General features: G+C 40.4%; 13 protein-coding genes and 4 long non-coding RNA genes across 43 annotated transcripts in view; 9 read left to right on the forward strand and 8 right to left on the reverse strand.

Moving 5' to 3' along the window:
• Window positions 1–3,619: 3,619 nt before the first annotated feature.
• LOC111263948 (uncharacterized) lies at window positions 3,620–15,610 on the reverse strand. Of its 4 annotated transcripts, none has more exons than XM_086969873.1 (5): window positions 14,981–15,610; window positions 7,614–8,460; window positions 7,091–7,351; window positions 6,456–6,839; window positions 3,620–4,001 (listed from the first exon to the last, which is right to left on the reverse strand). In XM_086969873.1, exons 2-4 carry the CDS (start codon window positions 7,688–7,690, stop codon window positions 6,779–6,781), a joined length of 399 nt encoding a protein of 132 aa, XP_086825999.1. In that variant the 5' UTR covers window positions 7,691–8,460; window positions 14,981–15,610; the 3' UTR covers window positions 3,620–4,001; window positions 6,456–6,778. The 4 variants fall into 4 exon arrangements, with proteins under 4 accessions (XP_086825999.1, XP_086826001.1, XP_086826000.1 ...); XM_086969875.1 differs by having other exon boundaries at window positions 6,456–6,833; window positions 7,125–7,351; window positions 14,615–15,610; XM_086969874.1 differs by having other exon boundaries at window positions 7,125–7,351; window positions 14,615–15,610.
• Window positions 15,611–19,119: 3,509 nt separating this feature from the next.
• Window positions 19,120–27,650, reverse strand: mib1 (E3 ubiquitin-protein ligase mind bomb 1). Its single transcript, XM_022839453.2, has 14 exons — window positions 27,215–27,650; window positions 26,929–27,036; window positions 26,278–26,512; window positions 25,266–25,482; window positions 24,865–24,969; window positions 24,282–24,625; window positions 23,910–24,005; window positions 23,443–23,692; window positions 22,943–23,292; window positions 22,587–22,821; window positions 22,098–22,406; window positions 21,500–21,855; window positions 21,051–21,341; window positions 19,120–20,869 (listed from the first exon to the last, which is right to left on the reverse strand). The coding sequence occupies exons 1-14, from the start codon at window positions 27,484–27,486 to the stop codon at window positions 20,486–20,488; spliced, it is 3,552 nt and encodes a 1,183-aa protein (XP_022695188.1). The 5' UTR covers window positions 27,487–27,650; the 3' UTR covers window positions 19,120–20,485.
• A 4,238-nt stretch (window positions 27,651–31,888) lies between these two features.
• LOC147753016 (uncharacterized) lies at window positions 31,889–34,287 on the reverse strand. The gene is made up of 2 exons (XR_015312488.1): window positions 33,621–34,287; window positions 31,889–32,737 (listed from the first exon to the last, which is right to left on the reverse strand). It is a non-coding gene; the product is annotated as an uncharacterized LOC147753016 (long non-coding RNA).
• A 6,929-nt stretch (window positions 34,288–41,216) lies between these two features.
• Window positions 41,217–70,140, forward strand: Actn (alpha actinin). 5 transcript variants are annotated; one of them, XM_022839454.2, is made up of 9 exons: window positions 41,217–42,035; window positions 54,973–55,114; window positions 63,905–64,333; window positions 64,522–64,643; window positions 65,748–65,907; window positions 66,140–66,966; window positions 67,152–67,809; window positions 68,041–68,232; window positions 68,590–70,140. In XM_022839454.2, exons 1-9 carry the CDS (start codon window positions 41,946–41,948, stop codon window positions 68,652–68,654), a joined length of 2,685 nt encoding a protein of 894 aa, XP_022695189.1. In that variant the 5' UTR covers window positions 41,217–41,945; the 3' UTR covers window positions 68,655–70,140. The 5 variants fall into 5 exon arrangements, with proteins under 5 accessions (XP_022695189.1, XP_022695191.1, XP_022695190.1 ...); XM_022839456.2 differs by lacking the exon at window positions 64,522–64,643 and adding an exon at window positions 65,300–65,385; XM_022839455.2 differs by having other exon boundaries at window positions 41,218–42,035; window positions 64,522–64,607.
• Window positions 57,145–58,812, reverse strand: LOC147753017 (uncharacterized). The gene is made up of 3 exons (XR_015312489.1): window positions 58,607–58,812; window positions 58,117–58,397; window positions 57,145–57,958 (listed from the first exon to the last, which is right to left on the reverse strand). It is a non-coding gene; the product is annotated as an uncharacterized LOC147753017 (long non-coding RNA).
• A 3,852-nt stretch (window positions 70,141–73,992) lies between the features above and the next one.
• LOC111263942 (protein ARV1) lies at window positions 73,993–77,111 on the forward strand. Of its 5 annotated transcripts, none has more exons than XM_086969871.1 (5): window positions 74,949–75,066; window positions 75,521–75,679; window positions 76,070–76,239; window positions 76,427–76,578; window positions 76,805–77,111. In XM_086969871.1, exons 2-5 carry the CDS (start codon window positions 75,566–75,568, stop codon window positions 76,927–76,929), a joined length of 561 nt encoding a protein of 186 aa, XP_086825997.1. In that variant the 5' UTR covers window positions 74,949–75,066; window positions 75,521–75,565; the 3' UTR covers window positions 76,930–77,111. The 5 variants fall into 5 exon arrangements, 3 of the variants coding, with proteins under 3 accessions (XP_086825997.1, XP_022695211.1, XP_022695210.1); XM_022839476.2 differs by having other exon boundaries at window positions 75,019–75,255; window positions 75,456–75,679; XM_022839475.2 differs by having other exon boundaries at window positions 75,019–75,255.
• Window positions 77,112–77,205: 94 nt separating this feature from the next.
• Window positions 77,206–83,358, reverse strand: LOC111263941 (maternal embryonic leucine zipper kinase). The gene is made up of 8 exons (XM_022839474.2): window positions 83,080–83,358; window positions 81,666–81,829; window positions 80,505–81,067; window positions 79,957–80,169; window positions 79,547–79,736; window positions 78,733–79,007; window positions 78,416–78,547; window positions 77,206–78,181 (listed from the first exon to the last, which is right to left on the reverse strand). The coding sequence occupies exons 1-8, from the start codon at window positions 83,177–83,179 to the stop codon at window positions 77,980–77,982; spliced, it is 1,839 nt and encodes a 612-aa protein (XP_022695209.1). The 5' UTR covers window positions 83,180–83,358; the 3' UTR covers window positions 77,206–77,979.
• Window positions 83,359–85,495: 2,137 nt separating this feature from the next.
• On the forward strand, window positions 85,496–89,310 carry LOC111263945 (uncharacterized). Its single transcript, XM_022839477.2, has 3 exons — window positions 85,496–85,790; window positions 86,633–86,872; window positions 87,397–89,310. Exons 2-3 carry the CDS (start codon window positions 86,634–86,636, stop codon window positions 87,803–87,805), a joined length of 648 nt encoding a protein of 215 aa, XP_022695212.1. The 5' UTR covers window positions 85,496–85,790; window position 86,633; the 3' UTR covers window positions 87,806–89,310.
• A 1,208-nt stretch (window positions 89,311–90,518) lies between these two features.
• On the forward strand, window positions 90,519–95,349 carry LOC111263930 (uncharacterized). 2 transcript variants are annotated; one of them, XM_022839458.2, is made up of 3 exons: window positions 90,519–90,725; window positions 92,126–93,157; window positions 93,549–95,349. In XM_022839458.2, exons 2-3 carry the CDS (start codon window positions 92,126–92,128, stop codon window positions 93,750–93,752), a joined length of 1,236 nt encoding a protein of 411 aa, XP_022695193.1. In that variant the 5' UTR covers window positions 90,519–90,725; the 3' UTR covers window positions 93,753–95,349. The 2 variants fall into 2 exon arrangements, with proteins under 2 accessions (XP_022695193.1, XP_086825988.1); XM_086969862.1 differs by lacking the exon at window positions 93,549–95,349 and adding an exon at window positions 93,243–93,344.
• Window positions 95,350–98,771: 3,422 nt separating this feature from the next.
• On the forward strand, window positions 98,772–102,531 carry LOC111263935 (uncharacterized). The gene is made up of 2 exons (XM_022839466.2): window positions 98,772–99,842; window positions 100,236–102,531. The coding sequence occupies exons 1-2, from the start codon at window positions 98,811–98,813 to the stop codon at window positions 100,437–100,439; spliced, it is 1,236 nt and encodes a 411-aa protein (XP_022695201.1). The 5' UTR covers window positions 98,772–98,810; the 3' UTR covers window positions 100,440–102,531.
• LOC111263933 (uncharacterized) lies at window positions 101,524–107,476 on the reverse strand. Of its 6 annotated transcripts, none has more exons than XM_086969864.1 (3): window positions 105,727–105,919; window positions 105,232–105,291; window positions 101,524–104,146 (listed from the first exon to the last, which is right to left on the reverse strand). In XM_086969864.1, the coding sequence occupies exon 3, from the start codon at window positions 104,064–104,066 to the stop codon at window positions 103,083–103,085; it is 984 nt and encodes a 327-aa protein (XP_086825990.1). In that variant the 5' UTR covers window positions 104,067–104,146; window positions 105,232–105,291; window positions 105,727–105,919; the 3' UTR covers window positions 101,524–103,082. The 6 variants fall into 6 exon arrangements, with proteins under 6 accessions (XP_086825990.1, XP_086825991.1, XP_086825989.1 ...); XM_086969865.1 differs by having other exon boundaries at window positions 105,232–105,280; window positions 105,621–105,919; XM_086969863.1 differs by having other exon boundaries at window positions 105,621–105,919.
• Window positions 107,477–107,484: 8 nt separating this feature from the next.
• IntS9 (integrator complex subunit 9) lies at window positions 107,485–111,728 on the forward strand. The gene is made up of 3 exons (XM_022839459.2): window positions 107,485–108,827; window positions 109,201–110,486; window positions 110,873–111,728. Exons 1-3 carry the CDS (start codon window positions 108,584–108,586, stop codon window positions 111,278–111,280), a joined length of 1,938 nt encoding a protein of 645 aa, XP_022695194.1. The 5' UTR covers window positions 107,485–108,583; the 3' UTR covers window positions 111,281–111,728.
• A 258-nt stretch (window positions 111,729–111,986) lies between these two features.
• Window positions 111,987–114,819, reverse strand: Cchl (Cytochrome c heme lyase). 2 transcript variants are annotated; one of them, XM_022839468.2, is made up of 4 exons: window positions 114,555–114,819; window positions 113,438–113,578; window positions 112,687–113,141; window positions 111,987–112,460 (listed from the first exon to the last, which is right to left on the reverse strand). In XM_022839468.2, exons 1-4 carry the CDS (start codon window positions 114,561–114,563, stop codon window positions 112,241–112,243), a joined length of 825 nt encoding a protein of 274 aa, XP_022695203.1. In that variant the 5' UTR covers window positions 114,564–114,819; the 3' UTR covers window positions 111,987–112,240. The 2 variants fall into 2 exon arrangements, with proteins under 2 accessions (XP_022695203.1, XP_022695202.1); XM_022839467.2 differs by having other exon boundaries at window positions 114,529–114,819.
• A 101-nt stretch (window positions 114,820–114,920) lies between these two features.
• On the forward strand, window positions 114,921–117,329 carry mago (mago, exon junction complex subunit). The gene is made up of 4 exons (XM_022839473.2): window positions 114,921–115,322; window positions 116,035–116,159; window positions 116,433–116,560; window positions 116,933–117,329. Exons 1-4 carry the CDS (start codon window positions 115,229–115,231, stop codon window positions 117,030–117,032), a joined length of 447 nt encoding a protein of 148 aa, XP_022695208.1. The 5' UTR covers window positions 114,921–115,228; the 3' UTR covers window positions 117,033–117,329.
• A 3,281-nt stretch (window positions 117,330–120,610) lies between these two features.
• LOC111263937 (low molecular weight phosphotyrosine protein phosphatase) overlaps window positions 120,611–140,896 on the reverse strand; it is a 26,760-nt gene continuing 6,474 nt past the window's right edge. For 6 of the 7 annotated variants that reach the window (XM_022839469.2, XM_086969868.1, XM_086969869.1 and 3 more), the window contains 3 exons: window positions 133,438–133,520; window positions 132,862–132,979; window positions 120,611–122,610 (listed from right to left, as the gene is read on the reverse strand). In XM_022839469.2, the coding sequence (XP_022695204.1) occupies window positions 122,438–122,610; window positions 132,862–132,979; window positions 133,438–133,520 (374 nt within the window). In that variant the 3' untranslated portion in view covers window positions 120,611–122,437. Of the gene's footprint in view, window positions 122,611–132,861; window positions 132,980–133,437; window positions 133,521–136,006; window positions 136,035–140,896 lie in introns of those variants that run through there. The other variant, XM_022839472.1, reaches the window with a different exon arrangement.
• Window positions 122,617–135,580, forward strand: LOC111263940 (uncharacterized). Its single transcript, XR_015312487.1, has 2 exons — window positions 122,617–124,613; window positions 134,335–135,580. It is a non-coding gene; the product is annotated as an uncharacterized LOC111263940 (long non-coding RNA).
• The window catches only part of LOC111263939 (uncharacterized), a 9,989-nt gene continuing 5,264 nt past the window's right edge, over window positions 136,172–140,896 (forward strand). Inside the window, exons 1-2 of one of the 3 annotated variants that reach the window (XR_015312485.1) lie at window positions 136,172–136,489; window positions 138,793–139,168. This is a non-coding gene — a long non-coding RNA (uncharacterized LOC111263939). Of the gene's footprint in view, window positions 136,490–138,333; window positions 139,169–140,896 lie in introns of those variants that run through there. The other 2 variants (XR_015312486.1, XR_002682535.1) reach the window with 2 other exon arrangements.

Consider the following 140,896-nt stretch of genomic DNA (forward strand, 5'->3'; position numbering starts at 1 on the left):
GGCCATCAAATAGCAGGAGCACAAGGTGTTCGGACAACGAAATTGTTTGTTCGAGACATCTACCATCACGCAGTTCACAGATTAGTGAGCCAGCGGACGCGTTGAATATGGCTCATTATTTAATTATACTATATAAAAAGAAATTATATACAACATACCCAAATATGGATTGACTTCGTGCGATTTTAACGGTGTGTTTGGAAGCTGATAAATACCGCGGTCAGCGAAGGCTTTATTAAATCTCGGCAACAGGGAATCAACTACACAAGCTGCTATTTATTTACTCACATAATCGAACTAAAAGGACCGTCGACTTTTAATAGTCAGTCAAAGAAATTAACGACTGTCAATACATTGACTTTTCCAAAGGACAATGGATAACTAGGTTAAACAAAGGCATAAATCCTGCGAATAGCCAAAAAATGAGAAAAGCTGGAGGAAAGTTGACTAATTGCGAAGTAAATGATCGATATGTCCTAGAAATATCAAGAGACTTATGAGATAAGACACCGTTCTTTTTCCTAGCTTTAAATATTGCCTTTTCTCATTTCCCTCTACGTACTATCTTCCCACTCAAAAAGTTACTCACAAATGTTTTAAGTTTTACAGCGTTTTGTTATTCTGCCTTCTCTAAACTTTGCCTGCATCAGACTGGTTGCTCCCAGCGTAAAACAAAACACGTTGATAAGCGCCCGGTCTTAGACCCAAACCCCTCAACTTGTATCTTAAAAAGTTAATAGTCAAACACATTGCAACCGCACCATTATGGGGATATTCAAATACCTGTCCCAAGCACTGGATTACTAGCGACAACATCGATCATCAGGTTTTCAATAAAATCTAAGACCTTAATCGATTCCAAATGTGGTTTTTCGTTCAGTGTAGTAACAGTATTTCGGTAACTTATTATATGCACAATATCTTTAGAGCAGCTAGATGGTTATTGTGGCTCTCGGTCTTTGACTGGCCGGATCCTTGAAGTTGGTGGAAATCTCAACCGCTCTAACCGTTATGTTCGACAAAAAATTTCGATCTCGAGGATCCGTTGTCAGGGCTTTTATCTCCACTTCTTTCACGGGAAACTTCTTTAAAAAAAAACACCAGTTTCACCCTGTTGATTATTTGTCTAATTAATTATATTTGTAATAAAAGTTCAACAGAGTCTCTCCATGATGAGTATACGCCCGGAAGCTATTGGTTTTTCTAGTAAATAGTGAAAATTATTATCTATATTTCCCTGATATTTTAGTGAATTCTAAATATAGAGTCGTGTATAGACGACGATGCGCTCGTATATGGTTAACACGTTAGCGCCTCAAACAACTCAGGGTGTATGACATTTATTAATAACAGTGAATTTATCTATAAAAAAAATAAGCCAGTTTCCATTTACGCGTTTAATATCAGAGCATTTTTGCAATGGAGGCGAAACGCGCTATCCCTGTTCGAGCACACAAGAACAAATGCGATGCAGCCAATGGAAGCGTACAAAAAAAGAGAAACCAATTCGAAGTGCTTTACCTCCGCCGATTCGTCCATCGAACGAAGCCCGCAAACAGCATAGTTGTAACATCTGCTATACACTTCAGCAGTTAACACCGTCACTCATAGGAATATTTTGGTTTACTTCGAACATTACAAGACAAAAAGCGGCTGAGAATGGCAAATACGAGCAATCGTGAAAGCCCCTAACAGCATTGCCAGTAAACAAGTCATCATAATAAAGCTCGTATTTAGCTCGAGTGATTCCGGAAAGAGGAGGCAACAGCAACACACGATGTATGTCAAGGTCAAGGGCAATAATACAGAAGAATAGAAACCCGCTCGAAGCGTTTGTGGGTGAGTTCCCATAAACTACAATGTGTCTTGGCGGACTTGCAAGCAACAAGCGAGCTAAGCTCACCAAAGTACCTCCTGGCACCGACGATGGCTATGACGCGACCATCTTTGTTGGCCACAATCACCTTGCCAGACTGAATGAAAAACATGTCGAGCACATCCAGTCGATGAAAAAGAAGCACCGTTTGAAAAGAAACGCGCTACGTGCACTCAATGAAAACTGGGCTATTATTTTTTATGTATCGAAGATGTTTTTGATATTTTCGAAATATCATTTCCGGCCCAAGTTTCCGCATGCGACAAAAGATTACTTTTTGTCCTAAGACTGACTGTTTCGTCGTCTGGCTGGAAAAAATCAAGTTTCAAGTGGGCAATTAGCTCTTTAACAGATTTGGGTTCGGCCTTAGCCAAAAACGGTACAAATCGGATAGTTTCCTCACAGTGATGTCGCATCACTTCAGTGGATCGCTCAGGGTCGACAAAATATTGTTTCAATTAAATACGCGTCTTCTATAACGCTGCCCGAAGTAGTCGCGCATTTAGAGACTCAGCAAATGGGGAAATCGCTTGAAGATAATGTAGTTCTCAAACTCCTGCATCTGAACGAATGAAGCCCAGTCAGCGCCGAGACTCGCACACCATTTAGATACAATACTAAGTACAGAATGTACTCTATATATATATATATATATATTTACAGTACAAAATAGTAGCAAGGCGAATGGATCGAAAAGTTCTGCCAATATACCCGACTGCAATTGTAATATACGATAGTATAAGTGCCGGAATTAGCGCTGGAAAACGTCCCACTTCTTCTACAGTTTTCGATGTCCGTCAACGTTTTGTCACATATTGGCAAGAATAAGGACGTAACCAGACGTCCCAGTAATCGTTATCCACAGAGTGAACGACAGGTCTATTAAGATTTCCGGTGTACCTCGACTAAATGAAATTTTGAAGTTAAGCGACACTGTGGTAAAGAACGACCACGACCACGGCTCTCACCATGGGGAGTGCTGAAGAGCAAACCGAGCAAATTAAAAACGCACTATGATGATATGGTACTTCTGCATTTTCAATTGACAAAACTTGGCATTGAACTTAAAAGAGAACGCTACATTTAAATCTCAGTGAAGTTTTCTGTTCGACTAAAGCGTGATCTCCAATCGCCAATTCATTTGCAGGTATGTTAAAGGGCAAGAAAGCCACGCAGATAGAAATTGGTGGACAACGCTACTAAAGTCGACAGTAAGAATCTGAGGATCTGTCTTTCGTCGAATTTATTCAATTGCAAAAGCCTTGCTCCCTCTTGCCTCGGGCCCATTTAGAGAAATCCAACAGATCTGTGGAAAGCCGAGACAGTAATTAACGAGAAAATGCACACAACCCCTCCAGTGAGCTACGATAACCATACAGATGGCGAGATTGACCAGTCGAATGTACCTTCAGTGTTGAGAGGGGCAGAACGCTTGCTGACAGCGTGGCAAATACCGGTACAGATGACAGATTCGAAATATTCGGAACAGGGCCAAAAATTTGACAACCTGAATGAGTTTACCATGATGTGGAACAGCGAGGGCTGCAAAAGTGAAGCATATGGCTATGCTCTACCCCTTGAAATCGAAATTAGCCCACTTTGGTGACTAATTAGAAGCGATTGCTAAGGCCCATTAAACACAGGTATAAGTCTATATATATATATATATATATGATATATATATGATAATAACAAGGGTAACACTCACAATAATAATCATAATTAAAAAAATGGCCGAATCCCTCCTGAGGGTTCATATAAGAGAGTAGGCATATATAGTTTATTAATAAGAAACGTTTGACACGTACAAACTTAACTATAATTATTGACGCGCTGGTACGTGAAAATATCTGCAGATGGCCCATCCTTCTATCTATGATGCACTTAATTAATGCGCGGAAGCACAGAAATGTTTAAATGCCTAATTACCTGCGTTGTTCACAAGTTGCAAAACTTATATTTCAATGAACTTACATGTAGCGGTTTGTAAGAAAAAACAAGTACGGAATAATCAAATGGCACCGTAGAAATAAGGTCGGTTCCAAACTACCCTTTAAGATACGCCTCCTGATCTTGCCCGATTTCATCTCGATTAGACATAGCACACAACCCTTTTCATGGTACCCTGTAACAAAAGCAATTAAATGCCAGAGAAGATTATGAACTTAACAAAATCAATCACGACTAATTAACAAACTGTAACAGGCATACATCAATTCACACAGCAAGATGTGTTATTAAGAAAAATATCGTACATTGCAATCCGTTTGTTTTTCTTTTATCATTCGCCGCGAACTTAGCCGTTTTTCCTAATGTTGTTTTTACCTGTCGAAAAGTTTAAAAAAATGTCAATGGCGAAAAAGGCGTCGCAGATAATATTAAGCATGAGCAACTCGCATCGTTCGAGTACCTCAGGGAAAAAGGCAACATTTGGGGGAGCCTCAAGGATCGTCACCAGGCTCAGCGACACCATCAGAATGTACAATTTTTTCCTGAAGTGAAAACACTGAAGTGGGTCAAGCTATGCATTACGACCTTAAAGTCTCGTTTGTGATTTAACGCACTAAGCGATTTGTCCGTACTGTATGTTTTTTTTTTTGATTTTATAGATCTGCCACTGATATAATTATTTATCCTACGAGGTTCTTACTATACGTAAAAGTGATACACGGTTTCATGCACGTCGCTGGACGATTATGAGCCTACAGCCAGGCCTCGCGTGTGCTGCAGTGGAATTTCATTTTGGTTATTTAGCCTAAGTGCAACATTCTTCAAGATGCTAAAAATGCTTTCCAGAACATGTTTCCCCATGCATTTACCAACTGACACGCCTCTGACCTCTCCTTGCTTTCAAACGTGACATGTTTACTCGTAGAATAGCATGAACTAGTGCTAGGCACGAGTCACACCTACTAGGCCTGCTTAGCGTGATCGTCAGGCTGATCTTACAGCGACCAAAACATCCGGAACTGCCCGCACTCCTGGCGAAAACGACAGTTGATCATTCAACAATGGATCATCGAATTGAATTATATAACCTTATTTGCAAAGCACTACTATTCACGCAGGAAAGAACATGTACAACACAATTGGTTTGTTATAATTGCTCTGGCAGGAAAGGTTAAGGACTTATTCGGTATTATTAAAACTTAACTTGAGAGCATAAGTATAGAAAATGTCTGGCATTCTGTCTTGAGTGTAATTACACTTGGCTATTAACCTCTTCCATGGCTTAAAAAATTCGGTCCCGTGTGATAGAAATATACCGTATGTTGACAAGTATTTTGGGGCTTGTCCTAAAGCGTCTTACAGCTTCTACGTCTGGAATCTCCTAGAACATGACTACGCAAGCTGAAAGGTAGTCACGCTCGGCCTAGTAGACACGTCACTTCTACGTGCATTCCCTCGGCTCGCTCTTTCCCTTTACTTTGAAAATACTTCCCTGTGAAAAAGGTCTCCGTCAAGTACTTTTGGCGGATCTCCAAAATCGAGCACGTGATTTATGCAAAGCAGACTTACAATATCATCAACACTATCGTCCCAACCATCACCAAAACTTAAAACTAATACGTTAGTTTTGTCTAAAGCGACGCGAGTTGATCTGAAAATGGGCACTGACATATGGCCTTTTCATATTAGAAAGAAAAGACTGAAAAGAAGTCTAAATGAGATTCGGTTAGACAGTTTCATGAGCTTAGATGCTAAAACGCTCTAGAGATGATGCAATAGCATCCGATGTAAGATTACGTGTCTGTCACACGAACGTGGGGTGACAGTGAAAAACAAACTAAATAAATTTCATACGCATCCCATTTACACGATCGCAATCATTAAAAATAGGCCGCGGGCCTATGAGATCGAGTTGTGAAACCTTGACTGTATTCCCTTGTCGGTTTGTGTGTCCAATATAAAATATAGTGTCAAATGTGATGATATGCCCTATCCAACAAAAACAGAAGGCCTGATCGTGGTTTCAATGAAGGACCACAAGAAAATACAAGTTCAAGAATAACGCCGGAATAGTGAGTAGAAGTTACTACAAGTCGGATGAAGCCGTTTTGAAGTCAGTAATTCGCAGATAAATCTTGTTTGATTGTAGACTGAGCAACCGCGGCGGTCGACCAGTTGATCTCAAGTGAATTAAGATCATCCGATAGTCAATACTTCTATGGAAGAGTGGTATAGAGTCTGCGCTGAACTTTGCGGAACTTCTGAGTGTTTGACATAAGGTAAATTTAGAAAAATTTCAATTGCCATGCTTTTGGTATGCTATATCACGGTTCACCTTAATTACGTCGCGATTATTTTTGATCCTAATGATGACAAATCTTGAACTTTTCAAAAGCATCATTCGAGGCTGCTCGGAATACGGCAGATATCGTCGCTTCTCCTGTAACGATGCTTTGGAGTCGATATCTATCATACATCTGCTGGACAGTCGTAAGCATATGACTGGTTCTGAAAACTGTTACCCCTACGAAACACCCTGTGCAATCAATCCATGAGCTCAGTATCTAATAGAAATTCTAATATGATGGCTTCATAAGTTGCATTGGTTGATAGCATCAAGGTAACCTACCGAATCGAGCCGGGTGAATGGAGCACGCAAAGATGAGCTAGATCGGTTTTTGCACCGCATTCCCCCTTCTGCCGTGCCTCGGTTCCCCTCGCCTTCAAAGTCACCTTACGGTTCTTAGAGAGGACAAAAAAGGTTCGGCAATTTCCTTTGAACGATTTCCTTTCTTTGGCAGTTCTGATCGGGGGCGTTAGGTGATTGCGGCACCTCATTCGTCCTAGCAGTGGGAACGTCTTTTAGAGTCGGATAAGCGGCTAGAAAATGAAGCTACAGTGCCATTGTCAGCCGAGGAAGCTGCGCGAGCGTGATGGGTGCCTTCTTGAGTATCAGCGCATCCTCGCAGACGCTAAAAGCCAAACGGTACGTTCGAATGCCTGCTCACTGTAACTGATGGGATAAATAGTTGACGTTGTACTGATGCATCCCTTTCGATTGGTTGTGTAAGCTACTGCTGCTTCGAGAATCAATAAGGCCGCCTTTACGGATCATTCCGTTTATCATTTCAGCTTTAGAACAACATATACCGTTAAGCAAACTTAGGCGGTTCTTTGAAATCATGTAGAAACAGGCGACAAACTATTGTGGTCCATTTTATTCGAATCACTGGCTATCTCATTTGGTACAAACAAACTGCTTACTTATAAAGGTAATAAATGCACCGAACAAACTCACGCCTTGGATCCTGTAATCGCGTGAATTCGGTATTGCTCATAACGGCTTTATCGATATCAAATCTACAAAGCCAATAAGGCGATGGCGTGGGGATCGATGTCTGTGAGGGGCTCGCGTACTCAGTCGGTGGACCGATTATCTCAGGGACCTCTTCTAAGAAATTTCTGTTATTGTCGTTCGAAAGAGAAGGGAAGTTTTTTCGAGTCGGAGAGTGCACCACGTCTACCCTAAAAGTAACAAGCCACAAAAGCGCATCGATAAGGCAAACATAAAGTTACAATTAAGTAGAATGATAAGTTTACAGCCAGAATAAATAGACCTCTTAGACAAAAAATAAAGTGCATGTAAGTTAAAATAGGTACTCTTTAAATCACAAGCTAGCTCATTTTCCTAATGAAGAACGTGCTCTTGTTCTGCTTGTGTCGTATGCGTACCTACTTTCATCTGCCTTTTTCTGGATCATATTACCGATGTGGTCACTGTACTTACCCGACTGTGTAGTAAGACTCATTTGCATCGTTTTTGTCGCTTGACGGACTGAAATGAACAGAGTCTGTCGAAAGCATGATCTTTTACCAGTATAGGTCTTATCGAACTCAGTATTGTAGCAGTGTTCGACGCGTCGAAACCTTCACAAAGTCAGATCTAAATTCTGCTGGGCAAGCAAAGTTTACTCCGCTTCCTTTACCAAACTGCTTCTGCATCATATGCGGAGGGTGCTACGTCTCTTGATCGCAAGGTTTTGTCAATCCAGTAACCTAATAGTATATAAGAATACACACGTCGCTCTTCAGAGGTCAACGCATGAGCTTCCGTCGTCGGGCAATCAACCGACCCTCTCCAGCATAACTGGTCCCCGCCACCCTTCGGCGAGTTGTGAAAAAGGTCCGTACTTTTTCGTTTGATTGGCGGTCGCCGAAATTTACACTTTCGTATATGAATATCTATATGCGAATGCCCATATATTCAAGCTGATCCGCCTCTATTTCTGTTGTCTAGCAACCGGTCGTCAAAAGCATGGAGACTGTCTTGCCTGGTCCATCACGATCGGAGCAGACGTCGGTCAGAAAGCAGCCTCCAATATAAATTACAGGACTATCCGCGTAGGACTGCACAGTAAAAGATCACTAGTACAGGGGCACAGTAGGGACAGACTCGCCTCGTGAAACGTTCAGGCACCACCGGCAATCGCTAATTTGAAACGTAGCGGTGGCGCAGACAGCGAAAATGACACGCGCAGTATTCAATCGGCAGCTATTTCAAGTTTCTGACTTTGCTGGACGTGCCACAAAAGTGCAAGGGGCTACGAAGACCCAGGCCGCAATCCAGTAGTTACCTGGAAAGACAAATGAAAATCGGACTGATGAAAGCCAGGAACAATTACATCATGGCAATGTTTGTCCCGCCGTCACCGCCTGAGCTGCCACGATCTAGAGTCGAGCTTAGCAAATGTGCAATAGAAATATAGCGTTGTTTTTAGATAATGTAATTAGACCAGAAAGTATGCATTTTGGAATCTGAGTACGCTGGAAACATACGAGCCTCTCTGGCTGAATTGGCTGATCTGATGACAATCGGTTTCGATACGAGGCGACTCGTAACTCCACAGTTACAAATCGAACTCTAGTTAGCTACTATATATTTTCGGCTAAGTCGCTAAATCGACAGTGTCTCCCTCTGGTAGCCACCTGAACGTTTCCAGTTCGGGTCGGTGGAGCTAATGTCGACTGCGACATCAGGTCCAACACGGCCGCTTCCAACGAATCGAGCGGTCAATTGTACGCGATGATCGAAATAGAAAAAATCAATGCAGATTCGTTTTATGTAAACACTACGCCATTTGTCACAGTTGCATTAGTGTACGTTTCATAGTTGTCTGTATGTGCAGTGAAATTTAACAATGAACGGCGGCTTCGTAATGGAACAGATTTGGAAGATGCAGGGAATGTGTGGGTTTGGGTTCTAAGGGGACAAATTGTTATTGCTGTTCACACGCCAGAATTATACAGTTGAATAATAACTATAAAATAAAACAAATTTCCTCGACATGACGAGGTCACCGCTGTGAGTCCGTACGCTAATAGTTATCGTACACACGAAACGTTTTCCTACAGTTAATAGTCATAAGTGACATTTTCGGTTCTCGGATACGCATGCGCGCAAAAGCCAGGGACAGTTAACAAACCAGAGATTAGTGAAGAGACAGCGGATACGAGGTGAGCGAAAATGTTTACATAGTATAACGTTGGCCGCGACGAGTATTTACATTTCACTGTGAACTTGGGTGCCACACATGGGTGCATTCAGATCATCAGTCGTTTGGATGCAGGCTAATGATGATCGTGAACATGGACTACTAATTATGGACCAATCTATTACAGGAGTGCGAGCAGGCGGGCACAGTAATAGGAGGTATAATTATCAACATGTTTCATCACCGAACCCAGGGGAACAAAAGTTATATTTCATTATTTTGGTACCAGTTACTAAGAAGTAGATCAGAATATGCGCAGCGTACGTTATAGACTGAAATTACATTATACTACATAGATTAACGCCATTGTAACTGTTTGAGATTAATACTAAGCTTTGGTGAGCTAGAGGTGGCCTTATTTGCGTTAATTAAGTAAGTGGAATTTGGCACTGGGAAAGGATTTCAATCTTTAGAAAGGGCGCTCACGGCCTACTCAAATTGTATTGTTGTCGATATGTTCTCAAGAATTAAATCAACTTACATTTGAAATTCAACCGTCGTATGTAATTATACATTATAAGCGAGTATTCGAACACTTTCATTCATGACCTTCTGTCCAATTAAGATACTTGATAAAAGGACGCAGTACATAACAGTCTAACTTCTACGTGCACTTTACTCAGAATGGCCACTAATTCACGAATACCCCACTAGATTCATGTCTGACCAGAAGCAACACTCAATATAATCTGTCCACAAAATGGTCGCAAAAGAACCAAATCAGATGTGTGAGCATCCAGTAACCTTTGTAGCAGCCTGTACAATAGCCAACATATCGTCCATGTTCTGAAGCTCATTTTCAAATACGATTAAACCGTTTCTGACAACATTCATTAATTACGGTAAGTAACTTCAAATGTCGTAGTGCTTTTTCTTTCAAATATTCATTCCGGACAATTTCGGGCGCAAAGGGCATGTGTCTTGTCTCGCAACGAATATAGTTCGAGGAGCAAGGTGGTATGTAAGCGAACAGTGAAGGACAGCTATGATGGCATACCATGGCAGGCACTGACTTCGATGAGACGGTATAGCTGAGGTCAAGGCACGACCGCGCCGGAAATTCAAGGGGTACTGAGCCAGCGAACAAAAACAATAAACCCACTAAAAAAAACGTGGTATTGTGAGAGGAATGTGGAGTACTTGGGCATACGGTGGGAGGAGGACATCATAAAGGAGATCTTTTTCTATTGAGGTGTACGGAAAACATGAGCTTTTGGCTCAGCAGGCGATAGTTCGGATGTAGAATGGTAAGAGAAGAGCAACCTCATTCTAGAGGACAAGGCAAGTCAGCCGACTCTTTGTTGGCCTTCGCGATGCAGTTAGGACAGGGTCTCAATTCCCTATTCGCAACTCAATGTAGGGGGAAAGAAGCTGAGCCGCATGTGTGTATACAAAAGATTGAAATTTTCGCTTACGAGAGTTTACTGAAAAAGGCCATGACTTCCTGGGAGCGACGCTGACTACGTTCGCAGAGGCTATACGCAAAGAGCATATAGCGCTAAGTGGAAGAGAAGAACATGGTTGAAAGCGCGCAGGACGTAGGAGAGCATTGCAGTGCGTATCTTCCCAGAGATGACGGTGAAGACGAATCCGTGAGAATAAATTATATAAAAATGGTTTTGAAAAGAGGCTGCATTTAAAATTTAATTGTGTTGAAGTTATTAGGGCCAATAATGAACATCTTGAGATCGGAGAGTAACATCATGTTAGACCAAAAACGAATAAAAAATTATAGCTCTTCATTAGGTACGGTGCTTCTATCCATATTTGGTTAGAATGATACGTGAAGTTAGTTCTAGTATGATTAAGGACTAGTTTTTACAAACTAATGATCAACAAGAATGACGGCAATCGAACATCTGATATACACAAGCCGCTCTTGTGATTTTGAATGTAGAGCATTAATTAAGGAACTGCTATCTTGTGCTCGCTTCTTAAATGAGTTACGTTTTTAAAATTTTTAAATGCAGCTAGTTAAACACAAAATTTTTTTAAAATAGCAAGCATAACCTGGTATCTCAATAATTCAAATGTGTCTTTTTAAAAAGTACAATGTAGGTAGCATTTATACACATAGAGCTAGTACATCAAATCACAATATGCATCTGACCATTGATTTGTAAGCAAATCTAGTAAGTAGCCCGGCGCGTTTACTAGGTTTTTGGACAAGCTTGTTTAATTTAAGAGCGTTCAAACCTGGTTAGCTCAGTTGTTTCCGGAATTCTACCAGGTAACGTACCTCAAAGCTACACACAAGCACTAAACCTGGGTCAGAGTGGGGCTCAGTCTCATTTGTACCAACGTTTATGATATCTCACGACAGACTCCATTCGGGCACTTGTGAAGCATAGATGTCAACACATTGCAGAAATAATTACGCTCTAGATTCTCTTTACTTTGTGTTTTCCAAATGAAGCATCAAAAAATGTTCCTTTTTCACTACAAAAAAACAAAAAAAACGACTTTGGATTTCAATCACTGCCACTGATACATGCTGCGTCTATCACATCACCCAAGGCAAAACTGTACAGGTTTCTTGGTTCTCAGTATAAAAAATGGCTATCAAGTCATTTCCTCTGTTATGATTGGTCCTTGGCTCGCAAATCCTTAAAAGAGTTTCGTTGTCGTTCCGTTTCTATTATAACAGTGAGTCGGGTACTGTGAACATGTACACCACACAGAAAACACATCGTAGAGCCTTGCACGCTTTTGCTTAATTGTTTTGATAGGTCGTAGCGAAAGCACCATCATCGAACCAGAGCAAGGTGCACTAACCACTCAAAGTAGGCCCACATTAATTGGCTGTCTTCACTCAACAGTTTTATACGACAGGCATACAGCGTAATTAAGACAAAATTAAAACAAATAAAGACAAAGAAAAATTGTCCAGATATCCCTGTCCCTCTGCTAGCGCTGAGCGGCGCTTTTTCTTCGGCCGTGTGTCCCCACCTCTGATGGTCCTGCTACCGCGATTACGACTGTGACGCAGGAACGAGACACTTTCTGAGCTGCCTTTATTTGTACGTGTATGGAGCAAACAGTACATTATATTCTATTCATTAAGACAGGTTTCGGCTGGCATCAACAGCAACAGCTTTTCATTCGGCAGAAATGTACGCGTTTTCATTAGCATGGCGCTGCGTTGCATTATCAGAGGTCAGATTCTGATCTAACTGTGTAGAGTTTTGTGAAAAATAAAACGTTCTAAGCTGCTAGGCTTTCAAAGTTGCAACTTTGAAGCCTTGCACTTGAGTTCGTCCACGGGTCGTCGTTATTGTAGTTACAGGCCTAGCGCACAGAGGCAGGATGCGACTGCAAGTGATTCACCATGCAAAAACAATGGAAAATTATCCAGCAGAAACTCCGTTATCGACACCTAAAAGTTAGTTTCAACTTTTAGGTGTCGATAACGGAATGCTAAGTATGGGAGAATATGGGGACCAAATGGCTGTAGCTCTAGCAGGATCTCCAAAATCTATTGACGTAATGGCCTGCCAAGGGAAATATGTGAGCACAATTGCTAGATGCAAATAGTGAATTTGTTCGTAAATTATGTGTTTGTTGCGTCTACACAAATACCGACGGCAATCAGGGCGATATGGACGACGATACGTGTATTGATAACTAAAACGTACAACCGGGCAGAAACGCTCGGATATACTTATTGCGTGGAACTGGTTTGTTTCCGTCCCCAGCTATGGCTCCCTCGAAAGTTCTTCCTATTCATGATAGAGCTTTCGCATGCTGATGTCCCCATTCTATCGTATTTATCGATGGCAGTAGCAAAATAAGTCAAAACAAAACCCAGATGCAGGACACTGATTTCTGCTGGGTTTTTTTTTTTTTTTTATACAAAATCCCAACTATTGCTTTTTTGTCAATTAATTAAAAATGGCATCTATTATCGGGGTGGAAGGTACAGGCACTTCTTTAGATGTTCTCTATGAACGTTATTTAGATGATCTCTTATGGCCTTGTTTGGACCTCATCATACAATCATCTAACGTCTTGCGACCTGGGAAAAGTGAAAGTAAAGAAGAGAAAAAGAATACACCAGATCGGTCTGTAAACAGAACTCAAAGTTCCGTTGAAAACCACCGAATTTCTACCACACGTTGTTTTTGACGTTCACTTTGTTAGCTCCCGGAATGTTGTCCGTAAAGCTCAAAAAGGTCGTTCTCGATTTTGTGCGAGAGTCATCGTTAAGCTAGTGAACATCATAGTGACAAGAGGAAACATGCGCTAATATAGTTGTCGCTTGAAATAGAATTGAAAGTTTCCTAAAGATCAGCCTGCGTTCAATTCCAAATGCAAGCGAACAGTTATACTGCTTCGGATCGAGTTTATCACACTTCAATATACAAAATATCTATCAGAGTCGTTTATCTACCCCTGTCTCATTTGCTTGCTATCTTGGCAGAATGCCTCAGACCACCCGGCTGATTGTGAACTCAGCTGGCATGACCTTGCATAATCAGGCCTGGAGAGGCTGGCTGGCTGCCTCATACGGTGCTCCAATATAGGCTCAATACAGCTACTAATATTTATACGTAAAGAGATAAATACACTGAGATCAATACCGTTCGTCGATAACGATATAATTCCATCCAATCTGATGGTATGTATGTCGTTCTCACTGTAAGTATCGTGATTTTTGCATAATTCTGACCGTTTTGAACCTTTATTTGTTAAGAGACCTTGTGAGTGTTCGCATCAAACTAGCTCCTTTCGTAGCTTTGCATTTTTGATGAATGCGCTCAAGTGTTAACTACTGTTAACGATTGCTTAAAAAACTCTGATGACTAAATTAGCGCCCCTACTATTGTACAACATGTAGTATGCCTAAGCAAGTTAATTGAAATAGAGAGGTACACAGGGTCTTCTCAACACAGTAGCACAATTTTTTTCTAAACATGAACACTTTTTTCACAACGAACCGCTAATATAATGTTGAATATCTTTTCGCACTTATGCTACACCAAGTTAAACCGCCAGTTCTAAGTGGGTTTTTCTTTTAGCCGGCCCTGGGCGAGGACGCCTTGCAGCCTTCAGCTTTTGAGACGCTCAGTACATTAAAACGAGATCCATGGGGTACGTGCGCTTGGTCTCGCCGCCACGCATCCTTTAGTCATGTCTTTCCGGCTTAGTACTGGTAGTTTTCTCTCCCCTAAGTCTCCTCCTCGTTAGACTTCTGATAAAATGATATCATGTCATAATATTTTTTTCATATACATACCTTTAGCCTTTGTACCACTCGCGCCTGTACCTTTAGCGTTCTAATTGACACACCTTAATGGCATTAGACATTTGTCTTAGTTCTCCTAAACGGTTTAATATCTGCACAATTATGCGAGCATTTGTTGCCCCATGACAACGCCTGTGGGCAAAAACGATCAGTCGGCTAAGATTTTAAAGTATCCTTAAGCAGCAATCCAGGACGCAGTTTACGTGTACTAGCGGAGGATAGTCCCCGTGTCACTTCTAAGTAGGGCTGTTGCGGCCCACAAGGTAATCGATTACTTGAGTCGAATATAAAGATGGCACTACCGAAATTAGGTGAATCTTACTGTAACTAGCTATACGTATTGGTAACAACACTCACAGAGGATCGTCATAATATGTGTACCATATACAAATGTTGTTATCTGCATGACACTGAGTAACAATGTTCATAATGGCTATACAGATGCTTTATCTGTTCACTGCAAAGCAAGCAACTATGTCCAGTGCTAAACTCAGATTCGTTCCTCTGGCAACCATATATCCAAGGCTCCGATCGAAGACGATAGGAGATAACATCTACCGATACGGGCCATCGGAGATCATTCTGCTGTGCACATCTTTTTGGAGAGTAGCAGCCCTAGAATCCCCAGCTGTCCGAAAACTGTCACGGTTCGTTTATGGTCCCTCAAGGAAGACACTAAGGCTAACGTTGCAAACAAGTTATGCAAGCAGTGCATTTGCTGTTTGTCATAATCGACCAACCTGCCAAGCAGGTAAATATACAAGCAAGAGAATATAGACGCTGTAGTGGACAGAGTTCTACTATGTTCACTTAGCCAGGCTGCGACGGCCTGAGCGCATTCGCCAGAGGCAACACACTCTCGTTAACGAAAGACCACGTCTATGTGGGAAAGGCAGGACAAGCAGAAACCATATATGGGCTAAGGGGCGTCTAGAAGCTGGGCAGACGACAATAAAAAAGCAGAAGTGTAGCAACAGGCTGGCAGATCGACAACAATGTCCTAATTATGATATAGCAAGCAAGACCGATGATTTTCAGAATAGGGCTTCGCGCGAAAAATCAAATCTAACACACAGAGCATCTGATTAGCAAGTGGAAGATTGGGTCAGCGAGCGGAATATGAACTTGAGGGGAGTAGAAAAAAACTAACATTTTTCGTAAACTCGGTTATTTAATAAACAGTAATTTCTCAAAGATGTAGCAGGCCGAAATGTTTCGTTAGCAAGCAAACATAGGTCAATTGGACAAAAGAAATGCTGGCTAAATACATAAATATCAATTACAATGCAAACATTATTATGCGGTTTTCCTAGTCAGAGCATTACCAGCTTACCATGTCAAGTGCAGAAGGTATAAAGACTTTTCTATTTAGTTTTTTATTACTGTTATACTGTCAGTCAGCGTATAATAGCGCGCCAGGCAAGCACACATAAACATCAGCAGATAGACAAACTATGGATCTTGATTGTTCATTGTCTCAGTACTGGACAACTCATAACACTCAAAGTAGAATGGATTAGTATATCGTTATGATTTCAATTGACGAAGTAATAACACGATCTTGTTGTTGTGTCAGTAACGCATCGCGGAAGATGCACGTAAATAAGTAAGAAGATTTAGTGCCTATTTTCAGTGCTACCATCCGTCTGCAGCGTAACGCAACGAAGGAATGTACAGTACCAGAAATGTACTTTATAAAAAAAATCGCAGATGCTACTTATACAAACATCGATGTTAATGAAGCTAAAAGCTTTTTGATTAGGGGAAATGATTTATGTTTTACGTCCGATATCGCTACCTGGAAACCAGCATTCCATCAGATGACTGGCTGGCTCCCAGCCATCACGAAACGAAATCTGGTTAGTGGAACTCAATGAACTTGGGTACCCACATTCATACACTAATAATGCAATTAGAACCGAATGGAAAACATCTGACAGGACAATTTATCCTATTTATCGAATAAAACTATTTTTCTCTGTAAACCCAAGCGCATATCCGTTGGCGGTTTGTCTTAGTAACTATCTATTGATAAAAATACTGGAACGCGATACGTGCGCTATCACAGTCTATTCTGGCGTGTACTCTAGTTATCGGTTGTCGTTTGTCGAATTTTTTATCTAGCAAAGACCCTTTGTTAAGGCAGAATACAATATTCTAAGCGCTCACATACGAATGCAGTCTTTTTATAGCTCTGCGACAAACATCCTGATGATTCCGTACCTGTTTATAAATATTCTTCGTGAAGGTTTTTTTTCACTCAGTCAACACAATATTTTTGACAGTGTGGATGTTTAAAGCCCCTAAGATAATCCGACAGTTCTGGGTAATATCTACTGCTTCATTATAGATACCTTTTCTATAAAGTAGAATTTGATGTATTTTAAACAGCTATTTCATACACTGAAGAACTAAGACCTCCAGGTTCAGACTGTTTAGATCTAACTTTTTTAAAATCTTAGCTAACGCTTATGAGCGGGTTATACATCCATCCTTGTGTAATAAAGCCTGCTGAGTCTAAATAGATGTTTCGAGTTTTATGCCCGGTACTACTACATTAAACATTGCTTCAAACGGCTGAGTTGAACATTGAACGAAATACCTCTACGCCCGTCTCGAATTTAAGGGGCCATGTGTTCCTAAGTTTAAAAGGCAGATACGTTACCACTGCACCATTACCAAGGCTGATATCGCTAGCCACTTACGACCGTAAAATATCAGAAATTTTAGCATTAACTATGCAAAACAAACCTCTGACATGGATCTAAACGTGGACTAAGAGAGTTTATGCTAAGTAACCCTGTACAGGAACACGCAAGCTCTCTTTGACAAGCAACAGGAAACTCGCGCATTCATTTTTGCAATCTGTTTTCGAATCACAACCCGTCGCAAAGACGTCTTGATTGAACTAACACTGACCAGCGATAAATATGTACAATATTACTAGACAAATGTTCGGCCATGAGGTTCAGGAGTGAAGACACCCATTGCGATATTAAGTGATATAAATATCATATTGCAATAATGTTACGATGCTGACTTACCGAAGAATTCGACTACAGATCGATTTTCTGTTTGCCTAATTATTGATTAACTTCATTATGGAGGTTTCCATAACACCTGTTCACCTGTAATGCTCTAGTCACTACTACGTAGAGCTAAGTTGTCGTTATGCTACCTGCCTGAAGTAATCCGTCATCGTTTATCAAACATCGAGCTCAAGGGGTGGCACTGCGCCACCCTTTGTCGACAGTGCTTCCCATTACACGTATCGACATACTTCAATAACCTGTATATGATGCCTGCTAATACGTGCATAAATTTGTAAAATGTCCGATATCTTGCAGTCTATTAGCAAGCGGCGCCCGTTGCATCGTTAAGGCCATTGACATTTGTGCTTCGAGATATCATTAACAAACAATCTCCACTCGCGATATCGTATAATGCATGCATCTATTTATAGGACACCTAATAATTAACTCTGCAGTGAGAAAGCTGCAGTGTGAGTTTGACCTTATAGTATCAGTGGTGTTGTTTCGGAACGGCACAAGTTCGTTTTTTAAGCTGTATGTATAAAGCATATATAATGTAAGTTCAATTCATCGTTAAATATGAGCTAGTAGATCCGAATACTAATGCGTTTACCGTTGCGATTAAGGGGCGTTTAGGTCATACGTAGACATGGTTCAAAGCAGGAGTTCAATGGTTCATAAGATTCGAATTTCTGCTCACTCAATAGTTGCATTTGACCCGCGTAAGAACAAATACACTCCTCACTTATAATCTATTCGAAACGAGGCCCTGCCGTGCCACATGCGCTATTGGCCATTGCGTTGGGGTTGAGAAGGCTTTGGCCGCTACGACAAGATAGGGGTTTGGACCTATGTTTATTTGTAATGCTAAATTCTGATTTTTTAAACACTAGATTCGGTTAATCCTTCATGTAAGCAGCATTGGCAACTCTGAATAGATTAGAAAAGGAGGAAATATGATTACCAGATGAACATAACGGGACGTCTAGAATGTGGATTAGGTTGATATTTTTTGGTATTGAAATTGGCAGTGAAAATTCCACTGGTTCTCACACCTAAACCTGGCTTGAACAGCGTTGCTGAAATAACGCGTCGTCAGCTGAAAAAAATCCTGCACTCAATGATTTGGTTAAATATTAGGCAAAAAAGGATAAGGATAAGACATAAGTTGTTTAGAGAGCATATCGAGAGAACGTTGCAAGACAGCGGCTAAGTGGATTAAAGTAAGTCCGAAAACGATATAATGGTGATGGTAACGATGGTATAAGAACCATCCCGTGCTTATGAACAACGAGATCATTTGAAACACTGTTATTGATGATTAAGTGATTCACATAGGATTCGCTGAATATGATCTTATGTCACGAAAGACGAATGAGAATTTTCAGAGAATAATAACAAAAACAATGATGACAGCCACAAGACTAGCATAACAACAGTGATTTTACATTAATGACCCCCTCGTATAGTTATATATATATATATTCATATATACATTCCTTTATTCAACTTTACTACATTCTATCGCTATTTTTTTTATATACATGTACACATTTTAGCAACAAATTCATTCTTTTTTTCGTAGAGAGAGTTATACAGGGACTGTTTCATGTAGCGGAACAAAATGGTAAATGTATCCGAAGACCCGCATAATTTCTGCGTCTATAATAAAAGGAACACGTACATAGATTGTAGTCCAGTTCGGGTTAACCAGACACATGGAAAGCTGTGCGTGCATTTTTGGACGATATCAGCTAACTTGTTATATGAGTCTTTCGTCAGGTTTAGCAAATCGGACCACACTGCTAGATTCAAAATCCGTTCCTTTTTTGAATACACAGTAATATGTTTAGTTTGTTTTTTTCTTTTAGTAACGAACGATGTTTTGTTTTATTTGAAATTGTTTATGCACTAGCTATTTATTATCGGTTTTATTTGTGAATATTGCTCACATTATTATCTAAATCAATCTTGGATTACCTTTCCTTGTCGAAGTTTTCCTAGAAAACGAAACTTCCTTACTAATGAAGTGTTCTAATCAGGCAGCAATCGGATTGTCCAGACAGACGTTAAAAGTCGATCAATGCGCTTCATCCCAGCTAAATTTCATTATAGTTTTTCAATATTATCGATACTAATACTGTTTAGAAATAATAAGGTATGGCTGCATATTCAATGGTAATATCCCAGTCTATAATGTTATATGTAGATGTTATGCTACTATCAAACGAAACCCGGGGAGGGGGAGGGGAAGGGGAATGGGGCTGGGTAATAGGATTAGGTTCTTACAAGCGTTGGGACTATACGTATAGTGCGATTCGCCAATCCTACTAACTTAAGGTTTCTCAAAAATCTGAAGGTGATCACAACCGGTTAGTAAGCTTGTGAGGAAAATTCGTTTTAGAGCATTTTCGCACCTCTTACATAATCTTTTCATGACGATATCGAACCACAGATGGTTTCTTTTTCAAAATTGGTACCACGTTTTTTGCCTAAATGCTACAGTAATAGCCCTCGCAGCCTACAGGCAGCGCACTCGTTAATTTCCATACACGTTATATATATATATATATATATATATATCATTTGCCCGTGCAACAATAACAAAAGGCGAAACATTTGGCCTCTGTCATGTGCGATCCAGTTCTATAATGTCAAAATCAATATCTCTTTCCCTTTTGATTCTCTGAACAAATAGTTTTATATTCAGCAGCCTCTACGGAAAGCGGACCTTTGCCAGTACCTAAATAACTTTGACCTATAGCTTATAATAAGGTCTTTCTTCCATTATGCCTGTTCGTTGTCGGCAACTGCTAACCGAGTCATTTATTTAGAAATACTGAAGAATTCGTTGCTCGACCTTCTTCCGACAGATAGGACATTCGAGAAGACGATCACCACAATATTGACAAGTGGCATGGCCGCAAAGGAAGATCATATTCTTGTAGCGATCAAGGCATACAGGGCAAATCGACCGCTCGTGCATGTCATTCAGCTGCTGTTTCAAGCGATCATTTTCATCTTCAGTACATCGCGAAGTCGATGGCGTAGGGTTCCCTACGTTTTGCAGCTGCTGTTGTTGCTGCTGCGGTAACTGTCCCTGTTGGATAACAGAAGTTCCAAAAGAGATATTGTTTTCCTTCGTTTTCACGCCAAGCGACTCAATCGTGGCTGGTCGCATCGGGGCACTATTGTTTCGCGCACCGTCCGGCATCTGTAATACGATGTAAAGGTATGTACGGAAAAGAGGAAATGGATTGTGGAGCAGAATGACATCTGTAAATGGATCCTATAACGATTCAATAGTATGGTATGGTGAAGCTCATTCATAGCGAAAACACTATAGCATAAATTATCGTGAAAAAGACTAGGTTAGAAACGACGCTAAGGCATACCTCATGAGAACGCGGCTGGTTTAGCTCCGTTTTTCGCTCAATATGCTGTCGGCATTCTGCACATTTTTTCATTAAAGCGGCGCAATCTTCACAGGCGCATACATGCCCACAGGGGTGGAACTGTACAGCGGCCAATTTGTCCGCACACACAGCGCACTCATCAATTTTGACCCTCTGTTGGACCGCCGCTTTGCATTCGAGACATTTTTTAACGCGCGAAGCGCATGACTCGCATGAAACCACATGCGCACACGGCAGGAACATAATGCACGACGGACGATCTGAACACACCTATAACGATGTTATTAAGAACAAAATAGATCCACATGTCCTTTTAATCTAACCAATTTGATAATATATACATTTTAACCTTTAAAAGGTGTCAACCAGCAATCACTTAATGATGGAATCACGCCACAGATGCCGTTATATATATCACATTCTCTCACCATGCATTCGTCTTCAAGGGAAGTGCGGGTTTCTCCAAAGTTTGCTGTTGAATTAAGTTTCTGCCGCGAAATAGCCTGCGGGTGCGAGAAGAGCACCTGATGGCCTCCCGGACCAGGCTGATTTATAGATGATTGCTGAGTGCTGAATAACATCTGTTGTTGATTGCGAGCTCCTATGCTGAGGGATGCCAGTGCCTCGCTCGGACCCTGCGACGATGATACAGACCCCACTGACGCAAATGAATTCTGTTGCAATTGTGTCTGTTGCTGTTGTTGCTGGCTCTTGATGAGGAGGCTTCGCATATTTGGATCCGGACAAAGGTCCAATGGGGTTTGCTGTTTTTGATTTCGAATAGCTGCGAAAAAAGAAGAACGTCTTTCAAATGATACGGAAATTCTATTTGAATTTTACATCGTGTGTGCGGAATGTGGTAGCATGGCGAACAACAATTATGCTCTCGATATGCTTCAACTTTTGTATCCACTGCGGTTTGCTAAGCTATGCATCAAGCATGCTTTAGAGCTAGCCATAACTTTTACATAAATTAACAGTTGAAGTTATTCAAGCATCAAAGCAGCAATTCATATTGTCACTCACTTAGGTCTGCTCCATTGGCGACAAGGAATTTGGCAATCTGAGCACTAATATCTCCTATCTCAAGGGATCCCAAAAGAGTCCCAGTTGGGGAAGCCGCTTGATTTGGCTTGTCTGCAATACTGGCCTGGTTGGTTCCGCCTGCCATGTTAGCCATGTTCACAGAAGCCATATTGGAGTTTACTGTATTAGTGGATGCGCCTCCCATGGAGTAGCTGCCTTGAAGATGTTTCAATTGCGACAGCGTGTGGTGCCTAAGAGCTTCGTGTAACGCAGTGTCGCCATCTTTATCCATCAAATTTAGATTAGTACCTGAAATTCACATAGAAGTTGACTAACGAGTATCGTGTAACGTTTGCAGTTGTTTTCATTAATTTATAACCCTGTGGATACCTCTAAAAACTCATAAGATTTCTTCGTTAAAGAATTTGAGAGTTTGATTTGGTCCTCAGAGCTTTTTTGCAATTGTTTCGAGAATAAATTTATACGAACCGGCATTGACAAGCAGCCGAACTATATCATGATGTTGTCTTTCAACTGCGAGGTGTAGAGGTGTTTGCATGTTGATGTTCTGTAGATCCACCCGGGCTCCGCCTAATTCGATCAGAAGCTGAGCTACTTGTAGGTGATTGTTAAGTGCTGCTAAATGCAACGGTGTATAGCCATCATCTTTCTGGTCATCTACTCGCCATCGGTGGGGAAGATTTTCCAATAACACACGAACCGCCTACAAAAAACAGGTAAATCGAGTGGAAGCGGCATATAAAAGAGGAATATTTTTTTTTGTTTTTGCAGGTCGTATAAACTTTAAAGTATAATAAATGGTAATGCAAGTTTGATACACCCACCTGGGGATTGCCCCTAAGAGCACCGTGATGCAGGGCATTGAAGCCGTTGTTGTTAGCGAGTGTCACATCGGCGCCGCTGCGCAATAGAAGTTTCATAATATCCTCACGTCGTTTACTGATCGCATCATGCAGCGGGGTATCACCTTCACAGTCCTGTAGACTCGGATGACACCCTAATTGTAATAAGCGTTGCACCGAATTCACGTGACCCTTGTAGACGGCAATGTGAAGTGGAGTTTGACGTCGAGCATTCCGCGCGTTTAGGTCGGCGCCAGCTTGAGCCAATAACCGGATTGCCTCGGGTTCATCACCGAAAGCAGCATGGTGTATTGCCCGGTCACCGTCCTTGTCTAATAAGTAAAAGAAGGGAAGAACAAAGAAAATACCCAATCATATTAACTTTGTTTTCAGGATGTAGGCACAAACATTTAGTTAGGTTAAATCAAATGAACGTATTTGTTGTCGTACAGGCGTTTCACTCTCCCAGAAAACTAGCTCACCTTCAATTTCAACATCAGCACCGTAGCGCACGAGGAGTCGAAGTACATCGAGGTGTCCGTTTTGGCAGGCCGCTTGTAAGGCCGTATGTGTAACGTAGACACCGTTAACACTGGCATCCCGCTTAAGGAGGCCTTCAACTTTGTTGGCGTCACCCGATGCTGCAGATCGAACCAATTCCTCGTTAACATCGCCTGACGCGTGGCTATCAAACAGTTTTTTCAGAAGAGCACTGAGCCGATCACCTGAACCCTGCAAACAATTCAGGGGTCGAGAGAAGGAAACTATTACACTTGTAGTTGAGGTAGGCCAACCTTCACTTATGAATAATTCTCCTTATATTCGTGCTTTCTTTCGTTTAATTTTTCACATTACAATTGCATAATTTCCGTCTTCTGGAATTGTATGGACTATTAGCCAGAATTACATGATATTATATATCCTGAAGGTCTATGAGCTAATTCTGTACCTTTGTCGAGTCCGGTCGAATTTTAGTAAGTGCAAGTGGATTGAAAGTCCATTCTTCCCCGCGTACTTCAACCTTCACATCGCCGTCATCGTAAACCTGCAATATCATATAATAATATTAGGAATATAATTCAATGAGCTGGTACCATAGCACATTCGAGTACAAGTCTTCATGAAACGAGCATGTGGCGATTAAATATACAATTTAGCGTTTCCTACGCAAATAATATACCAACTCCTTGGTAGGCAGAATAGATACAAATAAATACATGCGTGCGAAAGGTGGAAAACGAAATACCTTTTAAATGATTTTAGCTTTAGAATGAAACAACTTAGGAAGCTTAAAATAAGGGCGTTACTTCCTACTGCCTACCTGTCGAACTCTGCCGATTTTTCCAACGCTGGGCAACATTCCGTCCGCCCACTCGCCGTGCCTTTCCTGTAACACCTTCAAGCGATCAATATCACCGCAGATTTGGACTAAGTCACCTGTTTGAAGTTCGTCTGGTGACCCGCCGCCAGCAGCTGTCGACCCACCAGCGACAGGAATGCTTCCATCACTGAGCAGATTTACTGTAAATGTCGTAGCTGCGCCGCCTGTTTGCACTCTGTTGCTAGGTAATAGCCGGGTCAACACGCACGGATTGAACGTCCATCGTCGTCCAGAAGGATACGTTACCACAACGTCATTATCTTCGTCTATACCAATCACAGTTCCTGACAAAACAAAATAAAATTTTAGATCAGTAAGCAAATGCACACGAATTAAGACAAATTGCTACTAATTTGTACCTGTTGATGACCGATAAGTAATTGATTTTTCATTTTACCTATATTTAAATACCATAAGCAAGCCACAGAAATGCAACCTAAGCCCTTAAATTGTCAGAACAAATGGTTAAGATTTACACTTATAATAGAGTCTAATAAATCAACGTCAAGAATATTACTCTCACCTGTGGTGCCCAAAGCTTCGTGCATTCCGTCAGCCCAGCCACCGTGATTGACTTGGAGACTTTTTACGAGGTGCACGTCTAACTCGATTGTCACCATATCTCCCACTGATACGTGAAAATGTAAGAAGAGAGAAAGACGAATCACGTATGTTTGCAACTGCACGATAAATCTAACACGCTCTACTTGTAGCAACATATTTGTTTCTTAGTACATCGACATAAGCTGACATGTACTAGAAAATTTATCTCGTACCTATAGAGATAGAAGTTCATTCATTTATATACAGACTCATTAAGTTTATATATCTAACAGTTGATTAACATGTACTTAAAAGTTGCACTGCACTTTAGAGATAAATACGTTTATTCATTAACAAGAATTTCATTTCATGTTAGCTTACATTGCAATTGACCGGTAGAAGATATCATGCTTCCATGTTCGCCAAGGACAGGCAGGTGGTCCCTGTAGACGTTTCCTCCTTTGCCGTCTGTAAGGACTTTCAGGTCCGACATGCCTTCGAATCCTACGCGGTACATGTTTCGCGTACCTGTAGCCTCCCATTGAACTGACGCGGCACTTCGCGGAGTTGTTACGCTCCAATCCTGAATTTCAATTACCTACATTTCAAGCACCGATGGGTGGCAACAAACCAAAAAAGCTGATGCAAATAAGTCTTCGTAATAATTGACATACTGATTAAGAACGCTACGACCTTATTGTGTACTTTTGCATCTTAATATGTAAGTATTCTGTGTAAAAAATGAAATGGCAAGATACAAGGTTTATTTAACAACCGTAAGTATCATCCACGGATACTCTCGTGTAGTAAGGCCCTTGTCGAGATTAAAGCCACACAAATAAAGTTTCACGCATTTTGTTACTTAACTCTATGGACATAAATCAAAGTTTGGCAATTTCAAACACGATATTCTATGTAATGTATATTTCTCTTTACTCTAATCTACACTTGATTAGCAGAGGGCCGATGCCGTGCACATTCAGAGGGCTGTTCATTTTAAGAAAACAAGCCGTCGAGTAAAATTCTTAGAAGAGTGTGATAGAAAACGTTCTCATAGAAAACGATTAAAGTTCTGAATAACCAATCGGATTTTAATACTAATTGAACATCCTCCAAGATAAATTTTCCTACATTGATTTCTTAATTTTTTTTTCATTTACATCTCCGTATCCTAAAATGTATTTACAATAAGTAACAAAAAAATATTCTTGAAATAAATCCAGTTAAATTTAAAATCGTGAGACTTCGTTTAACTTTCAAGAAGTTGTGTAGCTTCGTAACATTCTATAGATGCATAAAGGGCGAGAAGTCGGAACTACGGACAGGGCTTGCCATCTAGTTTTTTACATAATTCTTGTGCTAACGCACATATTTAGTACGTTATTCAACTTACTTTGCCTGTTCTTGCCCCGTCCTGATTGTCCCATTGCCAGTCGACCCCACGGACGACCCTAGCGCCGGGAAAGGTGCCCCTTAGTGAAACTTTCTTGGATCTTTTGCGTGCCTCGCAGAGTACCCTATCGCTGAATGGGGTAGCTACCCGATAGAAGCGGTGCGCTAGCAGGTGCTTATTACCGTGATAGCATACAGAGCACAGATCAAGCAACGAACATTCTGCACACGACCACCTATTAAAATTATTAACAACATCAGTCAGATTTTCTTGTTATTGTTTTGCTTTATAGGATTATAAGAAACAGCTTCCGTTTTCTGTCTATTATGGAGTAGTAATGTGATGGGCTCAATTACGGTTCAAATCATATAGGCTAACTAAGACGCACAAAATTAGATAGGACATATTGCAGGAATATTAATATATTGCGTGTGAGTGATGAACTCTTAAACATGCATGATATGTTTAGCAGTTCTTAAGTTAAACGTTTTCACGTGTAATACCATTTACTTTATATTGTGCACAGCTAAATTGCACAAATCCAATCTGAATCAGTTCTGACTGTAATATGTAATCTCAGTGAGACACGCATCCTGTGTGTCAAATAGGTAAGTGTCTTATGAGTGTGCAACTAGTAAACGTTCTACCTACCGTATACCATATATTGGACCTTGACCACAGCCGGAACACACTGTATTATCGTGTTTTACCCCTGTCGGCGCACTGTCCACTACGCGAAGGTCATACGTACCGCAGCATCTACCAAAATGAAAATGAAAACAGTAAAACTGAGAATTTTATAAACTGCGAATATGCGTGAAATCGATTTTGACATGAACATAAAGGAGAGAACGTCAAGATCCAGTTTTGACTAATTTAATATGACCTGTATATCTCCTCCATGGTGTTAGCAAGCCTGGCCTTCAATTAAGCCTACCTATAGTTAGCAGCTGTTCCATTATCCCACACAACGACAACTTCCTCAGGCGAATCGAACTGTCTAACTGTACCGAGATGACCCTCTCCGCCATCTTGTTTATCCCATTTCCAGCCAGGTCCACGCATCACCCTAGCGCCCACACCACCGACCATTCCGCTGAGTGAATTTCCGCCACAGCCGCCACCGTTCACACCGCCGCCACCTCCGGGCATAGGCTCGTTCGTCAGCCCGCTGACAGGCCCCGGCGCGCCGGTGATCCCCATCGACATGCCCCACAAGCAGCGTCTTGCCTAGCCAGGACGCCGGTCCGGTAGACTCGGCAAACACTCAGTCACTCACTGCTGCCCACTGGATCGCTGCTCGGGGCAGCGCGACCAATTGTGACCTTTAGCACCCCTAATTACCTGGAAGCTATGGCGATACAGCGTGTTAGCTCGGGATATTGCAACATTTAGAGTAGGCTAATGAAAGCGGAAATTACTTGAGAAACAAGATTGGAATCTTTTAATAAACGGTCGTAGGCTAAACACACAATGAATTTTCATCGCAAAACATCGAATAGCAGCTAATTAACAGGTTAAGGCGTGCTAGCTGAAATTCTGATAGCGGGTACATTGAAAGAAAGAAATTCTGGTTAGAAAAATAAAAAATTATTTCGGTTTGTGATCGTACAAAATCCCTGATTAGGCACTTATCTACACCATTCTTCAGGCTTGCATTAAGTTCGACGGCGACAAGCGGGATAGCACACTCTGAAATTACAAGGGCGTTCAAACTGGTTGTTACAAAATTTTGTCATAAGTAGCGTACTCTTTTGAACCAGTCATTTTTCACATGGACCTATGTTGAATCAAAAATTAATGCTAACAAAATTTGATTATCTTTGACAAAGATCAACAACATTTTTTGAAAGTAAAGCAAAGTCTCTTAGAGCCAGAACGCATTTTCCGCATCGCCACGAAATTTTGGAACTCTATTATTGGAAGAAGTCTATTTACATTTACTCATTATTAGACATTTGAGGTAGTCACAGAGTTAGGAATGATATAATAAAAACTGATGTTAACAAAAATCACAGGTCGTTTTTCAATCATATTTCTGCGCACCTGTAGCACTCGTATATGTCAATTCGTTTATAAAACCCGCTTACTGACAAAGCACATGATAAAAGCCACGATGGGCAAAAGGTCATGTCAGTTTTCATGATTAGCCTCGTCTTGGGTTGATTTCATTTCGGATTCTTTAAACTAACTTAGTCATCTTAATTTCCGTTGGTTTTTTTTTAGTTTAAATTGACAACACAGACCCTCGACAATTAATGGAGTGTCAACGACAATATTTAACAGTATTTTGATGTTGAGAACAGAATAAATCACAAAGCGCTAGCTAGAGATTGAAATTTCAGGTTTTGAAGCTGACAGCTGTATAATTCTTATTATAGCACTTACGGTACCCAGCGATTATAAATATAACAGGTTTTTCACACCATTTAAACATTTTTTGATCGATGAGCATATGCAAAGCCCACAAAATGCAAGCAAAACTCCACAAAGCCAACTATCACTGTTAATTTAGAACCCTAATGAAGTGACGTGTCAACTCCACACCATCAACTACTACATGAACCGTCTCGCGCGTTAGCCAGATGGCATAATTCGAAGAAAACAAAAGCGACATTCCTGATCCTTCAAGTTTTCTTTGATATACGTAAATGTATATCATAAGGCAGCTTAATTAGTTCATAACAGCGTAACTGTCGATGGCGATGATAAGCTGCTATAATATTAAGATACTTCGAAAGCTTTTACATCTAGTTAGGCTGAACAACCAACTATGCCTATATTCGGACTAACGTCGTGAAACATTGAAGTTACGCGCTGTGCGGCCTAACTTCAAATAAAAAGCCGCTTAACGCATTTTTGTTTGCTATCTTCATTTGCTGCCTCTAAAATCTATTATAACCCGCGTTTATAAAAAGAACACGGTCATTGCTAGGAATTTACAGGTTACTCAAAGTTACATATTATGCATCATCATAGCGAAGATAATCGTTCATGCCATTCGTCAGTTTCCGACAACATTGCGAAAGAGCAGTCTACTAGGACACAACTCTTGGAAGTATGCCACAATTAAGCACTAGTCTGCAGCCAAGCTAGGCCTCTGCATGTCGTAGTACAGTTCGATTCCTTATCTACTATTCCACAGAATCAACCATTATACTCTTCTTGAGAAAATGCCATCTTCAGAAATTGGTCCTATGGTGCTTGCTGGAAGCCGGTCATATCCCATAACTGACCTTCGAATTTTATAGCTGAGATATCCGAGCTGACGACTGTTGATATTTTAGATCATTCTTTTGTTTGCCACATTGCTCGCGACACACGAATCAGGTCAGCCTGGTTGTATGATATTACTCACTTTTTATAAAAAAAATCTACCAGATTCTAATAAGTACGTCTGCAACTGTTAAATATAATACCAGAAAAGGCAGGGTGTTCGTTGGGACCAGCAATGACAAATCTGAGTTCAATTACATGTCTAGGAACAAAAAAAAGCATACGAAAAATATATGGTTTATTACAGCCATGAATAGGTTGAACTAAAAAACTACTATTTTTTGCTCAATATGGGTCATGAACTCGATGAAAACGATATCGACCCATAACAGGTAAGTAGGACTTTCTGCTAATATATATTAGCTAGTACAGGTTTCTGTTATACATGCACCTACCTTAAAAGAATTTTTGAAATATTGCCAAATATCACGGAAAATAGATAATTATAAGCTATCGACTTTAACGTATTATGCGAATGTTGGGTGTACAATTAATAAACAAAAATTGAATTCCGTGCGTGCTACACCTCCACCATTCAAATATAGTAACCTAATTCCTCCGAATATACCCAATGATGAGTATACGAGGAAGGAATATAACAATGAGTTGTTTTCGACTATATTAGAAGTAAATGATTAAGTCACCAATATTGATAAGCAAAAGAAGCTTTTGTTAATCAGCAAAATCACATTAGGCAAAAAATTATCGGCGATACCCAATGCTGTATTGAGTAACACATAAATATTATACGAGGTAGCAAGGATACAATAATTTTGACGTGCTTACGAGTTAAATTCCTTATACATGCGGTGTGGTTTTGAAATGAGTTGTGATTTCCTGAAAAAAAAATTTTGCTTAAACGGAAAATATCAAACGAGTGACAAAGCAACCTATGGCACGAAGTCTGCCTCCTAGGGAGACGTCTTACGACGAATAGATAGTTCTACCACTATGCATCGAACGCTCAGCTTAAACTGACGTCCGATGTACACGTTACCCCCCCCCCCCCCCTCAGGTGACATAATTAAAAGTAGTTTCACAGACATCAACACACAAGTTAGTCACGTTGACCTTTCCCTCCCAAACAGGTCTCGTTATGCAAGATCGAACATTTCTTTTGGTATGGCTGCAAATCATACCCAGTATTTTTATCACAACGAAATATTTAACAAATCACCATATTACTAATAGCACGTAATCTTTGTCTATTTATATTAGACGGCTTATAGCTAAAATAAGCCTGAACTCAAACGTCGAGTCAGTGACACATATTCTAAATTTAAAGTAATCAGGAGATGTTCAGCTCTAAGTCAACAAATCCAATTCAAGCAAACTATACCGAGTAAATTGGATATCAGCTTATTTTGTATTAGCTGTATTAATAGAATAAATAGTAGCAAAACGGTAGAACAAGATAAAAGAAAAAGTTCCCTGAAAGGAAGAAAACATCTATCCTGCGAGTTTAGGAAGACGACGCCATGTTCTACGACGATTCTACCGCGGATGCTGTATTGTTATTGAATTTTAGTAGACAAGCTGCTGACTCCAGAATTAAGCGGTTGATTGTCAAAAAGTAAAAGTTTCGAATCCTATTATAAACTTACTTTTATTGATAATCCCCTAGCTGCTGAATGAAGGGTGTAAAAACGGTAGAGATGCCATGACTCTGCCCTGTAAGGCGCGAATCTTTTCACTGAAGCAACGCACTACTTCACAACGAGCAATGAGACACAGCGACCACAGCCAATGAAGAATTGCTTATTTTTGGGGTAATTATCTGAGCTAGCAAAATTGAATTGAAAAAATGCCGGATCGTAAACAACTAAAGACAGTATACCTGAGTAATATGTCCATGATGTGCGAAATTTCTATATTTAACGAACAAATATTTATATTACCCGTGCAACACGCAAATCACTGTATCGGCTTGTAACGGCTATGGCAACAAACGAAATCGTATAATGGTATATATTTTATAGCTTCTAGTTTCGCATACATGTGTCGATACCGCTTAAGTGAATCGATAATATGGGCCACTTTGTTTTTGACGCTGCTTGGTGCTTACGTCGGATCCTTGTAGTCGTCACTTAATTTAACGACAAAATAAAAAACACCTGGTGTCAAACGCGCCAATTTAAAAATAAGATAAAAATTATAGGTACAAGTGGCAAAAGAAACACTGTTTTTTTCAACACTTTCAATAGTAACTTGAGCTTTATTTATTCATACATTTTGCGCAGCGTATGTCGATGCGGGTTTTGAATCACCGAACTTTAGTCGTCCAAACTATAGCGCTGAATGTAGCAACTTTCGACCCAGAAAAAAACACTAAGCGTGTTAATCAAAACACGAATCGGAGATAGGCCACCGACAACACATCAATCAAGCGTGCACCTCATTACGCAATTGACAATGCCTTGTCTATTTTGTTGTCTAAACAATGCGCCTGAAACTCTAATATATTGTCATTTGAGCTTGTGTTCTGACTTGTCATCTATGATTTCCGTTAAGTAATAATCATGCCCAGATGCTTCAGCGATTATTAAGAACATACCGCTTGTTATAACATTCTTTGTTAGCACTAATAAAAACATATGTAGCTGCTTATAACAATACGGTTCTTTTTCCATCTGTGTTCCCAATGTTTCAATCGACACTTTAGCCCCGCAGTACAACAGATGAGCATGTGAAGCGGATACTATCCACACCACTTATACTACAACGTGTGTTGTATTTGATAATCCATAAAAATCCTATAAAACTCGAGCACCAACCATTGTTTTGTGCGTCCGGAGTCCCATAGAAGCTACGTAATCTACTGAATCCTGAAGCGCTACCACCGTTTTCTCTCTCTTTTAGTTTTTTTTTTTTTATATCGGCTCCCTTTTTCTACTGCGTCTCCACATGACCCGGCCTAACTAATGACATTTCACCGCCCGGTACTTCCTTAGAACTCGGCTGTTCATCTAACCATGTGGATCTGAGCGGGTACCCTATATTTCCCCGTGTAAGCACATCTGTGTCGATCCGGCAGGTCGAGCTGCTAGGAGCGATTCAGTAGTACAGTGGCGGGGCCTCCGTCTTCCGGGATGAACAGATCGTTCTTTCTGCGGCTCATGTGGCCAATATTAAAAATAAAGCCTAGCTGCCAAAAGCAACTTCTTGGCTGAGGCTGCGTCTGTGCCTGTAATAATGATTACAATATTAATCTTCTAGTTAAAGTAGTTCATTCAAATAATTACCAACGCACGATTAGGAATACAGGAATGTATACATTTAATAGGTGTTATTACAGTTAGAAAATTCCGGCTGAAGCTGCCCAGTACAACCGCAATAGACACCTAGATCGATTCTACAAAATTTCTTCATGAACTTATAATAATTGAACTTTTCTTGAAAGGCAATGTTGTGCAGGCAACACAGTAATAATTATACGATTACAAGCTACACACGCTCAGTGAGCATTGTATATTGTTAACCAGTGTGACATCGACCCGTTGTTTGGCACTGTATTTAACATTGCTTCAGTACTAAAACAACTTCGCAGTTTTGCCAATCACATGCTCTAAACCCCATAAATGCCGTACTTGGAACAAATACTAAGGGCCAGATAGACCGCGCACTAGTCCCAATTACCAGATTTACAATAGAAAGTGCAGCATAGAAGAGTGTGGTGCGGTTATTAGACTAAACTACACTACAAGAAAATCCGTTTAGAAATCTATACGTTTACATCACTGACGGCCCTATCTCTACCCAGAACCGTGATACCGCACGTCTAAATTAGCAGACTACTTCAATTAGGGACCACCAGGGGAAACACTCGCGAAGTACCCAACTGCATGATGAAAATAACGACATATATATATAATAATTATGAAAACACTAAAAGATTCCACACATGCTTTTCGGTCCTCTTATCTAATAAAAATACAACAAAGCTAACCATGGCTTCGGCTTCAGAACAATGTAATTTTAACGGAACGACAATGGTACTGATAATGACGATAAAATAGAATATCAAAAAGCAATTGCTTCTGGCACGACTTCTGTCTGGCGAAACTTACCACGCTCGGAAGGCCAACAGGTTTTATTTTTCGACGAAGCTTCTGTCTCGCACATTCAACCTAATCCATGTGGACTATATGTAGTCTCAACGTGTCGACATCGCCACATGCACTTCACTATCAATGGCACCATTACCCAAATGCGCCAATGAAACACAGCATACCGAACTGATGAGGCCGAACGAAAGTACGCTGCTTAACAAACCGATCAAGTAACTTGTTGGCATTAGCTGACAACTGCGGCTGTTGCAGGAAACCTACGGGTACCCGCTCCACCTAGCTAAGGCTGTTCCTATAAGTGCACTGCGAGCAGCACTCCTCACTGGGGCTTTGTTGGTTCACTGTCCGGCCACTGGAGCTTGTGTTCGTGCTTATAATTAGCGAAGGCTGCTACGACAAAATTACCCTAGCCAGCATCACTCCTTTAAGTTGATCCCCACATAACAGCGGCCGAGCACCTTTTCTGCACTGTTGATGGTGCTGTTGCCTCATTGCAGGCGTCGTAACCCTTCTGTTTACTTTTTTCGTTTTCGCTTAAAGGCCACCGAATGGTTTGCTGCTAACAGACAGTTGACACGGCGCGCGCCGAAACGCGCGAATGTTTGAATTGAGCGACGAGACAAAGGAGCGACCCTAGAAAGTCTTCGGATGCCGGTGATATGCGCGAAGAAATGGCAATCAAAACCGAGTGAATAATGATTGTTGCTTTTAGCGTTTGACAAGTGGCAAGTGTGTATTAACTTACCATATATATTTAAATCATTTGCGAAGGGACCTGTACGTGCAATTTACAATTTCTGCACGATGAAGCTTACGGACATCGCGTAACAATGTCACTTGCTAGATAGGCGAGAGTGTCACTTTTCACTAAACACCTTTATTGTAAGGCAACAAAATCATACGGGCATAGATGCTTATGATATGAGTATCTAGAAATGTAAAAAAGTCATTTCGAAATGGATGTCTACTGTATAATGTTGTCGAAATGCGTAAGAGTTGTGTGCACGGCTGCTGAAAGTGCCCAGTGTGAGATTCAACAACTTGAAAAACCCGGGTCCCTTTTCCCTTCTTTTCAAGCGTTGGGACTATGCTAACACTATTTAGAATTAGAGTTTAATTAAGCCAAGCACTTGCTGAACTGCGAGACCAAATCTACGGCGGCACGCCGCATATTTTTCTGCGATGCCTACCCACAATGTTGCTTAGAGGAGAAATTTAACCCACACTCTCCATCTTTAACAATTAAAGTCCAAAGTAAAACTTAATTGATCTCGTAAATTACTACTCAACCAGCTGTGGCGTCGCCAAAACAGAGAGAATCTCTAACAATATCATCATCTTCATATACGGGAGTCAGACAGAGATAATATACATATGCCATTGCTTACATTTGTCGATAGGCGTTGTTCAAAACGATTCAGTAGTACTAATCGAAAATGCACATTGGGTTTAGCAGCTTTCCCCTTTGAAGTCCGAAGGCAATTAAGTAAGCTAAGCCGCTTCTCAGTGCCCCCTTTGTGTACATGGCTTTAGTGCAGTGTGCCATTTTTATTTCTACTCTGACCAGGCAGTCTTCGCTTTTAGAAGTACTGTCATTATTTACTGTGTTTGTTATACTGTTTTCGAAACAATCCACCAGAAAGTACATGAAATGATTCCTAACATAGACGGAAATTTAAGTCGAATCTCATTGTGCTAAGTCACATCCGTGCTTTGCCTATATATACTTATTCAGTATACAGTCAAGTTCAGACAGTTCCAATAGATTGAATAGGGCTTCTCGAACTCTCTTCAGTCGACGCTGAGGAAGTAATTTTCATTGATAGTTCCAGCGTATCTTCAGTTAAGTGATTCGAATTCTAGTCGTCAACCTGACGCTTGCCAGTAGATCAGACATCGTTCATACTAAAGCTTAGCAATCAACTTTAAACTTGTTTGTTATTGATTACAAAATCTCACCTTTTGCCAGTGTTTGAGTAATAACGATATGTATGCTTGTTTTTTCTTCAACGGCAAATTTATAGGAGTTGCCACCCTGTACGCCTACAGCCGAATGTCGGTCAGTAAGTGATCTTTTGAATAGAGTAGCGTTTGTTAAATTGGTAAACGCTGCCAGGGATGAGTCAAGTATTGGTGTTTCAAGGTTTAGCAGAAGGATCCAGTACTTGCCTATTGCCACGTTTTATTTCCTTTGATGGTCTTAAGCGATTCAGAAATTTAAACATTCGAATATATTAATAGTAAGGCTCGTAAAACTTCATGGTTTGACATCAGCTAAGCGGAGCTTATTACTTACTGGTTCTCACCTGTATTAGGTCTAAGGACATGCAAATCGTAAGTGCTTTTGTCTCGGCGTTTCCGCAGAGGCTATTATTATTACTATTAGTAATATTGGCACAAAGTGTTTTCACGCTGGAAAAATGCACGGCTAAGGGTACTAATAAGTTTAATTCACTCATTTGTTTATAATAATACGAGACTACGGAAAATAAGACGCGTTCCGGTTACGCTTGCAAATTCAACATTAACGTTTCCCTTGTAATCTAACACAGAGCACTCTTTATTATTTCTTATTTGAGTGTACATGGTTCGTCGGCACTGCAGTAACATCAAGATTTAATGCATAGCCTTTTTTTTTTTGGCTAACTTGAGGCTTTCAGTACATCACAAGCGATAGCTTTGGGTCCTCTTTATTTCTTACTCGCACAGAAGCCGTGAAGGCCCATAGCCTTGCAATTGATTCCGTATGTCCTTCTAGCAGCATTATTATGAAGTCTACTTTTTTTCTGTCGTAGGAAACACCTCTCCCGACCAAGTTATGCCTTTCTAAAGATCTGGCGTCATGGTCATCATCTTCTCTGTGTCGCAAGATATTTTCTTGAGAGAACGATAATGGACAATGTTTAAGTGTTGCTAATTTGAGAATTTTCTATTACCGACGAAATGTAATGGATGGTTTGCGAATCCGAATAGCGTGTCATAACTAGTTCATTTACTTAGGATATTTTTGACGGTTTCCCAATGCAAATTAGCCATAGATAAATGTCTTTGAAGAATCTTTAAAAAAAAACATCATTTTATGCAGTCGATTTCAACAGTAATCGATAGAACTAGACTATTATTGATACTTTTACGTGCATCTGCGGTATTATCTGAAACGTATAAACGATAAATATACGTTTACGTCCCAAAATGTCAAATCGGACCCGTGTGTTAAATCACAGACAAGGCCAGAGACTTTTTTCATATTTGTCTGTTTCCACTTTTTCGGTGTTTGTTATCGGACTTTTACCTTTATCCTGTTTCTGTGAAATGTCCGTTGAACCGCGAAACTACAACTCAGAAGAGGGAATCTTGTAATACAGTAGCGAACGATACCTGCATGCCCCGGTCGTTCTCTGGCAATATCTAGACAATAACCATAGTGTAAACGGTTCGATTTTATCACCACTTACTTTTATTATTATTATAGATACCGAATTGCTATTGCCAATCTATATGCTTACGAACCAGTATTGTCCTAGTTCAGTAATTCTTCAGAGTGCTAGCCCTTCCAGTAGCGTTAAACGAAGCGCACCCACACCTGAACTTAGACCATTTCACATGTCCCTAAGTTACGTACGCACACACACACTGGGCATCACGGGGCAGATGCCAACCAAATTTAAACTTTATCCGACTGTTGAAAGCCAACGACTATAACTCTTATGGTTCTTATATATGGGTTCAACCGAATTCAGTATCACTGATCATTTTCTCACTATCCAAAACGTTTCCAAATGATTTGCTAAGAAATGGTTTTTCACGGGCACTGTGCTTCTGATTTTTGGGAGATGCACCAACTCATGCAGTCGGAAACAGTCAACGTGCGATACATTCAGTTACGTCGGCCGGATAAGAAATAGCCTGAATCAATAATCGAGTCCAGCTAGTGGTGGCGCGCTGGCTGCCTATTAATAGTTGTCATCCTGTTTGCTGCCTATCTTTGCAACGTTAGTTTCGTTATTTTCAAAAAAGGTCACCCACGGTGAAGTTTTTCTTAATTGCTAACTTCTAGATAAGTGATTTACTGGTGTTAAGTGCTAAACAACAGCTATCGAAGTCCGTATTTATGCCATGACTACTCCGATGGCGTAATTTTTAATATGCAGAGCTGCTCGTAGACGATGTGCTTTAACCGTCTATGATTGTACTAACAAACGCGAGGATTGTCGTTATATTCAGTTTGTCGCCTATTTGGTCCGTTCGTAAAAAAGGTCAGGCGCTTAGAAACAGCGTGCGCATTCTGACGTCCGCAAGCATAGTTGGCTTGTATAACTATCTCAATGCCTCTTGGTAGGCTGCGAGCAGTGAGCTTCTACGAGTTTGTACGTCTCGCTGCAAAAACAAGTTACTGAAACAGATCTAACATTTGTCCTGCATATCTGTCACATCCCTGTGTGACGATCAAAGCTTAAGACGTTAAGTTTCAAAGGATCTACGCTATTTTACACGCTCTATCGATTTCTTTTCTCTTAGCTTAGAAGCATATCCAGAGCCAGGCAGTTTTTGTCAACCCGGGTCGGCTTGTAAACCCCTGAAACTATCTGCTGTACCCTTCGCACGTGCTGAAGCGTTTGTTGGACACCAGCAACCAACGATATTCTTTACTGTGTTACTTTTCACGTTTTTATTCCTTCTCGCTTGTCGCTTTTTTTTCAAAGCCTTCGTTTCACACTCGCCCTCTCCACCATTGACTCTCAGCTGAGTCGTCGAGTGTTGAGTGGGGTGTCGGCTTCGAAGGGGGTGCGGCTAAAGCCTTCCCCCATCTGTGGGTCGTCGGCACTAATTGCTGAACCGGCTGGCATCGTTCCTGTTAAGAATAAGCATATCTACATAATATGTCAGTATCCAGAGTACTTTTAATGTCATTGCCTTACACATCGAAGGTTGTATCGAAAGGATGTAATTTGTTTTACCAAAAAAGGTCTGCATATATCGAAGGCAGAGCGTTACTTGTCAGCGATGAGTCAGTCATCGGCGAATTGATCCACAATGAACCGCAATAAATAAACATTGGTTACACATGCCATGCCGCTCTATATTACGCTGATACTTTAGGCATAATGATCGTGATGGTATGTGGTTTTATCGTGCGATGACAAAGTTACTATATTCGGGCCTATATCGATCCGCAACGCGCATTCCGATTCTGAAAGCGTATTTCTAAGGTGTCGAAATCGCCATATAGAACACGCTCACTCTACGTAAACCCATATTTTTATCTTACATCATGTAATTGTACAATGGTGCCGTCGGTTGACTAATGCTGCATTAAGCACGATAATGAATCGATAACAGACAACCTTTAACAAGCCCTTCATTACAACTGCCTTGCCTGATGTCGCGATCAAATGTGTTCCTAATTTGCCATCATTCTGCTGTTTCGTCTCGTTAACCCGGCTGTTTCGACTATAGCGCACCTTAATATTGCTGTGGCCGCTTATTGAGCCTCACCTCGTCGCTCTTGTTCGTTCAGCCACAACTGCTCTTGGTGCTGCCTGCTCCGCCGCTACTGCCGCCGCCGCCGTCGCCGCCGCCGCCGCCGCCGCCGCCGCCGCCGCCGCCGCTATGGCTGCGTCTGACGCTGCTCCCTCCCTTGGACACTGTAGTGCTGTACCCTCTCTGACGCTTGTCGGGTGAGGAGAGCGGACTTCAGCTGACAGCCGGCGCTTTGTGGCGGGTCGCTGAATGCTGCTATCGCTGCTGCTGTGTAGCTATTGTCGCCGGTGTAACTGCTTACTTCTTTATTGTTTGGATTTAACCAACAAAAGCTATTGGTATAAGTCCGTCTTGCTGTTGCTGTTGCGGCTACTGCTGTCTGTCCGATCAAGAAGTAGTCAAGAGAATCTGGCGCGGAAAGCGCAGGAATAGCGGCTGTCTTACCGGCGGTGCACAGTATAGAAGTGGAGTCGCGCCAGCGGTAATGGTGATGGTCTTGGTAGGCGGCACCTACAAGAAGCCACTGCTGTTGTAGTTGTCGTCGCTCTGGCTGTAGTCGTAGTGACCGGATCAAATGGTGAAGGAGAACGATCAGACAACGATTCGCCTACATTGTGTATGCGCTTCTGAACGCGAGCCGGCGCTTGCTGCGTATAGTGGTGCTTAGTTCGTTTAAGCTTGACTAGAGCGGGATTGCAGTAACCATCGTTGAGATCAGTTGTGAGTGAACGGCCTCCGTTCAGGAACGACGTTTACGATCAAGTGGTGAAGCTCGCCTGTGGCTAGTTTCTTAAAGGATAAAGCTAATAACGCGATCGGGAATAATATGGAGTGTGTCAGTGAAAATTGTTGTTGAACAGTAGAACGAATCGTAGCAGAAATCTGTCGAAAAAATATTCCGACTCGCTTGAATGCAGCGCGGAGTGAAGCCGTTCGGAAGATTGTTATGATAGCGGCGTGGAGAGAACTTCATCACAGGGAACTTGAGAGACTCTGAGGTAAACACGAAAAGGCCGTTCATAAGCCTATTTCATATCATCAAAAATTGCGAGGAGCACAAGGGATATTTTTCCGGGAACAGGCTATGCGCGTATCATACCCGAATGTGAAGCAAGACGGTCTACACTGCATGTGATACCTTCCTTTTCATGATCGGAGCGACATCGTTACAACGCTATCAGTTTCGGAGAATGTAGCCGGCGGCTGCTTGTGGTCTTCGTTCAAAGCAGTCGTTTTAATACTGTCTGTATGTAACGTCAAGGGCTGGACTTGCAAACAAAGCATCCATCGATTTGTAGTTCGTGCCATAATTCTCCTGCGTCCATTAACTGACACGACGTGTGTGGAAAATGCAAGAATCGATAGGGTCGATGACAACGCCGACCGCTAAAGAGCACGATTGAATAACAGACACAGGGGCGATTCTTTAGGGAAGCTAAGTGACTACAGGCGAACCCAGAGAACTGGACGCACTCACAAAGCGCCTCATGATTTCGCCATCGCCACGTTCTCTTTGTTAATCATCGGCGTGTCGTCGATCTTGTGCATACGTCCTGGAACGGGAATTATCGGCGGACAATTGCTTGCGATCTGGTTTGCGACAGTTTGAGCTGAAACCAGAAGGCTCTTACAGAATTGGACTAGTCGGCGTATTATAGGGAGACCTTTACTGCTGAGTAGCGTTATTCGATACGAAAAAAGTTACCAGACACGGGGCACCGGGACCAGCGTTCAGCCCGGCGTGTTACAGGACGTCATCACTACTGTGAGCGAACAAACAACGATACCACAAGCACCATTGATAGTACGTAACGCCTGTCGCTGCACTGCTAAATACTGTCATTGCCGGAGGTGTTACAAGCAACGGTGTAGCGTGTGTTTGTTGTTTTTCTTAACTGCTTTAGTTGATCAGAGGGCAGTAACAGTATCAGCAGCGGAGGGCAAAGGAAGGCAGAAATATCGTCTTCCTAGACCTGCTCGGTAGGTCCCAATCCCACAACACTTTCCCGCTTGCCTCGTTTTCGCTGGGCGTCGGGCAGGCGTGCGCGACCGCGGGTCGCTACCAGGGGGCAGCGCGTCGGCATTTTCTCGCGTCGGCCCAAACAGTAACGAAATAGAAAGAGACATAGCACAGCACGGCGCTGCTGGTGTCTATCCTCGCTCAGCAGTTCGATCAGAGCGCATCTCTGTGCGAGAGTATTCGTGTCCGTCGTAGCCGTGTATGTGCATGTGTGCTTACCATTACTGGGTTGGGCATCGCTCGGTCAAATAGCATTAGCTTCTTCGTTCTCTGACCGGTGGCTAGGTTCGGCCAGAACGGCCAGGCCAGAACAAACGACATCGCTCGAGTCGAGTTAGACCCTGCTGTTGCCTCCGCCGCCGCCGCCGCCGCCGCCGCCATCGTCGTCGTCGTCGTCTCCGTCGTTCAAGAGCAGATCGTGCCGCGAATCTCTCGGTGGTGGTAGGAAACACCAACCGGCCAAGCGCACAGCAAAGCGAGCCAAACCTCCAGTTTAAATAGCAGCAAATTTTTAGGCAAGCAAGCAAGCAAGCCCGAGTTGCGGCTAAAGGCCTTGTCTGCCTCCTGAGACCGAGGAGTTCTTGCCCTCGCGAGGCGGAAATCACTCGTAAAGCTCTGCTGAAAGTGGCGGCGAGGCGGTCGTCGCTTACGAACGCGATAGTCTGTCGTCTCTTGCTGCTGGCTGAAAGTCTGTGGAGCTGGTCGGGGTTGTTCCAGCCAGGCCACAACACAAACCCAGTTGTAGTGCAGTTCAGTTTGTTGGCGTGTGGCATCGTTATTGACGCGGTTCCTTGTACTTGGAACGGCCGGTGGACGGCTGCACGATGATGACCCAGGAACGATACATGCAACAGGAGGAGGAATGGGAACGCGAAGGACTGCTTGACCCGGCGTGGGAAAGGCAGCAACGCAAGGTCAGTATCTATATAGGATGGCGTAGTAGGCAATCTTGTAATAGCGACTCCAGCAGCACAAAACACGCCGGATACGCCTGAGACGATATGCTTAATAGAGGACAATCTCAGTAATACTTAAGGCTTACGCAAACTGTCTAAGGACAATAAGGCTGGTCTATGACAATCAGTCTCCATGCATCTATTTATCTATTTCTACTAAAAAGGCGTAGTTTTATTGGTTTTATCACTCATAAACACTTCAAGATTATTACCCAAGTGCTAGACTTCTCTGATGTAACGACCCTATAGCGAGCTGTTACTTTCTCGACGTTCTTGTGAAGTCAATAATTGTTATCAACCACTATTGTTCATCAGTTAGAATTTACCCGCGGTAGTCTTGCTATTTTTTTTTTTATATATCCAGAATAATAAAAATTCGAGATTTTACACGAACTCAACCGGTTGGCTAGCCCCTCTTCAGAATGCAGAGATGTTCCGTGGTGCAAGAAATGTGTTGGGATTCGACTGCTGAGTCACCTGTCGATCGTTGATTTTCTAGAGAAAAAGAAGTTCCACTTTCCAATAATGTGAAATAGCTTTTATGGTCTGAAAATGATGCTTTTACTAGCGTCAGTTTAATAATTTGCGCTGTTACCGACTTCAACGAGCACATCGTCTTGCCCTTACCTGCCAGTCTATAGACCACCAAATGTTTACAAATTTACCAATAACATCGCGACAGGCTAGCATCCTATCACGCAGGTATCAGCTGCCCTCAGCATTTACGAGGCTGCATAGCATAAGGAATAAATATTAATTTAATAGGAGAAAACCATCAATGGCAGTCCACAGCGACGAGATGGTTCGTGATGCGTGATACAGAGCGTGCTTTGTGTGCGTCCGAATCAATCGTTCATAGCTTATGTGTAGCGTTCAATTGAGGCATTAGAGAAATGGTTCTGCAGTAGATTCGAAAGTATAGTTTCAGCTGTCACGTTTCCAACTCGTTCGAAACCGTCTAGGCTGACCGCCTTATCTGTCGTAATCTTTTGGCAACCAATAGCGCTGTACAGCCCTTTTTTTCAAACCTGCAATGACATTACGTATCGAACATTAACGTGGCTTTAGCCGGATCACAACATTATTATGTACGGAGCGGGCAGACCAATAGCCTAACTGGGCTACGAATTGTGCGCTTTATTTGATACGACCGACAGTAATTTGAACGTATGCTTGATGAAAGCGTCATTACTCCAATGGCCTTCACTAAGTATTGCTCTTCGAGCTCTCGTAGACGATGTATACTTGCTGCCCAGATATGGATTGCATGACCAGTTGAATCGCCATTAACTCGTTCATACGACGCTGACGATGGCGGCAATGATAATGAATAGAAATATATTCTGTATTGCCATGCACGCTTGCATTGCCACCAGAGCTTCGATCAGGTTTCATTATGGTCCACGATGAGCAAACCCCTTTAACCCACGGGCGGCGGTGTTATGAGATTTGAAGGACAAATCGATAGTCTGTGTTCTCCGGCCGATCTTTGCGTTAGCGTATCTTTCGCAGTTATCATACAAAACAACCCCCTGCGCCCTTGTCTACCGCAGGTGGTTACTGTAACACTGTATTCCTCTTAGAAATGCGATTTCCCAGACGTGAGCGAACGTCCCACTACTGCTATTACATGTTGCAACAAGCAACATGGAGAAACGTCATCCGATGCCTGCATTCACAAGCTGCATCGTATCATATGTAGAGTACAATTTCCCAGCATCGCTTTACAGCAATCATTTCTACTGCACTGTAGAATTCGTTTGCAATCGGAGGAAAATGGCATTGTATATCCTATATACATATATGTACTGTGTACTGAGGTACAACATATGCGCTGTCGTCAGTAGATAGAGGGTCATCCGTCGTACAAAACCGCAGTGATACTGGCCGCGCGCGCTTCCTATAATAGTAGTAGCCAGACGCAGCATTGGCGGCGCTTTGGTGGTTGATTCACGCGATAGCTTGTCGGTTCACATGGATACGCGGCCAAGCCAACAAAGTCTTGGTAAGCCATTGCTATATCACCTTTACTGTAGTTGCTGTTGTTGCTGTTTCTGGTGGTATCATGAACAAGGGTTGTGTTGTTAGCTGTTGTCCTCTCGCTCTAGAACAGTCTCTCGCTCAAAGTCAAAACCTAAACCAGCCCTAGTCACAAGCGTGGTGCCTATATGTATAGTTAGCTAGACAAGAGCTACGGCGGCGGTATGCGGCGAGAAGGCAGCTACCGACTCGATCTCTACGGCTGCAACAAATATAGGGGGAAAGCTGAAATAATATGGCAGAAACTAGAGGAAACCTATCTGTGATGAGCCGCTGGCTGTGGGCTTGGTCCTCTTCGGCCGTCGGAATGCCGCCGAGTGGGCGCTCTGGTGCTAGAGCCAATGAGGGAACGGGCCCATTTGGTTTGCCCCGAGACGTGCGTTTGCCTTCACTTCGCCGATGCAACTACCAAGAATTAGACCTATTAGGCTAGCGGCATAGGCCAATGAGGGCTGCCTCGACTGCCACTGGTTCCGCTGACTGGGCGTTGTGTGCGCCAGAAGATATATGAGCAACAAGGAGAATATTAGAGATTGTATTCGCAGTAATTACAGTAGCAATCGGATATTTTTTGCATTCGTCGAGATTCTTGTTTACTGTTCACTGGCCATTATACTTCGGGGGGCGAGAAGAGCGCAATAGGAAAACATGCCGTTGTTAACGAATGCTTATGAAGTAGAAGTTCGTTAGGGCCGACAAGTCGCATCTATCTATTTGAGCAAGAGATAAAAAAAGTTACAGCATATAAATGATAACTTTCTTATATTCGTCTACGTCTATACAAAAGTAAAGCTTTTCAATTAACGACCGTGCCACGGGGACATTGCGATAACCTTCCGGCACTACGTTGTTTGTCAATAAAAGCGACTACTGGAAACGGGGTTTTTGTTACAAAAGAGGAGCAGTCTTTATTCTCGCAGCGGGGAAGTGCCATAGCAAACAACGATAGCTACTCAGCCTACGGCGAACACGACAAAGATGTGTCGTCGAACGTTCAGTGGCATCTGCTGCCAGATAAATCGCGTTCACTCCGAGCCTCATTTCAACGCGTTCGACACAACTGTGCCACTAGAGAACAGCTTGAGTAACACTTCATTTTCAATTGAATGTCCAGGCGTTCATTTTCATACATTTTCCGGACGGTCAATCAACATACGAACCTAAATGTCATGCTTTACGGAAATGAATCCGTTGCACGCGACCATCGGGAACCTCAGTGGAAATGCGTGCGGGCTTTTACCTGTCGCTGTGTAAACCCTACCTAGTAGGTTCGAAACGCGTACATATCCAGTCGCTCCGAGCGTGGAGACAAGCAAAAGTTAGCTGTTTAATGCTAAACAAAAAAATCTTGTAACCTTTCAGTTATTGTTGCGAATTAATTAATTAACGACGTCACGGGTGGACGGGCTATGTTGTCGCTGCGCTATGTAAGAGGTCATCTTAGCTTTGTAAAAAAAAATAATATAAGCAAATTTTATTTGGAAATACTAAGACTAACTGGGACACTGAACACCATTTTCTCCTGTAGCTGAGTTCTTGTTAATATCCTGTTAGACCTCTTTTCCAGGCTCTATCGCTCATATTAATGGCAAGTGGCAATAGTAGCGATCTAACTGCGCTTCGGCGAACTGTCGGAAGCCCTAGAAGACGAGGTGGGTCTTTCAGGCGATAGCTGTAAGGAGGCCAGGCTTAACGAGGTGTTATAAATTGGCTTGTCAGATTTATATCATCATATGGGCGTGATGCGTGTCCAATTGTTTCCACGGTACTGTCACGACAACGGGACAAAGGATCAAGCGGGCCTAAAAAATAAGGTTTTAACTAAACCCATATGACTAAAGATATTGTTGTAAGGAAAACATCTACGAACGGTAAACTCTTTAGACGATGGCTCTAGGGATGGGTTTGTATGCAGTGATGTTTCCAGCCTATTTTGAATATATGATATGATGCAAATTGTTCCGATCAGGTGACTACCCATTAATTGTCGTTTGGCTCATTGTCTTCGTGACGAAAACAAGGTGCCAGTGATACCGTTACGATGAAGTTGCCAATTAGCACTTAATGATGTGCTTGTTCCTTCCTTATTTTCATAAAGTTGCCCAGTGCGTCACAGCTCTGACACGTCGCCCTAATCGCATACCTTTACCGATGATCGAATTGTGCCGACAGTCGGCACAAGTGTTTACTCTCTTTAGGCTCTTTAGCTACTTGAACCCAGGCCTTGAATTAGAAGGGGTGTCACCATTGAGGATCATTTTTTACAATTCATTCAGACCTTTTTCCGAATTATCCAGCGGTGTTGTCTTGCTGCGTTTTACTATAGCAGTCCGATGTCCTTCAATATATATGAAATATAAGATTAGTTACGCTAGAACGTACTGTGTACGACGGTAAAGTGATCCACAATACACTACAAAGCTCACTACTTGATTCGATCTATGGCTTTGGTTCAAGATCACTTTGTTTCTTGTAGTATTTGCAAGTTCTCATATACTTGCCCGTCATTATACTGCTTTTTTCTCTCGATTGAAAGAAATAAAACCGGTTGTGTTTGTCCCACCATATTGTGCCTCGATATTATAGCGGTCTTACTAAGCAATGCACGTTACACATAATTTTGTGCGAGTCAACAATGTTAGTTTTCTAATTAAAATTCTAAAAAAAAAGCACAGTAGAAACATCTTTTTGAAAAAAAAAGTTACGTATTAAAACTGCAAATTAATTTTTTGCCAATTATTCACTTTCGATGTGAATCAACGAGTGATTACTTCAAGTTATTATAATTATATTCACCGTGCGTTACGATAGCTTTCGAAATATTAAAAAAAAAAAACATACTAAACTTCCATGAACGTAAAATAACTATAACGGTTGGATATGCCCTACCTTCACTTTCAGTTGAAAAAAATAGTAAGCTATCAAATTCAGTATTGATAGTGGAAATTAGTAAATACGCTTTGAAATAATTCGTCAGACATTTCCGTATATACAAATGATTGGCAGGGGATCGTAAATTTTTGGTTGTAGTCAGCTTTTTATAAAAGTTGCTACGTAAAAGAAAAATCTGTATATCGAACAAAGCATAATTCGGCGTCAATGTACGTTCAAGTTACTCTAAAGTATCGTCACACATAATTCCGGTGCTTCATTTATTCGACCCTGGTTGTTTTACAAATGCTACTTAGACCGATTACTTTTTGAGCACTATTTATTTGCCAGGCATTTCAGAGTCTAATCTATTTGTCTTTCCTATTAAGAGTCTTGAACAGAAGGTTTGTCCAACCCAAAACGGGTCCACCCCGCCCCCCGAGACGATTTGTTGAGGTCGCCCGAGTGACCTTTCTTCTCTGACGACTCGCACGAGAGTGTCATCACGTCTTTGTAATAACGCAATAGATAATGCCTAGAGACACGTGGTGATATACCTTGAAATCGGCGCATAGACCGCCTTGTTGTTTCGTCTCCGAAGTAACGCCGAAACGGATTGAGCATTGTTTTTGTAGTTTCATTGTAGAAAAATGCACCGTTAAAGTTCGCCTTTGGTCGATCGTAAATCGACGCTGTTAACTCTGTTTATCGTTCTCCCCATCTGAGAAAAAATGCTCTATGAAACACGAAGGCGGCCAGCGACACCGTTCGCGTCATAAATCATTTACAGATAAACATTTCCGTAGAAGTCGCATTACGCGAACAAGTGTGCTTAACTTGCATGGTGCGGTAAATTATGTGTACCCTAATTTCTGGAAGTTACGGCTTTCAAGAGACAGCTAATTTCTAGTTGATCCCTGTTCTAGATATAACTAGCCTTTTACTTTTACAGAGGTAAAATGTGGTTACTAAACCAAGCAGGTGACATGATGGTTTACGTGAACTTTGCAATGCATGCTTAAAAAACGTCCAGATCCCTAAGACGGTCGAATATTTCGAACTTGCTAAAATTATTTATTTTTTAACTATATGATATTCATGTTTTTATAGGTATGTTACAAAAAAATACCAAAATACTCGAAGTGCGAATTCCGCTGAAGTGTCGACGCTTCCTGCCATAGCCGAGCCTTAATTTTATAACGATCCGATCAGTGACCTTTTATAGTATCAATTTTAACGCCACTCGGCCTAAAGCATGTCCGAGTACTGATTTGGCGGAACGAAATCGACGAAAGATCGAAACATTCACACTGTAGATAAGTGAATCCGCTTGAAGACTAGTTAAACACTGAACCCATTTCGACGGGATCAGTGACAGAGTCACACAGTAATACGATTTACTATGCTTATCGATGATGTTCCTTTAGCTGATCACAAAACAAGTTAAACAAATGCATATAAAATCAGATTATGAACAACTATGACAGTCGTAGCGTCCTATAAATGCTTAGTTCAAGAAATTCGGCCGAGGTTACTCATCTATTTACTCTCAAACGAACCATCAAATTTAATAAACAACCGTTATTAAATGTTGAAACCAGAAACAATTGGCATTATAGTAGTTCGAACATACGAAATTGGCCATAATTGGATTCTTTACTAAATAGTCGCCCAATGCGTTGGCCTATTCATTTATAGTAACAGTTATTTATGACAAGCCATTAGGGTACCGCTCAGGTACAGGAATGAGTATTCGACCCACTCCGACCTGGTAGGCTTTACCGCTGTCGAGCTTTCCCTTTTGTTTGGAACTAAATACACACGGGCTAGGCCGTGACTAGACGCTGTGCTAGACCTAACCAACGATACCTAGTAGACGTATATATATATATATATATATATATATATATATATATATATATATATACCGTATACTATTATCTAGCAATTCTCACGACAGGGAACTGCCTGAGTACGTGTTACACCCATCAAAAGTACGGATTAATCATCTTCGCTGAACGGATTTCATGGTGAAATGTTCAACAAATACATTGAAATTTCCGTGCCGGCTACTAACGGCTACCTGGAAGGCAGGATATAGTTGTCAAGGGAGCCCTCGAAAGATGATAGGCGACACCACACGCGAAGACATTTAATACAATATCAGTAGACATCAAGCGACATAAAGATCCATCCAAATGTCCGTTTAGTACTTGAGAAGATGTAAAAAACGATGGCACCCACTCAATAACTACAAGCGAAGTGAAACATACGATCCTATACAAACCGACGAAGGCCTATACCGTATTCTGGTATAAATTACAGCAAAATCAGCTGCTATAAATTGCTTTCTTGGAGTTGCTTTAAGAAAAGTCATTACATAGCCTAGCAATGCTACGTTTTTTTGGGGGCCTGTTACAGCTTCTCCGTCAGCAAAAAAAAAACTATCATATAATAGATCTCAACGTTTATTTAACGTCCAGATAGGCCGACGTCCAGATCTCTATACTGCATTGAGCTTAATCAGTACCTTGCATGCCGTTAGCGAAGACACCGTTTTGGCTAAGAAAGAACCATAGAAAAGAAAGAGGCGCATGGGACCGCCATGAAGCAGAAGCAACTAACCAATGGTGCTTGTATGCAAACGTTGTACCTGCGTGTTTTCGTTACGCCAACGGCAAACAACAGATTATTTTTAGGTAGAGGATACGCCATTGCCGACTGTGTGTCCGAATCTTCCGGAAGAACGTTTTTATGTTTTGTCGGCCGAATACACCTATTAGTTGAAGTAAGCCGCGGCGTTTTTGGTAGCGGCACCTGTAAGCTTGCACCTCGTCCTCGTCCCCTCCTGCCCCTCGCCTTGCGACAATTGACTGACGCTATTGTCGGCACGGTTGTCGAAAAGAATAAGCGTATCGGTCGTGTGGGAGCCACCTGCTATTCCGTAAAGTCTTCATGAGTAGTAGCTATTGGCAACGTCGAGGTGGCTGCAACACCTCGCACCTCTTTGTCGCAATGGCGGCGTGAGAGCGAAGAGCGGCAGCGAGAGCAAAAAATGAAACCGATCCCTACAGGAAAAGACTTCACGCTTCTCTGTCTGTGCGGGCTATACTCTAGGCTGTGTGTTTTGTGCGTATCTGAGAACACTGAGTGCCCGGGACTGTGACGGGACAGCAGCGTTAAGGGCAATTGTTACCACAGGTATTTTCAGAAAATGTCCAAATTCAAAGAAGCTTCAGGTGAGGCAGTTGCAAGTCCCTGGAGTAGTTTTAGCTTCCATCGGAAAAGCAGTGTGCCTTTGAGATGTAGAGTCTAGCGAGATTTAAGCTGACATTGAGGTTTAATTGGCAGAATTAATCTGCATAAAGGTATCAAAATATGCCTCTAACAGAAGGGTCATGGAGAAGGTTGGGCTTTGCGCCATTACTAGCAGAACCACTTTATTATTCTCATTACTATTTATTACTGTACTACGAAGCAAAGGTTACAAATCTTTTGTATTTTTAACGATTTCGCTGTCTGTTGTTTGACTCAGCTGAGCTAACATTGCCAACATATATATTCGAACGACAGCACAGAGATCAAGCGTGCTCTATCTACAATCCACTATCTGCCTGGCTGCTAGGGTAGTATTAGCAGCTTTGATTGTTGAACAGGGTTGATCTATCGAAGTTCTGTTAGTGGTTGTCTGTGGTATCGCACATCGCGCACGGCAAAAGGAACAGACGCCGCTATATCAGTCAGAGCAAGGTTCAAACTCTTCTCCAAGCGTCTGCCCGCCTTCTTCATACTGAACGTTGGCGGTAATGAGGAACAAATGTGATATTGTTGTGGTGATAGAGTCCTCGTAGGTCCATCAAGATTGGACAGACACCAGCGTCTCCGTCCAATGGGTATTCGGGCTGGCGTCAGTCCCTGGTCTTTCTCTGCCCCCGCGTACATTTAGATTGTCGCAGCTCAGTTACCGCCGTTTAGCTCAGAGCCGCTAAGCGAAGCTCGCATTCTGCTCTAATCTAGCCCCTTACCAGATCGCCACTGAAACACTGGACAAGATCCTTGGCTGGAAAATGAAGCCGGTAAATGGTGGGATAAGATAACACTGCCGGCCCGGACGCAGCAGCAACAATCAATGAGTCATCTTCCAGAGAAAGGCGAACAGAGCGGAGTTCAATCGAACGATTCTTAGAGTTGACGGGATATCATTGCTTGAATGAGCCGCTTCAGTATAATCTGTTGGTAAGTTACTAGCTCGGAAGCGCCGAAATTGGCCGCCAGAGGCGCCTACATCGTGCGGACGGACTCAACATTTAGTCTGGGTAGCGTGAGAGGTTTGCTTGGCAAGTAAAAACTATCGTGATAACTCAGTAGCTTTAGCCTTAGAGGGGTCGAAACATTTCTGCTAGACGAAACAGATTCCGATTGAAGAATAGCTCAGTTATTAGTGATAGAGCTACATTATTTTAAATGATTTGCGATTATTGCAAATGTTCGCCATCGAACGAACAATGGTAACGTGTTATTTGTCGTAAGTCTCTATGTGCAATGGCCCGAAGTATTCCAAAACTAATTTTAAAGAAAGCGCTGGGAAATTTAGGAAACGATATAGTAAAGGAACTCGCATATTTTTAGTGAAAGAAATTACATTTTCTCCAGTGCTTGATATTATTAATAACAAATATAGGAATGGAAACATGTTTGTTGTGTGAAACAGCTAAATGTATTTAAATAATTAGCGTAACAAGTATACACCACATATATTTCGTATCTGTGATCGACTATCCAACTTCAGGCGTTACCTGCTCTACCGGACCTGAAGCAAAGGTCCCGTCGGCTAATAACGACCCGACCGATCGGGTGCATGCTAAGGGTCAGTTACCTTTTGTCTTAATTTCGCTGACTTTCCGCGCTAATGTTTGCGCCAAGCAGCGGCAGTCGTCCTTTAGTGCTTGCGGTAGCTTCAAACAGAACGTATTTGTCTCGCCTCGTGCGAATGCCAATCGCTAATGGCCGCTGCAGCGGCCAACGTTTAACAGTCGATGAATGACAAACGAATCTAGTCCCGCTTGAGCCACCTTAGTCGATGTTCCCTTTTAGCTCTCTTTGGGCCCATTTTTTGGGTCAGTAGACTCCCCTTCGGGCGTGCAAAGTAACCAGAACATCTGAAAAGTTCTACTGGGTCTAGCCAACTGGTTGACATATAGACACGGAACTCTGGTAAGGCGCAGATCCGAACATTTTTCTATGGGAAACGTTCCACACAGGCCTAGCGCGGGCCTGCACGAAAAAGGCGTCATGACAGACACCTGAATTTACGTGGAACAATAAATATCTATATCTGACTATACTGCATCGTTTAATATCGGTGATTACAGAAAGAAGACACGCTGGCCGCTACGGTATATCGTTTGATTGTATTCGGTCACAGTGAAGCATAGGCTGCTGTGTTCAGGATAAGCGAACGGCTAGAAGCGCTACGCTGAGGTTACATTGAAGGCATTAAGCTATACTTTATTTCAATGTATGGACTTTAGTGTGAGCTTAATACGCTACCTTTGGCTGTTCAGACTTGAGGCTCTGGAATAACTAGAACTGTCATAAACGGCATTTTTCCGAGGGAAATTTTCGGATGACTAACCAAGTGATATCAACATGGATTAGCTGCCGGGAAAACTCGAAGATGATGTTTGGCTTCGTGCAGACCATTAGTCATCTTGAAATTGTCTCAGTGACTACTTCTAAGGAACTTCTTGTTTTCCTTAACTGCTGAACTAATTACTCATTATGCTTTTTTTATACTCAGCGCTCCAAGACCCTTTACTTTAGGAGTAAACTCGAATAATATTTTATATCTAAAAGAAGCGAATGCTGATATATTTACTTAATAATAAATAAATAAGTTACCGATCAGGCAATCAAGTCGCATATTCCAGTGCCCAATGTCCGTATACACTTTTGTCGGCTGCGCGTTTATTAGGGTTTCGTGTTCAATCCCCTTGATAGCTTAGGGGGCAACGTATATGCCTTCGGGACACGTTGTGGTCTAGATTCGAGCCCAAGCGTAGATAGATTTCATCTCGTGCTAGAAGACTGTCGTCTGTCTGAATGGAACGTCTAGCGACGATACGGGACGTTCAAACGTGATGTTCTAACTGGGGAATACAATCAATTTACCGAACAATTAGAGACAGGCTACGACCTTTAACAAGTAGGAGCACACCGAGGTAGATTGCTAACCGGATATAACATCATGAGGCCTCCGTAACGACTGATAGCATTATACAATTGAAACGTAATGTCTCGTTATTAAGAGATGACAACGACTCCGGCAGCAGGTGATGCAAGGAAATCTGGAAAGGACTTGCAACAGCATCCAAAGGTAAAGTTCGTCAGGCTCTGAGAATTAAATGCAAATAATGAAAAAAACGCAAGTAGCTAAACGTCATGGTTAGGCGGCCTTTATGGCATCAGATGTTTGCTTCCGTGTCGATACCGCGCCAGATAGTCGGTACGTGCATACTCAAAGGTTCACCAGAGGCGTTATCAACGCTCTGTCGATGGGCGATGCTAGCGCGGCCTGGCCTAAAAGGAATGGCTGAATAGCGAAAACGCTAAAGCGTACCATTCAATTGAATCGTATATTTGAGGGCGCTGAGGTAGGCAAGAGCCTGTGGACACGGAAGCGTCAATTGAGAAGCAACGAAGGAGGGAACGACTGCCGCTTTGTATGTCAACTCATTGCTCTTTCCAGTGATGTCAGCCAGAGTGCTCGGTCGGATCGTGGGCAGGGTTTACCGCGCTCAGCAGTTTGCATTCTAAGCGGTAATGGTGATACGCGAAACGCCTGACACATAAATAAAGACAGGTATGATACCACCAGTACCGTATTGCTGGTAGAGCTTGGGGAAAAAAGGGCACACCCGTGACAATACCCGCTGGATTTTAATACCTGCTGTAACTATAACGAGCATCAAAGCTGCAAATGTCAAAAACATACATGAATACATCTGAGTATGGTTCCGGAGAAACATATGGACTCGCGTGCCCTCGTAATATTTAGGAATAATCTGAAAAAAATTGAATTTTCAACTTTTGTTCGTACTCTTACTGTTTCAAGTGACAAAGAAAATAGGTAGCGCGTTGCATTGGACGTGAGGGCAACCTAGCAGCGTAATCAGCACAACACTGCAGTTATATCGTACCACGCTAGGTTGTCGTCGGAATTACCTGTAAACCTCCTAATTAATATATATGATAATGGGTAGCGCAAAGTAATATTGGGGGGTAAAGCGTAGACCCTTCTTTTTCTCGATAAGCTGTTTTAGCTGCTACACACATGTAGCTAGAACACCTTATGTACGAGACACAGCATCGAACTACAACTAGTTATTGTACAATAAATCAATTGAATTCTAGAGAGAAATTTGTGATGCCTGACAGCCAATTGCCTATGCGCAATGAATGAAAGCATATACGAAACAAACAGGCGACAGCCTCGCTCTGTTCTAGGCCAATGGACAATGGCCAGCGATCATTAAAGACATGACATCACTGTTAAAGACATCAAGGTCGTTCGCGATATTCTTTTGAATGGATGGACCACGACCACGGGTGGTGCGATTTTGCAAAGATAGAGCCGTTAGCTTAGATCTATATTAATATGCACAACACGAGTGTTAGAGGAAAGCCAGACAAACAACTCGAAAAATGTTGGAAGGTATGTTATTACATAAAAGGATACTCAGAAACGTGCGAGAAAAAGACGTGGCTTCGTGTGACTGAGCAATTCGGTTAATTTGTTTCTACTAATTTCAAACTTCACAGAAGTCGATGATGTGACGGAGGTATCTCGTGCGCTGGCATCATTGTTTGTTGAAAGAACAAGATGCCGTCCTGTCCAAGGACAGATGCTTTTGAGTATACAGAATTACCGAGTGTACAGTATTTGCCCTGTAATTAATGAAAAGTCGCTATTTCTTCTCTACAGACATTTACGGCATGGTGCAACTCGCATCTGCGGAAGGCGGGAACGCAGATCGACAACATCGAAGAGGACTTCCGCAACGGTTTAAAGCTCATGCTCCTGCTAGAAGTGATCTCTGGCGAGACGCTCGGAAAACCGGACAGAGGTAAGTAGATAAACTTGCACAGTGGCCCAACTCCTAAAACAATAAATTTAACGTAAGCGAGGCCGCTGACGCACCTTGTCTTTATGGCCATTATATGGCGCCTACTACACTATTCAATTCGATCCTGCGGCGCAGACCGATCACACAATAGATAATTGTTGCAAATGTCTTATGACGCAGTATGAACGTGAGTGACGTATCTGTCTGAGAGAAATTTTGGAGTAAGCCTTTATTTTAGGCTACATGATGGAGCAGTAGCAGCAATAGCAAACAGCGGTTATTTGCGTGGTTGTACTGAAATGTCAAACACTTTCTTAAAAAGCATGATCTGACGTCCACCTACTTACTTGAAGGATACAAAAACATCCGTCATTCAGATGCGAGAAAGAGTTCTGGCTTCGTATGACCGCCACACCAAAACTGCTTATTACTATAGATATGTCTACTTTAGTAACTTCGTTTTAAGTTAAAATCGTTTTATTTTATACATATCGATGAAATAGGTACTGAATGGCTGGAAACGTTACAGTTGCAACTTGTGTAGATTTGTCGACCATAATATAACGAATTTTATCGGCAAATAGATTATTTCGAAATGATAATCATATTGGACTCGGTCGCAAAATACTCATGTAGACGACACTTAGAATAAGTGCCTTCATAATGGCCAATTATATAACCAGTATTTATCGACAAAGGATCAGATATGACCATTGCACCATTAAAAGTAATATAGGTTTTTCTTATTACATGATTAAACAAGATCTTGCTTTAGGGTGTAAGGATTTATCAAAATTCAGGCCATTATCACTCGACATAGCGGCACACTTGATGTGATTGGTTTTTCACTGTTACGTGAACTATTCTATCTAAATACTTTTTTTGATACCCTTTTGGAATTTTTGATACTCCAGCTAGGTGATGTCTGACTGCCTCGTTTGGATGTCTTGTTGCGAACCGCGCAGCCCACCCCATAGGGCATGACAACTGAAGTACTCAATCAGTAGGCGGAGGTGAAAATAATCCTTCGTCAGACCGACCACCTACTACAATAAAATAGAATCCTAGAGGGCTTGCTCGTAGTCTGCTATATCGATTCATTCCACTTGTTGGTAAAAGTAACAAAAGCGATTGCCCTCGGCGATTGCCATTCTGTCGCGTAATATGTACCACTGACAAGCGGCTTTAGTCATAGCTCAAATACTTCGAGCACGTGTTACTCATTGCTCTCCGTTTATGCCTTCCATTGGTGAACTAGTTTCTTTGCTAAGCTCCCATTGCAAGTCGATGTCTTAGGTTGCCATGTTTCTACTTGGAACAAGTAAATCAAACTTTGAATCTGATACTGCTGTATATTGTTGACAACGCCATTCGAGCTGCCTCAGACCAATGTTAGAACCTAAACCTCGACACCGGCAAAGCAAGACTTCTAATATATACAAGCAACAGATCGTTCAAGTCTTCGACTACCGACTGATTTAATTGAGAGCTAAAGAAGAGCATATTTTATGATAGCGTTAACACTAATGCAGCTTTAACGTGCGCGGAATTCTTGCCCCATGCAAAATCCATTTTGATGAGGTCGGAAAAGGAAGCGGGGCAAGGGGTAGGGAACCTTGACGATGAGGCGCTGCTCTTTGAAGCAGCATATAGCACACGCAACGTTAACGGCGATCGCGTTGGAGGTTGGTACCCGTCAAAAAACGAGGGAAAAACTGGACGTAAGGAGCTGCGGCCTGTGAAACCTCGAGATGGGAAATGTTTAAGCATTTTATGGCGGGGAAACTGAACGGGACGCCACAACACCTGCTAACAAATACTCTTGGTTAGATCGGTCATTAGCTTGTTGAGTGACCGACTCTCGATGGTTCTCGGCTACGATATATTGCAATGGACCCTTTGACCATGTATGCGACTATAGGTAGATCGGTCTAATTGTTGCCTTGACACTAAGCGATCACAGGCAGATTAATTCAGTAACGTTTATTTTTGCTTGAGCTATTTTTTATTGACGGTGGTGACTTATCGGTTTTTGGTAATTAGAGGAAGCCGGTTTTTTTGTTGTGCAAAAAATGAAACTGAGTTAGAATCTTTCAAAGGATCTCGCAGTTATGTAGATGTATTATTAATGCCTTTTGGCATTCTATTATGCGTATATCGTGTTTTTTGTTGAAAGACTGCTACCCATGAATAGACACTCGTTAGATATTATTTAAGGGACCAAGAGAAAAGAACTTCGCTCTAGCTTAACTTTATTTATTTGTTGGGAAATTACTATTCCTCTTGTTGCGTTGTGATACGTATTTGTTACCCAGGTATATTTCATTGATGTGTTTTTACCGATGATGCACTGCAGAGGCCGTTGCACTGCGTTTTTTTTGTCCATTTAAATTTTGATTAGTGTTTTCGTTTGAGCAATTTAGCAGATTTTGCTTCCCACGCTTGGACTTCAAAAGGCTGGTAAGTACTTGTGTGGCTTAGGACTTGCAGCGCGCCAAATTCCATTTATTCATAAGACTGCGCTATTATCTTGTTAGTAGGTGGCCCGCTAAAATGGATGGGGCATTGGAAAACTTCACGTACACTTCACGCTGTCTGCTGATCAGATAACAGTTAGGAACGAGCACTTCCAAGGAATAGAATTAAACAATTTTCTGGGGGGTTGAACATCTCAATATTATTCGTTCGTCAACAGCGATAATGTGACTGGCCTATTCGAAGCAGAAATACTGGACAGCTTTTAGAAGACCCCACGATGTGCCAGTCAATTCTTGCACGAAATTGTCGCTAGGTATAATAGCAGATATCAGCTGCCAACTAGGACTAACAACTAGGACCTATTACCTGGAAGCGGAAGTAAGAAAATCGACAATGGAAGCTATATCACACTAAGCGATTCACCCCAATGCAGAATGAGCTAGCCATTAAGCTGTAAAATCATAAAAAGCCATCGAATTGTAAGAAATTAGTTCAGACAGATATAGTCACTGTAACAGACCCACCTTTCATTTAAACTGCGAATCCTTTTTAATGGGTGTTGATTTTGGTGAAGCTGACAGAATAGGTCAGCTGTGGGCGTCATGCCTACCTTTCGTTCGTTTCCACAAGTAGGCCTTGTTGGTATCGTTCAAACGCATGAAATAATTCCAACTGGCATACAATTTTTTCACACAAACGTTGCATAGTCGTGTTGAGGCGTTTCAGTACTATCAGAAAACTACAGATAGCTGATCTGGCGATTTTGACAAGGCTTTCCGGCTGAAATATGCTTCTCTCTTCCCTTCTGCCGAAATAGACAAAACATAAATGGGCATATCATGTTTGATTTGTCGGACCTCACTGTTCCACTAGTAATCCACTTGTCCACAAGAAAACCACTGAATACAAGATTGCAGCCTCCGGTGCGCCTCTTCTGATATATGATTACTGCTATTGCTATTGTTGTTTAGGCAACTCATTCTGCTGGCAGGGGGATTCATTGATTCAACGTACCTTTATAATTTTGTATTCATGTGAGATGATACCTGACGCACATTGCATGCCCGCCTTTTACTCATGTGATCGGTGACGCGCATTTTTTGCGTTTTCATTGCCAATACTAATGACGACAATGCCGCCCGCGCACTATAGTTCAAATAAACGAACGCGGCCGAGCAGGTGACAGACGATAGATAGACCGAGACAGCAGCGCCAACACAAACACAGAGACACCAGCGCTAGGAACTTCAGCTTTGCCCCCGTGTCAGTTTTCGTTGTTCGGTGATAATGAACATAATGGCAATTTCTAAAGTTGCTTGTAGCCGGTAGCCTGTAGCCCTTGTGGAGATGGCATGCGGACACGCATTCGTACAACTGCGGCCACTGGTATTACTCTGAGAACCGGCAATATTACTGATCTGTCATGTCTGCTGGGTAGGCGATAGAACATTTTTTCATTAGAGCCACTGTGAGAGCAATGATTAAATACAATAGATAAAATGCTAATAACAGGGATGCTGATATTTTTAAAGCTTTCTAAAACTATTAGAACCTGTGCTTTAATGTAGGTAGGGGTGCGGTGGATAGGGCTGCGGTCGAATAGATCTTCTATTCAGGAGCAATATCGTCTGATATAATCAGGTTATAGGAATGGCCGTGGGCACAATATTGTGGGATAGAACTGATTCAGGAGGTGTGATCGAGTTGGTTATCAAATGGTATCGATGAGTTGTTGTTATTATTATGAATTAGTATTTATTACCACTGAAAATGTAAATGCTTAAAACTTGTATATACAAGTTTTAAGCAGCAAGTAAGTTAATAACATAAAGCGAAACGTTAGTTTAACGAACGACGGGCGTATCAATTAGCCGTGCATCCGCCCACTGCTACGCCTACGCCTACGAACCTATTATTAACAGCAGTGCAACACTGAGTTGCGCTTCCAGCGGAAATTAATATACATCATATTTATGCAATGAGTCTCATAAACGTTAGTCTTTGCCATAAAGTGGGTCGGTTTTTGATGCGTGCAGCTGTTAGCATTTGAAGTTTTGTCGTCAAAAAAATATTTGCTTCATCTAATGTCAACGTAACCGTGTTTAAAAGTTCGCCAGAGCTGTAAAACATATAGTGGCTCTAAAGACGAAAAGGCCACTTGAAATCCGTTATTCTGTTGGGAATTTTTTTTTAAATAATCAGCCAGAAACATTGCCAGCAATTTTGGGTAACGAAACGATATATTTCTTATCGCCGAAGTGCGCAAGTTTTGTTATTTGAAATAAGTTCTTTATAGTATCAAATCAGGAGCCCACCGAAATCGATTACACTCCCTTCTTTTCGAACCTTCTCGTAAGAGCGGATTAGGCCGTTGTCATAGAGGCAACATTAGTGCTATTAGCAGGACGACAAAACTGCTGGCCGTTTTCTGACAAAAAAAAAAACAAACTTGAGTAAGCACGAAACTTGTTGTATTACTTGGCAGGCCAATTGGCGCTATCATGTTCCTCGTTATAACCTGGTTGAAATAGCCTAAGTAAGCAGTCTTTGTGCTTAAATACGAGTTTTAATGCGAAAAAGGCGATCCAGGGTAGGGTGATCAGGCCGACGAACCTTGAAAGAGACATCGCAGTACGCTATGATAGGACTATTGTGTCTATATTACACATTCAGAGATGTCATTTCTTAGGTAAATGAGTGTTAATGAAAAGTTGATGCTATTTGTTTCGCTGTAACGGTTGCGGCCATTTGGTGCATTTGCCCGGTTCGAGTTCCCTTTCTTATTATTAGATCTTCATCTGTTAGCTTGAGGAAGTGAAACTAAGTTCTTTGAACTTCTACGATGTTGAATTCATTAACAGAACGCATAAAAATCAACGTAGGCTGGTACCGTAGGGTGTATTCAATGGATTATCCTCTCGTCCTTTTGTCTCTCTTGACTAAAAGGCATGATAAATCCTGTCGAGTTTAGGACGCCTGTCCACTGGTCCAATTCAGGACTACACAACCCAATATGTTCATCGTTTACAAACGTTGATATAGAGGTATTCCATCATCATCATCATACACAACAGCAACTCTATTGTTTATTGTTCCAAGCACAACGGGCTGACCTATCGTGTCTGGTGTCCTCGAGTGCCCGTGACGGTCCTATTACGCACTACTGCATCTGACAAAGATGATGTGCTTCGTCCGGATGATATGAACGCAAAGCTGGAATAGCGAAATACCTCGAAGCCTCAAGCACATCTCAGAAACACTATAAATGGCGACAGATGGCTACGAAATCTCAAGCAAAGCTTACCACCAAGATGCCGCCTCTGCTGCTGCTGCTGCAGCAGTGGTTGATATAGTTTCTTTCTGCTGATGTCAGTCGTGACATGTTTCGCTGTTATGCGTCCATGCCTTATCTTATCAGTGTAACAATGGCAGGCAACAGTCGGAGTTGAAGTTGGTCCTTGTCATGCTTGGCTCACACGCGCAAGTCTGTTGCAAAAAGGGTTTCACAGCCGGTGTCGAAATTATAATGGACCGTTAGCGCATGTCCCGTGGTGAATGCAGTTTTTGAACTTTGAATTGAGTTGTAGTGAATTGGTACCGGACAGTTGTTAATGGCTGAAAATAACTCAACCACGAAAGACATAGAAGATAGTTCTATTTATTGAAGTGGCCCACTATCGTCTACATGGGGAAAACTGTGCATACAGAACGCTACTGGTGCCAGCCAAAGGGTACTTTCAACTGATTGGAACGATACATTATTTTGTCAGCTGTTAACGCCAATTCTCACTTCACTGATCGACCGAGCACCGGTGAAAGATTGATAATCAAAGTTTAACAATGACTGCGAAAATAGCGTCTATCGTATTACGATTCGGCGATTCTATAGCTATCTAAACGGCACACTCTGTTGTTATCAGAAAAACTAAACGTAGGAGACGTCTTCTGCATGATCACCGAGACTATATAGCCTTCTGAGAACCTGCGCAATCTTTTTTTTCGTAGACAGCTCCGGTTCTTGATTCGTTTTGGTTCGCTTCAGTACCAACGACATAGCAACTGGCAAAAGTAAGCATAGGGACCTGAGTACCCCAGTCATCTGCAGCTTCCGCAAAACTTGTACAGTGTTGCTCCTGCAGTTGACGAAATGATCAGCGATCAGATGCGCGATGGGGTTATTTGGAACGACTTGTGCAATCATTATCTAGAGGGGTGAAGGGATGATACGCGCGTTCATTCACCATCGTCGATTGTACCGTGACCTTTTTGCGGTGTTTTGGAAACGACTGTTTCGAAAGGCACCGCAAGAACTTCGTGGGGCTTAGCCTATAGATTTCTAAAAAATTCGATAGAAGGTAAAGCGAACAAGACGTTTATTTGTGAGCCAACTTTAATTAGTAGATCGATACAAGCGTCGCGTTTTGTCGCTCTCTCAATTACTAGATTCAGCTACTTTACTAACCGAGCCGTACGTGACTATATCAAGAGCTAGTATTGGAATAATGCTAAGAAATTGGCAGCTGTGGGCGTAAAAGCCTATTGTTCAATGGAAATAAACAGAACAAAATCATGAAGTAACGCTAAGGAAAGCTAGCGATAAAGGGGGAACCGGTGAAACGTTTGATAACTCATGTGGGAACCGACCGACTAGAAAGTGATTGAAATACCTTGAAAAAGGCCGGATGAGAGACACCGAGCTAAAATTTGCCGTTTTGACTGCTCTTGCTTGAACAAGCAGCTTTTTCAAAGGGCAATCGAAGCTGAGAAAGACAATTTCCGTTACGGCTGCGGCTTTGTTGCTAAATGCGATGGGCACCATCGTTGTAACTGTACTTTGTGTTAAAAATGTTATTTGCGGGCAGTCTGTAGGGCACCTGACAGCTGAGTCTTCTCTGCAATTGGCAGTAATTTAGGAGTAGATGAGCATACTTCAAGGATTTTCCCTCTTTTTCCGGAGAAAAAGGTCTTTGTGGCCTAAAACAGATAGAGAACAAAGTCGCCTGCAGAAAAGTGTTTGAAACGTTGTGCGCATAGAACAATAGATGATATCGATGTCAGGTAAAATGTCTCGTTTTGCCCAATTGCTACAGAAATGAAGGAACAACGTATTGTTTAAAGGTGCTATGGACTGACCTTGTTCTTCAACTGTCGTCTAGTAGGCTCTATCATTAGCTGGTACGGAAGTACAGTGCAGACTACTCAAACGACAAAGTATCTATACGCTGTAAGTTTCTGGCTGGCGTGTCCCTTGAGTTCAGTTTAGAAAACGCGTGTTGAAGTGCAATGCATTTAGAGCTGAACGAAAATATATCAACTTGTATCAGTAAGCCAGGGATTCAAAGGGTGGTATTCGAGGGTATGCATCTTGTAGAAAAGAGCACAAACCATTTTGTGACGTTAGCTGCCATATTAATAAGTTATATATTATAGCTATAGTTATATAAAGCTATAATTAGCGAGTGACGATTCGATCTGAGCATCACTCCAGACTGAAGCTATTATAGGAACAAAGTGTTCATTCGCATCAATTTGTGTCAGGCAACGGAACGTAAAGCAAATTATAGCAGGCGCACTTCAGCAAAGTATTTTGTCGTGGGCAACACTAGAAACAAAGACTTAGCTAGAATTATAAATAGGCTGCCACGAACTTAGAAAAGTTTACACTAGGAAACTATTTCACAAGTTGCGCCTCTACAAAAAAAATCATGGGTCTTCAGTTTCATTTTGATTTTTCAATAAGATCGACAATATAAAATGTGCGGGTACAAAAGGAGCGTCGTACATTATATGTTTGAGTTACGTAAGATAAAAGTTCCAAAGGCTTGTTTTTTATTCAATGGGAGACAATACCATAGGTTGCGATTGTATGTAGTACACAATAAGCTATTGAAGAGATTCTTTTGTCCAACAATGAAGGCTGGTTGATTGATTACTGTTTTTATTAAATAGTTGAATATATGTGAATTAGAAATGTCAATACCATTTTAATAGTTACTTTTGGAAAATTTTAATCTCACCATGGCCATTTATAATAACCCTATTTTAGTCTTTACTATCCTGTACTGCTGATAAACAAAAACGTTTTTGGAACATATGAGCTACTGATAAAAAGAGCATCAATTAAAAGCGTGTTCAAAAATATCGGGATGCTACATCAACTTTTACTAACTTATAGGAAAATATCCACTCTCGAAATCGAGGGTGTAAAGGTTAAGTTTAAAACAACTATTAATTTTTACCCTATTTTTTCGGCTAACATTAACAATAGAGAATTTTACCTGACATGAATTGATTGAATGTGTTTATCCCTAGGCAAGATGCGCTTCCATAAGATTGCTAACGTTAACAAAGCTCTCGAGTTTATCGAATCGAAAGGCGTCAAGCTGGTGTCGATTGGTGCCGAAGAAATCGTCGACGGAAACGTGAAGATCACTCTTGGTCTTATCTGGACGATTATTCTGCGTTTCGCCATCCAGGACATTTCTGTTGAGGAGTTGACTGCCAAGGAGGGCCTGCTGCTGTGGTGTCAGCGCAAGACGGCACCGTATAAGAACGTCAACGTGCAAAACTTCCATCTCTCGTGGAAGGACGGCTTGGCCTTCTGCGCCCTCATCCACAGGCACCGGCCCGATCTGATTGACTACGGCAAGCTGCGTAAGGATGATCCCATTCACAACTTGAACCTCGCTTTCGACGTCGCAGAGAAGCACCTTAACATCCCGCGTATGCTTGACGCGGAGGGTAAGTGTTGTCGTTGTTTTTACTTGGATTCATCGCCAATACTATCAGATTATCAGACAAGATACTGAACCTATCTCGATTGTCTACAAAGGAACGGCATTGGAGTTTAAGCATTGGCTAAAGATTGTTCTCGGTGATGATGATGATAATGATGAGGTGAATGCTGTGTGAATCGACTATCGTTGTAGACATGGTGTATACGGCGAAGCCCGACGAGCGGGCTGTGATGACATACGTTTCGTGTTACTATCACGCGCTTCAGGGGGCGCAACACGTAAGCCAGGACTGGGTTAATGAGCCCGTTTGGGATGTAAGCATCAACCTCCACCATTTGTTCCATGTTAACACCTCTATGCCGGCTGATAAACAACGTTCTTCTTGGAGACCTATATCAGGAAAACGGTCGAAATTTTGGCCTTCCTCCGGCTGAAAGTCTCTCGCTCAACCCCACGTGAGATGACGTGAGCTATCGCGTCATGTAACCAACCTGAAAAATGTCCATGCTTCGATCAATGGATTAGATTCCGCTATGGATCCACTCTGATCTGATCATCCTGATCTCATCAAGAGACTAGCGGCTAGTAATCACAGAATATCAACTAACCCCCTGGAATACGCTCCGTCATGCGCTGCGGCAGTTTTAGCCTGTTTGCTGTGTTTTACTTAAGCATGTATTTAATACTAAACATAGTTTGGTGTGGAGAAAAGAACTACCGTGGCTACGGCCGAACGCAAGATTTGTGGCAGATTCCTATGTACAGTGTGATGCGTATTGAACATCGGTCAATCCGATCGGAAAAATTTTAGAAAAGGTGTTCACAAAACATACATGTGTGCGCGTTCTAGCCTCTCCTATGCCTCGAAGCAAAAAAGAGGTTTTACAACGACCTTTCTTGTTATGATTAGGCAGAATGCATGCTGCTTGACGTGTTTCATTAATTAACCAAGGTGTGCTGTGCGTGGCAGACGTTGGCTGTGCGGCTATGCCTGACGAACGCGCCATCATGACTTACATCTCATCGTACTACCATGTGTTCAGCGGAGCGATTCAGGTTCGTACCCCAATCACACCTGACGTGACACTTCCCACTTCTTGAACAGCCACGTCTTGTTGCGAAGGCATGGCTATAAAAGTAACTCCGTGTGCCTCTTCAGGCATTCCAGGAAGCTAGAGAGTCTCTTCTGTCTTTGTCTTTGTGTGTGCACTGCAGCATTGAATCTGGGCGTTCTTGCTGAGTAGAGTGCAAAAACCGAGCATTGTTTCGTACTGACGGATCATAGTTGCTACATGCGCTCTGATCTTTTGCTCTTCATGCGACCCTTCCCAAGTTTGCTGAATGTGTTCGATCCATATTGCTTTCGATGTTATTAGTAAGTATAACATTTTCGAACTTTTAACCATCCACGAGTATAGACGGAGACTGCGGCCAATCGTATCTGCAAAGTCCTCAAGGTTAATCAGGATAACGAGCGCCTGATGGAGGAGTACGAACGCCTCGCGTCTGACCTGCTCGAATGGATTCGCCGAACCACCCCCTGGCTCCAAAACCGAACCACGGATAACACTCTGCCAGGTACAATTAAGTCGACGCATTTAACTATGTGTTATAGATACATAGCTAGCACTCCGCTAAAATAATACGCCTCTATTTGTAGCACACAGAAGTTAATTCTAAAACAAGGGCGATATGCTTAATTTTAGTTAGAACTCCATTCTTTTTGTAGGCTTTTTCATCAACGTATCGTCTATCAGTTTATTGTAGTTAGCAATTATGTATGTCACCCCTACACTACCTTCACATATAGGTACTCAGAAGAAGCTTGAGGAGTTCCGCTGTTATCGGCGCCAGCACAAGCCTCCACGGGTCGAACAGAAGGCCCGACTGGAGACGGCTTTCAACACTCTGCAGACGAAGCTGCGCCTTGGCGGCCGACCTGCCTTCATTCCGTCCGAAGGTAAAATGGTTTCGGATATTACCAATGCCTGGAAAGGCCTTGAGTCAGCCGAGAAGGGCTTTGAAGAGTGGCTCCTTTCGGAAATGATGCGCCTAGAGCGTCTTGACCATCTGGCCAAAAAATTCAAGCACAAGTGCGACATACACGAGGATTGGACTCAGGGCAAGGAGACGATGTTGCAGTCGAATGATTTCCGCAACTGTAAGCTGAACGAAATGAAGGCGATGAAAAAGAAGCATGAAGCGTTTGAATCGGATCTGGCCGCACATCAAGATCGGGTCGAACAAATAGCGGCTATTGCTCGTGAGCTTAATGCGCTCGGCTATCATGATGTTGCTTCTATTAATTCGCGCTGCAAGCGCATCTGCGATCAGTGGGACCGTCTGGGCGCACTGACTGCGAAACGCCGCCAGGCTTTGGACGAGGCGGAACGAATTCTGGAAAAGGTTGATCTACTTCATCTCGAATTTGCTAAGCGTGCTGCTCCTTTTAATAATTGGCTCGATCAGGCGTGCGAAGACCTCGTCGATATGTTTATCGTGCACACGGTTGAAGAAATCCAGCAGCTTATCCAGGCGCACGAAGGCTTCAAGAACACTCTTGGGGAGGCTGACCGAGAATATCAGAACATTATTGGACTTTCGCAGCAAGTTCAGTCGCTGGCAACACAGTACCAGGTTTGTTGATCAATTTTTTTTATTTGTACGAATTACTGAGGTCGGTTGAATTTCCTATAGACCAGTTTTTGGTTTTCCTATTCAGTCTCTTTCTCTCTTGGCCCGAGAACGTAAATGTTCCAAATGCGCATCTATGTAGTCTATAGTACTTTATTAAGTAAAAACCGCTTACCTACCATTTTCAGATTCCTGGCGGCCTGGAAAATCCGTACACGACGTTGACCCCTGGCCTCATTCAGGCGAAATGGGCAGAAACCAGGCAGCTTGTGCCTCAACGCGATCACACATTGCAAAATGAACTTGCACGCCAACAATGTAATGAGAACTTGCGCAGAAAATTCGCTGAGAAGGCGAATCAGGTGGGACCATGGATCGAGCGGCAGATTGACTCGGTCAACTCCATTGGCATGGGTATGCAGGGCAGTCTGGAGGTTCAGCTCAAGAAATTGCATGAATACGACAATGCCGTCGTGCAATTCCGGCCTCATCTTGACGAGCTCGAGCGTATTCACCAGCAGGTACAGGAGGCACTCATCTTTGAGAACAAGTACACGAGTTACACGATGGAGACGCTACGCGTTGGCTGGGAACAGCTAGTTACATCAGTACATCGCAACATCAACGAAGTTGAGAACCAGATTCTCACGCGCGATGCTAAAGGAATCAGCCAAGAACAGCTCAATGAATTCCGCCTGTCGTTCAACCACTTCGACAAGAAACGCACCGGTCGCTTAACACCAGAGGAATTTCGTAGCTGCTTAGTATCTCTTGGTTATAATGTCCGCAACGCTGATGGGCCCGAATTCAGGAGGATTCTTGGTTCTGTTGATCCAAACATGACTGGTGAGCTTCGACAGTGATTCGCTGCCGACTGTGCAAGCACAAACACAATTATATCGATAATATTCTATGCTTGAGATATGAGTCATATCGAGAAGAATGATTTATACCTGACGTTTCCTTTTCTTATATATATATATATATATATATATATATATATATAAAGTTAACTTTTATCTCGTTTCATTAACTCTACGACAATTTACCAAACAGTCCCATTATGTCTCATTGTAGGATATGTACACTTTGATGCATTCTTGGATTTCCTGACGAGAGAATACACAGAGCTCGACACTGCGGAGCAGACTATTGATTCGTTCCGTATCCTTGCATCTGACAAGCCCTACATAACGGCTGATGAGCTAAGAAGGGAACTCCCGCCTGACCAGGCCGAATACTGCATTCGTCGAATGAAGCCATATCCTGGTACGTATTCAGAGAAGATTATTGCCCGTAGGACATATGGGACCTATCCTAACCTAAGTAACCGAGACGTGATTGAACAGTAAAGTGGCATATTCTTTTATAATTTTCTTTAATTCATACACTTTGCGTTTAATTGCTCTTTTTTGCTGTTGTCTGCTTCCGACAATCGATCAGCACCTATACTACAAGAGTTTAATCGGAAACGAAGCTGATATCTGGGCAGCTATAGGGCACAAAGTCAATTGTCACTATTAGACTAAGGCTTCGATAGTATTTATGCGCGTGCTTGAACGAAGCTACACTTGTAAAAGTAAAACCAATGCTTCCGACGGATTGTTCGACTCCCCATAATTTCAGGTACTCCCGGAGGTCTGGATTACCGCTCATTCGCCACTATGCTCTACGGCCAGTCTGACCTCTAAGAAGGCGTAGGTTTCAGCATCCAGAAGACCCACACCGCCGAACCTAATCGAAGTAACGGAAACTATCGCATCGAACCTGAACACTACGAGAACCACACCTCATACTTAATCATCATATTAAGAATGAGACAGAGCTTTCCCTGAAGTCGAGTCATATTTATTTCTACCTTATTTAATAAAAAAAATTTATATATATATATATATATATATAGGATATATATATATATATATATATATATATATAGGATATATACACAGATAGGAAAGAGAGAAAACAGACATTGAGTCGCTTTAATTACTCGTGCACTCAGTCATTCGTGAATTGTGACAAGTGAGAGTTCCGCCGCAACCCCCATGGTCCTGCAGTCTGGCTCAGCTAGAACCCAGTATCACGCTAAGAATTAAACACCGTCCGTGGGAACACGTGGGGAAGAGAAAGTGAGTACAAGGGAAAAATAACATATTAAGAAAACTTAACTATTACAGCTATAACTGCCTACCTGAAGACTAAGTTTCCTAACGTCAGTGGCTAAGTGCCCTCAAAATGCTAGATCAATTTGAGGCTAGTCGAGACGCGATAAGGGAAAACCTGAATACCTACGTGACACCACCTAATCGAACAAGATAAAAATACGAATTAAAAACAAAGGTTTGATAGGACAAGTGTGGAAGCAAAAGAAACCGTGCGAAAGATAGAGACTACGCTTCATTGCTCGGAAATACATCGATGTGAGAAAAAGCATGCATTTGGCGCGTAAGAAAAACTAAGAGAAAGTAAAACGGAAATGAAAAACGCACGCGCTCAGCCTTTAATAGTTACAGTGGCGTCTGTAGCACGAAAAGTAAGCGAAATATCCAGACAGTCACGGTAACCCATATTCATATATAATGTCGTGTTTATTTATAATAATAGTAATAAGAGGTGATAGAAGAAGAAAAGGATCCTCACGAGAAAATCGTCGACGTAAATCGTTCCTTTCTTTAAAGAGAAAATGCCACGGTTTTCGTTACAAAAAAAAAGAACAAACACAACAATGGAAACACTAAACAACCAGGATGCCTCGCTGAAGATAGACCCGTTTGACAGTGGCTATGGGCAACAGCGATGTTTGTTTGTTATAGTCAGAAAACTGAACTTCTTAGAAATACAAAAACTCTCCCCTTAGGGAAATATAAAAACTCTCCGCAAACTGACAGAAGATTACTGATCATTTACAATATGAGATAGTATGAACAACGACTTCTGCTCGCCTCTTATGCAGTTGCTCAGCTATGAGGTCTGGGAGTGTGCATGTCTTATGTTGAGAAAGCCACCGTAATAAACGACGAAATTTATTCATGCAGCTGATCAATTTATGATTAATGACCTTCAAGCAAAATACAAATAAACAAATTATTCTCAGACATGAATGGATGATAATATTGATGATGTGAAAGATCATTCGCTGCCTACATTAATAAACGCAATCGGAAAAGTTGTAAAAAATGTTTTTTGTTTTACCTGATCAAGCTTGGAGGTAATTAACAAAAAAGTGGATATTAGTCAAGTTTTAGATAAATAGAGCAGTTAAACATACAGCGCGTGTTGCTAGCTAGATCTTACAATGCATACGTTCATCTGAAGAGATTTCTTGCTGGTATTGTATTTTCGTATAATACGGGATTTAAAAATCTTCTTTAAAAATAGCAATTAGAAATAATAAACTTATAACTAATGAACTACTCTAGTATCGCTTCTTACAATTTCAGTCATATAGGACGCTTCCTGATTATGCCACCTGGCTACAATGTTTCGCTAATTCAGTGAAAATTGGAGAAGATATTTCCTGGTATCTATGAGAGCCCATCACAGTCAGAGCCTTTAGTAGTCACTGCTCAATCGTACAGATTTCTCAAAGGAAAAGTTTCTAAAAAAAAATAAGCTGCTACGATAACAAGGCTATTACTTAAGAAGCACAAAAACATAGCAAAGAGACAACAGAAGATAGGTAAGAAAAGGCAATACTGTCCAGTATGTTATAATAGTCGCTAAGAGATGCCTTATCATTAAAACACTGATTGCAAAACTAATCATTGTTAGCTATATAACAAGGCTATCCTTAAACTCGACAATACAATTACCCCAAAAGCAAATATGACTCTTGACTAGATTTCACTAAATTCATTTAGAAAGAAATAGAAGAATTGCTAGTGATTGTCTAACTATCGTCAGACATGAAGACTATGCTCTGCGCACGAAACCCACGAGGTCTCTAGTACGCGATTCGCGCTCAACAACTGGCGTCGTTATGTGCATAAGATAGCTGTTGTGGGTGTGGCACTCCAGAGTGAGCTCAGGTTCGGCCAATTAGAGGGCGCCGTAAGTCGGGCGACTGCACTAGGATGCAGTTCTTAGCTATCTGTAAATACAAATTTTTGTAAACCACAGTATACCTGCTTTCATGGCATTGGAAGCGGTGTTTTTCTATAATGCAATCGTGTCGACGTTCAGCCATGGCAAAACATTACATTATGAAGAGTACAAATTTCAAATGGATGAAATTGCAGATAAGTATATTATTTATTTAGCCCGTTAAGATTTTGTTGTACTTCGACGGTCCGTCGTTTAAGATCAGGAGGGATCTGCTTATCGACACTTAAGAATCAGTACATGAAAGTGTTCATGCTTAATGCTCCGCTTAGTAGCGAATATGTGGAACCAACAGTACACATTAAAAAAACGTCTCTTAATGTTGTACAAAACCTTGGATTTATTGGTGCATCTGAAAGACTGGTGCATTCCCGCCCTAGTTATATGGTTTCTCTTGAGGCTCTGCACAACATAGGTCGGTATGAAGAAAAAGATCCGACTTGTGCTCATATGTACTCTAACACATAGTGCCCAAGATAATCTTCAGTTCTGGTGGTCTCACTCACGGAGCGACCCTTCTGGTAGCGAGTGATGAAGTCCGAGCGAACTATTCGAAGAACAATAAATTGCACCAAGCGACCATGATCCCGCTCCTACGAGTTTTTAGCCAGTAACATAATGAGCCTGTTTCAATTGATCCTGAGTTCTGGAACAGTATTTCCGCTTAGGCTACGCAAGAATTTCGGCGACTTCTTTATCAACACCAAACTCCTGAAGTTGTACAGCGTGACCAAGTAAATCTTCGTGACGTGTCGCGATCCAGTGTCCACGACAAGAGTTAGCTCGCCGAAATCGGTGAATCTAACAAGTTGTATTTCACCGGCATTCAAAAAACGGTCGATCGCTAGAAGAGTGATTTTACTGATGACGGTTTGCACTGCACTGGCGGCTTTGGCGTTATGGACGCAGTTTGTAAGACTACTTTGTTGAGCTGAAACAGTTCTTTATCTATTCGCCCTGTTGCACGTCTTTTAGAGAAATCGAGGATGTTGAAAGTTCCTGAGATTACCTCGTGTGAGACTGCCTGTGTATCCGAATACAGATAGCACCATGGAGGAGTGCTCTTCACCGATGAGTTCGAGAAGGCCAGTGCCAAATAGGCTCGAACGGCCAGCCAAGACTGTGCGTATTTTGGTGGAAAAATCGTACATGGAACTTTAAGCTGAGACATTAACAGTGCCGCTCTATTAGGCTATTAAAAGCAAATCCGACAAACTTTGAAACTGAATAACTTTTGAATGAGTTCCGCACTTTTTAATATACTAGATGTGCTCCTTTAGTTTTTACCGATTTATTCCAGTGCTCCTGCAGCTTTTGGACGGCTATATACCCACCACTCACGTTCTCATATGTAATTTTTCAATCTATGGCTTCTCATAATGATTCGATAGTGGAGTATACTTGCCTACCAGTTGCCCTTCTTAGGGCATACAAGGCCCCGAAAAACACAAATCTTCATCGGAATACTAAACGGGTCGAAGCCAAAGTTGGGTATTTCTTAGTTCAATCCGGGAAGTTTCAGTGAATGGAGTACGGCGATAAGGTCTAACGTTATCATCAGACGAGACGCTACGCAGTGATTGCTGTCCCAACAGCCCATGTACCTCTTGAGGAACTTAAGATATCAGGCTGCATCCATTATTTTATTTCCGGCGAATACCTCTTAATAGAAGTTGTCCTGACGTCCACTAAAGGTACTACCATCACTTACGTCCGAATCTACTCGACACTATTACCAAACTCACTTCCTCTTCAGGGCGACGCCATCCGTTTGCCTTGTCCTTATAGAGGCTACAATCTCAAGTACATAGGATACGCTTGTAACAGCCTACTATTTACACAATTATTGCTAATCAATACGCAGAGGAAGACGAAACATCTTTTTAACGCTGATGTGTATACCGCTTTGAATACATGGACAAAGCAGACATTCCATATGAGCACTTTATTATAATACAGAAGTTGTTTCCTTATCAATTCGTCATCAATACGTGAAAAAAGAATGGGCACCGTTTCAGTAAGTACTTATAGAAATTACTTGGAAACAAGGTTTGCTGTTTGAATACCAAGAATCTACGTGTTTTTGTATGATGGAGAGGCAGAAACATTCGATTTTAAAAGTGGAAGCCTCTCCACTTCAGCTCTACCTTTTCAGAACTGTAATTTCCACAATAGAGCGAAAACACTGTTTTATAGAAGCCATTTCACTATTTTACTTGGTCATGCTGAGGGTTAAATGGGCCAGGGAAGACTAGGATTTTATAGGCCACTGTGTTTTGGACATGTGTTAAGTAAATATATAAAGTTAACGATGAATTATTATGCCAAACTCATGGGTAACTACAGTAGTTCCACACACTTGAGTAATGTCTTTGAAGAAGAACGAGCGCATTACAATTCTTTCTTACTTATCAAGCTAAATATAATTCTTATATGCGTTCGTGTTTGAACCACTCGCAGCCTAGGTTCACACTGCTAAGCAAAACTTTTGACCTAGCTAGGCTGGTACGAATTGAGTATGCGGCATTGCCTTCTCGAATTCAAATTCCAGCTTGTTTACGATTTTGGATAAATGTTCTTTCTATAACTTTGATAAAGTGCCTATGTTATTCCCACAAGGTCATCAGAGATACATATAACCTCATCTCTGGCCCATCTAATCCTATTTTCTGAAGTTATATAGAACAACGACATATCTTCAAATAATATTTCTTCAAAAATTAGTAAATCATTTTTAATAAGTTTTTTTTATGTTACAAGATAAAATCATCTTTAGCGTACACATTGTGTATGCATTTCTACCGCGATAGCGGCTGTCCTCAGCACTTTAGGTAAGCATTTTGCCACATATAGCCTGACTTTCCCCTATATGCAACAGGCAATAGCGCGCCACACCAATTTCAAACTGCTGCAACATAGTTAAAACCTAACAAAGATGGCGGCACATACAGACATGGTTGTTCGGCTGCCGGTAGTCAGGTAGTGCGTTATGTTGAACAGAAACTATGCTATTACTGCTGAATTAATTCGTCGAGTGCCGTTCGCCTACTTTTAACTTTTATACTAGTTGGCATACAAAGTGTGCCACAATCGAATTTGCCGTCAGAAGTTTACGCGCCGACCAAATGTCCGGTCGACTGTACAATAACTTGGTGGCATTGCTTCCGCAGTTTCGGGTAGATCCGAATCGGCCTGGTAAATGCTTCGGAGAGTTTATACGAAACAACCTGAACAAAGGATTTCCTGAAGGAGAACGCTCTGTGAAAGTCGATGTGAAACTCTGTAAATAGCAACACATTACGCATATATTAAGAGTACTAGCTACGTTTTGTTTATTTAATCACACCTATTGATTTCGACTTTTATGATTCATATAATAGAATTTTTTTGTATTACTGCTTACAGTTTATTATGGATGACGCGTGGTCGGAATAACGTAGAATAAAAAGTGAAAACATTCAATCAGATTACAAAAGAAAAAATTCAAAGAACTTCCCCAATTTCAATAAATTGGGGTAACCATAAGTAAGTATTCATCTAGTAAATAGAACTATTGCTAGTTTTCATAGGACTTAATATCTAATTTTGGTAACGTAACTGTACATGTTAATGACAGACGTGTTCCTATGGTAGGGCAAGAAAACTACGAAGCTTTGAGGGTGCTGGCTGCCAGTACTGACCAGAAAAGGTTTCCGCGCCGCTACACGTCGACCGCGACGGGTATTACGTCCGAGCAATGCTCTCAAGCTATAGACGGTTCGTTAGTTTTTTTTCGTATTTTTCTTTTCATCTTACAAATTACACGGAATTTTGTGTTTCGTAGTATAAATATAAACGTTTTCTACTTCTTTGTCGTCTTAAATTTGCAGAGTATCTTCACAACACGAAAGCCTCGGAAGGCGATCGTGAGACTTCGATCACAAGCGCACTCAAAAAGTGGCTAAATATCTAAATGTTAAGTAAATCTATCACATCTGTGACGGAGTCTGCCGTATTGCTGGAGTAAGCTTTCATTAAATTGCTTAAAATTATCGCATTCGTTCGCATACGAAAGAGCGAACAGACTAAGGACAAAAAGTGGTCTATCGCTGTTTGTACTAATCGAAACGAATTATGAGGTGTATTCATTGCGGGGCTGAGGCTAGCAGCTTGTATCATGTTTTCTGCGGGTCAATCAAACTAAGAGAATGCGTAAGTGCTTTTCTGTCATAAACCGTTTCTGAGGGAACTGGGACTTTAATAGCGCATTTTATCTATTGTAAACATAAGGAAATACGGTATTTTCACGTTTTGTATAGTATTATATGGCCTGACGAAGCAGTATATCTTACATAAATTGTGGATAAAGAGAATGAGAGGCCAAAAGTGACTAAAAGTTTAAGAATTTACAGTGGAAGGAAAACTCAACGAAGACAGCTAACCCCTGTGACTTCCGATATACTCTGGGCATTGGCAGGAAGAATGTAGCCACTTTATCGATGATCTTTTGGAGGTCGAACCAATGGTGATTGGGGTGAAGTTATTTCTGTTGCGACGGCAGGTCTATCGGCACCTTTGCTGCAATCGTGAAGGTCCTCTGCCACTGCAGGTTCCGATTACGCTTTTGGCAATGGAGGTCTGTAGATAGATGATTTCCTATCAACGCTCTTAGTTAGACTTTCGGCTTAAATGTAAAAAATCAAGCAACTGGTACTCTTGAAATATTGAAAATCACCTAGATATATATATTTATATATATATATATATATATATGTAGTTTATTAGGATAACTATGGAAACTAATATATATAATATATATATATATATATATATATACATCTGTATTCGTCTGCTTGCACTGTTCGGGTCGACTTTCTACAGTTATCCTAAAAAACACTTTTGCGCAACAACGTGAATTATAGAAAAGTAAAAGGAATTAGAAGCAAGCTTTTGAATATCTACTACTCTTCAAATATATGTGTAAATATCTTTTTTTACCAAATTGGACACCGTTTTATCTGTATAGGTTTTCCTGTCGTGGACACTTTGTTGCTATGAGGAAAACTTCGAAGAAACAGGAGACTCGTTTCGGTGGAACCTTTTTGATACGACTGTTCGGGTCACATTTGGTTGGATGGCCTACATAGCAGTCCTTTACGTATGCTTGTCCACCTTCGCAAAGTTTGATAATTATACGTACGTATTTTGCTACAAACACGTTATATGTGAAAAACAAGATTCTAATCCGTTAGCTCGAGAGCACGGAATTTGAAATAAAATACGGAACCGATCCAGTTTCAAGATTTATCCACATATCTTTTTATATGTTTATAAATTTAATATTTTTACGAAGAAATTACGCAACTGATATTACTCATTTCAGCATGTCGCGAGTATTTTACTTGGTTACGGTGTCTAGCTTTTCGAAACTACTCAATATTGGCATCGTGCTGTGGAGTCCAGTTGAGTTTCTGGTTGCTGCCGCATATGCAGCGGAATTTTATTGGCTTCTCGCACAATTTCGCATGTTACAATGTATGTGATCATAATGGTTTGTTACCTTTGTACAGCTTTTTAGTTTTTATCTAATAGATTACGATAAGCGCATTAGTTTCAATTTTGTAACGTGGTGCACATTTGCAGAGCCATAGCTGCTACTATGGTTATTGCGTTGATCATGACGAAATTATTCTGTGCTTTATTAAAGTTGCCTCCTATTCTATCTTTTGAAATATTTTTTAATAAATTTTTTTTGTCGTAGGTACCCTTGAACGTTCGTGGCTGGCCTCACTGCTTTGCGTGGCTGTAGCAGCCTGGGCGAAATGGACGTTAGCAGCTTCATCAATACCCTGTGTCGTCTCTAATCAATTCGTTGATTATGTTTAATTCCAAAGCCACCTTAGCAATGTTAACAGCGAGTGGCATAACCCGCCCGATTCACCAACGGTCATAACGGTATTACAATTAAATAGAAAAATGCGCTACGGTAATTTGTAGAACTCAGCGTAGCACTAAGTACAACACTCCAGTTTTAATAAAAAAAAATAGAATTTTTACCCATTTGTTAAGTGTAACGTGTGATGAGATTTAGATGATCAGAGAGTTTAAATTCTATCAAAACTCGATCTCGAAAAAATCGAAAAATTAAGACAAATTTCCAAATCAAGGTTACTTTTGTCTTAGCATGTCTTTTATTAGAGTACCTAATATTCTTATTATCATTGTTATTAGTCATTGTTAGCTGCATGTCTATTTACAATGTTAGTACTTCTATTCGTCACATAAGTTGAGCTTCTTTGCTAAGCTCGAGTCGCAGCTCCTAAAAGTTGCTAAAAGGTGCGCAATAATTGTAAAAATGGCAACGTCTCTTCCCATCGACAATACTTACAGGTACTGATACTTGCAAATATATCAATCAATCAAATATTTAATTTTATGCGGCCTAAAGAAAAACGTCCATGCTGCTTCAACAAAATTTTCTTCATTCAGGACCTGTAGATTAATGAATTCCAAACAAACGACTGAGTTAATATCTCCTCTAGTTAGGCTTCGTTAACAACGGAACATGAAACATCGCACAAAACGTTTATATAATATTCCTTGAAATTTTTTAGAGCCAAAATGTTAAAATCAGACAATAATCGCTGTAAGTAGTAACATATATAGCTATGTTCTTTGAGTTAGGCTCTGGTTTTTGCACTTGCGACTTCACACAAAAATATACTTATTGTATGGAAGCTAGAACGAAACATACAAAAAACTCTTGAGAATTTTAGCGTTTCGCTCTTGCCTGACAAGTGCTAGCTAGTGTTAACTAGACGGTGTCATGATCTCGCCTCATTTATAATAAACCTTGTCGTGCTTGTACGATTAACATTACTAGGCATAGTTATACTAGTTCTCTATATTTTTTTAGTGCACTTCTTTAAAGTCTCTTCACACGGCTGTCGTCTGTCGCCCACAAATCTCAAGCACCTTCTCGCAGACTTTAGCATAGTCAATTGAGCTGCCGTTAAGTCGTTTTCGTTTTATGACAAGGCAATTCCATTCTAATGAGCGAGCGACCTCCAGCTCAAGTGTTGACTTCGCAGCTTTCTTTTCTCCTGGTCGAACATTTTCCCTTTCGCCATCCTTCGAACTGCAAAGATGCGGAGAGAATCGCTATTGAAAGTTAGAACCTGCCTCCGCACTATTTAGCCAAACTTAATTGATTCAGTAAAGCAAACAGTATAAATTAGTAGTAATACTCGCGAAAGAACAATGTACACGCACTAACTTCAGACCCTTTATTACTGCCATGTCAGAATGTTTGAAACGCGAGTTTAACAAAGCAATCGGTACATCTTGAAATTTCTAAATCTTGGCTACATACCCTCTGATTACAAAGCCCTTAATTTCTGTCTTATAATTGAGCTCCTGCAATTTAGACTCCAGTTTCTGTAAAAGCTCCTGATAGTTAACTTCGTAGGGAACCTTGGCCACATTTTGCGTGTGCTTGACATATCTGAAATCACAATGAATAACGGGCATTTCAATTGAACATAGAAGAATGTACGCCAAATAATTATGCTTACTAGAAACAGCAAATTTTTACCGCCGCCTTGTGCAGAATCAAATAAAACCGCGAAAAGGTGAAAATATTACTTTTCCTTCAATAAACTGATTACATTCTGTAATTCAAGTGGATACCTGGGCTCTGCGTTTAACGTCTTTACAGGGGTAAGGAAAGCGCGTCGAACTTTTCCAATCGATTTGCCAATGGCCTCACGCAAGCGTCGCTTCGACGACCACGGCGTTCCAGATCCCGAATCATTGTTGCCTTTACTACAGCCAGGGGTTCTCAGAGGCGTACGTTGGGGTGTCTGATATACAAAACCACCTTCAGACCCCTCCACGGCACGCTGCGGGGTTGTTGGCTCAGGTAGTCTGAATGGAGAGCGTTCATGAACAGCTTCTTGTCGAACCTGCTACATGCAAACAATATAAATAATAGACAAGTGAGCGAATGTAATTTTGGCACGAAAATAACATACATAATTTTATTTCGGTAAATATTTCGCGAGAGAAGTACAGGCACATTTTGCACGTACAGCCCTAACATGAACCTGTCTCTGCTTACTGGATAAGCGAGATTTTTTATTATCCGAAGGCCTTTACACTACATGTCAAGACCATCGCGATCAAATCGTTTTAGTATGCCAGTTATACGTGTTGTAACCAGTATACACGCATAGTTTAACGATATAAATTCATAATTTATTCACAAAAAAAAAAATCAGCAAATGTCTCTTAAACCGAATTTTTGAAATTTAATACAGGCAAATAACGATCCAAGGATTGTTCCCCTTGTGTACATTAGGTGAAACGAGAATCAGCAAACCAAAATGATTTTCTGATTTCTGTTGTTGGTTCTCGTTGCCAATACTCCCAAATCCACTTCGATTCTTTTACTATATGCATGAAGATTTATAAGTTGAACTACGCCTTTAAGCAGATACTTAACCTGTGAGGGACTTCCAATGACCATAAGGTCTGCATCGTCCAAACCATCCTCTAGTGACTTAGACCTTCTGGGCTTCTTGGGTGGCACCACCGTCTCTATAGACTCCTTATCAAATAACGCTTTCCTAACAATCGGTCGAGATTGTCGTTCCTCTTCCTTAGACAGTTTATACGTCAGTCCCTTCTTTTTTCTACAACATTAAAGAACAAAATGGATTCGTTCATTCGAACAACGTTTTGATTTTAGACAATTGAGGATAATTCAAGAATTACATTATAGAAATGTTTGGAAATCTTACTTTCTATAGTGAAGTCTTAATTAACTTTAATGGTAATCACCTTGGGTTGGAAGTGACAAAAACTGGATGTGTTACTGCAGCAGCCAGCCAAACACACCTTACTTGTACTAACCTGTCATGCATGGTAAGGTAAATTCCTGTTAACGAGTCATAATTCCATTTTTCGATCGTATCACTCAACTCAACAGGCGGCCGTTTTAGATACTTTGACATCTCGTTAATGATCACAGGGTCAGCATTATTTATGTCCGAGTCGATTTTCGGGTCAGTAAGGTACATGTCATATGTTGTAGCTGGAAGAAGCCGGCCGCCATCTGTGACCCACCTAAAAGACGCACAGAGTTTTGCTTACTATGGTATCGTTAACAAACTGATCTTTAAATATCTTGTTGTATACCAAACTCGACAACTAAATACTTGTTAAATTGGAGCCGTTTAAATATCCAAACGTTAAAAACCTTTAAGGATAACACAGTCATAAGTCGGTTATTTAAAACCCAGTGACATAACAAACGAAAGCGTATCTTTTCTTAATTCGGATATATACATATATGCTGATTAAGGTCTTCTAATAAATGCGTCAATAATATGCCAACAGCTCATATTAACTTATAGAACAACACGCATTCAATGCCATCAAACCGGCCAGTTTTAACTTACATATGTGATGCAACGTCGTTCATTGTAAACCGTCTGTTTGGCTCAGCGGTGAGCATTTTATGGATGAGGTTCTTACTACCAGATGATAGGTGCTCTGGTAACTCTGAGAGACCTTTGTTGATTTTCGAAGTGATGACACGGACACTATCACCTTCAAATGGCAGGAATCCGCAGAGAACAGCGAACAATATAACCCCCAGAGACCAGACATCGGCTGCTGTTCCAGTGTACGCATGGCCAGCTAGCAATTCGGGAGCGGCATAGCATGGTGAACCGCAGCAAGTTTTCAAGCTCTGAGCTACTCCTGACGGTTTCCAACTTGCACAAAGCCCGAAGTCTATTAACTTGATTCGATTCATGCCGTCGAGGAGCATGTTTTCAGGCTTAAGGTCTCGATGAGCAAAACCTTTTGAGTGAATGTATGCCACCGCACAGACCATTTCCCGAAATAAACGCCTCGCATCAGTTTCCGGCACCCGACCTCTATCAACGATATAATCAAACAGTTCGCCACCTTCACAGTACTCCAGCACCAGACAGATGTGGCCGAAGGTTTCGACCACCTAAGACAAAGGACATAGGATTAGAACTCGCAGTAGACATAGGTAGCTTCCATTGTTATCAAGTGTATTAGTCATTGTATAGGGAAAACTTAATTACTCCAACATTTTTAAAAAGCCGAAACCCATGTCTTTCCAATTTCTAGTTCGGTCCTTCTAAATCCATTTGACCTCCTTTGATAATCTGACAAAATATCAGCGAACTCCAAAAGTTGATCAAAGCAAAGTAAGGGTAGGCAAGGGTATCTGGGCAAAATGCCGAATTCAACGTACTTTGAAATTTTATTAAATTAATCGAGTAAAAAAGATTAGTTTTTTTTTTTTATATGATAGAGGCATTCTGCTTTGTTTTTCAAACTCTTATTCCAGTACTCTAGCAGCTTCTGGGCTTCTGGCTGTCCAAAAGTAACGAGTAAAAAACGTAAGGCAACGTTGTATATTCTTTTACTTAATCCAAGGATACATTGAAGTATGGCAATGAGGCCCCTGCGTTGTCGTCAAATATTCAGACCAGGTATTTTATTGCCGTATGAATATATATGGAACCTCACGTATGATTGACTAATGTTTATAATTAACAATATTGTTAAAGACCGCTTGCCTGATAGAGTTTACAGATATTAGGATGATGAAGATTTTTCAGTGCATTGATTTCGAGCTGAACTCTGGGCAGATCGACTCCGAGTTTTTCTTTGTCCATGATTTTTATGGCGACATTGTGCTTGGTAATCACGTGCGAACCTCGTTTTACTTTCCCAAAGCCCCCTGAAAAAGCAAGAGATCAATCTGTTGTATGCGACTGATAGATTCCAGTGATTTCTTCACTAAAAATACTGCTTTGCGATTTCGGGGTTAGATGTCGTGCCGATTCACAGCTTCACAGTTGTTACTTTTTCTCATCATCAGCAGATTCACCTCACTAAGCATCACGCCTGCCTAGTTGTGCCATTTATAAGAATAGACTAATAGGCTTTATATTTAAGCTTTACTACAAAAACGTAATTGATGCGACGCAAGTTACAAGACCAAGCGGTCCTAGATGTTGAAGCCAATTATTTCCAAAGGCTTGGTAAAGAGGTTCCAGAGTGACTTGATATCAAGCTAAGATTTAGACATTAATATTAAAGTTAATTAACTTAAAACTCCGCGTTTGCAAGTATTTCACCGGGGAATTCGAATCGAGTCTTCTAAACATCCGCGTTACATCTCAGAATCTAAAAATATTTACATGTAATGGTGGTTCCCAAAGAGTTTTGTAAATTCTTTGCAATAGTAAGGCTTCACTTTCATCACCCCCATTTTGGCTTACAAGGGGATCTCTTAATTCTGCATCCTTAGGGTATGCTATTTTTGTAGTGTAGCAGAACTAGTTAGAGCTTTACCTAGCTAAAAAGAAGGTAACATTGGAAGGATACTTAGGTGCAGTGAGGCTAATCGACTGCCGCATTAGATGGGCCTTTACTTCACATTTAAATAAATAGAAAAATAGCTTCAAAAAAGTATTACTTTAAAACAAGCTGGTTATAACTCAAGCTACTTCTTTACTACATTTTTAGTTCACTCAGTTGTCAAACTTACCAGAACAGCTGACATTTAGACCAAGATTCCGATGGAAGCCTGCGTTGACTGGTTAGACAGTTTATAACGTACTTATTTAGAAGGTTATTATACTTTACCAACGCAACTATTTTTATAGGAGAACAGTCACTTAGTCTTTATTTCATAAAAGTACACACCTTAACTATTCGAGTTAAAGTACACATCTTAACTATTCGAGTTATCTCAAGCCGGCAGCGTCAAATTGTTTAATATACAGAGTACGGTAATGTAAGGTATAGGCTACAACGGTCCTTTTGTTTTTCCCTATGTATCTATAACTTGGCCAGCAAAAGGACTGTAGAAACCTCAGTTACTTTGCTGACATAGATTATCACTTTACTAGCACCTTTTTCAGTTTATTTAACATTATGTAAACATTACTATTTGATAGTGTCACTATTTGAAAATGAACTTACCCGATCCAAGCGTTTGTTTAACAACGTAATCCTTTTCAAGTTTCTGTTTGACATAATTCCAAGTGGCTTTTTCTATTGATGCCTTAGTCGTGTCGCCCATTGTGGCGGCAGCGACTTCAAGAAGTTATTCGAACGAAACTTTTAATGATGAACACAAACTACACAACCAATAAAAGAAAATTTCAGTGGGTACAAATTAACCCAGCAAACCCAAACAATACCGCCAATCAACCCGCCACCGAACTTCTTTGTTACCCGCCGATGAATGCAAAACAACAACAAGCGTTGAGCAGACGAAACCCAACCGAGACATCTGTTATTAGACTGCGTTGTCGGGGCCATACACGCGCGTCCTCTTTAAACGACCACCATTTAGAAGCGCCAGTGGATGAGGACGTTTGTCATTACTATTTCATTTAGTGATGAAATCCCATTAGACCAATAGAAGACTGGTGGGATATACTTTCTGAGGGACTCAACCGATGAAGTTTTATAGCAAGCCAGAACAACGCGTCCATAAAGTAGTTGACTATTGAGTATAGTAACCTCTATAAGAAACCAGAGAAGAAACGATGTGAAAGACTATGAATATTTTATTTCAAAAGTTTAAAATTATGGCTGCAGTCTATTCCATTACAAACGATAGATATTGTGTCGATTCTACCTTGTCGTAAAGCAGCTATATTTATTTCAAATAGCTTAGCTAATTGTAAGGCACGAAAGTACCTGAAATTCATCGATAGGCAAAGCATGTTCGCGAGAATCGGTGGCAGACAGACATCTAATAAGATATGCAAGTAGGGCTTGTTCGTTAATGAAAGAAGCAGATCTGCACGCAGCTGTTACAATCCCTGACAATCGAGATCAAGTTCAAGTGACCGGATTATTTGTCCTAGCTAAAAGTAGTACTACCGGTTGTACTGAATAACGTAGCTTTTCAATGAAAACTTCAAGTACAATAACTTTTATTCGGTCAAAAAGTGACTCAATAAAATCTCTATTATTCTAATAAAAACTCTCTCAAAATACGAAATTAAATTATACGGTATTATAATTTATTTGACTTTAAAGAGCAAAAACGACTGCACGGTGACTACCTGCACATTATAATTACATCAACTCTTGCGCATTTGGTTAAACACGGTAGATCATGTAGATTTAAATCAAAGCATTCTGATTCGCAAATTTAATTTATTTATTTTTTGTTTTTTTAATGAATTATGTAAGATATTTTACTGACCAAATTATTTTCATATGATTTTCGGTCAGACCGACCTTCACAGACCAGATGGTGTATTATGGATTTTTCAAGGTTCCATATGGTGTTTGTCAGCTCTGCATTTTGACTGCCATTGTGTCCATTTTGTAAAATCCCGTACAACAGGAGTATTAATAAACCACATGTAAATAGACTAATAAAATAACCGAAAAAAGCTGTGACCGGGATGTTTGATCACTCAAATAAGGAAAACTTTAAACAAAGGTATCATTTCAGCTGAAATACGACAGATTCATTCTATTCTCAAATCTAATTTGCGAGGCTTACCACTGGATAGGCTGTCAAGAGGCATAGGCATGAGCGCGGCTACGACCAATCTTCTTTCAAACGATACATCATGAAAGACTCTTTACAGTTGATAGCAAGTGCTTTGAGCGTTGCTGCACCTAATATTTTGAGTTTAACTTAATTTTAAAGAGTTAATTTAGATAACCTTTGTTTAATGCCATATTTAAATGAACACTATCAATCTGTCCTGTGGTAACTTCGTGTCACAACATGTTTTCCAAAAAATATGATGTGCTGTTAATTACGACGAAGGAAATTCTCTTTAAAAAATCATTATTCACAAAAAGCGTAACAAATATCTTTTGAAGCTTTTATCCGGGCCTGCTATTGTTTAAAGGAAATAACACAAACCGATTAGCTTGAGAAATCAATAATAACTGCTCAAAGTAACTGCGTTTCGTAATAAGTGAATTTTCGAAGTTACGACAGCATAATGCCTATTCGTAATAAAATAGCATCGCTTATTATAAATTATTTCACTGAATTTTTTTTGGTAGCTTGGGGTAAGTCGTCTATTATAGCATTCGCATGATTCAGACCAGACACAGTTTTCGAGTGCAACTGGCAAATGGGGGTCAGCTAATGTATTCCGCCTGGCAGTGTCATAATGTACGGTCATTTTAATAGGCAACTTAATTTTACGATTTAACGGAAGAATACGATTTAACGGAAAACATGATACAATGTCGGCGTCGTTAGCAGCTTAGCTCAGGAGTATCAGACTGAGTGTACGTGAGCGAGAGCGAGAAAGAGAGAGACAGAGGGAGAGAGAGATTAGTTACCGTAAGCTGTCGCGTAGGCCACGCCCACAATTCCCGTTTCCTCGATGAGGAGACAAATTCAAATGGCGCGCCGACACAAAGGCTGTTGATGCTGTTACCACTAAAAGTAGCAGTGCAGCTGTAGCGCCGTGCTGATGAAACCGATAAAGGAGCACGCACTGCGGTTATGAGAAAGAGGAACTGATTCTTGTATAGCTTGGTCTCTGAGTATGAACGGCCAATATCGATTTCGTGCAGCAGACAGCGTAATGATGGCATTCATTTGTTTCTGCGTCAACTCTGACAACTGAGATCATTTGGAGATGACCCAGGTGACTATATTCAGTGACAAGTTAAAAATCGAACCCGAATCAAACGTCAAGGTAAGTATGAAAAGAATGTGGCCCACAAACTGAATTGAACTAGACAAATCTACCACTGGCATGTTATTAGTTCTTGTCTTTTTTTTGCTATGTATTGCTTCTTGCAAAGTGTGAACAATACTCGCCTAGTACCAATGTTGACAGATTCTTTTATACTTAGCTTTATATATGGTAACGTTCACCGTTAATACAACTGCAAGTTAAATTATATATTAAGCGTGTCATACGTCGGCGAATATATGCAAACTAATCATTACTGTTGTAATTGTTTACAGCAGATTTAGATAAACACGCTTACGTTAATTGTTATTCAGTTTTGCTTTTAATAATTTTTTTATTGCTTGTTTCAGCTTATTGTAGAGAACTTAGGCTTGAAATGAATTACGTAGATGGCCATACGAAGTTTTTGTTTCTTTTAGATTTACGAAATCAGCCTAAAATACTCGTTAGTTAAAACGTTCGGCTACCTTTTGAGAATTGCCTAAGTACATCAAGTGACCAACTGCTCGGCAAAGTTCGATTTGATTAGCGAAAAATACCATTTAATAATCCCGTCACACTTAGTCCATCTAAATACGGCACTTAATTACAAACCCAGTTTCTGGCACACAGTTATTAACTGTCAAGTTCCTATAGAAAAGAAACGCGTGTTGTAATCCTACCGAACACAACGAGACTCTTTTGGTTTATTCTAGCCCAAATTGTGCTCACCTATTCTTACTGGTTTCTTCAACCTGTAAGCAATACATGGTGTTATATAGATTGGTATTTGCCTGAGCTATATAGATAGACCAGAATATTTTTCTGTTCCACGCATGCCCGTTCTTTGCTGTTTGTTGTAGAATGCCCCTAGTGCCGATCGGCGACAGTAGAAATCGGCCCAGGACAAGGTCTTTGGCTGCCTCAGCGGAGAGGTTTCGACCTTCTCTACGTTATCTGCTAAGTGCATGGCACCTTAATCAACGTGTGGACAACAGCCCCTTTTCGTCTCTGCAGGAACAGGAATTATGCAAGATAGCCCATGCGAAAGCTGAAGGCGGTACGCAATTGTCTCAATCAGCTTTCTGCGTTCTAGTCTATCGGTACGAAATGGCCTATTTGTGGTAACTCGAACAGAGTCGAATAGATAGTTTAACCTTTCCTATAATGCTGACAAAAAGTATACAAGTGACTCATTTGATATGCCATTGGTTTCGATTGTTATATATATACCAGACTTGTAGTGCGTAAATCATCAATTTCGCTGCTAAATATGCTAAAACGAGACGATTTTATATAAACGCTTTATTTAGAAGTGTATCTGGAATTGATATTGCATGAGAGGCAAACGAGTGGAGCACATTAAAGAACGCTATAATTCTCTGCAACTAAATACATAAATGTACATATTTATTTTGTGTACACCAGAAACTAATTAGAATACTTCGTACGTCTCTTGAGTAGTATACAGTGCATTAATATCAAGATCGCATGGAAGTTACGTTTGAATGAACCCAACGACCAGCGCCAGTAAGTTGATTGAGCTAAGTCTATACAACCGTTAAACTAGCTTCATTTTTTTGGCATATATATACATATATAAAAATACGTAATGCCTCGCGTTTAGGTTTGCGGTACGCTTTAATCGAGCGTCCACGGGGCACCTCCAGGCATGGAGAAATTCTGGAGGTCGTGCTGGCAAAAAATGGCTTAAAGGTTTTCTTGCAAGGTATCCGGAGTTACGAAACGCTTTCGTAAACGAAACAACTGCGTCAGTATCGGCATCACTGCTCGAATTGCCTTCGAACCTAGCGTCTAGTCAACGATCCCGCAAACAGAAGTCCAATGCAGGATTGGCGTCCTCAAATGATCATAAAGAAAACAAAGGAGCGCATCCGCAATCCGCGGGCAAAAAAGTCGTTACGATTTCGTACCACTCGAAAAAGATCGGAACTAACCCAGCCCGTCAGCAACGAGATCAAATAAGCAAGCAAAGTAACGTGCGCCAAGTTGTTATTGAAACCCTTGTAAGATAGAAATGGTTCATTTCATCTATCTGTCACAGGGTTGAACAGGCGCGTTTCGTGAATGTTCGGCATAGCAATAACAATGACATTTCAACCGAGTTGTGTGCTTACTTGCCAAGCAATTTTGATAGGTAGAGTGTAATGTAAAATATCTGTTCAATATATGCCATATTTCCGATACTCTAGCTTATGATATGGTAATGTTACGAACACGTAGCAATATCATTTCGCTTTAGTTCCGTCGAGGGTATCACCTCTCTTGATAGTCTGTGTTCATTATAGTAGTAGCATTAATTAACCGAATCGAAGAATGAATGGTAGATGAGTTGAGAGAAAGCGCGCAGTAAGCTGTTATTAAGACTACTGGCTTTAGGATATTTCCAGAGTACTTGTTGAGTTCAATGATCTCAGATATTCGCAGCGCTTGGTCCCAGTCATCGTCAAAGTATACCTCTGCTCCAGTCTAACTTGGTGAGAACTGGAATTGATCGGAGGCACAACAGATAAGTACTGTTGGGTCAAGGGTCTTAATCGTTTGGAATATCAGCTGCTCTTAAAAAACGAAAGATTTTAGAGTTGTGAGTTAGTGTCGGTTCACGTAAACATCTGTGTTGGATCTCTGATCTTGGCTAGCGGATACTACTTCGTAGTATTAAAAGCAGATAGCTGATGCATTTACATGTTGCCTATGTGAATGTTTCCTTTTTTGTGTTTATACTTACAAGAGAGAACTTTAGGATGGAGGAAAATGTTTCCACTTTCTAATCGTAACTCTGTACGAAGTTGGACAAATAAGAAGTTGTAGGGCTCACTGGATCTGTCACTCGACAATCTTCTACCAACTTTGTACTATGAACAGTAATTATCCATAGCGAGCACAGAAAAGGCTAAGCATTTGAGGTGAACAATCAATAATTATGCTTGTAGTATTAATGGCATTTGATCTCTTCGAACATAATTTATAAAAAATATTGTTCCGTTAAACCGAAATGGCTCCAGAAGATGAAACAGAATTGGTACTATGTAAAGAAAGCTGAAATAAAATAAACAGTCAAGAACAAGTAAAAAAATCGGAATCCGGTGCATGTATTGCAAGAAACGATAATTCTGTTCATCGATTGAGTTTCGACCTACGCTTAACTATATGGAAAGCTACACAGCTGCAGTGTACGTTATTCGTTGCAAAGATTGTGTGTTTAGGGCTTAGTTCGGGTACATCTCGATTGCTTAGTAGTCATCGTGAGAGTTACCTGGAAACGTCGCACATCTATGGTTGAATCCTTAGAGCTGGAGTGTGTAGGGCTCATGCGTCGACCATCCATTAAACATACCTATCAAGCATGTCGTACGGTTGCATAACTCTATGCTCGTATATAGACGCAGAATATTTTTACTGGGTTAACTGCACAATATACAAGTTGTATGTGCATATTAGCTAAATTAATGCTACATCTATCGTTTTTGCAATCGTAAAAATAGAATAAAATACAGCTACTTTATTGAAAAAAAAAAAATTGTTTTTTTTTTTGTGAAATGTTTTAATGTACTTCGTCAAAACTCCATGTACCTCGCTTGTTTGAAAAGAGCACCTCGTCTCAACGTGGTCAATTTGGTCAGCGTGTTTTTCATTCTTTAACATCCCAATAGAAAAATCATTTAGGATGATCTTCAGAGATTTAAAAACTTGATGTCGGCGCCCCTAAGGAACATAAATAACCGTGTTTCTGACTGTTTTCTGTCTTCTTGACTGTTTTAGCATCTAGGTAGTCCAACTAAAATTTATTTTCATATTGCGCACGTTGCGATAACGTAATATACGTAACAATAAGTAAATATCATCTAGGTGGATTTATTATTTAGCTTGACGTAAAGTGTTTCTTGACCAACTTATGAGGTAAGAGAATGTCGGATATAAAACGGTGTCTATTATTTTATTACTTGCAGAACATAGGTAACATGAATATCATGGTTTTAGTTAAGGCATTATGGATGAAGATCTAAATAAGTATCGTTAATCATCACGTTCCTCTAGGCCTTACATCTTTAACAGCGCAAGTTGACTTCGAATCAATCCCAGTTGAGCTCTATTCTTTCTTGCTTGAATTCTATAGGATAATGATAGTGACCTGTGAACCTTGGCCTCATAGATAGCAATTAGAGAAATATTACTTAGTTTACGTGTGATATAATATACGAATTTTCGTCCTCTGAAGGTGCTATGCAGAATAGAATTAGTTGTTCCACGTAGATACTTATCAGTAGGATGGAATGGTTTCGCTTTGAGCCCTGCAATCTTTACAAGTAAAGCATTGTATGACCTAGAGTTAAATTCGTATAGCGTATTCCTCGGAGCATACGTAAATCTAAATTAAAGTCGTGTATGGAAAACGAATTTTTAAGTCCAGGAGAAGAAATAGGTTTTAAGAAATGTGGCCGAATGATTGCTATATGTCTAAGAACCCTTCAAAGTTGAAACGACACATTGACAAAAAGATTACTAAAAACATACCATTAATTGTAGCTTTTTTCAACAAAGCTACAATTACATCTTTCTTCGTTGACCACAGGTATTCATTACTACCGATAGCATAAGCTTTTCTCTCCTTATAGATGCAGTATTAGACACAGAAACCTGCTGGTGCTAGTCAAAATGACCGCGCAAAAGTTGTCTGCAGCGGCGCGTAAATTCGAAACCTGTTGTTGCTTTTGGGCGAGACTTTAATACTGAAAGAGCTGATAGCTGAGCATCAGACACAATCGCGCAAAGGTTAGATTGTTCTGGGCAGTCTCGTAAGCTTGCAGAACGTTTTATCCGTTAAGGACCACGTTTTGTCGACGCACTGACAGTGGTCGTTGCGATTACGGTTACCCCAAGTTTTCCCTTAGAAAGGCAGACCTCGGATCCTAGTCTTCCTACCCATTGGCCAAGGTAAGAGAAACAACCTACGCAATTAATAAGCAAGACCCATACATCACCAATTGAACCAATGAACTGCTAAGGAGCCTGCGCTTGTTATGTATTTTTTAATATGGCAGAATGGTTGATTTTATCACAAAAAAAAAACTCTTATTTACCACTATACGTCGCCTAAGTTAGTCATGAAGTTATTGTGCCGACAATTTATCTTTACTCTGCCTTCAGCCATATCTTGTTTTGGTATTATAATGCAGGTTGTAAAGGCAGTCATCACCGATGCTTAGGTATAAAAATGATATGTCATCCGCGGTTGACCCAGCCCATATTTTAATATCGAGTGCTTTTTTACGCGTACCGCTGGAATGTAAGACATTAGTACACAACCATTATAATAAAACGGCAACAGTGCTAACCGGTGCTGATGATAAGTTTGCGACTGTTTGTGTCAACTTTGTGTCCGTTTAATATAGCAGTAGTAGGTAACAGTGCCCTGAAGCATTGATTAGTATTCGATTGTGAACTTGAAATTCGCTAAGCGTAACCTTCGGTGCGTCGATTGAATTATCTTCTTATAATTTTGTACAATATGTAAAACACCAATATTATATAAATTTCATTCATCAAATTTCAAGAAAGTTTCATTCATCACAATTTGGTATTGTTTACATTAAAGCTTAGTGGACTAGTTACTGAAGACGAAGCTGCTTGACTCTCCCAATCGGTAACTTGTTTCTCATTTGATAATGTGGTGACTAGTAATAGTCACACGTGAATCCATCAGATACATACACAAGTAGAATAATGTAGAACAACCTTGGAAATGATGCGTTGGGTCCGGTTTAATTTTGAAATACTTTATATTATATAAGAAGACCTTTTTTATAAGATAGTAAGTACAATTTAGTTGATCGTGCATAACGCTAGTGTATCATTAGTTAGCTAGCTCACTACTGTCACGCCAGTAGGAAATGGGTTGCGTAAGTTGGTATTGCATAGAGTAAGAATCCGAGGATTTTCTTACTGGTTGTGGTAATCTATGCTCAGAAACGATAGGAGTAGTCGTTGCTGACTACTAAATCGTTAATTTCTGAATTTACTGCTTTGATACACGCCAGAATTGAGATCGGTCTCCATTATAATATAATTTCTATGCAGCCATAATTAGTGTACGATGTTTCAAAACTTCGTAAAAATATCTGATTGTGAGGAATACCCTCCTGATTTTTCTTGGCTGACTTTTATTCGTCTCTGGACTAGAAATATTGCTAAAGTAGTATGTAATAATTACCGCACTCAATATAAAAAAGCGGTGTACAATTTCTATGCTCGAACAGACCATACACAGCTGTGACCTATATGACACTATAATGTATGCCTCGTAACCTTTCCTTGTTTCATTCGGTTTACCACAGATGCGTTTCCGCGGTCTACCCCTCGAGTTAAATTGTGGGCCGGTCGACCTTGAACTAACAAGTAGAACCGCCGTAGCCGGGCCATTGCTTCCGCTGTGTGGTCCTTGCGGCTTCGTCTCGGTGTCGTATTATGTGTTGTTAGGTTGCGGACACGTCCAGTGTGATTCGTGTGCCCTTGTTTTTCCGGAGAAGCATGCTCAGGACACGGAAGAACGCAACATTGCCTGTTGCTCCGTATGTAACGAGACCAGCGAAGCGACTCCGATGAAGATTAGCATAACCGCCCTCGAGAAGCTCAACTTTTATTGTCCCTGTGGCATGGAAGGCACCCTGAAAGAGTTGCGCCAGCACCGAAAAGAATGTCGTGTCACCGAGAAAATGTATTCATCGCCGACCACTGAAACTTTGACAGGTATCGCCGATTCGACTAGCTCTGGCGAAGCAAGCAGCAGCCGTATGATGGACGCCGACAGCATTGCTGCCAATGTCAAGGAAACCCTCCTCATTGAACTACAGCGAGTCGAAGAAGACATCGTAAACCGGCTCGAGATGAGGAGGGCGTCGGTGGAAGATCAGGTCAGAGATTGCATCAGAAAGATAGGAATATTAGAAGCGGAACTAACTAGGCTGCGAGCAGAAAATCAACAAAGAAATACAAATCCCACTACATTAGTGGACATGATTGTTCTCGACACACAACGAAATTCACTGGCTATTCGTAACATAGAGCAGCAGATGACTCGACTACCTTTTGTGGCTAACTCACGTGAGGACATTATTAGATGGGTAGTGCGCCACAGCGCTCAAAGCGTTCTCCTTTGGTTCAACGTTAAAAAACTTCTACAGCAGATGAACCGTAACGGTAGTCCGGCAACGTCCGATGATCAAGAAGCACTTCTTGGGGGTTATCCTTGTCGAGTTCACCTGGCAGTGGGTTTTGTCGAGGGACGTAAGATGCTTGGAGTTTACATTGGCACCTCAAACGAACGCAGCTCGGCCGACTGGCCTATGAAGCGTCGTCTAACTATGAAGGTAGGTTTGACAAAACTAGTTTGACAACGTACTATTAAGATTTGATAGAAATCCATATTCTTACCAAAATACTTTCCTTTTCTAGATACGGGCGATCTGAATTAGGCCAAACTGAACACAGGCTGTTATTCCTGTTTTTAGAGCGCGTAAGCAGCAGGGCTGTATCAATGTATTGTGGTGCGTTCCTGTCGTTTCAGAACAAATAGTGTTTACCTTTAGTACAAAGAGCTTTAAAAACAGCCGTAACGGACGATTGCATTTCTGCAATGCTTATCAAAAACAATTGCTTTCGTGTGTGTTGCTGTTTTGGGAAATCGCAAGTCGTATGAAAGTATCTTATTGTAACAATCATACATGTAACATGTAACCTTGTTTTAAATTCTTTCCATAGATATACGATAACGACGGAACGCCTTTTATTGAAGACGATATTGGAACAACCGATCCCGAGGCAGGCAATTATTTCAAAGGACCAAACTCGCAAGGCATGTACGGAATAAACGATTTTATCTCCATCGAGATTCTGACTAACCAGAATTTTTACCGCCGAAACCAGGGAATGGTTTGCATAGGGATCGAAAGCAGTAGCTTATGAAGTTTGTATCTAACGAAGGAAGACGCACATGGCTATAGCTAAAGACTCAAGCGGAGGAAGCAGACCAAAGTTGATGTTATATAGACCCGTCTCTTAACGGGAGTACCCAATGGAATAAGCGATGCATAGATGGTTGGTGGTTGATTGAACAGTAGCGAAAATCTTCTATGATGGATCAAAAAGTCGATCCATAAGGCTAAGCCACTTTTGTGCATTCGATTTTGGCTATTTGTAGAGAAAGTCAACGTCCATTAATATTGTGTTATTGAGAATATGGAAATGAACTACTTACTGCTATCATGAATATATGATTTGATCAGCTTATTTAAGTATGCCTAACAGTGAACCGATATTTAAACGACGCAATAATTAGATGATGAATCCGTATCGTTGGGAGAGCGCTATGGCGATACAATTCGCGCATGTATGCGCAAGCCCTTAGAAACATTGGCGCTCGTTTCCTTGACGTAACCTCTGTTGCAAAAAGGAATTTTACATAAGCTATAAATGATCAAGAATCCTTAAAGAAAACTTAATGCGATATAATATTGTAAGTTAAAAACAATATTCTTTAAGTTACAGTGAGTAACGTGCTTCTGTACAGAACAACGACTGGAATAGTTATAGGTAAAATAGGCGTGAAAACGTAAACAGAACCCATATGCCTTAGGAATGAGGTGGTGTAAATCTAGAGCAAATAAACTCGATGTAAAAAGGAACTGCTATCTCCTCGATATTCCCAACATTACTGCAGCGGCCGACGTATATATTTTCTAAGATACTATGAGATTATAGGCACATAACAAAACTATGTTAATTATGTGGAGAGCAAGATAGCCTAAAAGCTGAATAAGTTTGTATTAAAGGGACATTACCACTTGTTAACTATGCTCGATGGTATCACTTGTTTAAACATTCATTGTTCAATATTCATTTCATACTAAATCCTTTAAATAGAAATGGCACGCCTTTTTATTGTACAGTTGCTAAGTGAATGAATTACTATTCACAATAGCGCTCGCGTTGGATGTAAATTCGTCCTCCAAGTGGTTCATTGTGAAAATATGAGAACATAACTAACAGAGGACGTCACTTTTGTTGAGCAAAAATACGATAACAACATAGACTATATTTTATTGATAGCGATGCCGCAAAACGACCAAATACGTAGGCCGTTTGATGGCCATTATGTATACAGTTTGACAATCATCTTACGATCAGAGGGAAGACTGAACTTCACACCGGTAAAGGTATTTACTCCTAATCAACAATCTTAAAATGATCTTGATCAATTACTACTATCATTATCAAATATTGTGGCCCGATTTTTATGATTATTATTATTATTATTACTATTATCTCGTTAATATTCAATTAGCATATACAATCATGTTATCAAACTAAGTGCACGTCGCTTCTAAATGTTTCATAAATGTGCATATGCAGGTGAAGGGCGTATGTATAGGTTACCTTCAAATTCTTGGTACGCAAATACTTTTGTACTCACGAATGTTCGAAGCCTTGTATAGTACTATGAAACTATGAAGACTAATAAAGATTTTACATAATGAAACGAAATTTATTCGTATGAAACGGATTTAGTTCGTAAAGGATTATCATTTCTTAAACGGCTCTAAAACGCAAAAAGGTGACGCCAATATCTGTCGGTGCCTAAAGATAAGTTTCCGGCGTTTAGTTCATATGAATTTCTCGCTTTGCAAATGCTTATATCGATGACCAAAAAAACGATAGTAGGCCAACAGAGAAAAAGCGTTTAGTTAAGTTAGCTTTATACAATTAGTTTTCTGTGACATGTATGGCAAACTTTTAAAAAACATTTTAGGCGACAGACAGATGGTTGGAAGACCTTGCAAGCATATAGATAGGCATATAAATGTACCGAATACTACACGAAATTTCATTCAATTTGACAGTAATCAGCCGAAACGATCATCTTTATCGTAGTCGGCGTCAGATTTATTGGATCCATTTTCCCCTACTAAATATAGCTTCCTATTAGTAGAGGAAATTTATTTTTGTCGTTCTGCCCTTAGAACGAACTCCTGTCCAAACAAAACCCTTCTGTTGATCATCCATTTCCTATAAATATATTATGTATATGTCTATTTTTGTTGATAATTACATATGCATGCAACGTTCTTCTGGTAGAAACAGACAGTTCTCTATTAGAAAAAAACTTAGTTTGTCTTAGTACTTTCACTGTTGTTTTAAATAGGCTTACAATTTTTTTTGCATAATATGTGTTACAATAGTTTAGGCACTTCAGGTCAATGTGCCCCATATTTACATATGGGTACAACTTGCTCGGGGCAACTTTCAAGGTCTATACCTTATTTACATAAAGACGTTTAAAAATATCTACCTCGTTTTCTCTGCTCTTCATTGCTTTTGATTGAAACTTTAACATCCTAGGAACAGGCAATTACCTCTTGAAACGCTATTCGAATCCCATAGGTAAATTCATTTTGTAAATACGTAAACCAAATAGACAATACGAAATTCGCTGGTATAGATAATATAGGTAATTTTAACGCCATTTCACCACAATCCTGCCCCAAGGCAGTCAATGATCGTCTTGTTTCCTAGACTATGCAGGTATATTTTGTATTTAGCGAGAACTGTAAATTCTAGGTACACAATATCGGACAAGGAAAATGCCTGCCTTATCACCTCCGGGATCACTTATACAAAGAAAGTGTATTACCACTGGACACCAACAGAGAAAATGGCGTGCTCATATTCTCAGCTACAACTAAGCACGGTGCCGAGCCCTTGCCAACAAGGTCTTCCTCAGATATGTAGGCCGATATCTTGTAATCATCATGGCTCCACATCGGTATGACGCTGTCGCTACCCACCGCCGCAATGATTCCTAGTCGACCACTTTGCTCGAGACTGAGGTGAGGTCTGCAACTGCTTCCATGCGTTTCACAAGTTACACTGTTAGGTCGGTCGTATAGAACAAGCTTGTGATCGTAACCGCTAGCAAGCACGTGGCTAGGAGACACCTTCAATTCGATAGAGAACTGCCGACCTTGATAGCAGAAGATGCGTCAATCTTCACCGTTGTCCGTGGGTCGATTAGGTGAATATTCCCCTTATGAGTTCCAGCGAACAGGATCTTAGCGTCATTCTCCAGCAGGAAGACGTTTTCTATAAAAAATTTGATTTCAGATGCGTGGCTGTCCGTAAGCTGCAATGTGGCAGTTTTTCGTTCGGCGCCCGTTGTCACGGGAATCGGAGTTGACGGCAAGCGAAAATAAGGTTTCTGTAGGAGCGAATTCATACGTCTTCGAGAGATCGTTTAAACAATGGCTGTCCATAAACATGGGTCGTAGACTAACAAACTGTAATGAACGGGTAAATGTTTGACAGGCAACAGCTGCGAAAAATGCGGTCTGAATCTTCATTGGCTTTAGATTGACGACCTTGTTCATCGGAAACAAATTGCTTAGTTCGTGCGAAATGAAGCGACCGCCATTCTCATTTGTGATCTTCGAACTGAGCACAACACTGCCAGAGCCGCCCTTTGTCGTATACGCTGTACACACGATGTCCTCAGACATAATGCGAAGAAGCGGATTTTGAAGATCCACATCATTGAAATCGGCATTTACTTTACAGATAAGACTTCGTTTCATTTCACTCACAGCTGATTTAATAGCGTTACTCCGGAACGACTTAGCTCTTCGGCGCGATGGACCTGTCACCTGACGCAGCTCAAACGATTCTGTAAACGCAAAAGGATACTGATAACAAAGCTCTCAACAACTCTAAGTAACAAGTGCTTCGAAACAAAGCTCGGAGGCTTAACATCGCCACCAAAGTTTACTTCATCGAAAATTTACGTCCAACTTTAAAGGCAATAATTTTTTGAGGCAGGGATATATATATATATATCACTATGTTAAGTAGGGATAAGTATATAAGACGTGTAAGTAGATTTAGTACTAAATGTGTAACGGTCAAGAAGTGCAACAACATCTTGCCTGTAAAAATACCCTAGGCAAGATCTTGAACTTTTTTGAAACAAAGCATGAATTGTTATGTGCCTGGCACAATAAATATTTAGATAATTGCAAAAGAATAATACTGGAAGAGGTGGTATAAGATACATACGCAACTCTAGATATGACCGTGGAAAATACGAAAATGTTAATAGATGCTGTCGGCTAATTTACGCTGTTGGCCTGTTTTAATATAATTAAAACATCTAAATTCGCTTTATACATATATATCTTTCATTTAGATGAAAATAATAGATTTGTTCAATAAAGAATAAACTAAACTGTCGAACCACAGTGATTACCCCTCGACAATGGTACGCGACTAATTAATGAAGATGAAGTTGCTTCACTCTGTCAGTTGCTAACTTCTTTCTCGTTTAATAGTATGGTGGCTGGTAGTAGTCACACGTGAGTCCGTCAAATACCTGTCGAATGCTCTGCGTATGATAGTCCAAAGCAGTCTTGGAAACAACGCGTTGGATTCGGTTGCTTAATTTTGGAATACTTTTTTTATCGCCAGCTAAGAAGGTAAGTAATGTTTGGTTTATCATACAGTAACTCTAGTATGTCGTTAGTTTGCACGCAGCAAAAGATAAATTGCATAAGTTGATATGGAATAGAGTAGTGGCCGAGAGTTTTGCTGACTCTGGTAACCGATGCTCAATAACGATAGGAGTGGTCGTTGCTGACTATTAAGTCGTTAATTCCTGTATCTACTTCTTTCATGTAGCCCAGAATTGAGGTCCATTCTAATGTAATTTCTATGCGGTCATAATCAGTGCATGCAGGATGTTTCAAAACTTCATACAAATACCTGATTGTGAGGAATACCCTCCTGATTTTTCTTAGATGACTATTATTCGTCTCTGAATGGTTAATGTTCCTAATGTAGTATGTCGTATTTAGCATGCTCAATATAAAAAGTGGCGCACAATTTCTATACGCGAACTGTACTATACACACCTGTGACATATATAACACTATAATGTATGCCTCGTAACCTTTCCTTGTTTCATTCTGTTTACCACAGATGCGTTTCCGCGGTCTACCCCTCGAATTAAATTGTGGGCCGGTCGACTTTGAACTAACCAGCAGAACCGCCGTAGCCGGCCTATTGCTTCCGGTGTGTGGTCCTTGTGGCTTCGTCTCAGTGTCGTATTATGTGTTGTTAGGTTGCGCACACGTCCAGTGTGATTCGTGTGCCCTTGTTTTTCCGGAGAAGCATGCTCAGGACACGGAAGAACGCAACATTGCCTGTTGCTCCGTATGTAACGAGACCAGCGAAGCGACTCCGATGAAGATTAGCATAACCGCCCTCGAGAAGCTCAACTTTTGTTGTCCCTGTGGCATGGAAGGTACCCTGAAAGAATTGCGCCAGCACCGAAAAGAATGTCGTGTCACCGAGAAAATGTATTCGTCGCCGACCACTGAAAGTATGACAGGTGTCGCCGATTCGACTAGCTCTGGCGAAGCAAGCAGCAGCCGTATGATGGACGCCGACCGCATCGCTTCCAGTGTCAAGGAAACCCTCCTCATTGAACTACAACGAGTCGAAGAAGATATCGTAAACCGACTCGAGATAAGGAGGGCGTCGGTGGAAGATCAGATCAGAGATTGCATGAGAAAGATAGAAATATTAGAAGCGCAACTAACTAGGCTGCGACCAGAAAATCAACAGATAAATACAGACCCCACTACATTAGTGGACATGATTGTTCTCGACACAGAACGAAATTCACTGGCTATTCGTAACATAGAGCAGCAGATAAGTCGACTACCTTTTGTGGCTAACTCACGTGAGGACATTGTTAGATGGGTAGTACGCCACAGCGCTCAAAGCGTTCTCCTTTGGTTCAACGTTAAAAAACTTCTACAGCAGATGAACCGTAACGGTAGTCCGGCAACGTCCGATGATCAGAAAGCACTTCTTGGGGGTTATCCTTGTCGAGTTCACCTGGCAGTAGACTTTATTGCTGGACGGAAGATGCTCGGAGTTTACATTGGCACCTCAAACGAACGCAGCTCAGCCGACTGGCCTATGAAGCGTCGTCTAACTATGAAGGTAGGTTTGACAAAACTAGTTTGACAACGTACTATTAAGATTTGATAGAGATCCATATTCTTACCAAAATGTTTTCCTTTTCTAGATACGGGCGATCTGAATTAGGTTAAACTGGGCACAGGCTGTTATTCTTGTTTTTAGAGCGCTTAAGCAGCAGGGCTGTATCAATGTATTGTGGTGTGTTCCTGTTGTTTCAGAACAGATAGTGTTTACCTTTAGTACAAAGAGCTTTAAAAACAGCCGTAACGGACGATTGCATTTCTGCAATTCTTATCAAAAACAATTGCTTTCGTCTATGCTGCTGTTTTGGGGAATTGCAAGTCGTATGAAAGTTTATCTTATTGTAACAATCATACATGTAACATGTAATCTTGTTTTAAATTCTTTCCATAGATATACGACAACGACGGAACGCCTTTTGTTGAAGACGATATTGGAACAACTGATCCTGAGGCAGGCAATTATTTCAAAGGACCAAACTCGCAAGGCATGTACGGAATAGACGATTTTATCTCCATCGAGATTTTGACTAACCAGAACTTTTACTGCCGAAACCAGGGAATGGTTTGCATAGGGATCGACAGCAGTACCTTATAAAGTTTGTATCTAATGAAGGAAGACGCACATGGCTAGAGCTGAAGGCGCAAACGGAGGAGGCAGACCAAAGTTAATGCTGTATAGACCCGTCTCTTAACGGGAGTACCCAATGGAATAAGCGACGCATAGATGGTTGGTGGTTGATTGAACAGTAGCGAAAATCTCCTATGATGGATTGAAAAGTCGATTCATAAGGCTAAGCCGCTTTTGTGTATTCGATTTTGGCTATTTATAGAGAAAGTCAACGTCCCTTAATATTGTGTGTTTGAAAATATGGAAATGAACTACTTACTGCTATCATAAATATATAATTTGATCAGCTTATTTAAGTATCCCTAACAGTGAACCGATATATAAGCGACGCAATAATTAGATGATGAATCCGTATCGTAGGGGGAGCGTTATGGCGATACAATTCGCGCATGTATGCGCAAGCCCTTAGAAACATTGGCGCTCGTTTCCTCGACGTAACCTCTGTTGCAAAAAGGAGTTTTACATAAGCTATAAATGATCAAGAATCCTTAAAGAAAACTTGATGTGATATAATATTGTAAGTTAGAAACAATATTCTTTAAGTTACAGTGAGTAACGTGCTTCTGTACAGAACAACGACTGCAATAGTTATAGGTAAAATAGGCGTGAGAATGTAAACAAAACCAATATGCCTTAGAAATGAGGTGGTGTGAATCTAGAGCAAATAAACCCGATGTAAAAACGAACCGCTATCTCCTCGATATTCCCAACATTACTGCAGCGGCCGACGTATATTTTCCAAGATACTACGAGATTATAAGCACATAACGAAACTATACTAATTATGTGGAGAGCAAGATAGCCTAAAAGCTGAATTTTGTATTAAAAGGACATTACCACCTGTTAACTATGCTCGATGGTATGACTTGTTTAAACGTTCGTTGTTCAATATTCATTTCATACTAATTCCTTTAAATAGAAATAACACGCCTCTTTATTGTACAGTTGCTAAGTGAATTACTACTCACAGTAGCGCTCGCGTTGGATGTAGGTCTGTCCTTCAAGTGGTTCATTGTGAAAAGATGAGAGCATAACTAACAGAGAACGTCACTTTTGTTGAGCAAAAATACGATAACAACATAGATTATATTTTATTGATAGCAATGCCGCAAAACGACCAAATACATAGGCCGTTTGATGGCCATTACGTATACAGCTTGACAATCATCTTACGATCAGAGGGAAGAGTGAACTTCACACCAATCAAGGTATTTACTCCTAATCAACAATCTTAAAATGATGTTGATCAATTACTACTATCATTATCAAATATTGTGGTCCGATTTTTGTGGTTATTATTATTATTATTACTATTATCTCGTTAATATTCAATTAGTACATACAATCATGTTGTCAAACTAAGTGAACGTCGCTTCTAAATGTTTCATGAATGTGCATATGCAGGTGAAGGGCGTGTGTATAGGTTATCCTCAAATTCTTGGTAGGCACATGTTCGAAGCCTTATATTATACTATGAAAACTAATAAAGATTTTACATAATGAAACGAAATTGAATTTACTTCGTAAAGGATTATCATTTCTTAAACGGCTCTAAAATGCAGAAAGGTGACGCCAATATCTGTCGGTGCCTAAAGATAAGTGAAACTTATCACGGCGTTTAGTTCATATGGATTTTTTCCCGCTTTGCAAATGCTTATATCGATGACAAAAAAAAACGATAGAAGGTCAACAGAGAAAAATCGTTTAGTTGAGTTAGCGTTATACAATTAGTTTTCTGTGACATGTACGGCTAACTTTTAAGAAACATTTTAGGCGACAGACAGATGGTTGGAAGACCTTGCAAGCATATAGATAAACATACAAATGTATCAAATACTACACAAAATTTCATTCAATTTGATAGTAATCAGCCGAAACGAGCATCTTTATCGTGGTCGGCGTCAGATTTATTGAATCCATTTTCCCCTACTAATTATAGCTTCCTGTTAGTAGAGGAAATTTATTTTTGCCGTTCAGCTCTCAGGACGAACTCCTGTCCAAACAAAACCCTTCTGTTGATCATCCATTTCCTATAAATATATTATGTATATGTCTATTCTTGTTGATAATTACATATCCATGCAACGTTCTTCTGGTACAAACAGACAGTTCTCTATTAGAAAAAAACTTACTTTGTCTTAGTACTTTCACTGTTGCTTTAAATAGGCTTACAATTTTTTTGCATAATATTTGTTACAATAGTTTAGGCACTTCAGGTCAATGTGCCCCATATTTACATATGGGTACAACTTGCTCGGGGCAACTTCCAAGGTCTATACCTTATTTACATAAAGACGTTTAAAAATATCTACCTCGTTTTCTCTGCTTTCATTGCTTTTAATTGAAACTTTAACATCCTAGCAACAGGCAATTCCCTTTTGAAACGCTATTCGAATTTTGTAAATACATAAACCAAATAGACAATACGAAATTCGCTGGTATAGATAATATAGGTAATTTTAACGCCATTTCACCACAATCCTGCCCCAAGGCAGTCAATGATCGTCTTGTTTCCTAGACTATGCAGGCATATTTTGTATTTAGCGAGAACTGTAAATTTTAGGTACACAATATCGGACAAGGAAAATGCCTGCCTTATCACCTCCAGGATCATTTATACAAAGAAAGTGTATCACCACTGGACACCAACAGAGAAAATGGCGCACTCATATTCTCAGCTACAACGAAGCACGGTGCCGAGTCTTTGCCAACAAAGTCTTCCTCAGATATGTAGGCCGATAGCTTGTAATCATCAAGGCTCCACATCCGTATCACGCTGTCGCTACCCACCGCCGCAATGATTCCTAGTCGATCATTTAGCTCGAGACTGAGGTGAGGTCTGCAGGTGTTTTTATGCTCCTCAAAAGTTACCAGTGGAGTTGCACTGTTACGTCGGTCGTATAGAACAAGCTTGTGATCGTAACCGCTAGCAAGCACATGGCTAGGAGAGACTTTCAAATTCGATAGAGGACTGCCGACCTTGATAGCAGAAGATGCGTCAATCTTCACTGCTGTCCGTGGGTCGATTTGGTGAATATTCCCCTTATTAGTTCCAGCGAACAGGATCTCACCGTCATTCTCCAGCACGAAGACGTTTTCTATAGGAAATTTGATTTCAGATGCATGGCTATCCGTGAGCTGAAACGTGGCAATTTTTCGTTCCGCGCCTACTGCCACGAGAATCGGAGTTACGGCAAGCGAAAATAAGGTTTCTGTAGGAGCGAATTCATACGTCTTCGAGAGATCGTCTAAATGGTGACTGTCCATAAACATGGGTCGTATACTAACAAACTGTAATGAACGGGTAAATGTTTGACAGGCAACAGCTGCGAAAAATGCGTTCTGAATCTTCATTGGCTTTAGATCGACGATCTTGTTCATCGGAAACAAATTGCTTAGTCCATGCGAAATGAAGCGACCGCCATTCTCATTTGAGATCTTCGAACTGAGCACAACACTGCCAGAGCCGCCCTTTGTCGTATACGCTGTACACACGATGTCCTCAGACATAATGCTAAGAAGCGGATTTTGAAGATCCACATCATTGAAATCGGCATTCACTTTACAGGTAAGACTTCGTTTCATTTGACTCATGGCTGATTTAATAGCGTTACTCCGGAACGACTTAGCTCTTCGGCGCGATGGACCTGTCACCTGACGCAGCTCAAACGATTCTGTAAAAGCAAAAGGATACTGATAACAAAGCTCTCAACAACTCTAGGTAACAAGTGCTTCGAAATACTTAGCTCAGAGGCTTAGTTAAATTCAAATTTCAATCAGCAAATCACAAGCAGACCGTTTACATAAAGAACGGCTTGCTATGAAGTGAGATCTAAATATATTAAGATTGTACTCCTAAACGCAAATGCCTTCAGAATAAACGTTCGAAGTAAGGTCTATAAAGTAGAAGATATTTAAGGTTCAAATGTTTGACAATATTTCAAAGTTAGCGCCACACTGTATTGTAACATAATTATCTGAAAAAGACAAAATGAATACTCTACTACCGGTTGGTTTTCAAATAGAATATACCGTTTAACATAAATGCTTATGCAAAATGTTGTCTGTGGCGCGCTGGCATCCGGTTTTAACGTTAAACTTATCTTAGTTTACCGGTTTAAAAATATTTCTATAAACTTATATATTAAGGGCCATAACATTGCCATCAAAGTTTACCTCACTGAAAATTTGCATCTAATAATAAAGGCAATAACTTTTTTTAACTTTGATATATACGTATATGTATATATGACCGGGTTACGTAGAGAAAAATATATAAGACGTATCAGTAGATGTGGGGCTAGATGTATAACGGCCAAAAAGTACAACAATATCTTGCCTATAAAAATAGCCTAGGCAAGCTTTTTTGGAACAAAGCGCGAATTGGGACGTGCCTAGTATGTTATATAGTTTTCATTGATAATTGCAAAAGAACTTAGAGATAACTCCGAAGGAAATGAAGAGGAAGGAAAAGATGGCGTAAGATACATATGCAACTTTAGATATGACCGTGAAACGTATAAAGGCACCATACTACATATTAACAGAACCCATTGGCGAATTCGCCCTGTAGTCCTATTTTAATATATTATAATCCAAAATCTAAATTTGCTTTAGATGTATATATCTTTCATTTAGATGAAAATAATACACTTGCTCAAAAAATAGTAAACTAAATCGTCGAACTTCAAAGTCTGTGAATGCTTCTTGAAAATTATAGATGTGCAGTTACTTATCATGCATGTAGACAAGAGAATACCTTGTTGAACTACTGTATATCACTTCGCCATAAACATCACGACGTCGACCTGTCCAACGGCTGACACACAACGCACAAATTTATCATACCCGGTAAATAATGAAGTTCAACGGCAATTTGATACCTAATGCCTTCTAGAGCTGCGAAGACACGTGACACGGCGCGGTAATAAAACCTCCCTTTTTTATTGACTTTTTCCATTACAATATTTGTGTAATTAAAATAAAGCCAGTCCTTAAAAACCTTGTTACTCCCCTTCATTTTATCAATTTCTTGTGAGTCATCTTGACGTAAGGCATCTATGTTTTCTCTTAATAAACTAGGATAAATTTTCTGTAAGTGTATAAGCAAAATATGATTAGTTTTAAAGACTAAACCGTTTTCTTCACCATTGGCTGAATATTGTAAATTTATAGTTCCACCCAACTCGAGACTTGTAACTCCAGTAGTATCAACGCTTGATCCTTGAGCACTAAACTTGCAGTCTAATAGTACCTTTTAATGATTGCAACGAAGAAGTATTTGCGAACGCACTAAACAATGTTGTCCAACGACGGGGCACACTGAACAAAAAGTAGCACAGTGTGAGCTCGCACAGTGGTGACATGCCGTAATATCCCCTGACGAATACCCCTCTCCCAACGACTCTGCGCGTTTCGGCTCTTTGCCACTTGACCGCTGCTATTCGACAGGAAGGGAGCGCGCACTGTCAAGAATATATCGCCAGTTTACTTCTAGGCCATGACTTAGTCCGCGAAGACTAATAAAATAGCTGTATTGTAGTGAAAACAGGACGAAAATGAAGACAAATTAAAACTTAAGTTATGTACATTTACGTTGCCGCCGTACAGGTGACTTGTTCGGTGACGTTGCTTTTGTTACAATTTAATATGTTATAAAAAGGTCAGACGTTTCAATGGCCAAGGTAGGCCCGAAGCTTGTTGGTGGTGGTATAGTAGGCATTCAGGGTTCAAACCAGATTCACTAAATGAATACAGCAGTTATTACAGGGTCAAGTACATTTACATGGAAGGATAAGATGTTGCGATCAATGCGTCATCAACGGGTGTATACAGGAAAAGATAAGATATAAAAAAAATACATCAGCCAATGAATAATCTGTGAGATCATAGAGCGACAGAAATAGCAGCTGCCGCGTAAGAGATACTCGACTAGAAAAACAACGTTAGGATTTGATCTTGACAGCGTTATTACATACTCGGAAGGTCGTGAAAATGAGGGGAGTTAACTGCATTTGATGGTTTTTTCTACTCGTCATCTGACGAGCGTGTTTGCAGAGGTGAGGGTTAGGCTGTGTGCTAGATTATCGCAAACAGATTCCATTTAAATATTGCAAACATAGTGATTGTACGCAGGAGCGAAACGAGAAAAGACAAGAGGCCGATTTTGTTAATTTTCTTCTCAACAAAATTCTATAGACTCGATTCAATGGCGAAATTATAACATATTCAAGGGAAACAATTCAAAACAAAATATATTCCTATATTTTCATAATTAAGTTTCTAATCGAAAGTCCTCCATCATATAGCAGGCATTATTTTAGCTACTGAGTCTGAAATTCGTTCGACTCTGTCGTTATGGTAGAAATTCTTATCTGATCATTTCCACTTAATATTGCCTTACAACGAACGATTATATGAAACAATTCCGATCGCCCCTGGAAATTCGACAGTGCTTGTGTTGAAAGTGTTAGAAGTAAACGACAGTGAGAAATGAAAGCGCTAGCCATGCGGTTTGACTACGCAGTTTTGCTTCTTTAAATATTTTCACGTCAATGCCTGCTAAAGATAAAAACACCCATGATTCTGTCGTTATATATTGGACTTCCGGACTAGACTTAGGTTTTCATAAGAGTTTATCTACCATTATCAAACAGCAACCCGTCTAGTCGCATTTTATACATGTTCGCTATACATATAAAACATATTTGTCGCGTTTGACATCCCGGACTTCAGCCGTTAAGCATTACTTCAGATAGCTGGCTTCCAGCATGAAACGAAATGCGGGTTACCCCCAGATTTAAATTTAAACCATTACGCTATGTTTATGGACCCATACTTACTCGAAAAAGACATCGTATTACGTTTTCGTATCTCCTCTTTGATTTGTTCAGCCTGCTCATGGCCTTTAATTCGTTGAATTTTTTCAGGCGGTAGTGGATTAGATGCACGTCCAGGAGTGATACGAAAGTACTTCCGTTTTTGTCTATCGTAATAGAAGCCAGGTAAGTCACTTTCCACATCTTTATCTCGTGAAGTCATCTTTGTCCTAACGTTGCACGTGACTTTCTACAGCTGCAAACTGGTCGATGCACGCGGTTCGATTGTAAGTTATTTTCTAAGTTAGAGGCCTCTTTTCATCCAAAAAGTCCGAAATCTGTAGCGTATCTCTTACCGATGCGCCGTTTGAGCTTAAGTTTCCTTAGTACAAGGTTGCTGTTTAATAGAAATTATTATTTCAGAAGGTTCTTCTGATGTGAATCCGATCCACATGGCAGATGCCGTTATATGTGAAGTATGAAAAAACAAATACACATATGTGATCCTAGCATGGTAATTCCATCTACAAATGTTTTTACGTTTTTTTCATCACAAAACTTGAACCTCACAACAGCGCAATGCACGTGGAACAGTACAAACGCACGATAGAACTAGACTCAATCAAAAACCATCACGCTCAAATCAGCTGGTGATCGGTAACATAAAACGAAACGTAGGTCGGCCAATACCGAAAATACGAGAATAACATCTGCTTGGAGTCGACATCCAACACACATGAGCAAATCGTCGTTGTAATGTTAGTATTATGTACGTAATGTTACAATAACTTACACTTGAAATATCACAGTTCATAGACACCCACAGCGGTGCGTCTGTCAAATCGATGCAGCGTTTTTTAGGACTAATTGATAGTAGGATACGACGGCGGCTACTCCATAAGGGTTGGTTATTACCAGCGAAGTAAACAAGCATTAGTCCCTGTTCGTTCGAATTTAAGACCGCTTACAAAAATTTACACCGCAAATATCTTCCAGTAAAAAGACGAAGGCGAGTCTTTAATTTTTTTTGTATGTGATTCTTCCTTTTGGAGGTTAAAAAGATGTGGCCTGTGAGATACGATTGGATAAATCAGTAAAGTGGCCTTTCATGAATCTAAGAAGTTCCGATACTTATGTAACCGGGGCCCGACAGGAGACATAGACGTTTAGGCAATTGTAAGCGATTTGTTGCGTCTAAACCGGACTTCAACTAAGCATATCGCTTGCCCTTAAAAAGATCCAGAGTTATCGCTTACACATTATTGCCATCGTGTTTACGTGCATATTATAATCATGAAGCTCTATTGTCTTTCCGATAATCCTAATAAGCCTTGTTACGTGTTAAAACACAAAAACTCTTTAGTAATGCTGGATTGTGCATTGGATCTGAGTTCGGTGATGAGTTTTGTTCCATTAACGATGGTGCATTCACCTCGTTTGAGCCAGTTGGCTGCATGGACCGCAAGAGATGGGGTGCTAGAAGATCATATTGATTTTCGGGAAAATAATGGCAGGGCATTTATAAACGCCGAACCAGGTAAAAATATTTTATAATAATAAAGAAGTAAAGAGCAAGCGGCGTTTACTAAAAAAAAATTACGAATATAGAAATGTTATCCTATACAAAACGTAGGTTGCATTAATGATATCGTTATTAGGAATATAAATCTCCCATTATAAATCCCATTAAAAATGTATAAAAGATCTGTGCTTTTGGTAAATTAGAGAGCTATGAGGATTTCTTTTGAGTAGGTTGATGACATTGACATTACCATTGTATGTTGCTATTCGAAGTAAAATTTGTGTATAAAAAAAAAACAAATTGTTACACTATGTAAATATCAGCGAATTATCTACACGGATGTCATTGCATTGAATCAAAACACTAACACAACAAACTTTTTTTGCAGAATTTCTGCTTCCTGAGTTAGGTCTATTGAATATTGGTGACATCGATGTCATTCTCATATCCAACTACACCAATATGCTCGCTCTTCCCTTTATTACTGAGAACTCTGCTTTTAGGGGAGAAGTTTACATGACCGAACCTACATCGCTGATAGGCCGTTTATATATGGACGAACTTATCGAATATATTGAGCGATGTCCAAAACCAAAATTAGCTAATAAAATTTACAAGGAGATGTCGTTCTTTAAGCATCTAGCCGCGTTTAATACAGACGCTGAAAAAGTGCCATCATGGCAGGAAATTTATACAACAAAAAACGTTGCCAGCTGCTTAATGAAAGTGAAGACAGTTGGATTCAATCAGAAGCTTTCGGTGTTTGGTAACGTCCATGTTTCATGCGTGTCCGCCGGGTTTTGCGTTGGAAGTTGTAACTGGATTATACAGTCGGATCAGGAAAAGATCGGTTACATGGCATCGTCATCAACGTTGACCACGCATCCAAAGCCGATAGAGCATCAGCCCCTTCGTGGGATGGACATGCTGATCATGACCTCGCTTACCCAAACACCCCTGGCCATACCCGATACCATGCTCAGCGAAATGTGTCAGGCCGTCGAGCAGACCTTGAATCGAGGCGGTAATGTTCTGATTCCTTGCCATTCAGCAGGGGTTGTGTACGATCTCTTTGAGTGTCTTTCTGGCCATTTAGAAAGTCGGAATTTGTTCAATACGATGTACTTTGTATCGCCTGTAGCCAACAAAAGTTTAGCATACTCGAGTATTCTGGCGGAATGGTTGACCTCGTCAAAACAACAACGAGTCTATGTTCCCGAGGAGCCGTTTCCACATTCGCATTTAATGAAATGCGGGCGGCTTAAGGTGTATGAAAGTATAGCAGACGAAGCGTTCATGAATGACTTCCACATACCGTGTATTGTATTCGCAGGGCATCCATCATTACGATTTGGCGACTCTGTGCATTTGATGGAGCTATGGCAAAACGATCCTAACAATGCCGTCATATTTACTGAGCCAGATTATAACTATGTGGATGCTGTCGCCCCATTTCAGCCTGTATCAATTAAGGTATTGTACTACCCAATTGATACATCTCTCAGCTTTGCACAAGCCAACAAGCTTTTACGGGACCTTAGACCCAATATTTTATTGTCACATAAACAGTACAGTGAACCACCAGCTATGTGTCCAGCCACCCCCGGTGTATGCGCCCTAGCTCTTGAGCCTGAGGCAAGATACTTAACGTGTCGAAGACCAGAAGTAGTTCAGGTGTGTTCTATTCTATATTAAGTACAAACTTGTCTTAAGATTTTCTAGTAATGAAGTTGAAATTTAAATATGAATACCCATGAAGCGTATGAGATAAGGCCCATATCCATATCTGTCCACGAAAACTTTGACATTCTGTTCTTAAGTGTTTAATATAGCTTAGTAATTAATAACGAAGCCTTTGATATTTTCTTCTCAATTAAGGCCGTTTCAGACAAACTCTATGGCAGAGGGAGCAAAGAGTATTAACTAATAGCGAATAATTATTAATACAATATTCTTGTTTATAAGGTCATCAATAGGGGCTTGATGATACAAACGTCGCAAAAGCGGCCTAACAATTAATTGCCTAATATCTAATAAACGACTCAATATATTTCTTTCAGATTCCAATAAAACGCAAAATCCAGAAGGTGGAGTTGGACCCCGCTCTAGCTGACGATATAATCCCAGTCGAATTGGAGTCTCGAAAGGGCGTCGCCGTAAGCTCAGTGACAGCAACGTTGAGTGTTAACAACAATCAATGCATCTTAAAGAAACCGCCGAATCTCTCGACGACGATCAGTTATCCGTATGGCGAATTAAATGTGAAGTTGTTGACAAATCGTTTAACGAAAGCTGGCTTTACCGACGTTAAGACTGAAGTCTCGGGTAATGCGACGACAATCCATTTGGCCAAGGAGGGTGTGCTTATCCGTCTCGAAGACCACTCCACCCATATACTTGACTCTGTTGATACAACCGTTAGGAGTAAAGTGCAAAAAGCCGTTCTTGAGAGTCTCGAAAAATTCTAATAGCAGACTGAAAAGTTCTAATACTGAGTGCGTACACAGATAAATATTAAAAGCAAGACAAAGCATACGAATTCATAATACTTACGTATGCTAAAAGGATCGTACCAAATCTGTCGCTTAGATCGATTGAAAACAGATCTTATCGGATAGGTTCTTACCAACCAGGGGAAGTCAGTGAATTTTAATTATTAGACTTCTATGTTCCGATTTCTACGCCTGATTTCGCCGTTAGGCGTTCCATGACACAGCTTCCAGCACGAAATGAAGTGTATGTCAAGGTTTGAACCCCTGAATAATTAGCAGGCAAATACGTTTATTATATAGACCTAACAAGGCTGAAGCACACGGCAGAAAATCGTGTAAAATCTATATATGAAACGAATTTAGAATGCTTTGACGTGCGGTGAGAATTCAAAATGTGTAATAAAGACTGCTTCAACTTACGTAATTGAATCTATCACGAGAAGGAAAGCAGTGTATATATATATATATATATATATATATATACATATATATATATATATATAGAATAGATCAGGATAGGGATCTGCTTTAAATCATAGCAAAGACTACTTTTCTAAGCGAAGTTAAATAAGTTGAGTTGCCGGCACTTAGTTTCCAATGATTATGTAACGTGGACTAAAGACGGTAAGATGAGACACGTATACAAATCAAAACGTAGCAATTATTTGAAAAACACAAAACATTACAGCTTTGTAATCTGCTCTTCTTGGTTTATATTCCTTATTTGAGTTCACTTATATAAGATACAATGTAAAAACTACAGCTAAATTCCATTTTCTCAAACAAACAATCGAATTGCTATATATTGCCTAATCTTGTCCCACAGCTCGTAGCCACTGTTAAGGTCAGTATTCAACTCCATATTGCTGAACCATTGCGGGCGAGACCGTTATGCGTCTATTTTCCTTTTTATCTAACGCGAGTCACGATATCTGCCTACGATGAACTGGTGGCGGCATCTGATACCTGAGGCGGTTCTGCTAGCTTATGTGGTTTAGGGGCGATGTTGAACCACTCAAGCTTCCAACGCCAGTAAGCAACTCTCATACGGTCCCATATATTTTCAAATGAATCCATCGCTGGCCGAACGTCAAGAAGTGTGAATTCGCTGTTCTGCGGATTAACTGGTCCACCATCGTAATAGTCAATAACGTACCTGTGAAAGGACAAAGCCGTAAAATATATGACGAGTAATACAAATGTATTAATTCGTTGGCGATGCGAAAACTTTCAACTAATAAGGATGAGATACTAGAACACAACAGTATTTTCAATTCTTTCTTACCGGTTTTCTTAAAATGCATGCTTGAACTCCAGCAAGTACAGTTGTTCATATGATCTTTAGCCAATTAAGCTAGATAAAACTCTTTGTCCTAGATTACCTGACGTCCTTCCCGCACCTATCCACGATCCAATCATGCCGGTCGAACGGCAGGTCGTAGCCAAGCCAGTATCGCATACTTGCTCGAGGTGAATAGTCTGTAGCTTTTCCTCCAAACTTGCGCAACTTTGGACAGCGGCACTCGCTGTAATGTAGAGCCTCCCACTTCAGTACTTCTCGCCAAGCCTGTTCGTTGTTGGCATTGTGAATCCTGATTATATCCATCATATCTTTCGGTTCTAGGCTAGCCTCTTGCCAGCGCCATCCCTTGCGAATCATAGCGTTCCAAAACATCTGCGGCGAGGGATACTCCCAGGTTTCTCCATCTTTTCCGTCAGCTTTCGGGATTGTGCTCTTGGCACGATCTGTCGGCAGTGAAAATGGCTGATCGGGCTGTGGTCGTTGGTTTGGTTGTGGCATCATATTCAAGGGGTTTATATAATCTTTTGGTTCGCCCTGTCACACGATTAGTCAGTCAAATTCATTTTAGGTAAGGAAAAAGATGTGTTAGTGGTATACTAGCTAAGCATAAAAGCTAGGCAGGCTGCCTATATTTTATAATTACGAAAGATATATTTAGTATTTTAACTGAACAATAACGTTTAAACCACAACCGAACAACGAAGTGAACGTTTCTAATAACACAAATTTATATATTTACTATATTATATTTATTAATAACAGAGTTTGTCAACCACTCTAATGATATAAAGTAACGTCAGCTAAAATCGGTCCTACGATTGGAAACTTACAGCTTCCCCTTGTCTCATGGGACATTCAGAAATGTAGGTAGCCGCTTGATTATTATTCTCTTCATTTTTTCCATTTTTCGCAGGGCAGTTGCCTGGAATACACTCCGCCGGTTTTGATCCTGTTTTAGCACCTGCTGCTAGCTGAAAGGTGTAAGACAATCCGCAGTGCAATGAAAATTGCACTTTATTTTGAAATAAATAATCGGTAATGTGCGTTTTACAGTTAGAGCAACAACTTTGTTTTTGATTCTAACTTAATTTGATAAAAGTCGTAACTGGCTTTTTGATTTTGTCATGCTTGCTTCGCTTTGTCAAATAAACCACTGAAGCTTTTACAATGCATATGAAGGTGCAACTATGTGATGGTCACGTGGTTAACAGACACTTGGTTCTGTTACTTCAAAGTAACAGTTGCAACTACTGGTGAAAATACCCTTGACTCGTATTTGTTTTTTACATTAGAGGAACACTGACTACGGTTCTGTACATGTTTCATTTTTTGAATATTTGTTCAAATCCGAAATAATGTGGGTCACTGCAACATATATTAGTACGTACAATTTTTTGCTATCTGCCTCAATCATTTCTGCATAGAGGCCAACGAGTTTATTCAGGTTGAATATCTAGCTATTAAATCTGGTGTTAGGAATTGAAACTCTTAGGACCTCTATTACAGTTGTAGGGTAGCTAGACGAACGGTAAGCATGTCGGTTCGATCCACCATAAACATAATAATGAATCTGCAGAGAGGCAAATAATATGCTTTGTGTTTTGAACGTTTTTTTTTACGAATTCCTTATACATTAAGGCCGAAATTTGTTTCTACGATACCCAGTTGTGTATTACCACAAGTATATGCATGTGTTTCATAAAATAAAATGAGAAGCAACACAGAAATCGAAGGTTCCATTTTCGCGTCCTTTCTCGCATTTCAGGTTTCCTATGGAGGTTTACGCGCAACAAATATTATTCATTTGATTAAAAGATGAATCACTATTCCGAAAAATTGTATTGCTGAATTAAGCGTGCTGACAGATTTTGCGTACGAAGTAAGGTGCAATGAGTAAGAGCTCTATGGGACTTCGGCTAACCTTGGAGTGGTCCACAGGGCATCTACCTTTCGCATCAATTGCAGCTTGCTTTTCTGAGTTAGTAAAGACCATAACTGTGCCCAGCGGACCAGGAACTTCCTTAGGGGCGGCTTGTTGATTACCCATTCCCCTTTACGAAGCACCTCGATCACGAAACGAAAGAACACCAAATTATAACTTTACCAGCTGCACCCTCACTGAGCAAAAATCATTCTCCACCGCCGCGCATGTAAACCAAGCTATTTACGGATTGTTCACTCGGCGCGTATTTCGACACATGTAAAACGTTCGACGCCTGTTTAAGTCGTCATGTCCTAGCAGACGACATTTAACTAGTATTCTTATTCACGAGAAATTTGTTGTTTGCATTCCGCATTAGCTAATGCACGGATGGGAAAACAAACTCGAAACATTTGCAAGTATATTAAAGGCTTTTTTGAGCTATAAACAAACATTAGGCTTATGCTATAAAGCCACCGGTCAGCTAGAGCGCCCCTCTAAAGTATTGTTGTACCGTAGCTAACCCTAGAAAAAGCGGTGAACTTTGCGCCTATTGTTTCCATACACAAAATTGACGGAGCCATTTCAATCTGTTTGTTTTGAAAGCGCCGTATCGGATAAATCGCAAGAATCAAGCAACTATTCAGACGGCGTGTGGTGCGGATTGTGGAGCAGTGTGCTTAAAAGATAGAAATTAGTCATGTCAAGTGAAAATGATTTCTACGTTCGATATTATGTCGGCCACAAAGGAAAATTTGGACACGAATTTCTGGAATTTGAGTTCCGTCCCGATGGTTAGTTTTCTCCACGTAAGAAAAAATATCCAAATAAGACAGCGTTTAATTAGACTTGCCGAAAACAAACTGGAAAATGCCCTAGGATCTTTTTCGAAAACACGGAAAAATAATTGTTTTTCTCAGAGTTCACAGTACCAGCTATTCTGACCCCTTGCTATTCAACAATATTAAAACCTTTCTTGGAATCGCATATTAGCATGACATATCGTACATTACAAAGCTTTGCGGACACTTAGAATCAATGATTAGAATATGGTTTTCCAGTGTACCCTATTGTGCTATTATACATTCTTCTTGATCTGTAAAAATGACAATTTACCTAAAATGTCAATTCAAAGCTCTTACGTTCTGCTAATTTCGCTTTTTCATTGCGTTGCTAAAAGTAATTATGCGGCGTAAAAAATCCTTGTAATGCAGTACATCTCATATATTTATAACTATTTACTATGTTGTACAGTAAATGGCAGTGCCCAGCCGGGCATATTTATACCTTTAACTGAACCTGTTATTTAGATTTCTACCCCCCATACAGTTAACTAATAAGCAAACGTAATGGCTTAGACATATTTCCAAAACTTGACTTTGAAATTACTTTGGAAGACTACTTCAGCTAAGTTTTTTTAAATGAAGAAAAACTAAGCAAGAGGCTTTTAAGCTTAGTGCGCGCACATTTAATATGTACATTTTTATTTGCTTGTTTCTTCTGCAGGCAAACTCCGTTACGCCAACAATTCTAATTACAAGAATGATACAATGATCCGTAAAGAGGTATACGTAAGTTCTGCAATCATGCAAGAACTTCGAAGAATCATTGATGATTCCGAAATCATGCAGGTAATGCTTTAATACATCTAGCTATGGAAAAATCAATCGATTTTCTTTTCTTGCATCCCAAAAATTTATCATATTTTTTCAGCTCTACTTGGGTTTGTTGAAGACATATGTATAATACTGGTCCATGGATCTCTAGCAGATGTAATGTAGTCCGTACCAGGCCAATCTTTCTTTAATTGCTTGTAATGCTGTTGTTATTTTATTGGCTCGTGATTTATATCTTGGTTTTGTTGGTTTTTGTGATCCTTTTTGCTGTTACTGTCGTCATTTTAGGAGGATGACAATGATTGGCCTGTTCCTGACCGTGTTGGCCGGCAAGAGTTGGAAATTGTGCTAGGGCGCGAGCACGTCTCATTTACTACGTCGAAAATCGGAAGTTTGGCCGATGTCACTAACAGCAAGTAAGCTTTATATATATATTCCATATATATATATATATATAATTCCCATACTAGTATGGTGTACTATGCAAAGTTTCCGATCGAAAAACACACCGTTCCTGGCTGACGTGGTTGTATATGATAAGTGAACGGATAGGACTACCATATAAAGTTAAAACAATTAACAAACCATTTCTATTTAAGTTTTTCACTAGACGCGGCGTAAGTGACTTTTAGTTTACAGCACGTGTTTTTCATAGCCGCTTATTAACAATAGTCCTTCTAGAGTAGGCCACGGATATTTTCTTAGTTGCGAAACGGTAAAATCAGTTTATTCCGATTGAGCGGATACAGCTGAATTATACGTATGTTGCTCGGTCTGTTTCTTTCCAGCGACGTAGAGGGTCTTCGATGCTTCTACTATCTCGTTCAGGACCTGAAGTGCTTAGTATTTTCGTTGATTGGTCTCCACTTTAAGATCAAGCCTATCTAAGCGATCACGGTTGTTCCACAAATAACATATTCAACAATAAGATATTGATTTCGGGACGCAATACTGCTGCCTGTCTACAACGATATAATGCCAATGTGTACTCAATTTCTCTCGTGCACAATCGAAAATCGTCATTTGACTTGGAATAGAGAGTCGAAGAGATGCCGATTAGCAGGACCAACCGACCTGTACACAAAAAATGTCTATTATGTACGTACATCTTAAATATTCACTCTAATTATGAAAATGCCGGTCAAGTAAAGGCCGTAGAAAGAATAAATGCAGAGAAAAGTAGTATATCCCTGTTTTTCATGTTTTTTTTTAAATATATTATTTATTTTACACAAACTTTGCTTCTAACTTGCGCTTAAACGGGCCTCTTCTTCCTGCATTAATTAATGCATGTGTCACTTTCTACTTATCAGCTAGCTGAAGCTATCATCTGTGCACTTCGCATACGCTATTTTGCAGGCATACTTTGTATGCTCTTCTTAGAGGAATCCACAACCTTAGCAGTGATTTTTATCACGATTGGTAAGTTGTTTAAGAATAGATAGTCTCAGAAAGCACTTTGACTAGTAGTCCTCATTGCATGACTAAGTAAGTTTCGACTACCGAAGTAATGCTAGCACGATTTCGATTTCTAGACGCGGGAAATCCGGGTTTGGTAAGTTTGCGAATCTTGCGGTAAGTAGCATCGCTAGCTTCCAGTGACATTTGCGCATCACATATTTTTAAAACGCGCCGTTAAAAAAATATCAATGACCGTCAAAATTATGAGCCCATCTAACTAACACAAGCCGAAAGGAACGCGTGATTAATAGCCTGCAGCGATGATGGCATTACAGAAATTCGTACAGACATTAATTAATATTACCGAAAAAACATTATTAACGAAATACTAATATTATTAACGAAAAAATTAAAAACATTTTCGGTTCATTACGGTTGTTGATTAACGTTTTACATATCTTTAATAACATTACTCAGTCAGTTTGACACTTGTATTTATTGTTTGAATATAGGCAGTATCGGAACCAGTACCAACGTAGAATCAGGCACATGACAAGGTGTAAATTTAATGAGTAGTATTGCAGGTATTAGCTAAAAAACGGTGGTCAATTTCAAGCACTACCGTGACAAATACTCAGAGGCCGAAGCCTTAGCATGCGGACATAATGGAAGTTTGACCCCCCCCCCCCCCCCTGCCCCTAAAATGAGGTTCGCACTATTTTGTTGTAAATACTATATGACGTCAGACAAATAAGAATGAATCAACTAGACAAGAAGAATGAACAATAACGATAACAACATCAATCTACAGTGAATATGTTGTCTTTACTACTATTATTGATAACCTTTCACGAAATTGTAATGCACCTTTATAAGAAATTACTCTTTTCTTTACAATTAACAGCGCCATTTTGTCACGAAACTAGAGCATTAGTCGAGCCTGGTGACAGGGGCTATATTTGTGAAGATCGAAGGCGCTCATTTGCCATAGCCGTTGTGGAATAAGACAACGGTAGTGTTAAGCAATAGATTTGATAAAAAAAATTGTCCGTATCGAACGCATCAAGAGCTATCATGTATTTATGCAACTCGAAGCTGGAAAAACGTTCAATGAACAAGTTCGGCACAATCGTTCGATGCCAAGGAAAGAAAACGGTTTTTCATTTCGTCTTCGCTGTAGCTGCAGTTTTTTAATTACAGTTGTCAGTAATTGGTGCACACTGATCATATTGCTAGAGTAATTGCAAGATAGCACCTGCAAACAAAAGAAGAAATAAAATGAGCGCATTTTGCTGATACTTCTTTTTTTATTTTGCGTTTCCCACAAGGTAGCAAGATTCAATGTAGAGTCGACTATTGCTTCAACAAGGAATTAGTATTTATGTGCATTAATTATATATAAAGTCTGTATGCGGTTAGAGAAATGCGAGTCCTCCTTATACAGAAGTTCAAGAAATAACCGTTAAAAATTTTCATGACTTAAGCGAAGCTAGCACGACTTACTTTGACACTATAGACAAGCTTCGTCCTCTGAGCATAGAAGTTCAAATAAAATGTGATAGAACTGCTTTATTATTCCCTAAATGCATCTATCCATTGAGGTCTTACATGGGATTTAGTCGACGCATTGCAGTTCAGTTAATCTCTTTGTCCACCATTGAAATTCCACTTGATTTTCTGTTGAATTAAAGGGTAGGTTGGAAATGTTTAATTCTTTTTATGTCTTTTAAAATAATTTAAAAGCTTAATATATTAGACCTAAATACTCATTTCGTAACTGAAAGATATATTTTTCAAGCATTATACTGTGTTCGTTTGGTTCCTTAGTAGTATTGGTAACCGTCGTCTAATGGTCGATTTGAATCGATGCTGGATCTCTAAATTTTTTTTAAATATCAGTGTACACTTGTGTCTACAACCATATTTCCAATATCGCTTGTATAATAACGGTTTTTCTTTTCATTCTATGTATTTTTTATATGGACATTCTTGATATTTAATTTAGTAATATTTACTCTTTGGCATAAGCCGAATTGACGTGATTAAATTGTTTTGGTGTGGACAACTCAGCTTCAGGCTTTATTTGTAGTAATACACATAATGGGGCTTGGCGTACCAGAGTGATAAGCGGCCACGTTAGAACTGCCGTAACTTCTAGGACCACTTGTGGTTTAGAATCTCTTTGTAAAGTACTGTTTTGGTTTAATATATTATAAATAGCCTTTAAACTTTTCTAACCAATTGTGACACGGCGTCATTTATCCTGACTATTTTTGTTAATGCATTTTTTTGCTCTATTAGTAACACTGTGTATTTATAACAGGTTTTACCACTAAGCTAGTTTCAAACGTGTGAATTAGTCTATTTGGTGATCAGAGTTCTCAACAAATTAAAAACCTCCTCTTAAGACAATGTCCTTTTCACAGTGACACCTTGCTGGTTGTGTTGCACGAGTCTTACAACTGCTTGTGAAACAGGCTTAAGTAATATATAATTATGTAGGATGAGCCTTATAATTTATAGGACGTGCCTCCATCGTAGTACCGAATCCTTCCTCAAGACATGAGTAGCCGTATGTGAATTCACACAGATGGCTGTAATTGTCAAAGAAAATTTTTCTTAGATTTACATAGCATTAAGCCTTTCAGGATTGTGGACACTTTCACAGCCTAACTTATCGGGGTACTGATTTATTGGATAGTTTTGTTATGTGGACCCTGGACAAAGTCCATTGCGTGACTACGAATGAGCGTCATGCGTGTTGCTCAAGCGTGACGAATGTACTATTGATTCCATGGAGTTGCTACCCAATTGATGTCGGCATTAAGTCAAGTCTTTTCATCATAAAAAGAGCTTCAGTATTGTATTGAGAGAATTAACACCTAATCGGTGCATTTATCAACCTATTATTGGGTCGACATAGTGTTTCAACAGTAACAAACTTTTTACCACTATAAAAAGCTCTTCAAACAAATAAACAAAGCAATAATAGGTCTACTTTTCGATATTCCATATTAAAAATTATTACCCACACAATGTATTTTGAAAATGAAAATAGCGTGCCATAAATATGATTAGACATTTATTACAATGTGCAACAAAAGCAAAATTGTGTGACACCTTCCGAGCTCCCGTCCATTCCATTCTTCAACGCGCGGTTACCTTTGGGCGACGATGATCTCGTCGTTGTCGAATCACTTTATGTGTGTTTATGTCAATATAAATTATATAATCTCTGTCTCTTTCAAAACTAGCCAAACACGCCTGGGTGCCTCTAACGTAAATACACATATACGTAAAAACGCACACACGGTTTCTACTACTTCCTCAGCTAACTGAGTTAATGAATATCATTATAATTAAAATAATGCTACCAGCCTTACATATATATATATACGGAGGGACAAAAATAGACTAACACTCGAAATCTACTTCTGCTCGCCCCCGCATGATACATATAATCATATATTATGATTTCTAAAACAGCTATCATAGTAGATTACTCGAAAAAATCTTGTTGGTGATAAAACTTGGCTTTCTTGTCTTTGGTGCTGTTATATTATCGTTATATTACTATGTTCCTCATATAGACCTACGCTATTCCACGGAGAGATATAATCCTATATAGTTCTTTACAACACACAGCCTGTGCATCAGATTTAGGTTCGCTTATTGCTGACGAGGTTGTCACAAGATCATTTTGATTCCTAAATAGAGCGACCGTCCCCTGCATAATGTATATCAGTCTATACCCAGTGTTTCGTAGGTTGTCTTGACCACTAGTCTTACATCGACAGAACGAAATCGGCTTATAGAAAGAAAAACGATACTTGTATATCACGTTGTCTCTTTTCATTTTTTTGTTATCGGTGAAGAACAGCAGAGGACCAAACGTAGAACAGTGTTCGCTTATCATATATGTATATTTATATGCCTGCAGGTAGATCAGCTGTTCTAGACAACCCTTATTTAATTTCCTATTAAGCTTAGAGATCGCCATTAACGTTGATTGCTTCAACTGATATGATTCAAAAAATTGACATTGACGCCAGCGTATCGCTATTTTCAGCTGTGTGACCAAAGTTACGATCAACTATTCCCGCTTAGGTTTTTGCTATGAACAAATTATCAATCAGCACTAAAAAGAGAAAAGATTCAGAGACACCGCTGTATACATGTATAGTGGTATTGGAGGGATTCTGTGCTGACACAATTACACGTAACACAAAGGACACGTACATCTTTCGTTGCTGGGAGGTATCGCAGAGCATTTGTGAAGAGGGAGGTACAATTGTTGAAGGTTAGTGATTAGTAGCGCCTATATGAATGGTTACATTCACTTACACTAACAAGTAATTCGAGGTTTTTGGGAGTTGGCTAGTGCCAGTATAGTAAGTAAGAGAGTTTCATTGCGGCCAATGGCATGAGCTTGATGACTAGCCATGTACCGACAACACCAACGCTCTGGTAATATATTATATACACAATGGATATCTAGATATGCAACAGATAAAAAAAAATAAATTGTTAAAACTTAATTCATTTGCGACCCACCACCGTTGTAAATTAAACCTGTGAGAAATTAGAAGCTCTTCAAGGCGCTTTAGTGGTGGCTGCAAGGTTTATTTTCGCCAAATACCATTACTATTAACCATTATAATGCAGCACCAGGCTAATAGGCATACATTAACTAAACGGTTGAATCAACTTAGTGTACAAGACTATAATACTGATATTCAAAGGTAAAAAATATACTGGTCTAATAGATGATATGTCCCATTTCGATAACATTTTTCCCCATGATACAATTAGGTTTGCAAACTGTAATGAAAACATATTCAAAAATCTCTCAAGCTGTTAAATTTTGGTTGTGGCTGCCGCAGACTGTGCCATCACTTGTGCTGCTCAATAAAGGCCGAGCAGGCTCGTTTGCACTGCTCGAACACCTCCTCGAAGCCAGCTGATCCGCTGTCATAGTAGGGATCGCGAATAATCTTGTGACCCTTTGGGTCGTAACTGCCGAGCAGTTCTACCGACGCACGATACTTGCCCGACGGAGCCATCTCTGAAACAACATCATCATAATATTGAGCATATTAATGAATTTCGTTTATCTACAGCATCTATTCTATTGTTAAATGCATACATGACAATAAAAGATCTCCTTACGCATGCTAACCCGTTTTGTTGGGGTTCGTTGCTAAGGCACCCCTACCTGCCACCCCGAAATACGACTAACCGATTAAGACTGCATATAAGCATAAATAAGTTATATTTTAATATAATATTACTTAAGTCTCCTAGACTGTACTTTATCGTTAAATTATAGTGTGCACTCAATTCAAGGGCCTAAGGTACTAAGATATCTTCAACACCATTTTTAAGTATATAATTTTCTAAAACTTAATAAGTCTAGTTTTGAGATAATAGAGGGTGCTTTCAACTAGAAAAAGAGGTTGCTATGTACAACTAAGTTGAAACAGACTTATAGAATAATAAAAAATCAATTTTATTAAAAATGATTTACCACATCTACTATGTGATAATTCAGGGCACCCATAGTATTTGGTGACGCTTGGTATAATCAACGTTTTCACGAAGTTTCTAACGGCAGAGGTACTGAGCTCAGTTTAGCTCGAAATCGGTACTAGCGTGCCCAAACTAATGGCTGTTGAGTGACGGACGCGCCTTACACTAACATAAAAATATTGTCGCTGTAATAAAGACATAGATAGCCAGATATGAGACGAACTACATCAAGTTATACATTTGCTGATTTGTATTATGTTTTTTTTTTGTTATTTGACGCCAGACAAACAGATCGGTAGAGATATTCTGCTTGGTACCAATATGAACAGAACGGTTGCGGCAGTTCCTACCAGATGTATATTGCTCAACTCTGCACCGACATGTGCAGGGTTGTAACATTACTCATCCTCACAGATTAGAGGTTAACAGCTGATATTAGTCATCTCTTCATATTGGTCCTTGTGAAAATGATACCTGCGGTCCTAGAGGACGAAATGCTCTGACTGACACAAACAACTTCAACGATTGAATCTAATGTTCATATTAATAGAGGGAAATGCTTGAGAGGAATCTGGGGTGTCATTTTAATAATGCCGAGAACAAAATAATATGCTGAATATAGTACTGGATTAGATCTAGGAGATCGCAGTTGGTATTTCAAAATGAGTTCTTTGAGATAACATACGTTCTCATAAAGTTTCTATACATGGAAGTGCGTATCAGTCTTGTGGAAAGTCTGCACACAAGCATGACTGTCGTTGCTTTCATGATCGATGTTATTGAAACCGGGTTTATATCTGAAGGGTTGATATGTTTATGCGAATCATGTATGTACCATTATCTAAAAACCGGCTTGCGTGCTGGCTTAGCTTGATGTGAAAGCTTTTTAGTAACTTATCTTTGATTTTTAGGAGAATAAAGGTTACCGCATAATGCAGATTACACTTCACTACTAAGGTGTTTGATAGGTATTGTGGAATCCTCACCGACTAAATCCTAGACCATGTATGTTTGAATCTTGCTTTAGAACTGATTCAAACGTTATTTCGAACTAAACCTTGCAGGGACGGCTACTAGGATCGTGAATTTATTTGTTGTGTCCCAGCCCATTTTCCTCTAGGGCGCCCTAGTCAGCTGGCTGCGGTAGCCTTGTGGTCTTACCCTATTCTGCTTCAACGTACTCGGCTATGTAGCGGTGTCCCGTGTATTCTTGCCCAGTTGCCTATTAAGTGCCATCATCTCAGGTTCTGCTCGGCTGTCTGGCTAGTCAGTGTATCTACGGTGGCATATCTGAATCGAGGTAACTCAACAGTGAAAAATTATCTAAAACCGTGATCGCAATAGCTAAAGCAGCGTAATGGGACCATACAGCACACTAATGTTCCGACCCGAACGATTCAAGGAGTTTATTCAAGCAGGGCCATGAAGGAACTGCAAAAGGAAATAGGACAACAGGCATCATCGCGGTAACAACGATAATGGCCGTAATCCAACTGGGTAGGCGGACAACAGTAACGATGTTCAGCTTAAACCAAGCAGGTTTGAAATCAGCCTAGATTAGATTAGAAAAGGTAGCGTGGAGTAATAATGCGCATCTACGAATTGTGTGGACCATGTGCGAGTAACGGAGATTATGATTTTGGATTTTTATAGGCAGAAGTAAGCAAATATGGCACATTGTGCTGTTCAGATCAGATGGCGCGAGCTACTCTACCCTAATATTAGATTCGTATAGTAGTAGTAATAATAATAATAAAAGTGCATTTTTGTACCTGTTTGATATGTTCCTGAAAATTTTGAGATGTCAACTTACGTGCGCAAAAAAATAACACAAAAGATTTTTATGTTGCGAAACATGTTGTACTTTATTATTGTGCGTAAATCATAAATGAGCTTAGTTTCTTTATGCGAAAGTAAAACGTGCGTTGATGCCTTTTTCACAACGACGTGTTATTTTGACAATTAATATTGACAGTGGGCTCTTGCAGGCTATATTTAGGTTGATATGTTATCAGCAGATATCCCAGCTAGACGGCAGATTAGAAATTACCATTAAGTCCTGCGAAAATTATAGCTGAATCTAGCTGACCTGCCGAATACTAATGGCCAGGCGCATGGCACGTGTGCTTAATATATATATAGACGCAGCATTCAGTTTCAACAAAAAGGATAGCGTTTCCTAGTAATAATACAGTCGATGAGAAATACAAGCAGTGCGGTCTTGCTGAAGGATACATACAGGTTTTAATGGCACCAATAGGAGACAACACACCACTTTGGGCTGCGTGGATGAGCCACATATAAATAACGTTTACGTTTCGAGCACAGATACGCGAACGATAGAAGTAGTAGTCACGGTATAACGTATTCTAATTTACATTTGTTACAATTAGTTATAATGACTAGAGGGTCAAAAGGGTAGGACAAATTCAAAGAGGATTCAATATAAAAGATGTAAGATACGTTTTAGTAATGTGCGATCGGAGTAATTGCAAAACGAAAAAGTCCCAAAAATATAAATGTTCCGAAGAAATTCGTTCTACGTTCTAGAGGTTATATTTTTTTGTAAACTTGCCGAACTTATCTCAAGTAATTAGTAGTTCTGAAATATGTGCAATCCATTTTCATAGGTTTTCGATTTCTGATAGTAGTCACTATAGAATTTAGATATGCCAAAAAAGTGAGTGAACTTGTTAATAGCTTATGGAAGATTTCTTTACAATATTATTTATGCTCCAGAAAGTCCGTGTAATTACTGTTCAGTACATATATATACATAAATGTAAAAAAAACTTTCCACTAATGTTCAGTAGTAGGTTCTTTGGGTAGAGAAACTGCTGTGTACTCGATAAGAAAAGGCAGGAAGTCTATATCCTTATATGCGCGTGAAGAACATATCTAAATGGTTTCTGAATTACCTGTGATCTACGAAAATCTGAATATCTATAGTGAAAGTGTTCCTTGACGGTAATTCAATGTCACTGTTATATATATAAGCTTCTGAGTTAAAGAGGACAAAACTACCTTTATCAGGTCCTGCCAACGAAGCAACATTGTGGACGAAAATTGCGCGTATAACTTTATTAGTATAAGGAAAATATAAACATTGGCTCACAATATCAACACTACAACTTTCCTATTAAATAAATAAAAAAATAAACTGTTATTCCACCACACTGGGTTCATATCTGACAGCATTAGGGATTAAATATAGCTTGCCCCAACTTTGCCCGTTTCATCACTTCCAGTGTTATAAATAATATAGTCATATTAAATTAACAGCCTATCTATGCCTCATATTCGTACCCCACTTCGCGGTGTCAAGTTAAATCCAGTTGCAGCACTTATCCTCGCCCCGCTGTGTGCTAACATCGCGTCTGAGTAAAAAAAAACTTCCAACTAGCGGCGTATGATGCTCGAAGCTGTTGACAGTATCGTGATGCTGGTATGATCAACAGCGTCAATAACACTTGCCCGTTCGCTAACTTTGTCATTTTACGGCTTAACATGAAGATGGTATGTACCTTGGTAGGGATGTTGTTGTTTCTAGCTAGAAACATTGACTCGAACCCGGTCGGGTCGCTCTGCATATTCGGGATTTTGCCTGCTCTCTCCGCCGCGTTATAAAGTAGCAGTATAACACATGGTTATTATGGTCATGGTGGCTGTAGCCGTGGCGACGACAACCAAAACTACTATTTTCGATAAATACGCAATATCGTCTCAGTGCAGTGTGAAACCTCGCGTTTGGACCAGATACGACTCCCAAAATAGGCGACGCAGGGCTAAAAAATGACAACCCCGCGTGCACGACGCGTCCAACATCCGTCGCCACCCTCAGTTATGCGACGTTGTTGTCGTTGTTGCCTGGAATTGTTTTTCATCGCCCCGACGCGGTTATCGTTGTAAGAGAGTTTTCTTACAAAGCAGGTTGATAGCCCTGATGTGGTTTTACCGCGCGGCTGCGCGCCCTACAGCTCATTCTGGTGTCACAACGCTTCTGTTGGCGTTACTATCGACACACCACTGCTGACGCTACGACCAGTATAGACAGGGTATAAAATAATTAAAAAGTGCAAAAAGAGAGGATGACCAACAGCGGCGGCAAACGCGGACAGACAGACAACAACTAGCAAATATAGATAGACAGAGAGAAAGACAGCTAGTCCACAAACGTAACTAGGAGTTGTGTCACACCGTTCTGACGCGATGATAATAAATCAATCGATTTATTATCATAAGAGCCTTGCGGTCGACTAATTGTCGAAATTCCAATTCAGTGTAAATAATCCAATATTTTCTAAAGCTGTACGTATAACCTGGTTTAGTGAGCGGCACGGATCCTCAACCTCATTGATCTGGACTAATCAACCTGGCCTAGCTTTTACTACACATTTGTAAAAGAAGTTAGTCATTCCCCTGTACCAAAGCGTGTTAAATACGTTGAGAAAGTTATCCATTGAACAGCGTGCATAACATGGGCTTCATGCAAACTGCCCAGCCCAAACACATACTCACGCATTCGTTCAGTCATCATTTTGCATAGCGAAAATGGGCAATAAAATGAGAATGTTTTATCAAAAAGCAACACGATGATTAATCTAACCCGTGTTCATGTGTTTGCGCAGAGCAGATTTCATGGGGCCAGCGTTGCGCACGTGAGAGACGTCTATTCAACACGTGACGTAGCTGGAATACTTTCTTCATTCATAAGACATTTGCCTGGCTTGGACATTGCTTGGCCTTACTGAAGAGGTTAATCAATTGCGAATTGTTCATTTGTGGAAAAAAACTCAACTACTAGTTTATCAACCCAAACATTTGTTGTGCTTACTAGACACAAATAGACAGAGCCCTCACGTCTATAAGCTTAGAATACGATTGCACCATTCTGAAGTCGCATTGGGTCAGCTACGCTTCGCTCTTTAGATGTCCTGTATTCGAAGTTAGATAAAAACTTTTTTTATAGACGAGAGCAAAAACTTAGCTTCGAGCCTTGAATATATACCGGCGATCTACCATACCTTTTCTATTCACCGATCGTTTCTTCTCATCAATTTATCTGTTTGACTCACTTAATAGCGGTGGCGAGAGAACATCGAATGAATCACTGAACACAGAATAACACGTAGTTTTCATCTTTTCTTTGACTCAGAACTGTAACGCCGTTGCGAACTGACAGTGGCTTGATAAGGACTTATCATGGTGGCAATAACAGCGAAATAAAAAACAACGAAAATTGAAACAATTTTACTATGACGGCACGATGCTATAGCACGGACACAGTACCGATTCGTTGAGCATTTAGGTGGTCAAAATGCTACTTTTTGGTAACAAATGAAATATGAGTTCCATTGATATTGAGTGGTGTTTGCTATATTCAGACATTGATGGCTAGTTTGAGGAACTGCACAAAAGGGCATACAAAACATTAAGACACGCAGACAACTCAACCACCATCACTTAGCGGTAGTCTGTAGTATCAGTGATTTCGTATTTATTATTACCATTATCATCATCATTTAAAAATACTACCTAGCCATATATAGAAGCTCTGCAAAAGTCCGTGGCTGACCGACATTTTGAATATCTTTTTGATAGACATAACATGCTGTTGCTACAAATCCACAAAGGAGATTGATACAAGTTGAGCAAAATTGAATACACCTATGTTTATACCCTAGCTTGAGCCATCTCTCAAGTTCTCTAGCCTTTGCAGCGACAACGACCTTAGTCGCAAATAGATTCCTCCCAAATGATAGAATTGTTTAGCCCTATGTAGGTTCTGTATTGTCAGCCGTGGGAACCGAAATTTCCGTCACTGGTACAAGTTCCTCGCTTGCATAACCACAATTAACCCATCATAATATTATTCACTAGCGATTTACTATGCTAGTTATAATTAAAATATTATAGTGGTCAACTTAGCATCCATCGAATCCTAGAAGCCGTCTTCGGGGTAAACTGATTCAAAATTAAACTACGACCTTACCAACACTAGCACTTATAAGGCTAGTCACGTGAACCTATTCGAAGTCAAGACATGGATTCATGGAAGGTTTCAGCTATAGTAGCAGGTTGATATGACTTGTCGTATCCATTTGTTGCTAGGGTTATGCCTAATAATCGTTTAGATCGTGTCATGCTGCTGCGATCGTCGCGTGGCTGAAGGTCGAGACAAGCCAATTTTTACAATTTAGACAACTACCTACCACTACTATAGCTATCTCTAGTTGGATGCTACTTCCATAACCAGCATAATCATATAATATACTAATGCATTATCCATAATGTAGCTACTTCTTAAGATGACAGGACCTTTTAGAAAGAACGTCCAATCGGCGCTTGGAAGGCCACATGGAAGGTATCCGATTAACGAATCAAACAGAAGCTAAACACAAGCTCTACGCACGATATCTGCTATAAAACTGTTAAGCGTAGTAGCTATAGAACCTTCCTAACTTGAGAGAAAAAATAACATTTAGCTATCGAGGAGTGTATAGGGTAGTTTTATTATTAAGATATGATCTTTCATTAACTGTTGGTATTGCAGACTATTGCTATAGTCAGCGACTACTGAAGAACTTGCCGAGAGTACGCGAACGATAATTGATAAATTATCTGGATCTATTTCAAGATGGCTTAACTGTATTTATATTTTTACGACACGTATAAAAGCAAGTCGTTACCAAAAGGTCAAGTGGCTATACAAGCTCGAAATGGCTGCTCGAATCAAGCTTGCCTCTTATTTAGTGTTATTAGTGTACGCGCGAGTTTGTGCGAATCCCATCCTAGCAATCTAATCTTGCTTGAGAAATGCGCCGAATCTAAGCAGAAAGCACTGCTACAGACCAGAAGATATCAGTATCCCAAGATTAAGAAAAATACTTTTAGGCCACGAATAATCTCGAGAGTAATCACTACTTTAACACGACAAGCAAGATAACATCAGTTGGTGACGTATACCGTAAATTATGTTTGTAAACATTTATACGAACAATTTACGCACATCAACCCTACATATATATATATATATATATATATATATATATATATATATATATATAGTCAACGCCTGAATGCCGCGAACGAAAATGCAGTGCTATGCACAATACGCGATGTACATTAATAATACGCCACTGCGGGTTCACCAATCGCAACCAGAATGTAGGCCATCGAAATCGAAAGAAAAAGCACAGCGAGAAATAGAAAACATCGTTTTCTATTTCATTAATGTCGTTTTGAATCAAGCGATTCATCTTTCTCTTGTCCTCGAACTTTTCAGTAACTCCGCTTCCCTCTATCTCTTTCTTCTATCTATTTCATTCTATAAAGCGATAGCTAGGTTTATGCTGAACAGTGATGCTACTGTGACAACGTGTTTGCTTAATAGCCGGAGTAACACAAAAGCGCCCTAGGTTCTATTCCAAACGTAAACACACCTTGATTCTCCCGCAAAGGTCCGAGCACAAAAGAGCCGATTAGTATAGCAAATCCTTCTTCTGATTGCTTTCTACGGATTGTTTATGCAAGCGCCTTTCGCAAGCAGGCCCTTAAATCGATACTAAGCAGCGATACCTATAGCTGTTGTAGAAAAGAGTACAGAATTAGCTATGAAAAATATACGTAGCTCGATTTCATTCAATTTAGCATCGATGTACATATTGTCTGCTAGAAAATAGGGCAGTACCAGTGCTGGCTCACTTTAAGCAATCAATAATTCAATCGTAGTTGATCAGCGATTTTTATGTACTTAGAAGCGTGCAGCTCGCGTCAAACATTATTGGATGATAAGTGGAGTAAAGAACATGCACTGATTACAGATTTACAGTCCGTATTAGATCACAAACGTCAGAGGTTAACCAATCCGGCAGGGTTTTTTTTAGCTGGCCATTAGGATTTTAGAGAAATAAGTTGCTGTTCTTAACAGCTTTTACCCCCCTCCCGCCACCTCCGAGACGCGTACATCAATGAACTTACGGAGAAATCGCTTATCGGTTTGTGGTACGTTTCAAAATCGAGGTTAGTTTTTAGTGTCAGGCGCGCGCATTTCACTACGTTTCGAACTGTGACTTTCAATAGCAGACAGCATTCGCGAATCAGCTTTATTTTCCGATAAAACATCAATAAATGCTAAACGCGATAATAGAGTCGATATCAACTAACTCGCGCGTGCTAATTAGATTCATCAATACATTACCAGTCGATTGTAATCGAGTCAAACAAACTGCAGAGCGATGCTGGTGACGAAATATGCGCTTATAAACTGTCGTTTCTTTCATTGCAGTGGCACCAACGTGCCGCTACGAGTATTATCAGCGTTGGCAGTAAATGTGCTCACCTTATTACCCCTAATTATATTAGGGGTATCATTCAAGTGAGAAATATATCTATATAAAGAAAAAAAATATATAAAGTGATTATTAATTGTGACAATTCAAGCAAACCAAGTCAAATCGCTTTCCGATCGCTACTAAACGATTAGCAATGCACGAGCAACATGAGCCATGAAGGCCAACAACGGTTCAGAGCCCTTCGGCAATGTAGGATACGGTAGTATGTATATCAGTATGTGCTCCGTTCTCAGCCTTCGCCTATAACCCTTTCTCTTTGTTGCCAAACCTGTGTTGTTTTTTAATTTCCGTGCGACACGATAAACTATCAGACAAGACGCGCTCACACGGCTCGGCCGTTTGTGGCGAAGCTGGAAGTTAGCAGCCACATCGTGTCACTGCTATTAGGAAATGTTACGAAGAGGCAAATATTGGTGTTTTGGCACGTCAGGTGACGATAAAGCCGACGAGGCAATGGGGCGAGGTCCAATTCAAAGTCATCCTTTTGATCGATGTCCTGTACTGCGTCGATGCAGAGCGTTCACAACGTTTAAGAGATTTGAGTCGAACAATGCGCCAAGGAATCAGTGGCTTACCTATGGATGAATAATCATGTCGGCTAAACAGACTATGGACGCTGGCCATTGTTAACCAAGAAGTGGGCAAGAGTCGGTGGCTAGAGCAGCAACAGCATAAAAAAATACCGTAGAACAGCGGCGGTATTCGCAGAGTGATATGTGACACGATTTTAACAGGTGATGGATATTAGTATGCCTTACAATGTAATTTGTTCTGTACGTATAACTAATTAATCGTAGTGATAATGCTTAACGGCAGTACGATACGTACAGGTCGAAATGCTTTACGTTTTCTGGTTACCGTAGGCGTTAGCCAGTAGCAATTATTTGCAAGTTTTGTATCGCTTATGTTTAGAAACAGGGAATCTTCATTAGTCACCTAAAATGGGAACGGAGAGCACACGCATTCCACCATTTGTCGAACATCGTACGTATCTCATGGCGACAACAACAAGAAGATGCGTGCATAAATGTGTCCATACATTTCGTCATATTTATCTATTCATTACTTCGATCTCTGCTTTTTGAAATAACACTGTTTTACTGTCCCTTTTTTTATCATATCATTTATTCTCAACAGCAGTAATTAATAACAAAAGCCAAAATCTGCGTGTAGCTAGGACAACAGACAAGGTTGTTCTTCTCGTTTGCAATCTTTTGAAAATTTAACAAACTTAAATATGTATTGCAGTTAGAGGACACATGATAAAAAGCATTGGTGCTCCAATTCGATGCCAACTATTAAAAAGGGGATTTAAGGACGCGCGTCGTCACGGCTATAGACGTTGCGCATAATTAGGCTAGTTCTCCCCAGAATTTCCTGAGCCAAGCAGTATGCCTATACTAAACCTGTTTCGTCATAACTTCTGCACATACCTTTGATCATGCTAACATTCGAGTTGTCCATCCCAAATATGAAGTCGAACTTATTGAAATCTTCGTCGCACAGCTGCCTCGCGCGATGCTCATAAATAATGTCGTGATTTGCCAGAATCTACTTATATTTGAACGTTGTAATTTTCGTAGCCCAGATATGCATGAAAAGTAAGTTACACACAACAATTTCATTAAGAGCTGTTTCCGTTTTTTCTTTTTTGTTTGTTTCTAAATTTTGCTGTCTAACTCACACGGTGTTTCGCGCAATTCCATGGCTATCACCATTCTGTTAGGCCCATTGAGAACCATGAAGTTCTTACTGACCAACTGCTTTGCGCCTACGTTTCAGGGGAAATAAAACAGATTTCAAGTTTAAAGCAACTATCTGGGAGAACAAAAGATGCTGAAAGGCATAATGGTTGTTAGTATATAGACTACTACCTACCGCGCTTGAGACAAAAGAACGTACATAAATTTAAGCAGTTGTCTCTTTGAATCAATTGTTTCAATGATGTCACAAATGAGCATTTGAAAATTCCTCGACTTCTACAAGTGAGGATGCCCCCTCATGTATACCTTCATCGCTCTTCGATCGGGAGCACTTCCTGTGTGCCAAGCGCCGGTCGCCGCGCTATCGGCCTCCCACCGATCGCAGACACCTAGGAAGACAGAAGAAACACTCGAATTTAGACTATTTTACTACGGCAGTAAAAGCTTGAAATAGTAAAAAAAGGAAATAGGAAAATGCTGTAGTATAACATAAGGCATAGAAAGTCAATACAAAACGAACCACAACATTTAAATTGTCAAGCTTCAGATATAGCAACGTATATGGTATTATATATTGATAGATCGCTGCTAGGAAATAATTTGCTTTCAAGCGAACTGTGATAGTAGCAAAAAAACAACTACATCAATTGATGATACTTTTAAGATCGTTCGGGTTTCCGGGTGAGGTTATTAGTAGTATCAAGTATGCGCAACCAAAATATTTAATAAAGAAAGATAACATCAGAAGACAGATGCTCATAATGTCTTTTCAAAAAAACAAAATCCGATTTCTATTATTAATAAAACGTTGTGGATACATAAAATACTTTGGAACCCTTATCTATGCAAAGACGCTTGTATTTAGCTAAGCGTGTCTTCCCTAAGGAGCAGTACAGGCGTGAACCTGATTCTTTACTTAGAAAAAATTCCCAAGCACATAAACGTATTGAGACAGGTCAAAACGTTTCTCAAATTCGTTGTTTTTGGAAGGGGACGTAGGCCACTTCAGCCTTTGTTCGTAGCTATAACATGCCCATGTTTATTCTACTCTTGCACAGAACATAGTACTGAACATATCCCGTTGTTATAAATGTTACTCAATAATAGTACGACTATACTATCTACTATCATTATCACCATTCTCCGTACCCTTGTAGCACAATGAAATGATATTAACTAGCTCGCTATTTCTTTTCTTTCTAGGTCCCTATACAAAGCTCGTAAACAGCTGAACGGCACCGACAAGACTGTTGTCAATCGTTGACTAATTAGGGATCCCTGTTGCCGCTCCTGCTGTATTTACTTTTGTTTCTGCGTTGGCGTCTCACCTATAATGACCCCTCTTAATTCGGAAGAAATTCTAATTATAGACTAAAATAACATCGCTACCTATCGTGCACTGTCAATTCGCACATTCACCCTTGACTTAGTTTTTTGCTTATCTCTTTTTTGTCTAGTTTTTTGTTTGTTAAGTGTAGAATCTTACAAACTACGAGAAATATGCTTCTTTGCTTTATTAGGTTCAGGCGTATTATCTTTTCCAGATCATGAAATGTTATTCTAAATCGGGCTCCAAAAACGGGTAGGTCGAGTGTCAAATAGATGTTGAACACGACGTTATTTTAAAATCTTTTCAAAGCCTCAAAAGTAACGTAGAACCGTGTACGGTAATAATTCTTCTACTAAGGGCCGCTGGGAGCTGTCCCTTATGGCACAACTTCTACGTCTTCAAAAGTGGTTTAAGGCGATCCTTAGGGAATCCGAACGGTTGGATTATGTGTGTTTGTTACGTGTGCCGTGTTTGACTTCAGCACGCCACTTGGCCTTTAGCGTACTATCAGCTAAAAGTTTTCGTCGCACTCGATATGAATAACAATAGAATTGCGAATATAATATTACTGTGTGTGGTCTTTTTAGACCACACACAAAGGCGGCTTCACTTATTTATGTACCATCAAAACAGCCTGTCGACACCTCATTGTCAATAGATGAACACCTATAAGGCTCGGGAAAACGCATTGATGGCTAGTCATGCACGCCCTGAGTCCAGCCAGCTGGTGAAGGCAACGAAAACAGCGGGTATGTATTCTTATATCTCAACAAGCCACCCCATTGCTCCACCCAGATGTGTACGTACAGTGTGGCGCTATGGTGACTACCCGCGCACTAAATGCTAACACTGTCGACTGTCTTCTGTGCAAACGCTTTTTCACGTAAACACACACCGTCATGGCACACAGAGAGCATGCAACCAACAACATTGTCCCATATCGTGCCAGCCAGCAGTTACAGAAGTGAGTGGGCGACGGGAAACGTCGCCTGAACAAGTAAACATATTTTGCTGTGTAGACCTGACGAATTAGTGTACCTGCGGCATGGCGCTATGAGTCATCAATACGATACGACGAAAATGAAATAAAAAGAATTATGAGATGTGCGAAAAACTTCAGTTATGCGTCAACTTTTCTTACAATGGTTAAAAGGTGATTCGAAAACGAAGCGTTCATAAAAGCTGAAAGCGTATATAATAGTTATTTAGATGTGTAAAAACGAGTCTAAAGTTTATCGAGAATAGCATTGCTTTCGAGAAATCCGTTTCAACTACATGAGTGTTTAATACTCGTAGAAAGCCTATTGCAGTGGTATACGCGTTTCTGTGTCGAGCAATAACCAACTAGTTTTTTTTTTTTTTATATTATTAGAGCCTGCAGTAAGAATTCCCTCAATATTTAACAAGTAGATTCGTTTTTCTTTTAAGCCAAATATTTCAAAGAATGAATTGTGTAAGTATGACTCGTATTTTTCTCTGATCGGTGCTGAAAATTAATGGGCTGTGTCCATAGCAATTCTCCGTTTTTAGAAGACAAAGAATCACCTTTGTTTCTCATGATGAGTCAATCGCAACATCAATATCCATGCTAAGAGGCCTCAGTCAGCTTCCAACGACAATTTATGGCATAGCTCGGCCTAGTACAAAAGTGTCTTCACTTTAGCAGGCCATTCCACTGTACCCACTACTTAGCAAGAGCAGAATTTAACAGAATTCGTCAGTTGCAGTTCGTCAATAATGGATGCTCTATGTACGTATCTTGCAACGAACACCACCATTTCTGTTTCGTTAGGCGAGTGTTACCGGCGTTTGGGGCTGCTCGATGCGTTCATGACAAGATTCTTAGGAAAGCTTTGTCCTTTTTGTTATCGTCTATCTCTACGACTTCTGCAATGACACTGAACTAAATGCTGTTATAGGGAAGTCGAAACTAATCACGTGTGAGCAAACCAATAGTGCAGCATCCTCGAGCGACACTCGCAGAACTGAAGATCGCGTGTGGTTTCTTAACCGCGCACCGTAGCAGTGGTATGTAAGCTTAAGTAGAAGCTCAAGGGAAACGCCTATAGCCAACATGATATTTTGTATTAGTCATTGCTTAATGCTTAGTACAGCGTTTATTAAAAAGGGCACTGGCTGACATTAGGTATCTTTTGAGAAACAACGCAACGTTTTCTATTCTTATTTCTAATTCACCTATAAACACTAACAGAAGCTTGTTTATGGAAAACAAATTGGTTTGATTTATGTGTGAGCGTGTGTTTGTGAGAGATTAAAAACGCTCCCATGAGACGAGTAAAAGTCAACTAGAGACACACTAGTATTTATTCCAACTAGCTGAAGAATATAATTTACGAGACATTTTTTAAACTGCAAGTTTGCTAAGTGATGTATATATAAGAATCCATCAGAAGCGAGCTAGAGTGAATCTTGTGCTATTGGATTTCTCGTGTAAATGTCCTACTGCTGCGAGATGGTGCGATGATCTTTCCTCAGCGGCAGAATTAGAACGCAGATTGCTAATGTTTCTAATTTGTTTTTATCTAATAGATAATTGTCGCAAGCCGCTTCTACACTTTAGATGTAAAAATCTTTCCATATAATTTAAACAGTCCTCAAATGGTTAGCATGGTTGATCACGATTTTTTCAAGCGCCTACAGACGCACTGGCCGAGATTCCTCTTCGGAGGCATACTGCTTTTATTTAAATCCATTCACTACTTCACACTTCAATCCAGTGTCCATTCACTTATTTAGTTCCCCGTTCTTGAGGCACTGAGATCTAAACTTTTCCAATACATCATAGGTTCTCGTAGTCGTCGAGAATAGCAGCTCTATTTAAGTCGTACGTTTCGGCGCAGGATTGCCGCTTGTTACTGCATTAGAGCGTCACACAGAATACCGAAATGGCTGACACATATGCGCTATAGTAATTTCCTTTAACCTGTTTGGTCATTCTAACCACAAAAACCGGAGCTGTATTATAGACAAAGCGCATTTGCACGAATCGCCTACGAATGTCCTGTACTTTTTACTGGACATTCTCAGTGAGTCCAGATTTCCAAGATCGTTCAAGATTCCTTGATAACTCAGAGCCAAGCATACTATTTTCGCATGTCCCAGTGCTAAATTGAGCTTAATTTCAAACAAAACACAGTCATATTCATATTAAACGTTTCTCAAAAACAAAAAAGTACGCCAGTATCGAGCCAGTCAAATATCAACTCTTATCCCAAATCAGCTCCATACCATTCCAAAGAAGCAACAATAGCAAAATCAAAAGCAAAATTCTAATCTCGTTTTGAATACATCTATACATCGCCATAATGGAACATAACTGAAATAATCAATACATCGCCGTACGAAGTAACGCGTGATCCCACAATAAAAACATCATTGACCGAACGGTCAGAAGGAGAAATCGGAACGAAGATCCCATACAGATATAATAGTTCAACCGTATTCCGCACACTGGACGATGCGCATCGGCCCGTTGCAATCTGGCTAATATCTGACACAAAGCAGGAGCAGGTACAACAAATCCATGATAAAATAAAATTACCACAAGCTGTTGTGGTAATCCGGCTGAGCACAGCAAACGCGTCGGAATAATTTACAAGACGGTATTCACTACCCATAAATGGCCTGTGGAATCGACCGTATGCGCTGTGTGGTCAGATCAAGAACTTAGAATCTTATGTCGTTGCTTCGATGCATAATATAGACAAAGATCCGCACTCAAGTGGCTTGGTTAATAGTGGTAGTAACAGGGCTCAGCGCGACGCAAATGGCGATGATATTCATTGATGTCTTCGAACAACATACTATACGGCCAATAGAGAAGGTCACCAATCATTCACACACCATATCAGTTAGACCCTACAGATTTGGGCACACTTTCCGAGCTCCACCATTCACTTTGAAACAACGCAAACCCATAAAATGGAACTTTTCGGATAGAAACGTGCGCATCTACGCATCGGTCATATTGTTGTTTTACTTGTCATGGCTACGTGTGTGCATTTCCTTTTTCTCTACATCCGGGTGGCATAAAATGGACAATGCCAATCCTTCGTGTTCATTCATCTGAAAGTATTGGCTAGAATATAAGCGTTCACATAGCAGGAAGAAAACTATGTCCATTCCGTCTATTGTATCCCCGTGACGCACGATCATAAGCTGCCTGAGCATCTCTGCCCAAACTCTAGCCGGGCAACCTTAGACGGCGAGCCAGACAGGTTTGTGTCGCTAATATCAAACTGGTAGGCATCATCAGAATAGGACCTCAATAACTTCGGATCATAATGTAACAGGTTGTTTTCTGCTTTCAGTTTTTCTTCCTTTCTAGTGTAGTGACTTTGTTTGGGTTTCCCTCTCCGCTTCTTGCGAGTGCTACCGTTCAAGAACCGATTTCTTGACGGATATATGACATGGCAATAGGAAGCAAACTTAAGACTGCTGCATGCGATGTATACCGCCGCCTTTTCTGTCAGCTAACTGAAGAATGACAGGGAACACGCTATAACAAGATGGGGTCGTTCGTATGAAGTTGAAAAAAATATGAAGATCAACGGAACCGAACATACTCAAAAAATTGTGATGAGCAGTGCACTTTTACCTGCAAGATTCCTACATCTATCTGCTACTACTGAAGGCTTTCACGGATCTGCTGAATGTTTAGGCATCAGAACTTTGGGAGCGAACGCGGTAAGTTCAGTGACATATAATAGGATTCCATATACAACGAGGCTATGAAGCAGTTTAACCACACCTGTCATGGTGCTTTACTGGCAAATCAGGAAGCCAAGTTGGCCGGATGTTTTAGACGGTGGCTATATTGCTAATAGTTATGCTCACCATTTTTTTAATTATAACTATATAACAGGCTAGGAAAGAAAGCTTAGAAGTGCCTAGTGATCACTGATGCTCTATCGAAACCGATATAGCGAAAACTAGCCAATTCTTGGCAGTAAAGTTCGATTGAATGTAAAACAATAACATGTTTGGCGTAGTCTACCAAACTTCGCACGTTTACTAATAAAAGTACATATAGATCTACTAAATTCGGACACCGTGATGTAACCCCATTAAAATTTGAAATGCGACTTTTAAAATACGCGCGCTGTGCACTGATGCTGTTATGGCAGTAAAAAAGCCTGGATTGCTGCTCCAGTTCGTCTAGGTGAACAGATAACACCTGACAGATGGCACAGTGACTTTTTCTTGTCCGGATTGTTGGATTATTCAGGTCAAACTCTTACCGACAGGGGGTCATTAAGGCTAGAACGAACGATCTGGTAAGAAACTTCAACTGCTACAAATTCGGATCATACATACAGACCACTCCCTATTATCTTAGTCATAGCAATTAGGCACGACGACTTAAAATAAAGCTGTAGCTTTTTTTGACTATCGGAAAGAGCGTTCAATCTGGCATCTTATTTAATGGCTAACATAGTTCTGCTATTTATATCTTGACTCATGTGTAATAAACATTACTAGACACAGGTTTGAAACAAATCGAAGCAAATCAATCGTATTGGTAAATTAGCATACACAGAGACGTGGAAATTTCATTTTTTGCGACGGGAACAGGTACCTATACGTTTATATTTTATCGACCTGCTTATACTATACGAATTTATTTAAAGGACTTGTGTTGTGGAAAATGCTAACGAATCTACCGTAGAAGTCATTCTATACGAAACATAACAATACCCAAACAACTGTAATTTGTGAGAGAGAAAGCGAGAGATTGAACAAAATAAGGTCCAATGGCAAAATGTCCAACCTGATATAGGCTTGTCGTATTTGAGATATCAGATGATTGGTTAGTAGAGGAACGGTTTTTGACACTAAGAAAACAGCTTTTTATCTAAAAAATACGTATTGTGGTTCCAACCATTGATTTTAATTTAGACGGTTAGCTCCTGTATTTGACAGACCGATCGTTGACGACTCACATCAACCGAACGAACAAACTTACAACAAACAAAATCTTATTATCAGTACCGTGACACAGTTAGTTGCGAACGCAGTACACAACGTGTTTTTAAGTATTGATTCAGGATCAGCCCGCAAAAGCTATACTAGACCGGCACATAAACAAGATTATTATTCCCGTAAGAGGATTCTTGATTGAAAAGAGGAAAAAACGTTTTAACAATATAAAGTTCCTTGTAGCATTACGGGCATAGTAAATAATTAGATCTTTTATTTCTACTTCGTCTTATCCCGTATCCGCAGCGCTCATCAGATGTAATGATCGCATCTGGCACATTCGTCATCATCACGAATACGTCTGTGACAGATGAGAGCAATGGGTGTGGCTCACGGACACACTACTGCATTATTACAATATCACCTCAATATCACCTCCAATATCACCTCTCGGTCAAATCGTCTTAAAATGTCAGTTATGGTCTAGTAAATATA

The sequence above is a fragment of the Varroa jacobsoni genome, unplaced genomic scaffold (assembly GCF_002532875.2).
Source record: "Varroa jacobsoni isolate VJ856 unplaced genomic scaffold, vjacob_1.0 scaffold_802, whole genome shotgun sequence".
NCBI classification, from domain to species: Eukaryota; Metazoa; Arthropoda; class Arachnida; order Mesostigmata; family Varroidae; genus Varroa; species Varroa jacobsoni.

Bases quoted from the DNA above. Each gene is read 5' to 3' on its own strand.
- LOC111263948 (XM_086969873.1), bottom strand. From the start codon at position 7,690: ATGCTTTCGACAGACTCTGTTCATTTCAGTCCGTCAAGCGACAAAAAC. The intron at 7,352-7,613 runs GTAAGTACAGTG...TGTTACTTTTAG, and splicing joins GAGTCTTACTACACAGTCGG to GGTAGACGTGGTGCACTCTC. The intron at 6,840-7,090 runs GTAAGCAGTTTG...TTATCCCATCAG, and splicing joins TGCATTTATTACCTTTATAA to TTACAGTGAGCAGGCATTCG.
- mib1 (XM_022839453.2), bottom strand. From the start codon at position 27,486: ATGTCGATGGGGATCACCGGCGCGCCGGGGCCTGTCAGCGGGCTGACG. The intron at 24,626-24,864 runs GTGAGAGTAATA...TTGTTTTGTCAG, and splicing joins CGAAGCTTTGGGCACCACAG to GAACTGTGATTGGTATAGAC. The intron at 21,342-21,499 runs GTGAGAGAATGT...ACATCGTTATAG, and splicing joins CCCTTGAAGACGAATGCATG to GTGTGTTCAGATCGTCCGTC.
- Actn (XM_022839454.2), top strand. From the start codon at position 41,946: ATGATGACCCAGGAACGATACATGCAACAGGAGGAGGAATGGGAACGC. The intron at 64,644-65,747 runs GTAAGCATCAAC...CCACGAGTATAG, and splicing joins TTAATGAGCCCGTTTGGGAT to ACGGAGACTGCGGCCAATCG. The intron at 68,233-68,589 runs GTACGTATTCAG...CCATAATTTCAG, and splicing joins TCGAATGAAGCCATATCCTG to GTACTCCCGGAGGTCTGGAT.
- LOC111263942 (XM_022839475.2), top strand. From the start codon at position 75,178: ATGAGGTGTATTCATTGCGGGGCTGAGGCTAGCAGCTTGTATCATGTT. The intron at 75,256-75,520 runs GTAAGTGCTTTT...GGGCATTGGCAG, and splicing joins CAATCAAACTAAGAGAATGC to GAAGAATGTAGCCACTTTAT. The intron at 75,680-76,069 runs GTCTGTAGATAG...TTATCTGTATAG, and splicing joins TTACGCTTTTGGCAATGGAG to GTTTTCCTGTCGTGGACACT.
- LOC111263941 (XM_022839474.2), bottom strand. From the start codon at position 83,179: ATGGGCGACACGACTAAGGCATCAATAGAAAAAGCCACTTGGAATTAT. The intron at 81,068-81,665 runs GCAAGCGGTCTT...CCTTTGTCTTAG, and splicing joins ATATCTGTAAACTCTATCAG to GTGGTCGAAACCTTCGGCCA. The intron at 79,008-79,546 runs GTTAAGTATCTG...TGCATGTAGCAG, and splicing joins TCATTGGAAGTCCCTCACAG to GTTCGACAAGAAGCTGTTCA.
- LOC111263945 (XM_022839477.2), top strand. From the start codon at position 86,634: ATGCCCCTAGTGCCGATCGGCGACAGTAGAAATCGGCCCAGGACAAGG. The intron at 86,873-87,396 runs GTACGAAATGGC...CCTCGCGTTTAG, and splicing joins TTCTGCGTTCTAGTCTATCG to GTTTGCGGTACGCTTTAATC.
- LOC111263930 (XM_022839458.2), top strand. From the start codon at position 92,126: ATGCGTTTCCGCGGTCTACCCCTCGAGTTAAATTGTGGGCCGGTCGAC. The intron at 93,158-93,548 runs GTAGGTTTGACA...TTCTTTCCATAG, and splicing joins AGCGTCGTCTAACTATGAAG to ATATACGATAACGACGGAAC.
- LOC111263935 (XM_022839466.2), top strand. From the start codon at position 98,811: ATGCGTTTCCGCGGTCTACCCCTCGAATTAAATTGTGGGCCGGTCGAC. The intron at 99,843-100,235 runs GTAGGTTTGACA...TTCTTTCCATAG, and splicing joins AGCGTCGTCTAACTATGAAG to ATATACGACAACGACGGAAC.
- LOC111263933 (XM_022839464.2), bottom strand. From the start codon at position 105,838: ATGTCACCACTGTGCGAGCTCACACTGTGCTACTTTTTGTTCAGTGTG. The intron at 104,147-105,726 runs GTACTATTAGAC...TTGCTTTTACAG, and splicing joins TTCGTTGCAATCATTAAAAG to AATCGTTTGAGCTGCGTCAG.
- IntS9 (XM_022839459.2), top strand. From the start codon at position 108,584: ATGAAGCTCTATTGTCTTTCCGATAATCCTAATAAGCCTTGTTACGTG. The intron at 108,828-109,200 runs GTAAAAATATTT...CTTTTTTTGCAG, and splicing joins ATTTATAAACGCCGAACCAG to AATTTCTGCTTCCTGAGTTA. The intron at 110,487-110,872 runs GTGTGTTCTATT...TATTTCTTTCAG, and splicing joins GAAGACCAGAAGTAGTTCAG to ATTCCAATAAAACGCAAAAT.
- Cchl (XM_022839467.2), bottom strand. From the start codon at position 114,654: ATGGGTAATCAACAAGCCGCCCCTAAGGAAGTTCCTGGTCCGCTGGGC. The intron at 113,579-114,528 runs GTTAGCCGAAGT...TACACCTTTCAG, and splicing joins GCCCTGTGGACCACTCCAAG to CTAGCAGCAGGTGCTAAAAC. The intron at 112,461-112,686 runs GTAATCTAGGAC...GTCCTTTCACAG, and splicing joins AGGTGCGGGAAGGACGTCAG to GTACGTTATTGACTATTACG.
- mago (XM_022839473.2), top strand. From the start codon at position 115,229: ATGTCAAGTGAAAATGATTTCTACGTTCGATATTATGTCGGCCACAAA. The intron at 116,160-116,432 runs GTAATGCTTTAA...TCGTCATTTTAG, and splicing joins ATGATTCCGAAATCATGCAG to GAGGATGACAATGATTGGCC. The intron at 116,561-116,932 runs GTAAGCTTTATA...GTTTCTTTCCAG, and splicing joins GCCGATGTCACTAACAGCAA to CGACGTAGAGGGTCTTCGAT.